At 46.7% G+C, this 133,353-nt stretch overlaps 3 protein-coding genes across 11 annotated transcripts in view; 2 read left to right on the forward strand and 1 right to left on the reverse strand.

Moving 5' to 3' along the window:
* IL15RA (interleukin 15 receptor subunit alpha) overlaps positions 1-32,952 on the forward strand; it is a 56,445-nt gene extending 23,493 nt beyond the window's left edge. The window contains exons 2-7 of one of the 3 annotated variants that reach the window (XM_057542464.1): positions 10,943-11,137; positions 13,244-13,336; positions 15,425-15,619; positions 16,192-16,224; positions 20,162-20,246; positions 23,014-23,852. In XM_057542464.1, the coding sequence (XP_057398447.1) occupies positions 10,943-11,137; positions 13,244-13,336; positions 15,425-15,619; positions 16,192-16,224; positions 20,162-20,246; positions 23,014-23,110 (698 nt within the window). In that variant the 3' untranslated portion in view covers positions 23,111-23,852. Of the gene's footprint in view, positions 1-10,942; positions 11,138-13,243; positions 13,337-15,424; positions 15,620-16,191; positions 16,225-20,161; positions 20,247-23,013; positions 23,853-32,714 lie in introns of those variants that run through there. The other 2 variants (XM_057542465.1, XM_057542466.1) reach the window with 2 other exon arrangements.
* A 6,018-nt stretch (positions 32,953-38,970) lies between these two features.
* On the reverse strand, positions 38,971-84,840 carry FBH1 (F-box DNA helicase 1). 2 transcript variants are annotated; one of them, XM_057542462.1, is made up of 21 exons: positions 84,707-84,840; positions 73,423-73,578; positions 70,745-71,328; positions 66,701-66,831; positions 66,459-66,594; positions 64,714-64,904; positions 63,808-63,900; positions 63,360-63,454; positions 61,399-61,567; positions 60,480-60,702; positions 59,454-59,541; positions 59,289-59,375; positions 58,461-58,597; positions 54,496-54,595; positions 54,285-54,406; positions 52,489-52,564; positions 51,699-51,896; positions 51,046-51,171; positions 49,633-49,739; positions 39,946-40,077; positions 38,971-39,462 (listed from the first exon to the last, which is right to left on the reverse strand). In XM_057542462.1, coding segments are annotated over exons 1-21 (3,123 nt in total). In that variant the 5' UTR covers positions 84,708-84,840; the 3' UTR covers positions 38,971-39,291. The 2 variants fall into 2 exon arrangements, with proteins under 2 accessions (XP_057398445.1, XP_057398446.1); XM_057542463.1 differs by having other exon boundaries at positions 84,722-84,739.
* Positions 84,841-85,154: 314 nt separating this feature from the next.
* ANKRD16 (ankyrin repeat domain 16) lies at positions 85,155-96,549 on the forward strand. Of its 6 annotated transcripts, none has more exons than XM_057544352.1 (7): positions 85,155-85,748; positions 87,634-87,854; positions 89,368-89,410; positions 92,409-92,517; positions 93,010-93,171; positions 94,620-94,698; positions 95,662-96,549. In XM_057544352.1, the coding sequence occupies exons 1-7, from the start codon at positions 85,429-85,431 to the stop codon at positions 95,886-95,888; spliced, it is 1,161 nt and encodes a 386-aa protein (XP_057400335.1). In that variant the 5' UTR covers positions 85,155-85,428; the 3' UTR covers positions 95,889-96,549. The 6 variants fall into 6 exon arrangements, with proteins under 6 accessions (XP_057400335.1, XP_057400336.1, XP_057400339.1 ...); XM_057544353.1 differs by having other exon boundaries at positions 95,280-95,803; XM_007167652.2 differs by having other exon boundaries at positions 85,156-85,748; positions 95,732-96,549.
* Positions 96,550-133,353: the final 36,804 nt, after the last annotated feature.

Here is a 133,353-nt window from a genome sequence, read left to right on the forward strand (position 1 = left end):
AATCCTTAACAAAATACTAGCAAACTGAATTCAGCAGCATGTTAAAAGGATTATAAACCATGACCAAGTGGGATTTATTCGTGGAATGCAAGGATGATTCAACACATGAAACTTGATAAATATAATATACCACACTAACAGAATGAAAGGAAAACACCACATAATCATCTCAATTGATGCAGCAAAAACATTTGACAAAATTCAATACCCTTTCATAATAAAAACACTCAAAATACTAGGAATAGAAGAAAACTACTTCAATATAATAAAAGCCATATATGAAACCCCACAGTGAACATCATACTCAATGGTGAAAGACTGAAAGCTTTTCCTCTAAGATCAGGAAAAAGGAAAGGATGCCTACTTTCACCATATCTATTCAACATAGTACTGGAAGTTCTAGCCAGAGCAGTTAGGCGAGGAAAAGAAATAAAAGGCATCTACACTGTAAAGGAAGAAATAAAATTATCTCAGTTTGCAAATGGTATGATCTTAAATGTAGAAAACTCTAAAGATTACACACACACACACACACACACACACACACAAATGTTTGAATAGATCAATTCAGCAAAGGAGTAGAATACAAAGTAAACACACAAAAATCAGTTGCATTTCTATATACTAACAATAACAATTTGAAAAGGAAATTACAAAAACAATTCCATTTTCAATAGCACCAAAAAGAATAAAAATACTTAGGAATAAGCTTAATCAGGGAAATGAGAGAATTATACAATGAAAACTACAAAATATGCTGAAAGAAATTAAAGAAGACATAAATAGATGTATGGAAGACTCATACATCCTGATTTCAAAACTTACTACAAAGCTACAGTAATCAAAACAGTGTGGTATTGGCATAAAGACATACAGGCCAATGGAATAGAATAGACAGCCCAGAAATAAACCATTGCATTTATGGCCAAGTGATTTTTGACAAGGGTGCCAAGACCATTCAACTGGAAAAGGACAGTCTTTTCACCAAATAGTGCTGGGAAAACTGGATATCTATATGCGAAAGAATGAAAGTAGGATCTTACCTAATATAACATACAAAAATTAACTCAAAATGGATCAGTAAGACCTAAAACAATTAAACTCTTAGAAGAAAACATAAGACAAAGGCTTCATGATATTAGATTTGGCAATGATTTCTTGGATGCGATACCAAAGGCAAAGGTAACCAAAGAAAAAATAGACAAATTGGACTTTATGAAAATATCAAAATTTTTTGCATTAAAGACCCTATCAAGAAAGTAAAAATCAACCCACAGAATGGGAGAAAATATTTGTAATTCATATATATGATAAGGGATTAATATCCAGAATATGTAGATTCCTAAAACTCAACAACAACGAAAGAACAAATAACCTGATTCAAAAATGGGTAAAGGACTTGAATATACATTTCTCCAAAGAAGATATAAAAATGGCCAATGGGCACATGAAAAGATTCTCAACATCACTAATCTTTAGGGAAATGCAAACCAAAACTTCAGTGAGATATACATCATACCCATTAGGATGACTGTTATTAAAAAAAAAAAAATGGGGCTTCCCTGGTGGTGCAGTGGTTGAGAATCTGCCTGCCAATGCAGGGCACATGGGTTCGAGCCCTCGTCTGGGAAGATCCCACATGCCACGGAGCAACTGGGCCCGTGAGCCACAATTACTGAGCCTGCGCGTCTGGAGCCTGTGCTCCGCAACAAGAGAGGCCGCGATGGTGAGAGGCCCGCGCACCGCGATGAAGAGTGGTCCCCACTTGCCGCAACTAGAGAAAGCCCTCGCACAGAAACGAAGACTCAACACAGTCATAAATAAATAAATAAATAAATAAATAAAAGAACGTGAATTTCTAAAAAAAAAAAAACTTGCCCGGTCCAAAATGGCATAAAAAAAAAAAAAATGTGTTGACAAGGATTTAGAAAATTGGAACCCTTGTGCACTGTTGGTGGGAATGTAAATTAGTACAGTCACTGTTGGAAAATGGTATGGCAGTTCCTAAAAATATTAAAAAATAGACTTACCATATGATCTAGCAATTCCACTTCTGGTGTATACCCAAATTAATTGAAAGTAGGGTCTTAAAGAGATATTTGTACACCCATGTTCATAGCAGCATTATTCACAATAACTAAATCGTGGAAGCAATCCAAGTGTCCATCAACAGATAAATGGATAATCAAAATGTGGTATACACATACAGAGCAATATTATTTAGCCTTAAAAAGGAAGGAGACTTTGCAATATGCTACAATATGGTTTATGCTAAGAACATTATGCTAAGTGAAATAAGCCAATCACAAAAAGACAAACATAGCTTTGAGCAAGTTGTCTTTGCAATCCCAAGGAAATGGCCTGGTTTTGTGTATGGTGTTTGGGGTGAGGTAGGGGTTCTCAGGCTCTCTCTCCCTTCCGAGGCTTCAGAATAATCCATGGCAGCGGTCATCAGTCCCCCAGAGACTTAGCACTTGACTCTGTGATATCATAGGCTCTTCCAGGCCCAGGACAACAATGCTGTCAGCTCCAAAGAGCAGAAATGGCATAAGGAAGGAAAGGGGCAGGTGAGGAAAAACCAGTTAAATACACTCCTGCCAACTAAATTCAGTCTTTGCCTAGCCTTCTCCCCTGGGGACCTCACATCTCTTGTATTCTCTAGTTACTGGTCTGTGGCTGGATGGAGACCATTCAGTCACCAGTGATACAACCTGAGGCGTCCAAAGATCCAAGGTCGATTCGGGCTCCCTCAGAAGGAAGGAACATTTTATCATAGAGCAAAGTCTAGTATTTTTACGACACTATCCATTCTGGTCCATCGTCAAATGTTTTCAGAGTTGAGTTTTATGGTCATTCCTCTCCACTCACCCCACCCCTCCACCTCTAAGTATTTCCCCAGCTCTGTTAACATACAGCAAAGCCCCCCAGATGCCGATTTAAGATTTTGGTAGCAAAAATTTGAGATTTAATTTAAGATTTTATAGTGTGGTACTGCCAAGGTAAACACACACACACACACACACACACACACACACACAATATTTTTGAGATGGAGGTGGGGGAATTAGATCCAATTAAAAAGTATTAGAACACGGTCCAGAGGTTAAGACTCTGTGCTTCCAATGCAGGGGGTGCAGGTTCAATCCCTGCTTGGGGAACTAAGATCCCACGTGCTGTGTGGTGCGGCCAAAATATTAAAATAAAATTTTTTTAATTAAAAAAAAGTATTAGAACAGAAATTCAGAAAAATCACATCAGGAAGAACCTGTAAAATAAATCCTCATTGACAGAATCAATACCATGACCTGGAAAAGTATGAACAAAAAGTGTTAATGTGTGCTGAAAAGTACTGTAACTTGCTGTGATGCCAAGAGACTCATGCACCTGTAAATACCAGAGAGCATGGTCCCTGGACCAGCAGCATCACCATCATCTGGAGCTTGTTAGAAAGTCAGACGCTCGGGGCTTCCCTGGTGGCGCAGTGGTTGAGAATCCACCTGCCAATGCAGGGGACATGGGTTCGAGCCCTGGCCCAGGAAGATCCTACATGCCACGGAGCAACTAAGCCCCTGCGCCACGACTACTGAGGCTGTGCTCTAGAGCCTGCGAGCCACAACTGCTGAGCCCACGTGCCACAACTACTGAAGCCTGCATGCCTAGAGCCCATGCTCTGCAACAAGAGAAGCCACCGCAATGAGAAGCCTGTGCACCTCAACGAGGAGTAGACCCCGCTCGCGGCAACTAGAGAAAGCCCACGCATAGCCATGAAGACTCAATGCAGCCAAAAATAAATAAAATAAATTTAAAAACATACAAAAGAAAAAAAAAAGGAAAGAAAGTCAGATGCTTGGCCCCTGCCCTGGACCTACTGACTCAGGAGCTCCGGGAAGAGGGCCCAGCACCCTGTGTTTTAACAGGCCCTCCAGGGGGTTCTGGTGATGAAGGCAGTAAGGAGCAGAGTTGATGTGGCAGAGCAAGGCCTCCAATGTGGCCGTGATGGAGACTAACGCTACAATCATGACCAAACGTAGGAAGAGCGGAAGCACCGCTACTGGCCCCGGGAAATGAGGAAGAAACTCTAAAAGGTGTGGAGAGAGGACAGGAAAAGAGGGGAGGTTGGCACCATGAAAACCACAATTAGGGAAATAATTAAAATTTTCCTGACCAAAAGGTAATCTTGGTCTGAGCTGTCAAGGGCTCACAGAGTTTCCTTCAAGAGGAAATCTCAAAGAAAGGGCCCCAAGTGGCACTCATCAGGTGGTTTTTCTTTGGATACTTATTTTTTAACTTATTTATTCTGATACAACCTCAAACTTACCATGAAGTTGAAAAGATAGTACAAAGACCTTTGGACTATCCTTTACCCAGATTCGCCAACTGTTTACATTTTTCCCCATTTGCTTTACCATTCCCCCTCTCTCTAAATAAATCTACATTTATTATACACGTGCACGTTCTTCTGAAGCATTTAAAACTAGGTTGGCGACACTATGCTTCTTTATGCTTATAAATTTCAGTATATGTTTCCTTAGAACACATTCTCTTACATACCTTCCTAAAAAACAGCACTCTCACATAATCATAGTACAACTATCAAAATTAGGAAATTTAATCTTGACATAATATTATTATCTAATACTCAGTCCATATTCAAATTTTGTCAATTGTCCCATTAATGTCCTTTTTAGCTGTTTTCTTCCTAATTCTGGATCTAATCCAGGACCATGTATCACATTTAGTTGTCACATTTCTTTAGCCTCTTTCAGTCTGGAACATTCCCTCTGCCTTTCCTTTTTTTTTTTGGCTGCGTTGGGTCTTTGTTTCTGCATGCGGGCTTTCTCTGGTTCCCGCGAGCGGGGGCTACTCTTCATTGCGGTGCACAGGCTTCTTATTGCAGTGGCTTCTCTTGTTGCAGAGCACGGGCTCTAGGCACGAGGGCCTCAGTAGTTGTGGCACTCGAGCTTAGTTGCTCCGCGGCACGTGGGATCTTCCCGTACCAGGGATCGAACCCATGTCCCCTGAACTGGCAGGAGGATTCTTAACCACCGTGCCACCAGGGAAGTCCCTCTTGATCTTTCTTGATCGTGAATACAGGCCAACTACTTTTCAGAATGTCCCTCAGTTTAGGGTCATCTGGTGTTTCCTTGTGGTTAGATTCCGGTTATGGATTTGGGGGAGGGAGACCACAGATGTGATGCTTGTGTCCTTGTCAGTGAATCGGATCCGGAGGGATATGACAGCTATTTGTCCCAGTGTTGGTGAGGTTACTTCTGATCACTTGGTTCAGGTGGTGTTTGTCAGCTTTCTGCAATATAGTTACCATTTTCCCCATTGTAACTAGTAACTAATTGTGGGAAGATTCTTCAGGACTCTATGTACCAGTCGGGATTGTGGTCCTAGGAATCTAAGAAGAGCAGAGCCACCTTGTGCAGCTGCGGGAGCCGGTTACCATCGAGGTGAGCTGTTCCTTCTGTGTCTGGAGCCGGAGCCTCCAGGCCACGGTCTGAGTGGGAAGATGGCCATAAAGTGGGGGAAGCAAGAGCCACCTGGGAGCCGTGAGGCCGAGCTGGATCCCATGTTGGTCTTTCGTCTTCCCTCCGAGACTCCAGCTTCCACGAGGAGCGTGTCCAGCAGGAGAAGCTGGTGCTCCTCATCATGGCAGTAGATACACACCTGGCCCAAAGGTGGGAGAAGCTGCAGCAGAGAGTCACGGGGCTGGAGGAGCCTGCAGATAAGCGACAGTGCGTGAGCGGCAGCGGCCCCCGTCTCCCAAGTGCAAAGGAACGTGGATGCTCCTTCCCTCCTTCCAGATTGAACATAAAATCTTTGTTGTGTCACAGGCTAACTGGACACCGTGCAGGGAGGGGAATTTAGGGCGTGTGTGTCCAGCTCAGCTAAACTGACGCAGGGCAAATCTGCCACACTATGTAAATACTATGTCCCTCATTTTTGCATCCATTGTCCCTTTTTCTTATTCCATCATCCTGTCTATATTTATTAGTTAGCATTATACTGAAGGCTTTCTCCTCTCCCTTATTTAGTTATTAGTCCTTTATTTATTTATATTAGCACAGACTTGAGTTTTGTTTTATTTTATTCCTTAATCTGTTAGTATATTTGTTTTGACATGTTGCCATCATTCTCTAAGCCTTTCCCTACTTTCTGGTACCAGATATTCCACGCTCACCTTGTGCTTTCTCTCTCCCGGCCCCGGGTCAGCCTTTTCTCCAAGGAGCTGAGGTTCCTTTTAGTGGAGTCCAAGATCTTGGTACTAAATATGTTTTCTGCTTATATGTCATTGCTTCCAGGCACTGTCAGAGGACACAGGTAGCGTGTGCGCACACACTCACATGTACACACAGAACCACGTGTACACAGACGTGTACACACAATGATTACATCCTGACACCTCCAACCCCAATTCTGTCCCAGCATCACACAATGATTACATCCTGACACCTCCAACCCCAATTCTGTCCCAGCACCACACGGTCCATTCCAGTCGTCCCCTCCCCATTTCCATAGTTGTAACTTCTTCCTCCAACAGTGAGGACCCTGGGTTGAGTTTGTCTTACTCACTGATGACTGGTTCCAGTAGAGAATCAAGAAGAAAAGGAGGGATGACAGTGACTTCAGACCTTTGCCCTCAGGTTTAACAGCAGAGATGGGCTTGGGAGGAAAATCTACGGATGCTACAAGAAGTCATTACTCATTCACTCAGGATCTGGCCCAGCGTGCTTTGCCTTGTAAAACAGAGGTCCTCAACTGTGTGCACAGCACATTTCCTCATCAGTGTGTAAAATTCACTGTTGCTCAAGTGAATATACCGGCAATGACAACGTTTGGCAGAAGGGGTGTCGAGCTGGTAGGGATACTACCTGCTATGAATCTAAGGTGAAGTCAAACCACCACAAAGAAGACTGCATATTTACTGAAGGCTGTAAGAACTTTGAATTATTATATACGCCATAAACTTAGGTACTTTTATACGCAATAAACTATCCCACCCACATAGCAGCCAGCCCTGAAGGATGACCAAGTGAATTACACATTAGCATGGATACCCTTATGCTGTGGCAGTGGCTCTTTATAACTTGCTGACACGGTCGCCATTGCCTCAATGTTTTAAATCCCCTTGAGTGGGAGGGCACAAATGTTTTATTTCAGAGAGTGCCACAGACACTCAAAGTTGAAAGCCACCGCCCTAAATGAAGGGGAGTATTTCAAGACTTAGAAGATGTAGAACAATTTGCTGACAAAAATCCCAAATCTGAAAACAACACAGAAAACAGTGAAGACTGAAAAAAGGTGGCAGAGGAAAGATCAATAGATTCAGAACATCATTTGAGGGACTTCCCTGGTGGTGCAGTGGATAAGACTCCACACTCCCAATGCAGGGGGCCTGGGTTCGATCCCTGGTCAGGGAACTAGATCCCACATGTATGCCGCAACTAAGAGTTTGCATGCTGCAACTAAGGAGCCCACGGGCTGCAACTAAGAAGCTGGTGAGCCACAACTAAAGGAGCCCTGGAGCTGCAACTAAGGAGCCCTCGTGACGCACCTAAGACCTGGTGCAACCAAATAAATAAATAAATATTTTTTTAAAAAGAACACCATTTGAAATTAGAATCAGTGGATTAAGCTGAACTTGAGGACTACACGGTGAATAAAAATGTTTGGGAAGGGATTCAGGCAAAAGAGGTACAACCCAAAGACCAGATGGGAGAGAGAGGAAGATGAAGGAAGTAAACCTAAACAGCCAGATTTCTTCTCTCCGCTATGAACTTTGTTCATACAAATTAGTAGGAAAAAGATTTTTTTAGAAAACTGGTACATTGAAATAATGATTATCTTATGATCTCATTGAAAAGAAAATGAAAATGTTTGAGTCCACTATAGAAGCCCCATAAGCGAAAAGAGAACGTTGTCACCATCAGGATGGAGTGATAAAGGATGGCAAGCTGTATGTTATAGTTTTAAAAATCTAATATTAGATGTCAATGGGGCTTTAAAAGAAGAGTCAGGGGTTGGATTAAGAACAAAAAGCAAACAATCCATTTTCCCTCTTGAGACTAGGGAGACCAAAGTAAAGCCTGGAGTGACTGACCCACCGAGCTCAGGTGGGCTCCGGTATGAGGATGCTGACACCTCAGTGACAGAGCCTGAAGCAGGAGGGGAGGGTCTGACAGCTGCCCCAGCAGTGGGCTGGCCTGTCTGCAGGCTGCCGGGCACTTGACCATGGATTATTCCAACCACACTCTGAATCTGGAGATGGCTCCTTCTTTTTTTTTGTTTAAGATTTTTTTTTTTTGATGTGGACCATTTTTAAAGTCTTTATTGAATTTGTTACAATATTGCTTCTGTTTTGTTTTGGTTTTTTGGCTGTGAGGCACGTGGGATCTTAGCTCCCCGACCAGGGATCGAACCTGCACCCCCTGCATTGGAAGGCGAAGTCTTAACCACTGGACCTCCAGGGAAGTCCCTGGAGATGGCTCCTTGTGATTTTGATATCTAAAGAGGCCCACCTGGCCAGCAGGATGTGGCATAAGGGGTCCAGGTGGTGGTGACGCTGAGAGTCAGGTGAATAAGTGTCCTGGTGATTCTGGCAGTCATTCTCTGACATCCAAACCTAGGCCAGCAGCTGGGGAGTGTGGAAATCCAGGGGGATGCCCTCTGGAGGAGAAGATGGACAAGACCTGGGCAGAGGGTCAGTCCCTAGTCCAGAAAGCTAGGGTTCTGGACAGAGGCGGCCCAGTCCACAGGGAGCAGGTGAGAAGGATGGTGAAAGCTACTATTTGGGGGGCCCGTGGCTAGTCAAAGCTGACCCCAGATCCTGCCCGACCAGAGGAAGGTTCGGATTTCTAGGAAGCAGGCACAGGTTCTATCGGGGTAAATCAAACAAGACTGGCTTATTTGAAGGCTGTAGAAGGAACTCAGCACCACCGGAACACGCGGGTGAAGACAGAGACATTTTCCAAGGCAGATGAAGATTCACGTTCTGGAATCCAGCATCCTCAGCACGTCATGCAAAACTGTGGAAGATGGTCACATTTTCCAGACTCTGTCCCCCCGGGCGTAGCACAGGCTCTAATCTGGATAGGACACAGTCTTATCCGGATAGGTGAGTGAGCCCACCTCATCCATTTGGGAGTTGGGCTGTTCCCAGTACTCTCAGGTGGCTAAATCAGCAGACTTTCAGACTAGCACTGTCTGATCCTAGCCTGTTCCCAAACTCAGATATGAGAACAAAGGACTTCACTAGGTGTCATGCTAACAGCACTAGACCAGCTATGGAGCTGATTGCAGATCTACTGAGCATCTGTCCACAGAGGGGTGCCTCGGAAATGAAATGAAGGTCCAGGATGGGGCAAACCCCAGGACACTGGTTTTAGCCATCAAGTTTCATACAAAGAAAATCTTAGGGTCTAAATCTTGCTCAAATCTTTCAACTTCCAACTAATTAGAAGAAGGGGGCAATTATTAAGAAAACTTTAATTGTTCGAGTTCTGGCTCTTACCTTCTTTTGGTAACATTCTTCTGATAAAACACATCTTAGGGCTTCCCTGGTGGCACAGTGGTTGGGAGTCTGCCTGCCAATGCAGGGGACACGGGTTCGGGCCCTGGTCTGGGAGGATCCCACGTGCCGCGGGGCAACTAGGCCTATGAGCCACAACTACTGAGCCTGCGCGTGTAGAGCCTGTGCTCCACAACAAGAGAAGCCACGACAATGAGAAGCCCGCGCACCGCGATGAAGAGTGGCCCCCGCTCGCCGCAACTAGAGAAAGCCCGTGCACAGAAACGAAGACTCAACACAGCCAAAAATAAATAAATAAAACAAAAAAATAAAACGTATCTTACTTTTCACTCCACGTGCACTTTGTCACATCCACAGTCTGCTGGGAGTGACTTGTGTCTTGTCTCCCAAAAGGCTGTCCAGAATCCTCCCAAATGGCCTCCCAAGTCTTCTCGGCTTCAATTTTACCCTAAGCTGCCCTAACTTGACCAGAGAAAGGAGAAAATTCCTAATTCTAGGATCTCCTACATTTTTCACATTCATTTAGCAGCAAAAGCACTGAATACCCACCCTTGGCATGGTTTAGCCCTCTCTTGCCCTGTGGTCAGCCAAGGTTTCTGACTTCCTGTGGCAGGGTATTTTAAAATCCCCTCCCCCACTTTTTTATTATGAAGTATTTCATATATTTAAAACAGTATATAATATATACACATGACTAATATTCTTCCAGTCCTCATCGGTGTAGCCTTTCATCTATGGCCAGTGGTTACCCCGCGGGGTCCTGGTTAATGCCAACAGCTATTCTGATTGTGGGGCTGAGGGAGGGCTTTCCTGAGGAAGCGATGTTGAACTAAGCTAAGAAGGGTGGCAGGCGATGGCCAGCCAAGATGGGCGGGGGAGGTGCACAGTGAGAGGCACGGGGGGACCAGAGGCCAGTGGGGCCAGAGGGAAGAGTAGCTGGAGAGGCAGACAGGGCCGGGTCCAGCAGAGCCTTGATTTTAGTTTTTATTCTAAGAGCAGTGGGCAACCGAGAAAGAGTGAAGTCATCAAACTTGAAGTCATCTGAAGATGATGCCGGCTGCCTTGTGGAAATGGATTAAAGGCTTGTAGGGATAGCAATCCAGAGGCTAAGAGATACTGAGGCTGGAGACTGATGGGAGTGGAGGGCAAGAGAGAGGGGTCTCTATTGATGACCCCTGGTATCTAGCTATGCTGAATGGCTGGTACTTGAGGCAAGATTCTGGACAGCTTCTAGACGGTGGGGGCCCTTCCTCAACATCTTCCACATGCTTGGAATCTGGAGTGTATCCCCAGGGGCCCCTACGATAATCCAGACCCCGACTATAAAGTTATTGACTACCACCCAAGTGTTCCCTCGGAGCAAGCTGAAATCTCTTCATCTCTCCCCTCTCATCTGCACTTCTGCAGGCATCACGTGCCCAGCTCCCACATCTGTGAAACATGCAGACATCCGAGTCAAGAGTTACAACCTCAACTCCAGGGAGCGGTATGTTTGTAACTCTGGCTTCAAGCGTAAAGCCGGGACCTCCAGCCTGACCGAGTGCATGTTTAACAAGACTGTGAACATCGCCCACTGGACCACTCCCAATCTCAAGTGCATCAGTAAGTGCACTGTCCCTCCGCCCCTTTTGCCAAGGCCACGCAGAGAGCAGAATGCAGTGTGGGCAGCAGAATGAGGTGGCCTTGACATCTGGGTTGAGGACTGAGACTAAATAAAGCAATGGGCTTCTAAACACACCTCCGGGAGGTGGAAATACATGGGCTTTGGGGTCACACAGTTCTGGGTTCAAGTCCTGGCTCTGCCACTTAACCATCCGTGAGACCTGGGGTGAGGGCCTTAAGGTTTTGGATCTCTTTGTTCCTCATCTAGAAAATGGACCTGATGTCAACATTGTGGCTTGTAGGAGGATTAAGAGAAATCTGGTAAATATTAACTATTATTACCTCAGTGCTTTAAGATCACAGAAGCAAGAATTTGTCTACAGACAAAGGTGTGTGCTCACAGCATGCTTGTTTCCCAGACATCATTCCCAATTCCTCCCTAGGAGACAGCCTGCAAGGAAATCACTCCCCGTTCTCCTCCCCGGAGAGCAGCGCGGAGACCCACAGAACAGAGACCCCCTTAGCCCAGTTACCACATCTGAGGTCCCGCCAGAGCTCAAGACTGAGTATGAGGAAAGATCTCCAGAATCCCTTTTTTTTTAACCATCCACAGCTGGATAACCACACCAGAAGTCAAACAATCTTGGAGTGGAAGCCAATAGTGCTATTTTCAGGAATACTAAGCCCCGTACCCTAGAAAAGGAAAGGTTAATCTGTGGTCTTCCAAGAGAATGATGATTCAACAAACATTTATTGCACACGTGGTGCACGTCCAGCCGTGATACTTTCTCACGTAATATTTGTGAAAATCTGCCACTCCTCTCTGGGGAAAGCAGACAAGCGGGGCTGTTCAACAGCAAACTCACGGCTGGGGGACTCCTTGAAAAGCCAGACTCCCTCTGGCTTTTTGAATCTGTATTGAATCTGTAGCGCTGAGATCGCCCTGCACCCCTTCCCCTCCCCCTGCGTGGCCGCCATGCAGGCATCAGAGGCCGGGCAAGGAGGGAGCCTTTGCTTGTTGCAGAGGAATAGCTGGGCTGGGAACATGGCGCCCACGGCATCCTGGGGCCATTGGAGGGATGAGCTGGGTGAGGACGGGTCTGAGCAGTAACTGCAGGGAGAACACAGATGTCTTCCTCGGTCTAGTCCGGGGGACCCACTGAAACCGTAGTCCAGGGGCAAAAATAAGGGCTTTCCACTGTAGGGAAAGTGACTGTTTCTCCAAAGTTCCAATTCCTCTGGGTGAATGAATCGAGGATGGCGAACTGAACAGGGCGGGTTGCAGGTGGAAGGGGAGAGGAAAGAAGGGGGCGAGGCCTGGAATCGTAGACTTTTTTTTTTTTTTTAATTTTTTTTTTTTTTAATTTATGTATTTATTTATTTATTTTTGGCTGCGTTGGGTCTTCGTTTCTGTGCGAGGGCTTTCTCTAGTTGCGGCAAGCGGGGGCCACTCTTCATCGCGGTGCGCGGGCCTCTCACTATCGCGGCCTCTCCTGTTGCGGAGCACAGGCTCCAGACGCGCAGGCTCAGCAGTCGTGGCTCACGGGCCCAGTCGCTCCGCGGCATGTGGGATCCTCCCAGACCAGGGCCCGAACCCGTGTCCCCTGCATTGGCAGGCGGACTCTCAACCACTGCGCCACCAGGGAAGCCCTGGAATCGTAGACTTTTAGAACCCAAAGACTGGAGGAACCTTTAGGTCTCATCCCCAAAGCCCCCACCTTTTACCACTAACAACAGCCTCCGTTATTTTCCCCAACCTTTTGTGCCAAAAACAATCCGCTGAGTAATCATTTATTTTCCCACGCAAAAGCCAGCGTTATAAAGCTGAGTTGCTATCGCTGCTATCATCCCAGCCAAAAATAAAACACATGTGATACTTAACTTGTGCAGTCTTTTTGAAAGGCTAGAAAAAAATAGTGTGCAGTCTGTTTGCAATGGGAACTGCAGACTGATGCTTGTTTATCTCTTGTGCTTCTGGCCTAGCCTAGGGAGCCAGATGTGTCCACTTTAAATTTATATATTTATTTTTGATTTACATCCAGTTCTGAAGCCACACCAGGTTCCGCCCTCAGGATCATAAACGCCATGTGGTTATCCTCTCTCTAGGAGACCCCACCCTGACTCACCAAACGCCACCCTCCACAGCAGCACCGACAGGGGTGACCCCAGAGCCAGACAGCCCCAACCCTTCTGGAAAAGGTAGGAATGTCACAGACTGTCTCCGGACTCTCATCCCCTGATGCCATCCGGTCCACAGAGAACCCTCAGATTCGTGGACCACTGCCAGGGTTCCACTGCAAACACCTCTTATTCACGTCAAGAATGAGGACTGACATTAGTTTCATTTTCCCTTTTAAACCAAAGTAGCCTGATAGCCAGGCTTCACAGGTGCATAATTAATAATGGTTTAAAATCCACTCTTAATAGGCCAGATCACACTTTGTGGTAGGAACGTAGCCTCAAGAATGGGGGAGGGTCAGAGGTTCTGACTGCCTTGCACGTCAGCCTTCCCAGGTTTCATGGGCGCTGGCAGAAAACCTGACCCTTCTGGGTCAGAGATGGAAGACTTTCCTACCCGGCACCACAGGCAGCAGGACCGTCAGCAGGTTTCATCAAGTCCCTCGTCCCCACATGCCTTAAGCAGGCCTAAACAGATGCCCGTACGGGCAGCCTACGTCACTGGAGGGGAAGCCTGAGCAGGAGCCTGAGTGTTTCACTGCTGGCATGAACATGTCTGCCCTGTGTTCCAGGGGGAGGCGCTGTCTCCACCTTCCAAGCCCATCTAAACATCATTGAAAAGTCAGTGCCAAGAAAGGGCCGTCAGTGCCCTGCTGGCAAGATGTGCAGAACCGGGAGAGACCCACGCAGAGCCGTCTCCCAATAACCTGTGATTGCTTTAGTACAGACGCTTGCACGAAGCTGCCAGGGTTCTGCATTTCCACCAAGTCTTAGGTAAACTCTACCCCAATTTCCTCAGCACTGTCCTGATGTTAAGAAAATCCGAGCTCTTGGAGGCTGAACATCCTGGGACAACATGCGCTGTATCCTCTAATACCCTCTCTTGACTCCTGGTTTTCTGTGGCCCATTACCCACTGTGAGGCTTTTCCTGATCCCTGTCTCCTCCTTTCCCTCCAGGCATAGCCATCCCACTGTGGTTGACGGTGCTGCTCAGGCCACCTCCCTGGAGAGCCGGTTCTTAACCGTGGATGCTCGTTGAAATCTCGTTGGAACTCTGGGTGGTCTGGGGAGCATCTGGGAATTAGGGTTCTAGAAGCTCTCCTGGGGACCCTTACTTAGGTGCCCAAGGCTGAGAACCACTGCTGAAGGGAGGATGGAGAGGTGGGAGCAAGGTTTCCTCCCAGTTACTTAGCCGATGACAAACGGAAGGAAGGGGCTGGAGTACCCAGAATCCCTTTGGTCCAAGTCACACCTGTTTCGGGTGGCCTCCTCCAGCCTGGCCTTCATGCCCCAAACACTTGGCAGACGCAGCTGCACAGTGAAACCTCAGACATGAGACTGATCTCCCAGGCGGGCGCCATGGCCACGGGTGCCCATGCTCTGCCCACGTGGCTGGGAGAGCGTGGGGATGCGGCCCGACTGTATGGCCCGACAGCCCGGGATGCGGGGCTCACAGCCACCCTTGCGCACCCTCTGCTCCAGGGCTGGGCTCCTAAGCACCGTATTGTCACAGTGGAAGACCCATTTTTCACAGAAAGAGAACAGTGGAGTTGTGCCACCACACTTTACACTTTGGGGCAGCCGTTGGCCAGTGAGGGATGGGGAGGTAAAGGACACGTGGCCCACCCTCCCCAAGATGGGGGCCAAGCCAGGACACGTGCTTCAGGTCCCCTCTCTAAAGGTCAGAGGGGCAAATCTCAGGTTCCCCTGATTTCAAATGTTTTGTGCAAACACGTAAAAAGTAAACTAAAATCAGCATCCCAATGTCTTTTGGCCAGTACAGTTCCACTTGTTTATCTGAGCTGGGTCTCCTGGTAAACACTTCTCTAGTGCCTGGTTCTACTCAGATCTTTGGGATGGTTAGTTTATGAGCCCCATGATAAATAACCATAAATCCTCTAGCGTCCTCAAAAGCCCCCTGGCCATTCCAGATGGATGAAGATGTTACCCACTCAAGGGGTTTTCCCCCAGAGCCCTGGAGGAGTTTGCTGGGGGCGGGCTGGCCGGGGCGGGCTCACGAGAGCCGGTGTTAGTACACTCTCTTCCAAAGCCGAGAAAAGACACTGTTCTCAATATTTTCGTTGTCCATGTCTTGCACTTCCCTGCAGAGCCAGCTTTTACTTCCAAGTTAGACACCACAGTGGCCACAAGGCTGGCTACCGGACCAGGCTCCAGGCTGATGCCATCCAAAGCTCCTTCTGCGGGGACCACAGGAGTAGTCAATAATGAGCCCTCCCAAGTCCCAGCTCAGACAATGGCCAACGCTCCGGAACACACCCCCTCGGCCTCGCAGGACCCGCCTGGTTAGTGCTGGCTTTGCGTGCTGGAGGAGAGGGCAGCTCCCACAGGCTGCTTCTGAGTCGCAGATCCTGAGCGAGCCGATTGCATCACACCATCCAATCCAAAGTCAGGATGACTGAGCAACCCTCTGCCTCCTGCTGTCTGCCACAGCCTTGGTTCTCTGTGCTCCACCCTGGCTCAGCTCAGCGGGGAGAGAAAACCTGTCTCCTACATGTGACAAGCCTCCCCGTATTAATCCACATGGCAGAGCCTTTGCCAAGAATCAGAATAAGATCTTCCTCCTCCCGATATGGGAGGGCAGAGGAAGCTTTCCTTGATCTGGAATCATAATGTGTGGGATGGGGGAGCGCTCGGTAATCGGCATCTTCTCTAAGGGTGTATCTGATTCTTAAGCATGGCCCAGCATCGGAATCAATGACCCTGGTTCTGTGCTGAAGTGAGGCTGGTTTTGCTAGTTGTGACTCTCTCAAGGCTTTAAGATGGGAGCCAAATTGTCCAGGATTTCTCTTGCTTAGTGAGAAATTAGTGCCTTTAGGACCATGGCAATAACTGAGCTGCAATCTCTTCTCTGCAGGTGCCTATCAGTACAATCCCAGAGCTGTGACTGGTAAGTATTTTCCTTTGTCCTGGTGGTGTTTATGCTCAGGAGATCTCAATGCCAGGGTTCTGGGCGGACCTGGCTTATGCCTGCTGTCCCGGCATGGTCACCAACAGCTGCCTCTTTCACTCTCAAAAGTGTCTCTGTTTAGGTAAGTTACATGATCCCCCTGTTTATGGAATTCTAGCTTGACTATTTATCTTCATGTTGGTAGTTTCTCACTGTCAGGCTACTGGCGTAGAAGCCAGAGTTGGTACATCACATTACACTGCCATATTCATTTAGTGCACCAGGAGTAAAGGGTTTATCTTTCAGACTGTATTATACCTCTCATCTTTCATAGCTGAAATACATTTGGCTGCAGTTTATATGCTCAGCCTTTAACAGGAGCTACCCCTATATTATGTCATTCATCTGTTCAAACAATATAAACTGAGTTCCTATCCTGTGCCAGATATGGTCCTAAGCTGCAACGAAATGCAGATTTCTCATTAAAAAGCAAATGGCACTTTACATGTCCTTCAGCTTATGGAAGGTTAACGGTTTAATTTGATCAATTAAGTATTTATTGATTACCCACTCTGAACCCAGCAGAGTGCTCAGTACTGGAAGAAACAGAAAAGAAACCACTGCCCAGGAATAAGGAATTGACATTCTCACTTCAAAACCACCTTCAGCAGATGCAGGCACACGGCACATCAAATACACTACCCCGTGACTGAACTAGTTTGCAGGGACCGCCGAGAAATGACGATTCCCTGGATGTTCACAGAGGACACATTTAAAATTGAAGTATAGTTGACTTACAATATTACGTTAGTTTCAGGTGTACAGCATAGTGATTCAGTAATTTTGCAGATTATACTCCATTTATGTTATTATAAGATAACGGTTATAATTCCCTGTGCTGTGCAGTATATCCTTATTGTTTATCTATTTTACGTGTAATGTTTTGTATCTGTTAATCCCTTACCCCTAATTTGCCCCTCCCCCTTCCCTCTCTCCTTTGGTAACCACAAGTTTGTTTTCTGTGAGGCTCTTCCTGTTTTACAAATACTTTCATTTGTATTATTTTTTTAGATTCCACATATGTGATATCATACAGTATTTTCTCTTTCTCTGTCTGACTTACTTCACTAAGCATAATATTCTCTAGGCCCATCCACACTGCTGCAAATGGTAGAATTTCATTTTTTTTTTTTTATGGCTGAGCAATAGTCCATTGTATATATATATACCACCTCATTATCCATTCATTTGTGGATGGACACTTGGGTTGCTTCCATGTCTTGGCTTGGAAAATAGTGCTGCTATGAACATTGGGCTGCACATATATTTTCAAATTAGTATTTTCATTTTTTCCAGACATATAGGCAGGAGTGGGATTGCTGGATCATATGGTAGTTCTGTTTTTAGTTTTTTGAGGAACCGCCAGACTGTTTTCCATAGTGGCTGCACCAATTTACGTTCCCACCAATAGTGTAGGAGGGGTTCCCTTTTCCCTGCACCCTCTCCAGCACTTGCTATTTGCAGACTTGTTGATGATGGCCATTCTGACCGGTGTGAAGTGATACCTCATTGTGGGTACAGAGGACCCTTTCATCACCCACACTGAACAGTGGCCACTGGCCACCTCGGCCGCCTTCCCCACTGTAGACCCAACATCACTGTAGGTTGAAGTCAAGGCGGGGGCTCCTCGCCCTTCTGGGCTCCTGTGCAATAATCCACCTTTTCTCCCCTCTTTCCTCTGTCTCGCCAAATCTCTTTTCCTTTTTCTCCAATCCACGTGCCCCCTAGGAAACACAAAAGGGTGGAGAACGTGGCAGTTGATATATTAATCCATTGCTTTGGTGATTCTGGTTTCTTTACTAAATTTGCCTGGAAATAACTGAGGAAGAGGCCAAGGGTCTGAGTTCAAGTGGCTGGATTCAAATTGCTGTGTTATATCATTGGCTCAGGGGCGCTCTTCTCACTTGAGTTTGAGTCTGCAGTTTTTATTCTCAATAAGAAGAAACAGGAAGCAGCATTGTGAAAGTGGAACTATAGTTAACATCAGCTTGCCTTTTCCAATAAATCTCTCCATGGACAGTAAATGCATGCCAACCTGATTAGTCAGCATGAAGGAATAGTTAAACGGAGAGAGTCACATCTCTGCTAAAAAAAAGTTTGTCTTTTAGTCACAATGATGATTCATGTTAAGTCTAAAAACTCAAAACAACTTCCACTAATTTCCCATGTTTTCCATTACTTTTTTTGGAATAACTTTTCTATGCTTATTTTTATTTACTTAGGTGCAACTAGTTATGTTTCTGTAAATTCAGTGTCTCTTCTGATTACAGGATCATTGCAAAAATATCAGGAAAAAAAACTTTTTAAAAAAGAAAATAAGGTCATCTACAATCCTAAAGTATTACCTAATACTTTGGTATATAGTCTTCAAGACTTTTCTGTGCGTATGGATACACACATGGCTTACTGGAAATTTTTTTCTATTTGTTTTTATGTCAACCAGCTTTTTATACTTAAAAGACATTGTAGACATCTTTCCATGTTAACAAATGTAGATTTCATAGTTTTAAAAAGCTGAATAATATTCCATTGTGTGGGTATGCCACATTTTATTTAACTAATTTTCTACTGATAAGAGATTTAGATTAACATTTTAAAAATTATTTTAAATACTTTAGTGAATACTGTATATATATTTCTTATTTCCTTAGAATAAATTTCTAGTAGTGGACTTAGACAGTCAAAGGAAACGGTCTTCTCCAAAGCTTCTGTTACATGTTGCTAACTGCCGTTGAGAAAAACTTCACCCGTTTCCTCTTCTACCCTGCAGAGAATCTGGGTATTTCCCCTCATCCTTATATTTGTTTTTCAGGAAAGTTCTATTTTTAAGGCCACGTCATGGGTGATTCATCCTTGTACACACGGCTGTGTGCTGTCCGTATAGGTGCAGGTCTGAAAAGCTCAACAGTTCAGGAGATGAATGTGCCTCCTGGTCCACAGTGAGACTCCTGGGTCCCCAGACGTTCGGGGTTGTCATCTTACACACAGGGCACATAGGCGAATTTTTTGCAGGGAGATTTCACAATAGCAAGGCAAACTGGCCAAATCTGCTTGGCGCTTATGACCGATACAAATGTTTTAAAGATAGTTCTGTTCAGCTTGCCCTCAGGCTCAGCCCTCTCGCTTCCATGTGAAGATCCCACCCTCCCTAACAATCTCAAGCCATCGTGCCTGGGGCCCTCCACCCTCAAGTCCCCCTCCCAATGCTGGTCCTTTCAACTCCGAAGAAACATGTGTTCCCCTTTTCCTAAACTGTTAACCTTATTCTCTTCTAATCTGTAACACCTGCCTCATGACACCCTTCTTAACACCACCGTAGACAGTTGCAAATAAAAAAACATAGTAAAGATGAAATTGGAAGAAGAATGGCACTGCCTGCTATTGTTTCTAAATCAGGATTCTGTGAAGGTGGAGAAAAGGGGGACACTGTGGTGGGGACAACCGAGGAGGATCCCTGCCCTATTTCCCCACTTTCGGGTTTAGCAGCAGCTTCCTCTCCTCCTGGGGTGCTGGTGCCCTCGCCCTGATGCTCACGCCCAGCTTCTGATCGCTGAGGCCCTTACTTTCTCCTCTGGCCTCACTCCCGTCCCTGCCCCATCACCCATGCCACGTTGATCGGGAAGGACGAGGATGCGGATAACGCGAATGGGGACGGTTTGAACTGGCAGTGTTGGTGGGAAAGGTGTGTCCTTTCTGCCCAGACATAGAATAGGCTGAACAGCTGGACCTCAGGGAACTGTTAGTAATGGTGAGCTGGCTAGGAAGGCATCTGGATCTCGCTGCAGGAATGTAAACTGTAAAGAATTTTCAGTCTCAGAAACAAATCTGATGCTGGGCCTCCGAGCTCAATGCCAACTCAGTTCTGCTCTCTTTCCAGCGGCCATCTCCACGTCGGTCGCCATGCTCTGTGGAGTGTGCGTGGTATGCCTTCTGGTACTTTACGTACGTTACATAAGGTCAAGGTGAGTAGACGGCAGACTCGCACCGCACAAGATGCTTCCTGGGCTTCCCTGGTGGCGCAGTGGCTAAGAATCTGCCTGCCAATGCAGGGGACACGGGTTCGAGCCCTGGTCTGGGAAGATCCCACATGCCGCGGAGCAACTAGGCCCGTGAGCCACAACTACTGAGCCTGCGCATCTGGAGCCTGTGCTCCGCAACAAGAGAGGCCGCGACAGTGAGAGGCCCGCGCACTGCGATGAAGAGTGGCCCCCGCTTGCCGCAACTAGAGAAAGCCCTCACACAGAAACGAAGACCCAACACAGCCAAAATAAATAAATAAATAAATAGCGTTCCCTTTAAAAAAAAAAAAAAAAGATGCTTCCTCCCCCAAGAAAAGGGCTGCATCCGGATGACCCCAGGCCTGCCCTGTCCAAGGAAGACCCCCTTTCCTGGCTGTAGACGCAGGCACTTCCATGCACCCCGTCTGTGTTCGCCAAAAGGAGTGTCGGGGCTGAGTGGTCACTGAGTCGGGCCTGTGCCCTTCACTTTCCAAAGCAGCCCGCAGGCCACTGGTCAGAACCGGGCAGCCAGAAGCCAAGAGATGACAGGGGGCCAATTCACCGAAAGCCGATTCAGAAGGAAAGAAGGTTCCAAATAACCAATCTGATGGATCTGCAATTCTGATGATATAGTCACGAATGTATTCTTCTTGAACGTACTCGTTAAATACAGATATGCTTCCCCATAAATAGGCTCATTCATGTTGGCCTTGGAATTTCTAACACTTGAAATTCTATATTTCAGCAGTAGTGGCAAGATTGTTTCTGCCACTTGCTGAAATTTCAGTTTTTATTATTTTTCTAATCTTTACGCATTTTTACTATTCCTTCGTAAAAGCCTCAAGTGGCATATTAGCCTTGATTTTGTACTTCCATCAGTTAGTAGCCAGTAGTTTAGAACTCCATAGTGATATGGCTGTTCCAGACATATCAGGTGTGTTGAAACTAAACTTTTAGTCACTAGTTATAAAATATTTTTTTCTAAATATTATATCAATCAAAGATTATATCACACTTCGAGCCTACCTTTGACAAAATGAACATTCCATGAAATGCTACTGTAAAGCCAAAATGAAAAACAGCCATCAAAAAATTCACACAAATCTTCAAAAGCTGTTAATACCATCCCAAGCAAAAGAAATGCCACAAACCTCAAAGTTTAGAAATCAACAAAATAAGGTTGATATTTTACCTAAAAATTCATCAAAAAATCCCCCCAAATGCTAAAATATTAGCAAAATAGAAAATGACTTTTAAAAGGATTTTAAGAATACCATTACAACTAAATACCACATAAAATGTTGTATTTGGAATTACATTCTTAGGAGATTATAATGAATATATATATTTTTTAATTTTCTTCCATTACTTTATTTATTTTAGTCTTTGGCCGCGCCCCACGGCATGTGGGATCTTAGCTCCCCGATCAGGGATCAAACCCATGCCTCCTGCATTGGAAGGCAGAGTCTTAACCACTGGACCGCTGGGGAAGTCCCAATAATGAATATATTCATTGACTATATTAGAAAAGAACATATACACAATCTTTTTTAAGAATACATTAAAATATATTTTTAAAAAGGATTTGTAAATTTGATATATATGGCCAATAAATATGCTCATAAAAGGAAAACATCAATATTCACTGACTATATTATGGAAAAGTCATAAATATATCTATAAGAAGAACTGGTAAACCTGATAAGTGTGACTACTTGGGCATTTGGTGAGTCGATTCTTGCCATAAACTGATAATTTGCAAATAGGTTATTAGGTAGATTTGTCATTCAACAAGTTGGCTTTTAGAAAATTGTTTTTGGTAACTTGGCCTAGAGTCCTAATTTACAGTTTAGCCCTCACTCCAAGGAGCTCAAAGTGCTTACTCTAAAACGTCCTAAAAGTTCCTTATCCTCAGGAGGTAGACTGTATAATCCACAGACCCACATACTCAGGGCCTAAAACACATGTCCAACGACAGGGAACTGTGGAATTAAGAAGCTCTGCATCCCTAACTCTTGGCTTCTCAAGGACTGATTAATATTTGGTTTTTTGGGGTTTTTTTAATTAACTAATCTATTTCTTTATATTTGGCCGCATTGGGTCTTTGTTGCGGTGCACGGGCTTCTCATTACGGTGGCTTCTCTTGTTGCGAAGCACGGGCTCTAGGTGTGCGGGTTTCAGTAGTTGCGGCGCACGGGCTTCAGTAGTTGTGATTCATGGGCTCTAGAGCGCAGGCTCAGTATTTGTAGCGCACAGCTTAGTTGCTCCGCGGCATGTGGGAGCTTCCTGGACCAGTGCTCAAACCCATGTCCCCTGCATTGGCAGGCAGATTCTTAACCACTGCGCCACCAGGGAAGTCCAATATTTGTTTATTTATTTAACACTTACTAAGTAAATGTCAGGAGTGGTTTTAAAAGCTTTGTAACCATTACACCATTTTTATTAAGATTGTCACACCTGGCTTAGCCGGGCTCCTGGTGACTCGCTCCTTCCATGGTGCCTGGCATTTGAACCACCACCTTTAGCAGAGGGAGGATTGGCAAAGTGCGGGAGGCCACTCCAACAGCATTGGTAAACCTTGGTGGACAAAGGGCTTAAAATACCAAAATAAGATTTAAATACCACCTGTGAGTGGAGGCAATCTAGATGTTCTCCATCAGAGTGCCCAAATGAACTATCTTTTGACCTAATCTCTCCTCTTTTCAAAACCTGTGAATTACCTGCTTTACAGGCAAGCTTACCAGATACCCAGTGTTGAAATGGAAAGCATGGAGGTCGTGCCAATGACCGGGGGAACAGACGCCAGAGGGGAGGGCACAGAAAACTAACCACATGACCTAGGAGGCTCCAGGGGACGCCGAGGACAGCAAAGGCCACAGTGAAGGCCCAGCTCTGCTCCAGCCAAAGAGGACCTAGAGAAGCCTCAGGGCGGTGGCCTCGGGGAAAAGCCCGCCAGGGTGAGAAAACATCCTGGTACCATTTTACCGACTGCCCAGCTCAGGCACCGCCGTATGAGTGGGTTCTCCGGTTTCAGGACGGACACTCGCTCCCTGCCCTGGGGCATAGGGCCCAGTCCCCAAAGTCCCAGTGGTCGACACTTTCCCAGGAGAGAGTGAAGGCCTCAGGTCTTCCTATCAGGGCTTTTATTTCATCATGACATTTATTCAGGACAGCTTATCCGCTCAACTCTCTCTCCCATTCCTCACCTGGACCTGCAGTTTACAAAGAAAAGAAATACGCTCGAGGCTCCAAGTGAATTACAAGGCTCCTCCTGGCTTGGGAGATGTTTACAAGGATGACACCAGCATTTCAGCTCCTAAAACCTCTCTCTCAGCTAGGTGCTCTGCACACACTGAAAGGGAGCAGAGAGATTGTGCCCAATGAATCCTCTTGATTTAAAGGTTCAGAAAGAAAACTGAACTTGGTGACATTTTCTATAGATGTGCACTTATATTTATATCCTTGTCTTTTATAGCTACATATTATAAGATTTGTATTTTGAAATTGTGCCTTGTATAAACAAAATAAAATGTCTATTTTCAATACAAAAAAAAAAATGCACTGAAAGAATCACGAGAAATGTACCACAAATAAAAAAAGGAGATCAGGAATGCAGAGTCCCAAATGGTTGAGCTCAGCTTTTCTTTCTCAAAGGAGAAAAAAAAGACTTGTCTGAATCCGAGTCAGATCACAGTTTTGGAGAATTTTTAATAGCATTTCCATGTCAGAAGCAACGGGTGGCAGGTTGTGCCCCAGGCATGCCTGGTACACACACTGTCTCTTTCCCTACAGTGTTCTTTTCTTTCGTGCTTTGATGCTTATAACTTTTGTTTATATAATCATGGGCCTGGTCCCACCTCCTCATTTTACAGATGGGAAAACTGAGGCCTAGAGAAGTGACTTGCCCAAGGCCATGTGGCTCAATTAATGCCAGAGTCTGAACAGAGTCGGGATGGGGGCAGGTGCAGGGGTAGGTCTATAAACCAGGTGTCAGCTGCCCCATCATACAGCACAAGCATCCGCGAGGTGGGGCATAGGCACAGCAACCAATTCACAAGCTGCCGTGGCTCTCAAAGTACCATTTCTTATAAACTTCTTCATGTTCCCTGGTAGCGCAGTGGTTTAGAATCTGCCTGCCAATGCAGGGGACATGGGTTCGAGCCCTCGTCCGGGAAGATCCCACACGCTGCAGTGCAACTAAGCCTGTATGCCACAACTATTGAGCCTGTGCTCTACAGCCCACGAGCCACAACTACTGAAGCCTGTGTGCCTAGAGCCCGTGCTCCGCAACAAGAGAAGCTACTGCAATGAGAAGCCTGCGCACCCCAACGAAGAGTAGCCCCCGCTCGCCACAACTAGAAAAAGCCCACGCGCAGCAACGAAGACCCAACGCAGCCAAAAATAAATAAATAAATTTATTTTTTTTTAAAGTGAAGGAAGGAAGGGGAGGAATTTTAAATGGCTGCTTTGGGGATTTCAGAGCCACACCATTTTCACTATCTGCAAATATCTGTTTCAACAAGTAGGAAAACTCATTGCTAACACATGAGCTGGGCCATTCTATTCACTATTGGCCTTAAGTACTTGATTATCCTCAACCTGCCTGATTACCTGAACTTTTTGCTTCTCTCTTCAGCTGCTTGCCCCTAAGTTTCTAGAGTTTACCATTAACTGGATCCAGTTTGTTCTTACAAGAATCTTTAAGTGTATGACCCTTGTTATTTTTAAAACTAATTTGACAGGAAAAAAAAAGGGCAGATGTTCAGTGGAGCCAGGAATCTGAAAGGTTTCTATGGGATGGAAGAGGGCTGAGTCACAGGGATAGTTCAAGGATTTATGGTTCAAAATCACCATCATCTTTGGAAGAGTGAGTGACATGATGACCTCTGGGGGGCAGCGGGGTGCTGTTTTGAAGATGCAGAATCACCCGGTTCAGGTCCACCACAGAAGTCTGCGATCTACCAGGCACCAACCAAGTTCAAGCTGGGTAAATTATTCGACAAAAATTAGATCTAGACATAGAAGCAGGGCTGGGTGGAGTTGAGGTCTAAAAGGACCAAGAGGGGTTGGGTGGGGACAGATCAATCAATCAATCAATCAGGACCTTTTTTTCTTTCGTCCTTTTTTTTTAAGTCTAAAGGGGTAAAATGAATTCTCTTACCAGGTGGTGTAGTCCTTCTAGGGAAATGTTTAAGTAACCTCTACGATGCCAGAACATACCATGGCCTCAGAATTTATCCATCAAGCAGTGATGAACATCTTGAAAAGAACTGTGCTTTCATCTTTGAATTCTCAGAGACTGATGCAGTGCCCTGTAGGTCATTAACATGCCAGATCAATATATTAAAAGATTCCTAATCACAGTAAGGCCAAATTTTCTGAGACAGGGTAGCAGGTTCTCAGCAAAGCTACAAAAGAAGTGATCTGGGGGGCACTCAGCCACTTGTCTTTCTGCACCCATCTCCCTATCCTTCTTTGACAGCTCCAAGCACTGCTTCAAGTTCTACATCTGGCCCCCATTTTTACACACAAATAGTGACTGATGCCCAGAGGGCTTGGCCTGGGAGGACACAAGGTGACCTGGAAGTGAGGAATAGACATGGAAACCATAACAACATATGCTGGAAGGGCAGATAAATGGTATGCGGGGGTCTCAGGTGCACCTCTTATGTGGCATCAGGACCCCCTTCCTACTCCCTCCCACCTGCCCCCACCTGTAGGCTGCCTACGAGAGTCCTCCAAAACTACCACTTCCCCTGTCCTACCCGGAAGCGCCAATCCAGCCAACCTGGGAGGGTCCTGCAGGCAGACCTGGTGTGAGGCTGCCTCCTCCAGTTACCTGTCACTGCATCGCAGGCCACCCCAACAGCAGCTCCGCACCACCACTGTTACTGTCTCTGGGGGCCGACTGGGCTCAGCCAGGCAGTTCTGCTCTGTGTCATCAACTCAGCTGCATTCAGTTAGTGGCTGGGCCGAGCTGGAAGGTCTAAGAAGGCCTCACTCACTGCCTGGGGCCCCAATGCTCCCCTGCGTAAACTCTCCACGTGGCTAGCCTGGGCTTCCTCACAGCATGGCGGCCTCGGGACAGCCAGACCGCTTACAGGCGGCTGAGAGAAGAAACCGCCAGGCCCCTCAAAGGTAGGAGCTGGCACATTTGATGGGCATATCTGTTGCATTTTATTGGTCAAAGCAAGTCGCCAGGCCACCCAGCCCCAAGGGGAGGGGGGATGACAAAAAAGGAGGAAAGGCATCAAGGGAAACCATCTTTGGAGATTATACCAGAGTACTTCCCAGGGGCACCAGAGAAGTGGCATTTATCTTTCGATCCTTGGCACTCCATAAATCCAGGAAATGTTGGACCAATGAGTGAAGAGAATGATCGGGGGTCAGTATCTGCCAGGCACTGAGAAGAGTCTATCTTTTTATTTTTACTTTTTAGTGGACACGGTACATAGGACCCAAAGGGATTTGCAAGTTCTGTAGCTGTTAGGTCTTTAGCCCAGATGATGTCGCCAGCTGGCTACAAACCTACATAATTCACATTTTTCCCTCCTCTCTCATTTCTTGTGCTCCACCACCATTTGTCATGAAGAAAACTGATTGCCCATCATCTTTTTTTATCTTAACTTGATTTTCCTTGATCAATAAATAAGACTTTGACTTTCATCTTTTTAAACCCTCCTCTAGACATTATTAGGAAGTAGGAGAACAGGGACCAAAAAGGCACATTTAAGGGTTTCTCGGTGTTTCTAATTGCCCAATCCACTTTCTTTCAATTCTGGCCTCAGAATTTTGAGAACGTAGCTGAGAATCTTGAGTTTGTTTTCCCGTAAGCCTGTGCTGCTTGAAGGCAAGAGCAGCCTGATTCAGATCAGAGCATCCCCAACACCTCACACTGCGGGAACCTATGAGGAATTCAACGTGTGACTATTTTCACAGAATTTATAAATATATGGCGCTACATTTATGAGGGAATTGTGGTTCACACTGTTCTCCCCTAAGGGCCTGTCTAAAAATCCACCCATTCTACTTTTGTGGTCTTGAGCTATCTGGGATGTAACACTCCCTCTTCTCCAACTTGGGGACCCGCCGTCGTGTGGGGCACCCTCCCTCCCACAATGCAGAAAGGCCAATATCCCCTCCACCGACTCCCACCAGGTGTGGGCCCCAGAGCCACATGAGGCCCATCAGATGCCCTCACCTGGTGAGAAGCGCTGACTATGGGATGAAGGAACACAACAGAACTGATGGAGCAGCACCCAGCAAGGCTTCAGGGGCATCCAGCGTTGTCAGGCTGCCTGTGTCCTAGCTCTCCAGACTGCTGTGGTTCCTACCTGTCTCCCAAGCCTCATCCTCCAACCTCCTGTGATTCTACGAGCCCCCAACACTCTTCCAATACGTCTTCTCTTTCCTTGTTACAGATTCAGTTTTCATTACTTGTCACTGAGAAGGTCCCACCAGTATGGAATTTGGTACTAGTAACGGGTATGGCAAATTACAGAGAAGTAGGGAAAGAAGGAATAGCTTCGAATGGTTATCTGCCTTAGAGAGGGCAGAAAACAGCGTAAGCTCGGCTAGCATGCCTGAGATGGGACTCCAGCAGCCCAGGGCAGGCAGTGAACTAGTTCCCCAGGAGTGGCCTGGAACGGCACGCCCGCTGAAGGCCCAGCTCCGGGAGGCTGCACCACAGCTGGCCTAAAATATTGTGGGTGGAGAAATCCAAGGCCATAGACGGGTGGCTACTATTCATGACATTGAATAATTTAGATAAGAGAACACAGTTCAAATCCCTAAAATCTCTATTCAAGTTTCAAGCCACAGTCTAAAACCTAGAGATTCTGTAACCACTGAATCGCATGCCTTAGAGATGTAAGGCCAAGAGGAAACCCAACTTAAGAGCTCAAGTCTTCACAGTGTTGAATCATGTTAGCTGAATTTACAGCCACGGCAGGTTTAAGAGACCTGAGGGCTGGAAGGCAGAGCACTGATTGGATGAGGACGAGGCCCCAGGACTGGAATTAAGAAATGGGGCGGGGGGTGGAGGGGAGATAAACTGGGAGACGGGGATTGACATATACACGCTACTATATATAAAATAGATAACTAACAAGGACCTACTGTATAGCACAGGGAACTCTACCCAATACTCTGTAATGGAAAAGAATCTAAAAATGAGTGGATATATGTATATGTGTAAAGATTTACTATGCTGTACACCTGAAACTAACACAACATTGTAAATCAACTATACACCGATAAAAAAAAAGATATAGGGGAAATTTGGAGGCTCACAAGCCTCCCAACTCCAGCCCCACGGACCCTCCCTCATCCTCAGCAGCAGCCCGTTTTACCCGGTAACGCTGCTCCTTGCTTGCTTCAAGGCAGCATCACTACTTCCTTGGTTGAGCAGTCACCTTGTCAGCGGAAGCCTGTGGCCCTGTTCTACCCCCGGTGAGCACGGGAAGAGAGCTTCACAGATTATGCCAGCCAGACCCTCAGGATCACGTAGCAGCCTGTTCGACTAAATCACAGCCCTCACAAGGGCCATCTAGGGCCTTGCTCCAGGCTGCCTCCTCCACCTTTCTGCCCACCGCTTCCCTGTGTCCCCACAGGCCAAGCACGACGTCCACGGTCAACCCATCTGCCAGTCCTTGGCAATTCTCTCTACATCCAATCTACCTTTCAAGCGCCAGCTTGATATTTACCTGCTCCAGGGAGACTTCATTAGCTACTCAAATGTGAGAAATCGTCCGCCTCTGAGCCCCTGTAACCTTTATTACGTGTCCTACAAATACGGAGTTTGCTTAATAGTGGCAGGAGCACAGGACTTGGACCACCTGAGTGCCAAGCTCTCACTCTACCCTTCGCTGGCCCTGTCACCTTGGGAGAGTCACTTAAGCTGTAAGGACCGACATTCCATCTTTAAAGTGGGGATAACAACACCTGCATTGTCCTTTTCACAAAGGTGAGGATCAATGTGGTGTTTGAAAGTGCTTTCTAAACTGCTTGTCTCTCTCTCTCTCTCTCTAGACACTAGAGATGTTAAGTGCAGACCTAGTTCTTACCCTGTAGGTGCTTACAGCCTGATCAAAAAAAGGGGAGACATAGCAAAACAAAGCGAAGCAAAAACTTCATACCACACCATATTAGCAGATATAAACGCCACATGGGGCGTGAACACAGTAATATTATAATGTTAAGCTCAGGAGGGGAAGAAATCACTAAAAGGCCTGGACACTTGAGGAATATTTTAGATGTAATGGGACTTGAGTTGAAGTATGGGTGTGATTTAAATAAATAGAAATAGGCAAGGAGGGTTCTAAATAGGGGGAATGATACAGGCAAAGACAGAGGGAAGCAAGTGACAAGTTCAGAAGAGAAGGAGGCAGTTGGAATGACAGACCACTTGTGGGGCTGACATGACAGACGAGGCGGAAGGCAGACTGTGGAGCTCCATGCTTCTCTTACAACCCCCGGGGTGGCCTGCAACAGGAGCTGGTTCTGGGAGGACTGCTTGATGACTATTATAAATAAACAGAAACAAAAGCAGCCTTAAAGAGCGATGGTCTTGCAGGGACTGAGTGCAATCAGTAGAATCTTAGGGTCTTGCAAGTCCCAGGTGCTACCCAAGGGCCCCCTTCTGATGGACGCCATCACCATGAACTTGGTTACCTGTCCAGGGCTGTTTCCTCACTTCTCTGGGCAGAGAGCCAAAAGCACTAATTACAAAACAAGCGTGTAATCTGCAGAACCCCCTTTGAGATGAATGTGATCCAGAGGGCGCCTGAGCTTCTCTAATTCCAAGTTGTCCAGGGCCGCCTGGGCTGCATGTGGCTGCAGTGTCTCTGGTCTGTTCCCAGAAGCCTTAGAGCCTTAGCTTGGGGGCTTCCCAGGGGGAGAGCTTAGAAAGAATTCTAGTTGCCACCCAAGTCCTAATTACAGCAGCTACACTTTAACTGGCAGTAAAATTTGGTTTGAAGAATGCCATGGCTGAGAACATCGGAAAGCCTTTGATGCTTTGTTTTTGACAAATGTGGGCTTTTTGGAGAGTTCTAGTTCCAACCGTTGACATGGTGGAGGTGGAAATACCACGGGTTTGGAGATCACACTTGTTTTAACCGGAGCGCTATTCTATGTGCTACTGACCAATCACTCTAGAGGCTGCTTCATCATCCGCTCCTCCAGGTTTGTTGGGAGAACTAAATAAAATAATGTGCAGTCCCGAGTATGTCTACCATGCTAATAAATGCTGAAGTTGTTTCCTGGACGAGATCGATGTGTACACTGGACAACCAGGCCCTGGCAGCTGCCTGCCCCTCTCTTTCCTTTTCAAACGAGTTCCCACTTTTGGGGTATTAATTCTCTTCCACACCATCAGGTATATCAAAGGAAGCAGACCTCATTCCAGACTCCAGGAAAGCAAATCCTAATTATTTTAAGCTACCCTCCTGCTAGCGGCTGGGTTAGGAATGGGCAAGTGACCCGGTTCTGACCACTGAGATGTGAGGGGAAGCTTCTGGGGAAGGGTTCCTTGCTCCCAAGAGACACAGAGGACAGGCTTTCTTCTCACTGCTGCATCTGGACACACTGCCTGACAAGATACAGGCAGCCTGCAGCGGGGAAGCCAGCCTCGCGGCAAAGCTGACACTAGAGATGGCAGGGAGGCCAGAAACGGCCCGCCCTCCTCTGCGAAACCGTCACATTTCCTGTTCAACGCCCTTTAGAGCTTCTGTCTGGGGGACTCATGGCCCCAAGTGTCCTGATACTGAATTTGGTAACACGAAGTGGGGACGGTGTAAGTTACCCTGAGATGTGAAATAGGCTGAGCAGAGGGGGGAGGACAGGACAGTGAGGTCCCTCCACCTCAGGCCAGGAAGCCAGTGGCCCTTCCTCATGCAGCTCCGAACCACTCATTAGAATGTTACCTTTTCTGCCACAGGCTCCAGATCAAGAAAACGTAATACTAGGAAAATGATTACATTAAAAAAATCCAGGACCATTGAATTGGACATTTAAAAAAGGAAAAAAACCATCCAGGGTGTTGAGTCCTGTTGGCTACTTCTTGAGGCCCTTGGTAGGTTCTTTAAAGGATGACCTTGGGTGAAGGCAGAGCAGATAATAGGCTTTGCAAAGAGGACCCATCTGTTTGCAGCCCAAGTTAGACTGATGGTCTGATTGCAGCAAGAAACCCCTGCAAGGTTTTAAGCAGGACGGTGACATTAATTTAGTCTTCACTTTAAGACTACGCGTCCTGGGAATTCCCTAGCGGTCCAGTGGTTAGGACTCCACACTCTCACTGCCGAGGGCCCGGGTTCCATCCCTGGTCGGGGAACTAAGATCCCACATGCTAGACAGCACGGCCAACAACACAACGACAAAAACAACAAAAAGACATGTCCTTCCACGTGGAGAAGGGAAGGGAGGGGCCAGAGGAGACGTGCAGAGCAGCTGAGGATGCTGGCATAGGCCAGGTGGGACGAGACAGAGACCTGGTCCAAGGGTCAGAGGATGGAGAGAAACGGGTGGAGCTGAGATAGTCCAGAGGAAACGTCAGAAGAACTTGCAGTGGTGCCATTTACTGAGGCGGGGAGGGCGACGGGGGGACCCAGTTAGGGTGGGGTCTACACCACATTCCTAAAAGCCCAGAGGCTCAGGGTGACTAGGAAGGGCTGATGGAAACGACGAGGCTTGAGGGAAAGCATTAACCACAGCAGTCTGATTGAAGAGGTGCCTGAGTCCTGTGTTAGCCCAGGTGGTCGGCGCAGGGGCAGGCCTGCCGCCACCGCAGGAGCAGGGTCGGGCCTGCGACACACGACCATCTCCCACACGGGACCTTGTACTTCTGTCCACCTTAGTGTTTAGTAAACTGTGTTTTAGTAAATCTAACCCCTTGTCTTCTCCATCAACTGAAAGCTCGGTGCTGATCTCAGTGGGGTGGGTGCTTCCACCTGTCGACACCTGCTCCAGACATTCCACACTCTCTCTGCAAGACCTTACCTGTGACTTCACTAAAAATAAAATAACCGGGTGGGAGCCACCTGAACTTCCGCCTAATCACTTACCTGTGCACTGACCTGGTTTCCTTTATACTTCAGGTCCCAACCCATCAACCACCTGTGTCTTCCCTAGCTCATCTTTGCTGTTATTTGCCACTCCAGATTTCCTAGTCCCCTCTCTGACACCTCACCTCTTCCAGCCTCGCTTCCTGAGACTCGTCCACGTGGACGGTGTCCGTTTCTCCACTTCCCACTCGTGTTCTCGAAGTTTATCACCCAGCACAGAGATGAAGTCAGGAGTTACATACGGTCCCCTAACAGAAAGCACCTCCCCTCCCCTCCCAAAAGGAAAGCATTTCAAAATCTTGTAGCTGATTGTTTGGGTGTGTATCTCTGGATCTGCAAGTAATAAGCTCCCAGTGACTTCTGTTTTTAGGTTTCAGGCATCATAACCGACTTCCTACTGTGCAAGAGGAAGATGGAGCCTCCCCTTCTCACCACCATTACACACCTCCCTGCCGACGGGCACGTGTGGACACTATTAATACTATGAAGGTTATGTGCAGCTGAGCGGTAAACCATGGTCACTTTCTCTCCCCTGTACAACACATCCCTTCAACTATTAAAGACTTAATAATCACCTTGTTTCCCCATCCCATTTGCTTCATTTTCTATGTGTTTCTCAAACTCCAGGGCACACAAGAGCCCTTTACTAAATATCCTGCCCAGGTGTCCCCGCCCTCCTGGGTCGAGCTCCATGTTTCCTGGGGAAGGTCCTCCTCATTCTTGATTGGCCCTTCGCTTTGCTGTAATTCAATCCTCCTGTAGCTTCCCGAGGAAGGCGGAATGGTGAATGACATTTTTACATGTGAATGACATTTTTACGTGCCTTTGTTCTATTCCTCCTTTGGCTGGGTTTGCGATTCTAGGTTGGAAATCACTTCCCCTGGGTTTTGAAGGTGCAGCTCCACAGGGCGGGGATTGCATAATCTGAAGACTTTTTTCATTCCTGGACGTTTGTACGTAGATGAATGACATTCTTCTTTCTGGTAGCCTATAGGATCTTTGTCTCTACTATTCCTGAAACTCCACCACGATGGACTTGCTGGAGGTTCATCTTCATACATTTAACCAGCATTTCAACCTGGAAACTCATATTCAGTTCTGGGTAATTTTTCATGATTAAAAATAAATTTTTCCAGCCTGCTTCCTCTTCCTGAAACTCCTGTGCCATCCCGATGCTCAACCTCTTAAAGTGGTTCTGACTACTGTTCTCCTTTTTTTTTTTTTTTTTAATTGGTAGAATTTTTTTTTAATTTATTTATTTTTGGCTGCATTGGGTCTTCATTGCTGCACACAGGCATTCTTAGTTGCGGCGAGCAGGGGGTACTCTTCATTACAATGCGTGGGCTTCAACAGTTCTGGCATGTGGGCTCAGTAGTTTTGGCTCGCAGGCTCTAGAGCAGAGGCTCAGTCATTGTGGTGCACAGGCTTAGCTGCTCCGTGGCATGTGGGATCTTCCCGGACCAGGGCTCGAACCAGTGTCCCCTGCATTGGCAGGCGGATTCTTAACCACTGCACCACCAGGGAAGTCCCTCCTTTTCTCAGTCTTTGTTTTTGCTCAACTTCCTGGATATTTTTTCAACTTAATTCTTTCAACAACTCTATTGGTTTTTTATTTTATACTTTTAATTTTGTCTCCAAATACACACACACACACACACACACACACACACACACTTGGTCCTGCTGCTTCATGGATGCACTATCTTCTCTTATTCTCTGAATATATTTAAGAAATTTAGATGTTTTCTTTTCCCTGCACAGACTGTTTCTTTCAAGTTGATTCTTTTCTGTTTGTTTTGATATCCAACCTTCATCTTGGAGGTTCTTTTCAAATAGCTGGCGATCCACATCTGGTTGGTTTGCTGCTCCTGTTTAATAAGAGTTGAGCACTAAAATCCTGTTTGAAACTCTGAGCACTTAGGTGGGGTCTGAAGATGGTGGGTGCTCTGGTTGGCCAGTCACCTAAGGAAACTCTACGTCATTGTCGGTGTTTCTGCTGAAGCTGGTTATACTCCCTAGAGAAGGCACTGTCAATTTCCCACCTAAAGCATGTGCACGTGTGTGCATATGTGTATCAAACTAGAATGTTGACTCTTAACCCCCCAAGGTGATGGTCTTAGGAGGTGGGACCTTTGTGAGGTCATAAGGGTGGAGCCCCCATGATGGGATTAGTGTCCTTATAAAAGGGACCCCAGAGAGCTCCCTCACCCCTTCCTCCACATGAGGACACAGTGAGAAGACCCCATCTATGAACCAGGAAGCAGGTCCTCAGCAGACAAAACACACACCAGCGCCTTGATCTCACACTCCCGGCCTCCAGACCTGTGAGGAGTCAGTGTCTGTGGTTTACAAGTCTTCCACTGCAGCAGCACAAGCTCACTAAGGCCGACTGCCTTGCGTTCACTATGGCCCCTGCCTTCAGCTGTGCCTGGTCTCTTACACGAGATGCTCCTTGATTTCATCCTCCCCAGAGATTAAACCTCTGGATTCTGCCAGGGCTGAGGATGAGACATTGCCCAGTTATACAGAACAGGAAGAACGTGAGGATTTAACTGGCTTTTAAACAAACTCTCTGCCACTGTTCCCAGCTCCACCTTTACCCCTACTTCCATTGGTTCCCAGTGCCATCGAGTCCCACCTCTTTTCAGAGTTCTTGGGCTCGGGGTTCAGTTTTCTTGGGTGAGCTGGCACTTATCTGCCTTCCAACCTCCAGAATCTTGTGGCTGTCACCTTCTCCATGTTGTCTCTGTCCTAACAGGTTTATGCCTTAAAAAAAGAATCCTATTTATCATCACTGGAGTACGGTTTCAGGAAGCAACCGAAGTACATACGTATGTTTGGTCCATCCAGTTATCCGAAGCACCCCACCCACATTTTAGCCCCCACGGTCTGGCTCATGGCCTCACTGAAACTGACCACACTAACATTGTCACCTCTGGCTCTGTACCTTCATTGCCCTCGGTCTGGACAGTGCTGGATGCTGAAGCCCTCTCCTGCTTAAACCCCTTCCTCTCCTGAATTCAGCGGCAGCTCTATCTTTTGGAACTAGCTTTCACTTCCTTCACAGAATCCTCTTCCTTTTTCCTCCCAAGCCTGGTTGTCCTCTGCTCTTTTCCTTCTGGACCCTATGCTGGGGTGAGCTCAGAGACCCCTACACTGATCTACCTCACCCACCACTTACACATGACAGCTTTAAACCCTCTGCTTCCAGCCCAAACCGGTCTGCTGATGTACACACCTGTTTCCCCAACAGCCTCCAGGACAAATTTACCTGGGTTTCTCATAAGCACCCAAACTCAACATGTCAAAACCAAACCCATCAGTTTTTATACAAACCTACCACATCCTATGTTTTCTGTCCCAATGATGGGTACCCTCACCCACCCTGAAAACAGGCCAGAAGACCGGGGGTCCCATCGGGATTCCTATCACTGACTCGCCACTCCCACTGAAGCACTAAGTCCTACTGATTCTACCTTTTAATTCTGAGAGCAGAAGTTCTCAGAATTCAGTGTGTATCAGAATCACTGTAGGGCTGGTTAAGTGCCAGCTGCTGGGCCTGTCTCATGGGTTCTGATCCAGTAGATGTGGGTGAAGAACAGAATGTGCATTTCTATCAAGTTCCCAAGGGATGCTGACGCTGCTCACCTGGGGCCACACTCTGAGGACCACTCACCTAGGTCCATCCCTTCCTCACCAGACCCATTTTGCCTGTCTTGGTCCAGCCCAGCAGTTGTCATTTCTTGCAGAGATCACAACTCTGAGCCTCTTAATTGATCTGACCTTCTTAAAACATCCTCCAATCTACAACTGGAATGTTCTTCCTGAAAACAAAATCTGATGTCTTAAAATCTCTCATTGACTCATAGTCTTTGAGGATACCACCCAAACTCCTTCGTGTCCAGGGCCCTTTGTTACCTGGCCCTCACTAGCCAGCTCCTACTATATACATTCTCCAGCCACACACATCTCATTTCCCCAAGCCTTTCCTACAGTGGCGTACCTCTAGTGAATGCAATTTCAGGTGCTGATGTTCTGTGACATTTAAAAATTTCTCTTTGCCAATATTTCAGGTTGGTCAAATACTATCACCTAGTTTTTAAAAAATCTGAAGTCTGAAATACATTTTGAGAATAATTATGTGAAAGGAAAAACTAATGCATAGTCTACAATGCACTATGATATTTTAACACTTCTATTCCAAGAATAATTTTTATTTTATTTCAAATACCTTCTAAACAAACGGATTATGACATAACAGAATTTGTTTTTATATGAGTAACTCTGCATCAGAACCTCTATATACATGATAAAGTCAAAGATAGAGACAAATCAGAAATCCTAACTTTGAAACAAAAAAACTAGAACTTGCTATCAGTAGACTGCACATTCTTATACAACTGAAAAAAGAACTCCTCTAAGTTATCAAATAAGAGGGATTATTTAAAAATTAATGAACCAAAGAAAAATATTTGCAACTAGTTTATAATTATTTTTTCTCCCAATTTACGTGGTGTAAAAACAAAAACAAAACAAACTTCTACAGAAAATTGTGCACAAAAATACATTAACAACTAAATGAAATCATGGAAGCCCCATATTTTAAAGACTATACCTTATAAAAGATCTAAAAGATTTTCATTTTCATGTAGTGTTTAGTTTACATTTTTGAATAATGCTTTTACTCTTTCCATCTAATCACTTATATTAAAGTGATAATGGATATTTAACACTTATAGATAAGGGTTTGGGATTAAGAGATGCAAACTACTATGTATAAAATAGATAAGCAACAGATATATTGTACAGCCCAGGGAAATATAACCATTTTTAAAAACTTTAAATGGAGTGTATCTATAAAAATATTAAATCACTATGTTGTACACCTGAAACTAATACTGTAAATCAACTACACTTCAATAAAAAATTTTTAATAAAAATAAATAGAATATAATTAACTTTATAAGTATATTTAACAAAATCCTAAGTTTATATAGGAATTTCTGTCTTAAACTGATTACTGATAAGAAACTAAAATAAATAACATTTCTATTTTTACTGTGTATTTAAAAATTGTTTTTCTATTTGAAACACACCAACCATTTGATTTTACTGATTTTTTTAGAAATTCTTAACACTTAAAAAATAAAGTACCAGCATCAATTCCTGGATCCTATAATTTTTTCAAATAAGTACCAAAATACTAGTGCTGACATTTTGCCCTGGTAGTGCCGTGACCACCAACACCTTCATGTTGTTCCTTCTTTCTAGAATATTCTTTTCTTCTTTAATAGCTAACGACTCACCCCATTATTAAAAACAGCTCCAGCACCGCCTGCTTTGGTGGTCCTCCGACCTCCCCTCTGAGAGAGACACCCCTCCCGCCCCAGAGCAGCAGTGCGGCCCCCTCTCCGGACGCCCTCTGCCCCACACCCGAGCGGCCCGCCTCCAAACACCCCACACCCATCACACTTCTTACTGTCACCTCTCCGAGTCAGGACCACGGCTGACTGCAGACGCCCGCGACCAGGGCCCTGCCCCACATCAGGTGCTCTGAGAAGGCCTAGAGAATTCATGACTTCTCCCCAATAAATAAGTTGCTTCCCCTCTGGTTGGTAAAAGCAGATTTCCAGAAAACGTGTTCACGGCCCCTCTTGCCACCCACCCCCACAAACCCCTCTTCTGAACGACTCTGAGCACTGTGACCTCCAAATCCAAACCGTTTCCTTTCATGTGCTGTTTTGCTCTGAGTTAACCAAAAGCACCAAATGAGGTGAGGCCAGGCCAGGAATGCCAGCGGAGCAGATGAAAGCACCCCGTCCCACCTCTGTCTTCAGGGCCCGTTCTGTGAATTCTCTGCCATATGCAGACGTTAACGTGTCCCTCACCCTTTCCAAGAACCCCAGCCCGATCCAACAGCACCCCTGCTTTACTCACCGGCCTGCTCGCTAAACTCCACTAGAGGCCTGCCGTGGGAGAGGTTAGGGGCGGCTGCAACAATGAGGCTAGGAGTCTGCTCTCCACTCCGCTGACTGGGCTCAGACACTAGCTGGTGAGCTCTCTGGGCAATGCCCTCACCTGCCATCTGCATCCCTGAAGTGCTGCATGGCAAAAATGTAAAAAACCAGATCCATGTATGGCTAAGCGACGTGGGTTTTTCCACTGGTCTCTATAAGAACAGCTTTATTACGACATCCACCCAGCATCCCCAGGCAGCGAACTAGGTACCAGCTGCCCATCTCCACCTGCTCCTGTCTCCCCGCAACGTGGCTGGCCTACTCCGCCTCCCTCTCAAGTATTTCTGGTCTTCCGTTCTACCTGTGGGAACACAAGGCGTCTAGCTAGTGTCACTTTGTACTTGTCTTGTTATATGTCATGCTGCCTCCCTGTTCAGGCTGTGAACCCCGTGATGACAAAGTTGCACCCTGTGTCTTATACATGTGTGATTCCCCACAGCATGAAAAAAATCTCATTTTTGATGCATTAGTTGTCACCCTGGACAATAAGCCTCCTACTCTGCTTGGTGTGCACTGTGAACAGTTACAGAGCTTTGAAAAGGGTAAGCGGAGAAAAGGAGAAAGTCCAGAAACAGCAGGGCTGAAGGCAGGGGCTGTCACACCGTGGAACACCAGTGCTACAATGCCTGTTTAATCGAAACCTTGTAATAAAAGTTTAAATACATAATTTTCCTTTTTCTTTTTTTTTTTTTTTTTTTTTAATCAAAAGACCATCCCCTGCATCCCCAGCCTGCTGGCGTGGAGGAGGGGCAGTGGGGTCTGGCTACCTCCAGGGGTGGAGACACGGCAAGTCCAGCTCCAGTCGGCTTCATCTTCCTCGGAAAATGCTCTGTGAGTGAGTCCGGTCTCGGGAAGGGAGCCCCCATGCCGCCGTCCGCGGGGGCAGGAGTCTACCCAGCATCCTGGCCGGTGGAGAGAGCTCTCTGCACCTTAGAAGACGAGGAAGAGCAGGGCCTCGTGCCGGGGCAGCACGATGTTCTCCACGGTGCGGTCCATGGCGCGCACCTGCTCAGGGGAGGCAGTCAGGAAGGCCAGCGGCCCGATGCGCTGCTCCGCGCATGAGTGGCACAGGTACCCACCCTTGTTTTCCTTCCTGTTGCTCTGCAGGGCGGGATGAGAAAAAGGGAGCGGGGGGAACAACTGAAGGGCAAGCGTTTCCCACCAAGAAGCGTGAACCAACCGCCACCAGTGCCGCCATCATGACTGATGCTTTCAGACCCGCCCGTGCGGCCCTGAGGCCGTACCTTCCCCAGCACAAGCACCCAGGGTGGACTCTGCTCTATCAAATCCCCCAGAACGTATCAAGGCGAGGGATGAAGAGCCAAGAAAAACCTAACTGGGCCCCCAGGTAAACAGTCCTCACCTGAGTGTCCACACAAGCCCACCTCCCAGACTGTGGTCACCCAGCCTGGCCCCACTGTGTCCAACGTCTGTGACACTGAGGCCCACCGGACACCTCCGGGCCTTCCTCGTGGTAGGATCGGACGAGCTTCCCCTTCACCTCCCTCACCCACAACCCAGATGGGCATACAGACGACTGAACTAAATCCTACGGAGAGCAGAGGTCACGGCCGAGACACGTACATAGGTGATGGGCAGCTTCTGCATGGTGAGCACGGTGTCCATGGGGATGGCGTTGCTGCACTGCCCCACGCAGCAGCGGACCACACCTGTCTTCAAAACATTACTCGTCAGCTCTGCTTGCAAGAAGTACTCCTGGGAAGGAAACAGTGAGGACAAGAGTCACAGCAATGCCTCTGCCACTTCCTACTTGGACACCCCAACAGTTGAGGGCTGTCAACACTCTGTAGACCTTGCACAAGTCCCAGAATGAGAAGAGCACTGACCCCTGCATCTTCCCTCTGTTTCTCTACCTTCTTCCTGCCTGTAACACCGTCTCCAAGAGAACACTCACGGCTGGATCCAGTCCAGCTGGATTCTTGCTAAGACGGCCAGTTTAAAAAAGAAAGGTTTAATGGACAAATGTGAAACTGTTGGCTATAATGATATTTCAGGACTATTTCTGGATTTTATCTTAGGCTGACCTGTCCCTGAATCATTAAGGATGACTTGTATATTCTCTTTACAGATGAGCTTAAAAGACCTGCCCACATCAATCCTGCCCATTACCATCTCACAAGCCTTTGGCTGTCCTAGGGGGCAAACACTCAACCTCTCTAAGCCCCAGTTTCTCCATCTGTAAAACGCACAGAAGCCAGCACCCACTACACCCGGCTGCTGTGAGGAAGACACACAACACCGAGAGCTAAGTGCTTAGCGGCTGCACACAGTGGGCACCCAGATCAAACGCCAGACGGGAAATGCCATGAGAACAGGGACCAGGGTCTGGTCTGCTGCTGCTCCACAGGAGGTTAATAAGGTTCTGGCATACCAGTAAGACTGCAAATACTTGCTGACAAAATAATTATGATTTCATGTTTTTCTGGATTACAACTAGCTATTTATCCAATTTTTGCAAAATCCGTGTCCAAGGTTCTGATTTATGTGGTTTTTCTCTCTTTCAGGATCTGGCTACCTGTTTTAGGAAAGAACAGAAAATATATGAACACTAGTGTTCCTGCCAATCTAACTGTGGGAAATCCTTTCTAAAATAAAATTAGAGATTTTCTTGGAGTCCTCTTTGCCCATCTGTCATCACGTTCCCTCCCTAGGGGAAAGCAACATCATGAATCTGGCATGCATCCTTTCCAATCCATTCTAAACTGGCTTTACACTTAACGTATATTTCTAAGAACATAAGGTGTCATCTTATAGGTATTTATTTACATAAGTATTATACTGTTAGTTTGCTTCTCATCTAGTACATTTCTTTTAAGTGCTATACAGGATTCAATCATCTCACTCTCCCACATTTTATTAAGACAGTCCCTTTGTGTGGAGACTGATGTTGTTACCAAATTATTTCCAACAACGCAGCAATGAACATCCTTGTACATGATTTCCCGCCCACACATGCAAGAGGTCCTCCAGGGCTTTCTACCTTTTCTGACCCCGATCCACGCCAAGAAACCCACTCAGCGTTACAATTCTACATACACACACATGTATGTATAAAAGACTGAAATCAGTTTCACAAAATAGTATGTAACCTCACATGCTGTGGACTGATTCCTCCTTTAGACTTTACTCCACTTCCCTTTTTTTTTTAAAAGATCATCATAACCCACTAACTAGGTTCCTAAATTGTTAATAAATTGCAATCTACAGTTGGAAAAACCCTACTGCAGAGCAGCGGTTTTCAAACATTTTGGTTTCCCGACTCCTTTACACTAATAAACATTAAAGGCTCCAAAGAAGTATTGCTTCCATGAGTTATAGCTACTAATGTCTACCTGATTAGAAATTTAAACTTTTTTTTTTTTGGTTGTGCCGGGTCTTAGTTGCAGCTCATGGGCTCCTTAGTTGAGGCATGTGAACTCTTAGTTGCGGCATGCATGTGGGATCTAGTTCCCTGACCAGGGATCGAACCCAGGCCCCCTGCATTGGGAGCCTGGAGTCTTAACCACTGCATCACCAGGGAAGTCCCAAACGTTTTTAAATGTTTATTAATTCATTTAAAACATAACATAATAAACCTATCATATGTTAACCTGTATATTTTTATGAAAAACAACTGTATTGAAAAGAACCTTAACAAGGGACTTCCCTAGCAGTCCAGTGGTTAACACTCTGCCTTCCAATGCAGGGGGCGTGGGTTCAATCCCTGGTTGGGGAACTAAGATCCCACACGCCATGCAGTGCAGCCAAAAAAGAAAAAAAAAAAAAAAAAAGGGTACCATGAAAACAAACCAGCTCAATAAAAGTAAATAAACAGACTGGACAGCTAATATGTCAATTAGGCATTGTGTTCTACTGCCTGTAACACTTAAATAATGGCTCAAATAATTGCAGGGTTTTTATTTAAAAAAAAAAAAATCTTAACGAGAAGAGTAGCATTGCTACACATTTTTGCAAATCTCTTTCATGTCCGGCTTAAAAGAAGGCAACTGGGCTCCCATCACTGCCTCTGGGTTCAATCTGTGGTGACGACATGCCATGTGGCCTCTGGAAAACTCCACTGTACACTTGTGAGAGCACTGAGGGAAAAGGGCAAGTAACTACCCAGTATTATGAGAAGAGCACGGAGTACACGTACAGTGTGTATTGTGAAAGGTTCCCAGAAGGTTCCCCTGACCACACTTTGAGAACCAGTGCCCACCCCCCACCATCCTGGCCAGAATCTGAAAGGACAGACTTCTTCATTCTCACCCATCGGACAATTTTAGGTTGCATTTCCCTGACCATCAAGGAGGTTGCATAAATATATATTTTTTAACAGATTCCCTGGCCGCTGGGGCTTCCTTTGCTCATTTACCCACTAGGTTGCCTGTGTCTCAGGAATGTGTGGTTCTTTATGACCGTGTGGCTCCTCTTTTCCACAATCACATAAGCTCCAGAAGGGCAGAGTTATGCTTGGCTCGTGCCCACGACCTCAGCACTGTGCCCAGAGTACAGCTGCGCTCAGTAAGCACATGCAGGACAGATGGGGGAAGCGTCCCCTCCACTCCGTGACGGGTCTTTTAACTTCATGCAAAGCAGCAGCCGGCACAGTGAAGGGCACAGGCCCCACAGACTCACCTCAGTTCACAGCCCAGTCTACCCCCTTTCGGGTAGTGCACCTTTGGGCAAGTGACTCTACTCTGTGCCTCAGCTTCCTTATCAGTAAAACTGGCAAAACAACAACTGCATCACAAAAGATGTTTTTTTTAAGGGTTAACTAGATGTTAGCTATTATTTTATCACACTGAAGCTTTACATCTCGATGCAAGCAGATTTACCTGTTTTATGATTTACTATTATATGTCCTGCTTATTAATCTCCTCCTAAATGCCAGGCCTCCCTCGGCCCCTGCCCCTGGAGGTCAGCATCTCAAAGACAAGTAGCCGTCTTTGAGGACCCCGACACTGCTCCCAATCGAGCGTAATGCAGCTATCTCATCAGCTCATCACAACCCTTCTCTAACCGCCTCCTCTGAGGTGCGGTGATCGCCATTTTGCCAGTATTACAGACTAGGAAACAGAGGTACAGAGCGATGAGTAACTTGCCAAGGTCTCAGAGCGCCCACGTGGAGGAGCCAGTCTGACCCGGATCTGTACAAGCGGCCCCGCAAAGCCTCACAACAGGAGGGGATGCTGCTGTCCCGCATCCCACAAACGCGCACCAAGGGCTGACTGTGCAGGCCCTGTTCTAAGGAGAGGCCCGTGAGCGCTGGGTTCAGAATCCAAGATGCTGAGGCTGAGAAGCGTCTCTGAGCAACCAGCATAACTCCACGTCATTTAATAATTCAATAATGTAATGATCCCCTCGCTTCCTTAAAACTTAAAGAAACAAAAGGTGTTTACCTAGATTTTCTAAGGGGGTCAGAGAAAAAGGAGTCTGCCTGCCCTACTCTTGGTTACAGGGGAGACCAGGATGGCTCGTCACCCTACAGGTGATAAGGTAGCAGGAAACAAGGGCTCCCTTTTGTTCTAAATCCTCACCAGGCACGACTTGCTTTTTCACCTTCTCCAGTGACTACCCTCCTCTCCCCCTCCAGAGCCTCCAAGATCCCCCATGAGCTGAGGGTAGACTTAGCCACTTCTGAAACAGGATGTCCCCAAATTGATTCATATTGCAGCTGTGATGAAGAAAAAGCAGAAGTCCTCACGCAAGGTCCTTCAGACTTAGAAACAGCTAGTCATGCAAATGGGCAATATTTCTGGGGCTTCCTCAGAGTCCCCCTGTGGGCCAACAGATGTTTCCCAGCCCAGCCTCAGTAAGGGAGAAGTATTTCTCTAGAGTCCATGTTCTTTTTTCCATAGAGAAAATTCATTTTCCCCATAAAATATATGCAGTGACCAACTGATAAGCTTCCAGTTAGTTTTAAAAAGCCTATTAGACTCTAATACATAACTTGTGGGACTCTAAGGTATAAAATCCATGTGACGAATTTGGCAATATCTAGAAAAATGACACATCCATTTACCCTTGACCCAGAAATTTAGACTATAGAATGTATCCCCAAGAAGCACTGGCAAAAACAAAAAATGACTTGTGCGTAAGATTATGCATTGTGGTATTAGTTTTAAAAGCAAAAGATTGGAAAGAACGCACCCTCAGTGAGGAGCTACATAAATCATGATAAATGGACACAGTGAATACTACTCAGCTGTAAAAAGGAGAAAGAGCTTTAGAAACTGATAAAGAGCCAGCATCAAAAAATCTAGAAACAATAAATGCTGGAGAAGGTGTGGAGAAAAGGGAACCCTCCTGCACTGTTGGTGGGAATGTAAATTGATACAGCCACTATGAAGAACAGTATGCAGCTTCTTTAAAAAACTAAAAACAGAACTACCATATGACCCAGCAATCCCAGTACTGGGTATATAACCCTGAGAAAACCATAACTGAAAAAGATAACATGTACCACAATGTTCATTGCAGCACTATTTACAATAGCCAGGACATGGCTGGCTATTGTAATAGCTGTGGCTGTTTCCATAAACAACCTAAATGTCCATCGACAGACGAATGGATAAAGAAGATGTGGCATGTATATACAATGGAATATTACTCAGCCATAAAAAGGAATGAAAATGAGTTATTTGTAGTGAGGTGGATGGACCTAGACTCTGTCATACAGAGTGAAGTAAGTCACAAAGAGAAAAACAAATACCATATGCTAACACATATATATGGAATCTAGAAAAATGGTACGGATTAACCTAGTGGTAGGGCAGGAATAAAGATGCAGACGTTGAGAACGGACTTGAGGACACAGGGGGGAAGGGGAGGCTGGGACGCAGTGAGAGAGTAGCATTGACATACAGACACTATCAAATGTAAAATGGATGGCTGGTGCGAAGCTGCTGCACAGCTCATGGAGATCAGCTCGGTGCTCTGTGATGACCTAGAGGGGGTGGGATAGGGAGGGTGGGAGGGAGACGCAAGAGGGAGGGGATATGGGGATACGTGTGTGCATATAGCTGATTCACTTTGTTATACAGCAGAAACTAACACAACATTGTGAAGCAATTATACTCCAATAAAGATGTATTAAAAAAAAAAAGAAACTGATAAAGAGTGATTTCCATGTCTATTTCTCAGTGACAAAATGAGGTACAGAATATTACAGAATGCTACTTTCTGTGAAAAAGGAGAACAGAAGAATACATATATACATATTTGCAAAAAGAAATACTGAAGGATAAATCAAAAACTAATTTTTAAAAACTAGCTATTGGGACTTCCCTGGTTGGCACAGTGGTTAAGAATCTGCCTACCAATGCAGGGGACACGGCTTTGATCCCTGGTCTGGGAAGATCCCACATGCCGCAGGGCAACTAAGCCCGTGTGCCACAACTACTGAGCCTGCGACCTAGGGCCCGCTTGCCGCAACTACTGAAGCCCACATGCTCTAGGGCCCACATGCCACAACTACTGAGTCCGCATGCTGCAACCACTGAAGCCTGCGCGCCTAGAGCCCTTGCTCCACAACAAGAGAAGCCACCGCGATGAGAAGCCTGCGCACCACAACGAATAGCAGCCCCTGCTCGCCGCAACTAGAGAAAGCCCGCGCGCAGCAATGAAGACCCAACGCAGCCAAAATAAATAAATAAATAAAAACTAGCTATCAACAATGGAGGGAGAGAAAGTCTGCAGGAGACAGGGAGGGAATGAGACTTCTTGGGGATACACCTGTTACAAAGTTTTCACTTTGAAAACGTAAGTTTTATACATTCAAAAAAGATAATCAAGCAGGAAAGCAATTCTTTTAGGAAGTGTAGACAAAGAAACATATCTGTCTGCAATTAAACTGGTGATCAAACCACACAGAGGGGAAAAGACTCATCTCAGGCACCTTCAGAACATGCTGTTCTGACTGCACATCCTCAGTGGAATGTGGGGAAACAGAGCTGGTAGGAAATCTTAAATTCCATACAGTATTCTGCCAACAGTAATACTGGTATTACTTTAAAACTTTTATACACAGCATAGTGTAAATAAGTAAGTGATAAATACTGTTCGGAACCAAGATTTTCAGTGTAAGAGAAAAGATTCAAGCGTTTAAAAGAAGTAAAAATCCTTAAAGGTTAAATCTGATTGGGCTGGAGAACCACAAGTGATGAGGTTTATAAATGTAATTGGCCACCGGCTCCGACAGTGCGGACACAGGGCAGCCTCACAAAACGGGAGCAGAAGGACAGCAGGTGAAGAAAAGGTTTTCACTGTCCGTGGTGCACACTCGGCAAAACACTCTGAGGAAAAGTGAGGAAGTGCTCGTGGTCACAGCTGGGGCGGCGGCTACTCCCGGGGGTGGGGGTGGGGTGGGTGTGCTGGCAGGCCACCAGGAAGGCAGCGGGGACAGCTGGCAGACCCACTCTCCTGACCTGGGTGGACGCCCACCTCACGCCTAGTTGCACCCGCCCGTTTGTTTTATACATTTGTGTCATGTTTAACAATAAGAAGTTTAAATTAAAAATTGCAATTGGAATTATCAGTATGATAATAATCAGAACTGTTGATTTTTCTTTTCAAAAATACGGATTTCCTAGCTCTGTCTACTAAAAAGGTGAACAGTCTGAGCATCACTAAGAGGGAGAGAATCTGAAATCACTGCCTCCTGATGGGATGCAACACAAAGCAAAGCCCCCTGCCCACCCCCCCATGGAGGATTCTGGCCAGAACAGTTAGACCCAAATCCAGTCATGCCCCTGCAGTGACTTCCAGTGATGGGGAGCCCAAGGCGGGGGACAGCAGAACAAACCCAGAATGGGAGATGTTCTGGGGGACAACCAACTCGGTTTCCACAAAAAGACAGGAGCATCAGAAAGGACGCAGGGGGTCCTGGGCTGCTCTAAATTAAGAAGCTTAAAAGACCTTATAACCAAACATGCGTTTGGGTCCTAATTTGAACAAATCACTGTAAAAAGACACTTCTGAGATAATCATAAAAGTATGACTGCAGAATGGGTAGTAGAGCCCATATGGAACCACCATAAATTTTATAAGATATAAAATGGGACCGTGGTTACGAGAGAAAGGTCCATGGTGTTTTAGAGACGTGGACTCCAAATATACAGAGGTGATTTGTACATGGGAATTCAATATACCATTTTCTCAACTTTAAAAGCCTCCAAATTTTCCTTATGTAGCCCATGTTGTGAAATGATATCACTGTTCTACAAGACCTCCATTAAAAGTCACGGATGTGACAACCTGCTTTTGTTACAGATCTAACCACTACCATAACACAGGTTCTACAAGAAAACCATACTACAGGTTCTAAAAAAAATTACTTATGATCAAAGTTTACGCAAAAACTCACACAGTAGATACAGATTATTTGTACATAAAAATTACTCTCCTACTTCACTCCCTAGGGTACTGGTTTTAGAGGTTAAAAAAAGCCGTGCTTATCTCTACACTAGGAGTCAGCAAACTGCAACCAGGGGCCAAATCCAGACCAGCGTCTGCTGCTGTCAATAAAGTTTTATTGGGACATGGCCCACCATTTGTTAACAGATGGCCCACAGCTCTCTTTGCTGTGGTGGCAGAGTTGAGAAGATGCAGCAGAAACTGCAGGCCTGCAAAGCCTCAGATATTTACCGTCTGGCCCTTGACAGAAAGAGATGGCAGCACTCTGCTCTAAGTCCTCTCTGGAAACCCCACTGGGTGACCCAGGTGCCACCAAGGGTGCAGCCAAAGAAAAAGGCTTAACAGTTCTAAGCACTGACACATTAGCTGTTACACACAGCGAGGGCCAGGCGAAGCAAAGCTGCTGGGGAAGCATGCAGCTGACTTCAAATTCCAGAAACATTCTATGGCCAAACAGGCCTGTCTTAGAGAGGCATGGAAGACAAATGCCAGAGAGGGTTCAGAGAAAAGTGCGATAAAAATGCAAGGGCATCAGTCTCAAGTAAGAAGCTTTTGCTGCCACGACAGGTCATACAGAGTATTCATCTGCAATTTCTCCCTTTTAAGCGCTGACACACTCTTCCTCAAGAATGTGAAGAGAAATGCTATTTGCTAACTTGTTTACCGTCTACCTCTCATCCTAGAACTCAGGCTCTGTGAGGGGAGGAATTTCTCCTGCCCACTATCACACCCTCAGGGCCTAGACACGCACTTGGAACACATCAGACGCTCAACAGATATTCAATTGTGAGCATCAGGGTTCTGTGTTACCACCACTTACCAACTCTGAGACTGTGGACATCACTTACTAAAAAGGACCACTGCCCTCCATCTCCCCCAGCCCAGGTCCCAAGCCGTCAGCAGCAAAGCTGAGATTCCACGGCTCCCGGTGTTCTCACCTCTGAGAGAACACGCAGTGCGGCACTTGGACTAAATCTTCCTACGGTACGAAACCTCACACGTTTTGGAGACGGCTAAGGAAAAAAGAGTATTTATAGGGACTTCCCTGGCAATCCGGTGGTTAAGACTTCCAATGCAGGGTTCAATCCCTGGTCAGGGAACTAAGATCCTACAAGCCATGCAGCACAGCCAAAAGGAAAAAAAAAAAAAAAAAAGAATATTTACAGTCCCTTTTACGTGTAAGTTTTACGTTTCAGGCTTAAGAATCTTTGGTTCAGTGAAAGACAGACGAAGTAGTAACCATTAGCTCAAATTTCTGTTCTAGTTTCAACCCAAGAGGGTTGAAAAAACTGAACAGCTTATCCTCCAGACCTTGAAAGGCAGAAAAGACGTGGAAATGAGGGGGTGGGGGAGGGGGCTGGTCTGTGAGGGGTAAAGAGGAAGGGCTGACACTTTCCTGCTTCTCACCAGGGACAAGGACAGGTACCTGAACACTCGCTCTCCCTGGCAGGACACATTCTGTCCAAGTCTGGAGTCTACCAGTTCAAAAGGGACCAGGGAGCGGGAGGAGGACGTGCAGACACAGAGATCACTCTTGCTGTTCTTCCCTAAGAGTGCTGAGCGCTAACTGAGCAGGGAGAACTTACCAAAGACATGGGCGCGGTTGGTATTTTAAAAAGAACTTTTAAAACTGACTCAGGAAATAATGTAGAAAAGAACCCAGGATTTTGTTTCTGTGGTTAGGAAGGACCCTCCCCCACTGGCAATCGGCCTCCAAGCACCCAAGAAAGAGAAGCCCCTCTCTTCTGATGCAGACCCCCAACCAAAAGCCTCGAAGGCCCCAGGTTGGCTGATCCCTTATTCAAACCCAGTAAAATCTGGACGTTGTTAAATTAACTCGTGCTGTCCTCTTACCCCAGCCAAAGTCAAGATGTTCTCCAGTGACCTGGTCATGATGAGACGCTTCCTGGCGCGAGTTACTGCTACATACAGCAAATTCCACTCATCCTCAGAAAACGACTCTGAAGAAAGCAAAGAAAAAAAAAATATCAACACAGAAGCCTGCTTACAGAAATTTATATTCTCATCTAAATGTTTACTACTCGGGCCTTCCCTGGTGGCGCAGTGGTTAAGAGTCCGCCTGCCAATGCAGGGGACACGGGTTCGATCTCTGGTCTGGGAAGATCCCACATGCCGTGGAGCAACTAAGCCCATGCACCACAACTACTGACCCTGAGCTCAAGAGTCCACAAGCCACAACTACTGAAGCCCGTGCACCACAACTACTGAGCCTGTGCTCTAGAGCCCACAAGCCACACTACTGAACCCATGTGCCACAACTACTGAAGTCCATGCATCCTAGAGCCTGCGCCACAACTACTGAGCCTACATGCCTCAACTACTGAAGCCTGCGTGCTCTAGGGCCCACATGCCGCAACTATTGAGCCCACGTGCTGCAACTACTGAAGCCCACATGCCCTAGAGCTTGTGCTGCAACTACTGAGCCCACGTGCTGCAACTACTGAAGCCTGTGCGTCTAGAGCCCATGCTCCGCAACAAGTGAAGCCACTGCAAGGAGAAGCCCATGCACCACAACAAAGAGCAGCCCCCGCTCACCGCAACTAGAGAAAGCCCTCGTACAGCAACGAAGACCCAACACAGCCAAAAAAAAAAGTTTACTACTCCCCATCGCCCCAAAAAACCCTCAGGATTTGCTGGCTTTATAAGCGAAATTTTCCTACAAACACCAACTCCGAAAACAAACAAAACCCTAACAGACTAGGGGCACAGAACACTCAAATTTTGACTCCATGACTAACAGAGAGCTTTTGTTTGTCTGTTTGCGGGAAAATGTCAAATGGTTTTATTCTAGGACTTAAAACCAAAACAACAGCACTGATACTTAGATGCTTAGAGCTTAACAGGTAGCCTTGAGTATAAACTGATACAAATGCAGACAAATGATAGAGTGCTTACACTAACCCCTTGTATGATTTTCGGGCCTCTTTAATAAAAAGGAGAATTAATTAAAGAAAAAACACCTTGGTGAGCAGGTAAACTGTATGTTTTAGAACTTCTGTCTGGTGCGGAAAAACCCACAGCTGAAGAGCTGGTGCAGGTTAAACAGGACGCAATAAACACAGCTGCCCTCCGAGCAGCCCTGAGGGAGGTGGACCCTGGAGGCTCAGTTTTTCTAAATACACAGTCTAAGAACAACAAATTTAGGAGCAGGAGGATTTTCTTGTTCTAGAAGGATCCTTCCAAGAAGCCACACCGTCCAAGAAAAAGCAAGGCAGCCCTGCAGTGAGGCGCCAGCGGTCTCCTTACCGACTCTGAAGTGGGGCAGCTGAGCAAGGTTGTGCCTAGCACAAGGCACTTTCACGAAATCATCCAGGACATGCACAGTGTCAAACTCCAGGCCTTTGGCCTTGTGCACAGTGCCCAAGATGTACTCTGGAACAGAAACACAGCGGACGGGCAGATGAGGGGGTGACGGGGAAAGAAAGGAAAGAGGAGAAAAGCTTACACTTCCCACCACACTCCCAAAACGCTAATTACGTTTTCTTGCCTGGGTGCGGCTCTGCAGAAAAAGGGGGAAAGAGGAAACCTCAGTCAGAAAAAAAAGAGAGACAAAAAGAAGACGAGGGGAAAGTAGAAACTTGTTGCAAGTGTTGCGAACACGGCCGAGTCCCAGTCCAGAGCTCACAGCGGCTGCCCACCGCCTGCTTCCTACGCACGAGGGGACAGAGGCCCAGAAGAGGCTGGGGTTTGCCCAGGGTCACCCAGTAGCAGAGATGGGACTCGGGAGCCCCTTCTACGGGCTGAAGTAGAACAGAAATAAAGGGGCCACAGAAGAACAGCAGCCTTGTTCCACTGACACAGCCGCCCCTGGTCACCCGTGATGTCCACGCTGGCAAGAGACAAGGGAGGCCGGCTGCCCCCGCCCCCAGGGGGAAGTGAAGAGCCCCCGTGTCCCTCACCTGCGAAGTCCAAGTCCTCTATGTGGCATCTCTCTATCCTTTCCACCAGCTCTGGAATCCGGATGTTGTACTTCTCCACGACCGCAATCTTGGCTTCCAGCTCCTTGTCCTCGGCCGCAGTCACATACCGCTTGAAGCCGCTGAAGCCCTCTTTGTGCACCCACCTTCTGATGAACCTGTCTTTAATGACGAGGTTTCCTAGAGGGAACATGCGTAGGGGTCAAGGTAACACAGGCTGCGCCAACATGCACTCCTAACTGACCACATGATAAACGAACGGTCTCAGAGCTGGAGACCCAGGTCCAGGCTCGACGGCATCACTAACCTGCCGCGAGCGCCTGGGCAAGTCAGCGCAGTGACCTGTGCCACAGCCCCTCCAGCTCCAAATTCAGGGTCAAGAGCCCTGCCTTTGACATCCTTGTCTGCTTCTCAGGGATTCGAAATTGCGCAGTAATGTAAAAACGAAAGCGCTACAGAAATGTTAGAAAAGGATCACATGGGGCCCATGCTGAAGTCTCGGTGTGTGAGGTCGCCCGGGCAGACAGAAAGATGGTGGGGAAGACGGCCTAGGGGCCAGTGTGAGAGAGAAACTTAGACTCCTGAGAAAAGGGTCTAGAAAGAGCCATCGGTGCCTCTGAAAACAGGAGGTCTCCGGCATCCCACTGTTGATGAGAAGAAGCCACACCGGCGCCTCCAGAGCAAACGAGAACTGACTCAGAATCTGCCCACCCGCCTCCACCCTGCCACTGTGGTGCCTGCGTCCACCCCACGCAGCAAGGAGGATACTCACGTCTCTTCCGTTCTTCCTCCGGCTGAAGAAGTGTCCAAATATCAATGATTCTGTCCAATCCAAATGATTTAATCCCCTGAAAAAGTTTTTCGGTGGGATTTTTTGGTGTTTTGTTGTTTTTAATTTTTTGTTTTATTTTTGTTACTGTTGTTAACAGGACAAAGTAAAGCAAACATAGAGGTGGGATTTTGAAATAAGACACTCTTTTTGGAAACAGATGTCAAATTGCACCCAAAGCATAAAGACAGCAAGTGGGAACCTTCATCACGCACAAAAGCAGAGGCTACAACGCAGCCTGCAAACTCGGGATGACCCAGTGCTAAGCTCTGGCTGCTCCCTCAGACTTCTCCTACGTTTAAAAAAAAAAGGCAAGAACTAGCTGCATGTTGCTTTCATGTCAAAGAAGGCAATTTAAATCATCTACCTTCCAGGAATATAAAACAGCTGCAGCGAAGAAGACAGATGAGACCTGAATACCGAGTGTGGAGCACAAACACTTGCCGCTGTTTCTTCTGAGGAAAGAACTAGACTGTCTACAGGTACTGGATTTGTTAAAAGGTCAGCTCCTGGAGGAGAAGGCATGACCCTCCTAGTTCAGCCCACCTCTACCAGGAGGTGTGTACTGAGCGCTGACTGGGGCCCAGGACAGAGACAAAGGCTCCACACTCCAAGGGTTTAGATCATTTGGGGAAGGGACACATAAAACATTAACATCAAACAGAGACCAAAATAAGACAGTACAGATTAAAACGTAACCAGAAGTGATCAAGTGGGATGACACATGTGGGAGTGAGAGAGGGGAGAGAACAAGTTCACATCCTGCCCGGCGTGGAAGATGCTCCAACAGTACCATTTCCTTACAATAACAAAGATGGCTAAACTATGCTACATCCACTGAGGAAGTATTGTAAAGTCACTCAAATAGCAACATGGGAGAAAATATGCTCGTGGGTGGAGTAAAAAACACATACTCTTTTATGTACACTCTAAATGCAATTGTGTAAAAATACACAACTATAAGGCCAAAGACATAAATAATTAGCAAACATGAGAATTTTTACATAAAACACTGAGATTAAGGGTGATTTTTTTCCTTTTAATTTCCAAAACTTCTGTAACTTGGTTACATAATCTTTATAAATTAAAAAAAGGAGCATCAGAAATCTTTTGATTTTGATTCACTTACTGTATGTACTGAGGGCCTACACATAGTAGGCCCTGAAAAATATTTTTGTCATAGATGAACGGGTGAATGTCTCTTAGACATAAAACTCTGCTTCCAAGAGTTAAAAACACCCTACACATGTCACTCAACCCTCCTAGCTTCCCTGTGAAACAGGCAGTGTCGCTGTCCCAGAGACAGAGGGGCTGAGTCGCCTGCCACAAGCCACACACAGTTAGTGAAGAAGCAGAGCTAGAACCAGTGTCCACTCTGTATCCGGAGCCCCGGGCACCTCCCAGCTGTGCCCTCACCTCGCCTGTCTTACACGACTGATCATCACACCCCAGGACACTCACAGGCAGCCGGCAGCCCCGCGTGCACACATGTGAGAAGGGCATTCATTTTTTTTTTTAAAGAACAGAGGAAAAGGTCCACAGTCCTTGCTGGGCCAGACTTTACAGGACTCGCTGGACCAGAATGGCCAGGGGGAAGGACTTCACAGCGCAGACTCGGGAACAGTCACAAACCCAAATGCCTGTGTGCAGAGTAAGCCTGGATATGTGGGCCGTTTTCATCGGCTCTGTGTGTCGGCAATGTTTCTGTGCGAGAGCAGAGAACAGAAACGCACTCCTACCCCTATCAGGTGGATCCGGGCAGGCACTTCTCCTTCCGTCACCCGGACGGCCTCATCAAACACGTTGGCGTTGGTCCGGGACAGCAGGGCCACCTGCCCCTTCGTGTCACCTCGAATGCCACCTTTTGGGAGAGAGCACAAACTCTAGGGCAAATCCAGATAAAGAGGGAAGCTAATCTGTGTAACAAATACGAGTAACTGAAAGCCTTACTCTGATGGTTGCCTCCAACCAAAGTCTTTTTTCTTACTCGCTTGCAGACATCCAAGATCGTAGCTCCCACATAGGCAATTTCCACACCAAACCTAAAACTCTGTGGGAGAACAACACAACGAAAGGAGTTAACACCCCCTGAAGAACGTGAGCGCGTTGCTACCACCGCCAAGGCCTGGCCTCGCCAAACCCCACTGAGCATCTCTGACTCGCCCGACCTGGAATGGGTACTTGGAAATTCCCTACTGTAAACCGACTTACACAGAACAGGAGCTTGGCAAGCAAAGAATCACTATTCTAAGTTTTCAGAATAGCATTTTCTATCTTGAAACCTGAGAGTTACCTGCTTTTCTTTACCTCTTGCCCCCAAATCCAAACCTTGACAACCTTCCACCATGTTTTCTACAGTCGTTTTCTTACCACTGCTCCCAGCGCAGCTCAGAGACCCCTACCTCATGCCTCCCCAACTTGGCCTCTTTCCCTCTGCCAGTTGAATCTTTCCCTCACGTGTTCATCAAGCCCTGTGCCTCGCCACAAAAAGGAAGAGCACTCCACGAAGAAAAGGTGACATGTGGACTTTCAGGACTCCTGCAGCCTGGACAGCCTTAGCCCCTTCATTCCCCGAGACCAGCAGCAAACTTTTCTTTTAAGCAAATCTACCATTCTTTCCAAACTGCCTCTAACAAAGAAGCGTATATTATACAGAAGATCAAGGGAGGAAGGGGGCCTCTCCCTGCCCCCCGAGGCTCCCTCAACATCGATTCAAACCCTACATAACCGGCCACGGGACTAATCACCATTTCCTGAGCGTCCCCTGCCCTCCCCCTGCCGTGCTGCATGGCAGTAACTTCTTAGCCTTCAAAACGAGGCCCGACACACTAATCCCTTGACCACTGTAGCTGGAAAGACACCATTCTTGCCCAAACTCGTGGTATTTATTGCCTTTTTCCATTCACTTATAACTTAAGGTAATGAAGTATTATGTACTTTGGTGAATATCAATAACACAGCCTAAGGAAAGCAAGGCTTTCAACAAACAATACTATGTTGCTATAGAACTATTCTAAGTGAGCCATAACTCAAATTATAAAGATCCACGAGTCCATACTGACACAAATAAATAAATGAATAAATAAATGGAAGAGAAGACACAAAATCTCCTTTGCAGAAGAATTCCAAATAATCTATGTAGACACTCCAACTCTTGTTCCCGAGTGAGCGCTGAGGGCAGTGACTTCCTTCCAAGGCACACAGTGTGGAGGGGTGGCAGGGGGAGTCACTTCATGGTGAAGGGACCTGCCAAGCACCACTTCAGCCAGGGGACCAAGACAACATCATCAGTTATAAATCGTGTTGATGGGGGACTTCCCTGGTGGTGCAGTGGGTAAGACTACGCACTCCCAATGCAGGGGGCCCAGGTTCGATCCCTGGTTGGGGAACTAGATCCCATATGCATGCCGCAACTGAGAGTTCACATGCCACAACTAAGGAGCCCACCTGCCGCAACTAAGACCCAGTGCAACCAAATAAATAAATGAATTTTTTAAATAAATAAATAAATAAATAAACCACGTTGACAGTATGGGCCCCCAATACCTTGTAATGAAAATGGCAATTTTTCTTCCAAGGCCTTCCTCCCAAAATATCAGTGAACCACCAGACAAACACCAATAGAGGGGTATCTGACAAAACACCTAACCAGTCCTCTTCAAGGTCCAAAAACAAGACAAGTGTGAGAAACCACAGAGCACAGCCAACAGGAGCCTAAGAAGATTTGACAACTGAATGCAGATGGGGTCACCTGAATAAGATCCTGGAACAGAAAAAGGACATTTGGTAAAAAACCAAGGAAATCTGAATGAACTATGGACTTCAGTTTATAATAATGTATCCACGGTAGTTCATTAACTGCAGCAAATGTACCACACGAATATAAGACGTGAATGATAAAGGAAACTGAATGTAGGATGTGTAAGAACTTTCTATACTATCTTCTCAACTCTTCTATAAATCTGAAACTAAAAAACGTCTATCAAAAAAAATTCCTCTGGGTTGACGCCACCCTAAGTCACTACAGCAAACAAGGGAAACTCCAGGAAATAAGGTCACTGAGTGGGCTACAGGGCCTCCTAGAAAAGAACAGAACACACTTCAGATGACGCTGGCATTTTCGCTGGCAGTCTCACATCCTCTTACTAGAAGTGAGTTTCTTAAATGCAGTGGTTTTCACACCTTTTAGTCTCAGGACTCCTCATACTTTAAAAAATTAGTGAGGACCCAAAGATGCTTTCATTTACGTGAGTTGTACTTACCTACAATTACCACATTAGCAACTTTAGTGCATTTCAATATAACAATAACCCCATTACATGATAACATACAGAACATATTTTTAAAACGGTATTTTCCAGGACTTCCCTGGTGGCGCAGTGGTTAAGAATCCACCTGTCAATGCAGGGGACACGGGTTCAAGCCCTGGTCTGGGAAGATCCCACATGCCTTGGAGCAACTAAGCCCATGCGCCACAACTACTGAGCCTGCACTCTAGAGCCTGCGAGCCACAACTACTGAGCCCACGGCGGCGCCCTAGAGCCCACACGCTGCAACTACTGAGCCCTCATGCTGCAACTACTGAAACCCGCATGCCGAGAGCCCGTGCTCTGCAACAAGAGAAGCCACCTCAATGAGAAGCCTGCACACCGCAACAAAGAGTAGCCCCCGCTCACCGCCAAATAGAGAAAGCCCGCGTGCAGCAACGAAGACCCGACGCAGCCAAAAAATTTAAAAAAAATTTTTTAATGGTATTTTCCAAAACAAAAGTTAGAGAGGAGAGTGGCACTGTTTTTACATTTTTGCAAATGTCTTTAGTGCCCAGCTTAAGAGAAGAGAGCCAAATCTCAGAGCTGTCTGCATCCAGCCTGGTGTGACAGCCTCACAAAGATGAGTGCTGAAAAGGGGAGGAACATGTAACAGCCTTTCCAGACAATCAAGGCCCCAGGAGTTGCCATGCTCATGCTGGAAACAAGTTTCCCAAAATCTGGATTTCACTTGAAAGCAAGAATTTTATCTTCGGAAATACATATGTCAGCTGTTTTCCTTGAAGTCACAGCTCATAGCATGCATTTTTGAGAAAATGCCAAATCCCCAAGTCTGAATAACCAGAGTTGGTCCGTCAGCTGCTCGTTCAAGCACAAACGAAAGAAGCAGCGGTGGAGCTCACAACACAATCACAAAAGTGCTCCTGGTCAGACAGCAGCACACTGCAGGGGCAGAAGGACTTCATCCTACTTCCCATTTCATCACACAGACCGTGAGAGAGACGGACTCAAGGTCTGCAGTAATGAAATTAATCATTTTTCCTGTGCCATCAAGGATGTTCTTAGTAGGGACTTCCCTGGTGGTCCCGTGGGTAAGACTCTGCGCCCCCAATGCAGGGGGGCCAGGTTCGATCCCTGGTCAGGGAAGTAGATCCCGTATGCATGCCACAACTAAGAGTCTGCGTGCTGCAACCAGAAGATCCCGTTTGCCGCAATGAAGATAATAAATAAAAATAAATATTAAAAAAAATAGTATTCTTAAAAAAAAAAGATGTTCTTAGTGAACTGCCTGCTTTCTTTTTTGACTCAGTGCCTTGCAGTGAAGAATAAGGCAACTGCTAGGACCGGCTGGTGGCAAAGCCGAGATTCTCAGCCACAGTCTCACCACTGACTTTGCATCATCAGTGCTAATGTCAACATAGTGCAAGAGGCAGGTAAGTATTATGAAAACAGTTTTGACTTTGCAGACCCCCTGAGAACCACAGAGAGCCACTGCTTAGAGGCACGGATTTGCTACACACAGTGAGCCTCATGAAAAACCTCACATGGGGCCCGGCAAGTAGTCAACACTGGAGAACCAGGGCGGGGAGCCACAAGGCTTGCGTGCATATACGCGTCTGGGGACTGAGAAGCAAAGACAGCGCTTACCTGTGTGAGATAGAAGACGTGCGTGTGAGGGACTGTGAACAGAGCGTTGACTGCACCTCGGAAGGTATAGATCTGTTGGTGTGGGTCCCCCACGAAGATTTTCCCACATGGCTGAGACAGAACTATGTTCATGATCGCTGCAACCAAGAAGATGGAAAGTAAGGGCTCTGAAGCGACACCAACCCACGGAGCAAAAAGAAACCAAACTTAAGACAGAAAAGGATGAAAATGCTTGCACACTGGACAACAGAGTTATCTTTCCCTCCAGCATAGGTGCACTCAATCCAAAGAAATGATTTTATAACAAACAAAAGAAACAGCTTCTAACCCTACGAATGCAGATTATTTTTACTCCTGAATAAATTATTGAGTATAAGAAACCACATAGGCAAATATAAAATGAGATAAGTTATCTTCTCTGATATTATAATTAAAGGCCTCAAAATGACCTACCAAGTCACACTATTTTCTATCAGCCACTGGAAAAATACACAACACAAATTGTTCACTCTAAATTGACTACCTTTTCCCCCTCCACATGAGTTTCAACCCAATCATCTGGTGACCTAGGCTCAGCCAATATTTTAAGAATAGCGCAAGCAAAACATTTAGAGAAAATTAAGTCTCCTTTGGGTGAGGGGTGGGGGTGGAGAGACTAGTGCTGAAATCCACAGTCAGACAGCAAACGGTTTCTGAATGACTAAGCGTCACACGCTCCTCCTCATGACAGACAAGAATCATCGACTTATGCACACACGTGCCCTCTTACACATTCACAACACTGTTGCTATGTGTTTGGGACTACTGGTGTCCTGAATGGTTTATCACCTGGGGTACAGTCCTGGGCCTCGTCCACAAAGATGGCGTCAAAAGAGGCCAGCAGAGGCTTGCTGAGCTGCCAGAGTTTCAAGTAGCCTACAAGAAGGGGCAGAAGAGTCAGAAATCGGAACGAGGTGGGTCCACGGCGGGGTTCAGGACTGGGCGTGTGCGTACCGTCGTGCGTCATATGGTAAGCCTCCTCCTTGCACTCGCCCAGCTTCCGCATGTTGTCCCAGAGTCGGCTCGCTTCGAGGACACCGTTCTAGAAAGCAAGTGACATGGTGATGTGAAGGTCATGACCCTGAAATCAGGAGTTCATGTCCATGTGCAGGGGTCAAAGCAAAGGCCCCAGCTCACGGTGAATGGCAGCCCCTCCCTGACCTCCCCCGGCTCCATGAGGGCCTCGTGTCAACGTCAGGAGCCCAGATGGGCAAAAGCCAGGGGCTGGACCACACCCAGTGGTAGAGCATCGCTCGGGGAGCACAGCATCTGATGAACCAAGAAAGGCTGGGTGATTCCTCTAGATTTATGACTTACAATTAATTCATAAAAAGTGTGGTCAGGGCTTCCCTGGTGGCGCAGTGGTTGAGAATCTGCCTGCCAATGCAGGGGACACAGGTTCGAGCCCTGGTCTGGGAAGATCCCACATGCCGCGGAGCAACTAGGCCCGTGAGCCACAACTACTGAGCCTGCGCATCTGGAGCCTGTGCTCCGCAACAAGAGAGGCCGCGATAGTGAGAGGCCCGCGCATCGCGATGAAGAGTGGCCCCCGCTTGCCGCAACTAGAGAAAGCCCTCGCACAGAAACGAGGACCCAACACAGCCAAAAATAAATAATAAATAAATAATAAATAAATTTTAAAAAAAAAAGTGTGGTCAATGACTGAAAAGACTTGATAAAAATTAGAAAAGAGAATCGCATCTTTAGACCCTGGACCAGCAGACCCCATGACGAGCTCTTATAAACCCTGGGTAGGAGCCCCATCTGTGAAATGGAGGACCAGCCTGAGGACTAAGCAAGATGAGTGCTCTTCACAGAAAACCCTGTACACTTCGCAGCCAGCACGACCGGCCTAGGGTCTCCCCTCCACCTCTACCTCCTGCCAGCAGCTCTAAAGACATCAAAGACCAGAACAAACCAGCACCGTGTCGAGCCCTTGTTCCTCCCGAGCCCTGACTCCAAAGGGACTGAGACACTCACCAGCTTCTCGCTCTGCTCGACCATGACTCTCTGTCCCTGGCTGTTCTTACACCAGATGGGCACGTGGTCGATTGTCAGCTCGTCATCAGCCGAGGCAAAGAAGTTTTCCAGAGTCTTACATACTAGCTTGGCCCTTATGAAGCCACCCCTCCCTTCAGCGAGGACAGAGTTGACCATGAAGGGGGTTAACTTGAAGAGATTCAACTTCTTCTTCAATTGGTACCTGCAACGCACGTCCCAAAGGCACAGGGTTGGCTTTTGTGGCAACTCGGGATTTAGTGTCTCCCCCAGGCCTGCCCCCTTCTCTCCGATGACACCACCAGGTCACTGGAAGTGGCACATACAGGTGACGAAAAAAAGCCAGAGGAGCTGAGTGAGGTCCTCGTAGGATTGGAAAGGGCTCCGTTACGCTTTCCAGAATTCACATCTAATAACCCAGGAGATGAAGCGGCTCACAGCAGATACCACTATTCCAAGGTGTGGACCAGACTCCAGGAGGCCCCAGGGCGGACCCTCGAAGCTCCCTGGAACTTTCTCGTCCAAAGGGACGCGGCTCAGAGGCCCTGGGTGCCTGGAACAAGTGCCCCTCAGCCCCGTCTTCTTCCCTCCAGCTTCTGAGGAAAGCCTGAATGGGTCAACCAGACTGGTGATGCCCTGAACTTTAGGCAAGTCACTCTGACCTTCTGTGCCTCAGTTTCAGAGACATGAGAATGCCTCCCTCAGTGAGACAGTGTTATGCTTCCCTTAGTAACAGTATATCTCTATGGGGTGGAAGTATAAATTACTCAATCTATGACCATATTCCCTGCCTGTAAGTGAAGATAAAGCACTAAGTTTTCTCCGAGTCACTGTGGTGTACTGACTGCAACGTGAGAGCAGTAACTGGACGTAATGGCAACAGTGGCACCACGATGCTCACTTGCGCCCAATGTGTCCGTAGGCCATGGAGTGGAAGGTCTTGCAGATGACATTGCTGGGGAAGACGAGCTCGGCCTGCTTGGCGATGCTCTTGTTGAAGGTCACGTACAGAAACCTGCTCTCGGACCACTTCTCAGCGTACTTGACCAGGGTGGAGGTCTTCCCAGTGCCTGGGGAAGCCAAGAGCAAGGGAGGTGACCCTCTGACCAGGAATAAAGGTTCCCACAGATGCCATAATCGGGTCCCACCCATGCCTATCTCCCCGCTTGCCTGGGACCAGATAGTGGCAAGTTCTCCCATACTGACGAAAACTAAAAACGGTGCCGTGAAGGGAGCAGCAGACTCAAGACAGAGCCACCTGGGTTGGGGTTGCAGCCCCTGCAGCTCTAGAGAGGGGCCAGTTCTGTCTGCTCCTCAGCCTGTGTGGGTAACACTGACCTCATAGGGTGTGCAGGATAATTACCCAGGTACCCAGCAGAAGAACTCATAAACGGTAGCTATGCTGGCCTAGGCACCATTCATGCTTCGAAAGCAAAAGCGTGAAAATGAGATTCAAGGATCCTTCCAACCCGTTCTGAACTATCCTATCTGCCCCTCCTCCCCGCCTATCATTCAGTTATTCAGTTAGTCAACTGTCACCCACTGAACAAGTATTTCCTGAGCACCTACTGCACATCCAGCCCTACGCTAGGCACTGGGAGCATGTCACAAACACAAAGCAAGGTTCCTGTATTACAATCTAGTTGGGAATAAAACACCAACAGAGTTGGAACAACTGGAACAAAAAAAAAAAAAAAAGAGAGAATAATGATAACACAGTAGAGTGAAAAAGAATATGGATCTGGAAACAAAAAAGAAAATCTCACTTATAAAAGAAGAAAAATAGCACCTCCTTTCCTACCTACCAGGGCTGTTTGAAGATCAACAGATCAATGACATAGTGTGGAGGTGTTAACAGAAGGTGTGTGTTGGCTATTCTTCCTATGTAATCAGGCACCAAACAGTTAATACAGATTAGTCACAGTGAGAGTTCAGAATCACGGAGGTCTCAAAGGGCTGAGGAAGCCTTCACCAAGAAGACACAGAAGTGACAGGGGTCAACATCAGACAGCAGAGAGATAGGGGGAGTAGGGGGTGGAGAGGGGAGGGGAAAAGTCACGTTTCTGGAGAGAAACAGATCCAGCTTTGAATTCTACCTCCACCACGTATTTGCTCATTTAATCTGGACCACATCATTTTAATTTCCCTGAGCTTTAAAACCTCATACATAAAATGAACCAGAAATTCCCTGGCCATCCACACTTCCACCACGGGGGGGGGGGGTGTGGGTTCAATCCCTGGGGAATTAGGATCCTGCATGCCATGCGGTGCAGCCCAAAAATAAATAAATAAACCAACCTCACAGAATGTTAGGATTAGCACAGGGCAGACATTTAATAAAGTGGCTGTTGTTTTTAGTAGGATATTTAGGCAGAAAAGAAGCGGGAAGGCATTCCAGGTAGAGAAAATAGTATGAGCAAAGGTTCAAAAAGCAACCAAGTACTTTAAGAGCCAGGAAGCACAATTACCTGACTGAGGAATGTATGTTAGAACCAAAAGGTAGGAGGCCCTTCTAGACTTCACCCTATAGAAATCAAGGAGCTCCTGACACTATCTGAATAGGGGATTCACATGACCTGCCACCCCATAAGCAATCAGTGTCTGAGCAGATATGATGATACATAATAGGCTGGATCAATCCCAGTGGCATCTACCCCACAAACAAACTCCTATGGACCATTTGTTCACCAGGAACTCCAGTGTGGATGCCCCCCCGGAGTGGTAAGAAAAAGCAATTATTCCTTGGCAACTGCTTTTTAGATGATTTAATTGCAGCAGTTCAATAACAGATTAAGGTAAAGATATTCTGGCAGGTGGTGGGTAAGGTGGTAAGAGGCATTCCAGGAATGGCAGCCCCCTTACCTGCAAATGCCATAATTTTTACCACCTGGAGAGGTTCCATCTTATGGCTTAGGATCAGCTGTTGTTCATGTGTCAGCTGGATGGTTGTTTTCTTGCTGTAATCATTACAGAAAAGAAATGAGGAAAAGAATAAGGAATTGAAAAGATCAGGTGATGGACTGTCAAAAATGAGACAGGAAACCAAATGGGATGAATAAAATTTAACCAGAAAAAAGGGGAGGGCCGCCCCCCCTTAGGGTGATTAAAATGTTCTAAAACTGGGTTATGATGGTGGTTGCACACTCGGTAAATCTACTAAAAATTACTGAATTATACAATTAAAATGGGTGAATTTTATGAAATATAAATTATAACTATATAAAGTGGTTAAAACAAAACACCTTTTCCTCTTTCAGTACGAGAGTCAGGAATCAAAGACAACAACACACACACACCCTTACAGACATACCCTGGCCAGACCGATGGTTCCTCTTTGACTTCTGTGGCCTGAGCACAGGAATTCTCCTGAAGATACAGGCAATAGAAAATGTTGTAGTGAATCCTAACAGGAAAAAAGCAGATTAGAGATTTTCAAATTCAGTCACAATCTGTATCTTATTTTTCCTCAGATGTTTTTTAGACTCCTAACCATTGTTAAAAATAAAATATAGGGCTTCCCTGGTGGCGCAGTGGTTGGGAGTCTGCCTGCCAATGCGGGGGACACGGGTTCGAGCCCTGGTCTGGGAAGATCCCACATGCCACGGAGCGACTGGGCCCGTGAGCCACAATTACTGAGCCTGCGCGTCTGGAGCCTGTGCTCCGCAACAAGAGAGGCCGCAATAGTGAGAGGCCTGCGCACCGCGATGAAGAATGGCCCCCACTTGCCGCAACTGGAGAAAGCCCTCGCACAGAAACGAAGACCCAACACAGCCATAAATAAATTAAAAAAAAAAAAAAAAAAAAATATATATATATACCACAATTTTATGAAAAAAAGGGAAGAAAAGGGTTTAAATATACCTAGAGCTGAGCTATATTTACCTGCACCACTGGTGGTAAATATTTGGAGAGCACGGTTCTGGGAGAGATGCCTGGCTGCGGTGGGCAGAGGCAAAGGAGACAGACCAGGACGTGCTCTTTGGGGAACAAAATGTAGCCACGTATGAACACAGAAGGCTCTGTCCACTCCAGGCTCAACAGCCCTGAAGGGAGACACTGTCTCGGGGATGGTGTACGACCCCACGGCACCTCACATTCACAGAGCCCGCTTGCCTGAATCGCTGCCCTCAAACCTCACGGAGAACCTGGCGGAGCAGTGGGTGGTGGGGCTCACCCAGCGGTAACGCGGGGAAGGGGCAGGGCGGGGACCAGTTACCGGTTGCTGATGTTGATCCCTTTCTCCCGCATGGCGTAGAGCAGCACGGCAATGCAGTACAGGGTCTCGGTGATGTCTGGCATGGTCACTGTGGAGCTGGGCCGCCGGAGGCAGAAGAGCAGCTGCTGGATGTCATTGACGCTGCTGGACAGGAGGACGATGGCCGCCACCAAAGCCCACACGTTGACACCCTGAGGAGGGAGGTGGACAGGACGGGAGACGAGACCCAAAACACAACTGGTAAGAATCACATGGGACAGCCGGTGAAGAAAGCCAGGTTTGGGGTTCGTGTACCTTCCTCAGACCGTCTAAACGGAGCACAAACTTCCCGAATGACATTTGGGAAACACCGAGAATGTCTCCTTTTACCCTGGATTCCTTCTTTCTCATCATTTTTGGATTTGAGTTCTTAAGTTTTCTTTGATTAAATAACATTTATAAAGTACTTAATGCAAGACCCTGCACAGACGTGATCCTCCTGCCTGCTCACCAGCCCACCCCAACCCCGCCAGGTCAGTGTGAGCTCTCAGGTCCAGACACTCAAGTCAAACAAGCTCACTATTAAATGGGTGCCCACCTGGGAGGCACAAAAATTGGGGGATCCAAAAAAGACAGCAGTCTTTAGGGGGAAATCAAGACTGACAATTCAATGGCATTAAGATGTTAATTTACTACTTACTTTATATTATTATTATTTAATACTTATTAAATATTAAGTTAACTAAATATTAAATTATTGAAAATTTATTATTATGGACACAGTATGCTCCATTTATTAATGTCTAAGAAAATGTTCACTAACATGGAAATATCAATAATAGACATACAGGGACTTCCCTGGTGGCTCAGTGGTTAAGACTCCACGCTCCCAATGCAGGGGGCCCGGGTTCGATCCCTGATCAAGGAACTAGATCCCACATGCATGCCGCAACTAAGAGTTCGTAAGCCACAACTAAGGAGCTGGCAAGCCACAACTAAGGAGCCCGCCTGCCACAACTAAGACCCAGCACAACCAAATAAAAAATAATAATAATAATGGACATATAAGTATATAACTATCATTCTTAACTTTACTGCAAGCCTCCCTGTTAAAAATGCATCCACAAAAAGCAAAGTTCCACACACCTTTCACTACAACCATACTGGGAAACAAATCTCACTCCATCGACAATCACTTCACTAAAGATGGACAGAGAAATGCACATGGCTGGATTTCCAACCCTCGACTGGCTGCAGAATGAGGCTGAGGTTGCATGTGGCTTCCAAAACAAAATTTAAGAAGAATCGCTATCCAGATGAGAAGCCACAAGACAAAGGAAACTGGGGACTATTTCCAGCTTCTCATTAACTCACTGTGTGTCAGTACAAAACCCTTCTTTTCTCTGGTTCTTTCAAATAACCCAAGGTGTCAACAATACAATGGGCTGCCTTGTAAAGAAATCCTTACTAATCAAAGTGTGTAGACGCTAGATGACCATCCTTTGTTGGGACTGCTCAACAGAATGGGAAATTGGATGAAATACTTTTTAAAATTCCTTCCAAATTAAAGAATCTGTAACAATGTAGCCTTTTATTTCTCTGTGGGACCAATGACAAGATTAAGGCTTCAAAGTAAAGGCTGAAGGAAGATTTTGAAAATAAATCTGAAATAACCTTCAACCAAACTTGATCACCAATACACTTTCTTCCAAAGAGAAAAGGTGTCGCCTCCCCAACCCTCCCCTCCCTGCAGCCTCTTCACGTACGGCAGGGGCAGCGTAGAGATCGGGGAGGTGTTGGCGCACGCAGGCCTCTGCCTCAGGGAGGAGGAGGTGATCCCTCAGACTCCACAACGCCCGTCCAGGGTCCACACTCGGGGAGCACTTACTGGTGGCTGTGTAGCTGTAAGACATTCACAGCAGCATCCATGGGATAGGCGATCCATTAAGTGCTGATTTCTGGGAAAGGACTTTGGAAACCGACTTCCTCCCAGGAAACAGGGACTCACCGGATGAGGTTCAGCACACACAGGTCTGACTCCTTCTCTATGCCATAGCTCGAGAGGATGCCGTCCACTTTGCTGACTGCTTGCTCTTCATTCATCAGGTATTGGTGATACAGCTTTTTCCAAGGAATGAACTAGACAGTTTAAAAAATCCAAAACAACATGCAGGCAATGGCTATTAGAGAACTGATCAGGCCACAAACATATAGATAATCGTTTGAAAAACAATCATAGTCTACAATTCAAAAGCTGGGCAAATAGGGTAGAAACATTACACAAATTTTAGTTGGAAACTAGGAGAAGGGGGGGGGGTCCTCGGTTTCGGTTCCAACATTAACTTCTTACAGAATCTGGGAAGAGCTAGTGCTTCAATTTCCCTATCTGAAATACTGTCCTGTCCCTTTTGGGACACTAATGGCTCAGAGCTTCAGCGAGGATTAAATAACATGAGAGTTGTGGCTATACTAAGATTAGACAAAATAGACTTTAAGTCAAAAGTTATTAGAAGAGGGACTTTCCTGGTGGTCCAGTGGTGAAGAATCCGCCTTCCAATGTAGGGGACACAGGTCCGATCCCTGGCCGGGGAACTAAGATCCCACATGCCACAGGGCAACTAAGCCCACGTGCCACAACTACTGAGCTCGCGCACTTCAACTAGAGCCTGCATGCTGCAAACTACAGAGCCCACGTGCCCTGGAGCCCACGCCACAACTAGAGAAGAGAAAACCTGCACACCACAACTAGAGAGAAGCCCGCGTGCCACAAAGAGCCCACGCGCCACATCGAGCGCTGCAATGAAGATCCCGCATGCCTCAATGAAGACCCGACGCAGCCGAATAAATAACTTAAAAAAAATTATTAGAAGAGACAAAGAATATTACTTGATGATAAAAGGGTCAATTCACCAAGAAAATATAACAATTATAAATATACATGTACCAAATATCAGAGCTCCTAAATCTAGGAAGGAAACACTGACAGAATTGAAGAGAAAAAGACAGCAACATAATAACAGGAGACTTCTATACTCCATTTTCAAGAATGGACAGAACAAACAACACTGGACCGAACAGACATATACTGAACACTCCATCCAGCAACAGTAGAATATACAATCTTCTCAAGTACACACAGAACATTCTCCAGGAAAGATCACGTACAAGAACACAAAACAAGTAAGTCTTAACATATGTTAAAAGACTGAAATTATAGAAAGTATGTTTTTCAATCACTATAGAATGAAACTAGAAATCAGTAGCAGAAAGAAAACTGGAAAACCCACAAATATGTGGAAATTAAACAACACACTTAAAACAACCAATGGGTCAAAAAGGAAATCACAAAGAAATTAGAAAATACCTTGAGACAAATGAAAACAAAAATACAGCATACCAAAAAGTATGGAATGAAGTGCAAGCAGGCCTAAAAGTTAAGTTGATAGTTATAAAAACTTACATTAAAGAAGAAGGAAGATCTGGATTTCCCTAGTGGTGCAGTGGTTAAGAATCCGCCTGCCAATGCAGGGGACACGGGTTCGAGCCCTGGTCCAGGAAGATCCCACATGCCGCAGAGCAACTAAGCCCATGTGTCACAACTACTTATCCTGTGCTCTAGAGCCTGCGAGCCACAACTATTGAGCCCACGTGCCTAGAGTCCATGCTCTGCAACAAAAGAAGCCACCACAATGAGAAGCCTGCACACCACAATGAAGAGTAGTCCCCACTCACCACAACTAGAGAAAGCCCACGTGCAGCAATGAAGACCCAACACAGCCAAAAATAAAATAATTTTTTAAAAATATTTTTAGGGCTTCCCTGGTGGCGCAGTGGTTGAGAATCTGCCTGCCAATGCAGGGGACACGGGTTCGAGCCCTGGTCTGGGAAGATCCCACATGCCGCGGAGCAACTAGGCCCGTGAGCCACAACTACTGAGCCTGCACGTCTGGAGCCTGTGCTCCGCAACAAGAGAGGCCACAATAGTGAGAGGCCCGCGCACCGCGATGAAGAGTGGCCCCCACTTGCCGCAACTAGAGAAAGCCCTTGCACAGAAATGAAGACCCAACACAGCCAAAAATAAATAAATAAATAATAAAAATAAAGGAATTCAAAAAAAAAAAAAATATTTTTAAAAATGAAGACAGATCACAAATCAATAACCTAACTTTACACCTAAAGGAACTATAAAAAGAACAAACTAAACCCAAAGCTAGCAGGAGGGAGAAAATAATAAAGACTAAAGAGCAGAGATAAATGAAATAGAGAATAGAAAAATAGGGAAAAAAACCCAATAAAACCGTTTTGTTTTGTTTTTTTAACAAGATCAACAAAATCGACAACCCTTAGATATATTTTGGAAAAAGAGAAGATTCAAATAACTGAAATCAGAAATGAGAGGGGAACATTACAACTGATGTCACAGAAATAAGAAGCCTTATAAGAATACTATGACCAACTGCAGGTCAACCAACTGGATACACTAGAAGAAATGGATAAATTCCTAGGAACACACAACCTACAAAGACTGAATGATGAAGAAACAGAAAATCGGAACAGACCAATAATAAGTAAAGAGATTGAATCAGTAGTCAAAAGCCTCCAAAAAAAAAAAAAAAAAGCCTCCCAAAAAGTTAAGAGTCCAGGACCAGACTGCTTCATTGAAAAATTCTACTGAACATTTAAAGAAGAACTAACATCAATCCCCCTCAAACTCTTCGAAAAAACTGAAGAGGAGGGAGCACTTCCAGACTTATTCTGAGGCCAGCATAACCTTATACCAAAGCCAGACAAAGACACTACAAGAAATAAAAAGAAAATGAGAGCTGTGACAAGGTCACTGAAAATAACCACATCATTGCTGGTGATGATAAAAACTGCATTATTCTAACATTTCAAGGGATAAGGATAAGCTGGGATATCTTCCCAAAATCTTCTCGAGCAGAATGGAGGGAAACCTCATCTATCCCCAGTTCATGTCAGAGAGATCTCAATTAAATGGGTAGAAATACTGACCCAAAACAGAGTTCACAACTAAAAACAGAAAGATATTTCTTAGAAAGTAGGAGACAAGACCCCAGGCAAAGAATGGAGCAAGAGCGATGTGAAATTTCCTCCAAAATCTTTTGGGCTTGGAAGAGAAATGTACTAAGTTTTGATATATCCACCTCTCCCTCCATCTCCAAGGTTTTAAACTTCAATGCATTTGAAGAATAAGTTAAACTCTCTACCTCTGGTTTATTCCTAATGTCCGGTCTAAGGGACGTACAATCTAAGCAGAACATTCTACCAGCCCTCAGCCTTACTGGAGACCTGAACCTGGGAAGTATAATGACACAACAAAGGGAAGGGCAGGGTGCAGGATAACAGTATCAGGAAATCCTTTCTGAGATCACAGGCTGCCCCTGTGTCATCTTCAAAAGGTACTCTTGTGACTAAACGCAACACTCATTTACTAATCACCTACTATATGTAGAACATTGTGAGACACAGTGCCGAATGCAAAAACAAACAGGACAACCAGCCCTCTAGCAATGCGCTAATAATTTAAAGGGAGGAAGAAGGCTCTCTAAGACGATAACAGAACATGATAAGCTTGAACAGAGGTATAAATCACTATAGTAGCACAAGGAAGAGAGTGAGAGAGTGATTTCAATGGGATGGAATGAGAAAGCGTTAGTCTAAGAGGGCAGCCTTGAAGAGGAAAGACATCAACAGAGCTATGAGGGGCCCTTTCGGTTGGCTGGGGGAAGTGGGGTGCAGATTAGACTAACATAAGGAAAGTACTGTGCAGTCCACAGTTGGGAAGCAGAACATCATTGGTTGTGGACAGAATACAGGGATGGACTGGAATGAAGTCAGCAATGAGCCTGGAATAATGAGGCGGGACACACACAGAAGGTCCCAGGTACCTCCGGGAGATTGGGATTTGATTCTGGAGGCAAATGGACACCAACATTTCTGAAGAAACGTCACTGTCAGGAGTATGCATTAAGTGAAGCGAATCCATGAACTTTTAGAGAAAACATGAGAGAGCAAAAAGCACTTTCCGTACCAGTGGATCACTGATTATCTCCCTCCAAAAGTGGCACACCAAGCTCAGATTCCAGTAGAGGTCTTCCATGGGGAGGAAAGCAAAGATGTGCCTCAGGACCTCGCTGGGCAGGCTGCAGATGTGGCTCTGGGGTTCCTGGCAGGGCGAGGTCCCAAGAAGCCCATAGTAAGAGTCAGGAACAGGATCAGGACCAATGTCCTCCACCTCCTGGCTGGATTCTCCAGGCTGCGCAGAGAACCACGACGCACCGTCCTCTGCTTCTTGTCTGCCTTCCCTGGGCCGTGTGCACGACAGGGACAGATGATGCCGTGGGGTCTTCCTAGAAACCCCATCCCACTGACTGGTCCCTGTGGCTTGATTCCTCTCGTCCTCGAAGGACCGAGACCGCTTCCCTGACGAGCGTGGCCATGCTGCTCCGTCACCTCCCTGAGGCAGGGCGCAGTGGCCTTCTGCAGCAAAAATCATCTCGTCCTCCGAGTCCTTAGAGCTGTCCTGGCCCACAGAACTGCTTTTGGCCATGTCATTGGTGCACCGCTGCTGGCCAGCGAGGAAGAATTCAGGGTTGTATCCCGGGCATCCTCGACCTGGACAGAGAACCCAAACAAGGTGAACGAGAAATGAATAATGACTGATGACCATTTGCTGACCCAAATAAGACAAACTGATTTTCAATTATCTATTTTAATAGAGGAAAGAGACAAGGATGTATTTTATTGGTCAACTGATTATATAAATAGCTTAATCCAAAAAATATTTATATCGGGCTCTATCATACAGTCAGATACACATTTGGAAAGAGACAGAGACCAGTCTCTGGATGGTGTGAGGACCACACTACACCTTGCAATATATACAAACTGAATACCTGAACGGACAGGAGTACACGAATGCTCACATTCACACATCTGCTCATAAAATTCACCTCTCCTGGCTTGTTCTTACCATTAAAAAAAATAATCTAAATTTGCGTAAGTAGAAAGGAAAATGCTTTAGATTATCAGGATACAGTAAAACCCACTCTTCTCATTTGACAGTTAAAACCCTTTCAATTGATTTTTATTTCCTCCTGTGAAACTGACACATTATTTAAAATATAAAAATCAGAATTTTCTTCCTATTATTAGAGTGGTATCTAATCTAGTCTACACATTCATTCAATAGGTATTTACTAAGCACCTATGATTTGGAAACAAATATAAACTGTATGTAAATCATATAATAAAACAGTATATATAGTCCCTGACCTCACAGACTTTTCAGGCACTCAGAGGAATCCAACTGGTGATTTCACACATCACCACGGCATTTTTAAATTCCTATAAATTATTGTAAAACGCCAATGAAGTATTTAAACACCTTATCAATATACAACAAAATATATGGTACCTTCCTGAAATGGCTGTAGCCAGAATTCTCACTTTAAAAATTAAGAGAGTGGATCAACTATACTTCAATAAAATTTTTTTTAAAAAGTAAATAAAACAAATTAAAAGTTTTAAAAATTGAAAGTAAAAAAAGAGTGGAACAAAACTACGTTTAGCTTTTAACAGGATATAAAACTTACTACTTTTTTCTATGTTAGAAAAAAATTATAACTGCTTCTGGGGCAATGTGATAGAAACCCAAGTTTTGGAGTCAATAGGCCAGGGTTAAATTCTGATGTTTTCTAATTGTGGAGTTAATTACACCAATATTTATGAAGAGCTACCACCTGCTCAGTGCTAGGACTCCACACTGAAACACACATGCTGACAAGTCTTTATCAGTAAAGAACTCACAACACAGAGGAGAAGCTGACTTATACACACAAAACAGACAAAATATCAAACACTATATAACCACCGAGTTTAAAACTGCCTCATACAATTGGTTACAGTGGTTCCAAAAAGTGGTAAACAGAGACTACAATCACATCACAAGAATTGCAGATGACTAGTGAGATCTGAGTTGGATTCTGAAATGAGATATATCGCAGGGAAATAAGGCAATCTGGATTATACAAACAGGTATTAATGAAAGTGGGAATTCACTTAGCACTAAATGGGTCATAAGGAAAACAAGCTGCCAGAAGTAGAGCCTGCATGTAATAATGTCAGGGGATTGAGCCTGAGTCCCTAATAGTAACAGGGAACATACCACACTGGAGGTTCTTGAGAGTGGCAGTGACATTACAGAAAATGGTACTCAGGAACATTATTTGATATTCGACCTGATATGGAAAAAATAAAGTCTGAAGGCAAGGAGAGGGTTATCGCAGCAGCCCAGGTACGAGGTGACAGAGGGCACAATCTACCGTAAAAGCACTGAGTGAGGGGACATTTGGGAGAAAAAGAGTGATACGGTGGACCTAGTGACGGATTGGACAAAGAGGACTGCTGAAGAGTCAGGAAATCACGACGGTTCCAGAATGGAATCGTGGTGATGCTGTGACGTGTTCCCTACCACGTTATAGTTAAGCCAGCTAGTGGAATTCACTCAGCCGTGCTTTTCTGGGGCTTTTACCAACCACTATGATAGGATGGAATTTTCACAGAAAACTCACAAATAGTGAAAAAGTGTCAAACTATTGCAACAGAACCACAAGATCACAGTAGCAGTATTTACAAATACCGGGAGATATTCAAAGGCCACACACACTACAGATTCTGAAACGCAAGGTATTTTGGGGGAAGACATACCTCTAGTCCCTCTTTTGGTTCTGGGTCTAGGATAGAGACCGTGGTTCGGGTCTCTGTTTGTCCATCTTTGACCGAAGGGCTGGGTCAAGGCCAAGTGACTCCGAGCCAGATGTTGGCAGTCGACGGCTGTAAGATGCTTCCGCTTAAACCGTCTCACTGTTTTGTATCAACAGGCAGAAGAAATGGGACACTTGTTAGTTATCACCAATTCTACAAGCTAGCCAGCAAGTTAACCTTTTCAGGAATACAGTGGCTGTGGGCCACCCCAGCCAGCCCTTTCCCTCTTCCCCATATTCCCATCAACTTTCAGTCATTTTATAGTTTCTTTGCATCTCTTCCTTAGGATTTGAGAATCCTAAAATAAGATCCTAAAATAACCTTCTTTTCCACCTATCATACTTTGTAGAAGCCCTGATCATGAAATGCTCATTCAAAAAGAAGTTGCCACTAATGGATAAATGGAGATCTGGTAACTTTTCCTTGACTTTAGCCAGGCCATTTATACTACCATAATAACCATAAATATTTTAAGAGTTGGCTATAGCTTTTCAAAAAAAAACTCATGCATCGTCCCCTGTATACACCAGCTTCCCCAAGTCTGAGAAGCAGAAGGCACTAAGCGGACAGTCACAGTAGATTTCCCACCCCCACTGTACGCCTCTCCCCACGCACCCCACCCCACCCCGTGCACCCCTCTCGGCCCCGAGAGCATCTCAGCATCGGGCACTGATGTAAGAGGACAGGAGCAAGGCCCCCAAGTGGAAGAGAATCGAGCCCACTTTTCAGCATCTTCAGAGGAGGAAATTACATATTCTCCCTCAGCAAAACACTACAGCAGTGACTGTGCCTAGAATTCTGTCTCGAGAGTATTGAAATACTTTTGTTTATATTAGTCATTTTTCTGCCAGGTATTTTTTCATTCCTATTTCTGCATTTTATCGCATGTAAGATCTAACTACCTCCTTATGGCATTAAATAGAACAGTTACACTACTGTACAACAGAATAGTTACACTTAAAAAAAAAAAGAGAGGACAAGAACAGATACAAGAGAATTAAAGTGACCCTTTAGGGACTCCCCTGGTGGCGCAGTGGTTAAGAATCACCTGCCAATGCAGGGGAGATGGTTTTGATCCCTGGTCCGGGAAGATCCCACATGCCGCGGAACACCTAAGCCCACGCGCCACAACTACTGACCCTGCACTCCAGAGCCCGCGAGCCACAACTACTGAAGCCCACATGCCTAGAGCCTGTGCTCCGCAGCAACAGAAGCCACCGAAATGAGAAGCCCGTGCACCACAACGAAGAGTAGCCCCTGCTCGCCACAACTAGAGAAAGCCTGTGCACAGCAACGAAGATCCAACGCAGCCAAAAATAAATAACATAAATAAAAATAAATTTTTAAAAAATAAAAATAAAAACGTGACCCTTTACAGGAGATGGTCAACAGAGAAATCAGTTCCTGCCAGTACTGTATTTTCACAGCTGCTAAAAATACTCCAGTAAACTGTAGTATCAAATGCCAGAATCTCACTCAACATTTCCCGTAAGCCTGAAAACGTCTGAAACCAAGACACCACTGAGTATATCTGACACAGTTTATAATCTTAATAACTCCCCTCAGCCCTTAGCTTCTTCAGAAATGATCCTTCCAAATTTCAGTTTATTCTTTCAAGGTTTAATGTAAGTTTAAAAAAACTTCATGGATATTTCGAGACTTTTTAAAAATTACTTCTACACACAGAAATAGTTCTACAGGCCCCTCTGAAAGAACGCTAGAGACCTTTTCACTACATGAATTCAGAGTTAAGATGCAGTGGTATAACTGTTAAGTCATGAAGAAATACTTAAAAATATGCTCAGCCGGGCTTCCCTCGTGGCGCAGTGGTTGAGAATCCGCCTGCCGATGCAGGGGACACGGGTTCGAGCCCTGATCCAGGAAGATCCCACATGCCGTGGAGCAGCTAAGCCCGTGTGCCACAACTACTGAGGCTGTGCTCTGGAGCCCATGAGCCACAACTACTGAAGCCTACGTGCCTGGAGCCCGTGCTCCACAACAAGAGAAGCCACTGCAATGAGAAGCCCGTGCACTGCAACAAAGAGTGGCCCCCGCTTGCCGCAACTAAAAGCCCACATGCAGCAACGAAGACCCAACGCAGCCAAAAATAAATAAATAAATAAATTTTTTAAAAAAATGCTCAGCCAGATAAAAGCAGTGTCACATAGTGAGGGGACAGTGGACTTAAAAGGAAAAAAACAGGGTGTGAGCCCTAAGCTGGCCACATAGTGGCCAGAGGACCCCTGGTCACTTAGCCTCTCTAAGACTCAGGGGTGTTACAATGATTAAATGAGAAAACACACTCCAAAAGACTTGTTAAACTATAAAACCCTACACAAATATACACATCTGCTTATTCTGTTAAACAAAGCTTAGATGTGACTGATTCGCATAAAACATTGAAATAACTTTCAAATTATAAAGATGTCACCTGATGGCAAGACATGAAGTATATCAGCAGTCCAATTACAGCCTATTCTGTATTACTGAAAATACCTTTTAAAAAGCCAAGGGACTTCCCTGGTGGCGCAGTGGTTGGGAATCCGCCTGCCGGTGCAGGGGACACGGGTTCGAGCCCTGGTCCAGGAAGATCCCACATGCCGCGGAGCAACTAAGCCCGTGCGCCACAACTACTGAGCCCGCGTGCCTAGAGCCTGTGCTCCGCAGTGGGAGAGGCCACCGCAATGAGAAGCCCGTGCAACGCAACGAAGAGTAGCCCCCGCTCGCCGCAAATAGGGAAAGCCGGCGCACGGTGGCAAAGACCCAATGCAGCCAGAAATAAAAAATAAAAAAAGCCAAGTCATATATCTTAAGTGCTTATTATGAACAGAAAGCATCCCCTCCACTATAATGGTTTTACAATTATTTTGTTGTTGAACATATTCCTCATACTTACAGAGGCAGAAAAAATGAATGTGCAGTTTTTCTATGTTAAAACAATAAATTTGGGCTTCCCTGGTGGCACAGTGGTTGAGAATCCGCCTGCCAATGCAGGGGACACGGGTTCGAGCCCTGGTCCAGGAGGATCCCACATGCCGCGGAGCAACTAAGCCCGTGCGCCACAACTACTGAGCCTGCGCTCTAGAGCCCGCGAGCCACAACTACCGAAGCCTGTGTGCCACAACTACTGAAGCCCGCGCGCCTAGAGCCTGTGCTCTGCAACAAGAGAAGCCACCACAATGAGAAGCCTGTGCCCCGCAACAAAGAGTAGCCCCCGCTCACTGCAACTAGAGAAAGCCCGCGTGCAGCAGCGAAGACCCAACGCAGCCAAAAATTAAATAAATGAATAAATAAATAAATTTATTAAAAAAAACAATAAATTTGAAATTTTTCCATATTAAAAAAAAAGCTTGAAGTCTGATTACTCTTTCTAAAAATAAGACACGAAAGTTTACCTCTTCTGCTCAAAATCCTTCATATTACAAAGCCAACAACCTAATTGCTATTTTTTTCTGAATGGGGACCTCTGGGCTGACTGGCAGAAGAGATAAGAAAGCTACAATGGGCCTTGCAGAACAGAGTTGGCCCTTGAGATCCATGAGTTCCGCACCTGCGAGTTCCACCAACCGCAGATGAAAAACACCAACACGACCTGTGGTTGGCTGAATCCGCAGATGTGGGATCCGCAGGTCCCTGTCCACAGGGTGGACTCTAAGGGGCCTGAGCCCTCTTGGATTTCGATGCTACAGGGGGTCCTGGAACGAATTCCCTGTAGAAACCCTGGAATGACTATACTGACGAATCCTGGTCCCTAATTCAGGTGCTCCAGACACACTTGGGTCAACTACAGGAGCAGTTGAAGAATTCCAGCCAATAAACCCACTAACCCTGTAGATCCCAGATATGAGACTGATCTCTGCTTTCTCTTCAAACATTCCCAACTGTTTCAAAGCTGGCAAATACAGTGTCCAGAATTAAAACTGGAGACAGTCTAGAAAAATTATCAACAGAGAATATCTTATTTAAAGAAGGTTCCATAGATAAAATCACAAAGGAATAAGATTAACAATATCAAACCCTCAAATTCATATGACCCAGGACCTTGGTGTTGGCACAGACCTGCAGGAAGTGTTCTGCTTCCAGAGTCCTGGTACATCCCAGAGCGGTCCTGCACGAAGCCATCACAGAGCAAAGGCTAGCAGCTGGGTGCAGAGGTGCCCACACTGGGCCATCTGGCCTCTGGGTACCAGCACAGCCGCCTACACTGTCCACCTGGAATGGTCCCTGCAGCCCTGACTGCTCATATGGGAGGCAGAGCTAACACTTTTACGTTCTTACTTTTCTGACTTCAGTGAGAGGTCAGAAACCGAGACTATTCTTTCTGCCTCTCAGGTCTCTGAAAGATGAAGCACTGTGACTCACTGCACGGGGAGCTGGGGCCCCCGCACCTGTCTCCAGAGTTAACAAGGCACTTAAGTCAAAGGCCGTGTGATGCGCTTGGATCGGAGCTGGGAGACTTCCTCCCTAACAGCCTTGGTTCCCTTCTCATCACAACGAGGACCCTGACAAGCTGCCATGCGGAGTTCACACCACGGTCATGTGGTTTGAACCAGACAAGACACATGAAAGTACCTAGCGACACCCATGCAGAGGCTGACAAAGCCCAGCAGCTCAGAATTACACGTGGACCACACCGTGCTGAGTCTCCTAAAAGATGCCTACATTTTAACAGCACCAACGTTCTTGTGAAGTTATTTAAAATTACTACGATAAAGTTCTAACTGCCTTCTGTTCTTGTTAATATACTTCTAAACCAGCAGTTCAAATATAACTTTATCCCAATAAAGATGCCCAAATGCTACTTCTTGCTTCCCTGAGTCCCCAAGCCTCGTGCTGCTCCTCCGTCCTCTGAACAGCAGGTGCCCTCTGCATTGCTCTCCAAGAGCACGTATTATTAGAAGCTGCTCGCGTTTCTTCAAGAAGCAAACCTACAGTGGTCGGTGAGGAACGTGCACCGTTAAAGGGATGGAGGGAGATGACAACCAAACTACGTGAGGCCCCAGAGGCCCAGCGGAATCGTCTCCAGGCCACAGTGGGTATCTGTACCCTTGGAGACTCTACCACAGTGACTAATAGAAATGTGTCACATCCCTCAGATGTGACGATAGAAAAACACTGGGAAAGTATGAAAACCATTTGTCAAACAGAATTTTGCTCATTCCCACACTGCTTTTTCTGTGATGGTCATCTCACAGAGAGACGCCTCACCGGACCGCAGGAGCAGTTCCCAGCCTTGCATCTCAGTCTGAAGTGGCAATCACCTGGATTGTGGCCCTCTGCCAATCACCGATCTCTTCACCTTGATGATGATCTGTCCCGCCCACCCCCGCCCCGAGTCAGGCACACTGCTGGAGATTAGACTCTCCTCAGCCCCCGTGGAACGATCATCACTAAACCTGTATGAGACCACCAGCCCTGAAAAGGCAGGGAACATGTCTCATCAGCTTCTTCCTCAAAGCACTTAGCACGACACTGTGCAAATAACAGTTACTCCAACGCTTATTGAATGAGAAGTACGTGCTATGACTCAATTCTGTTGTAATTCGCCTAGCTTCATTTTGTCATCTTCTTGATTGCAAGACAATTTAAAAAACAAGTCACACAAAGCGGAATGGAGTGCTCCTGGTTTCGTGGTGAAGACTGTCGGTCCCCTTCCTCCTTGGCACATGGCTGGTCCACACTTCCCCATCGCGCTGGTAGCTAGAGGCCCCACAGAATGTGCATAGAGGGATGTGCGCCTCTTCCAGGCCTGGCCCATAAAAGCCTCTCCTGCTCCTTCCTCCGTCCTCTGCTCCCATCCAGAGAAGGGAAAGGTGACCCCAGGGAATCTTAGAGGCCACACATTCGAAAAGGAAGACCCTCCAGCAGCCTGGGTCCTTGGATAACTGCTTTAAAGAGCACCACTCCTCCCACACAATGCGCGCGCGCGCGCGCGCACACACACACACACACACACACACACACACACACACACACACACACACACACACACACACACACACACACACACACACACACACACACACACACTGCAACCACCCGAGGCTGTTATGGGATTGAGAAATGAGTTTGGATTGTGAGGTCATTACACGTTTGGATCTGTTTGTTACTGCGGTCACACCTACCCTAACCATTCTAGGATCATTTGAAATTGACACCAAGTCACTTCCCTTCTTCCCCTACCTTTGTTAATCATAATTTATACCAAAAGGCCTGCAGGACTTCCCTGGTGGCACAGTGGTTAAGAATCCGCCTGCCAGTGCAGGGGACACGGGTCTGGTCCCTGGTCTGGGAAGATCCCAAATGCCACAGAGCAACTAAGCCTGTGCGCCACAGCTACTGAGCCTGCGCTCTAGAGCCTGCAAGCCACAACTACTGAGCCCACGTGCCACAGCTACTGAAGCCTGCGCGCCTAGAGCGCGTGCTCCACAACAAAAGAAGCCACCACAAGGAGAAGCCCACACATCACAATGAAGAGTAGCCCCCGCTCGCCACAACTAGAGAAAAGCCTGTGCGCAGCAACGAAGACCCAACACAGCCAAAAATAAATTAAATTAATTAATTAAAACAAACAAAAAAAAAGGCCTCCAAAATTTACAGGTTACAGACCTAAATGGACAAGCTGAAGATAATAAGTGCCTACAATTCCTGGAAGGAAAGATTAAAAAACCACTTAAAAAAAAAAATCAAGATAACTCACCAGCACAGGTGCCTGACTGGAGATACAGCTCATAACAAGAACCCAGCTGGGTGGTTTTGCTAATCTAGAGAAACCCAACCTCATCCTGTTAGCTCCCCACAAGCCTCCCGCCCTTCTCGGAGGGGCTCCGTGCAGATCAAGCGGACACCCTCCTGTTTCTGGCGAGACAGCAGAGGTGCCCACAGCTGGCCCATCGTTACCAGGAGCAGGTACTTCACAGGCCAAACTGCGCCCTCAGAGAACTAAGAGCCCAATCTGAGCAACATAAACGGTGTTGGTCCCCAACTCCAGTGCGACAGAAAGTATTCATTCAACCCAGGCAGCACTCTGTAGTAATAAAACCACCCTGTATGTCTCTGAGAGACCTGCAACAACTATCTGTACAACTATATTTAATATAAGTTATTTACATACAAATTATTACTATTACTATAGTATGGTTTTTAAAATTTTATTTATTAATTAATTAATTTATTTATTTGGCTGCATTGGGTCTTCGTTGCTGCATGCGGGCTTTCTCTAGTTGTGGCAAGCGGGGGCTACTCTTCATTGCGGTGCGCGGGCTTCTCATTGCGGTGGCTTCTCTTGTTGCGGAGCATGGGCTCTAGGCGTGCAGGCTTCAGCAGTTGTGGCTCGTGGGCTCTAGAGCGCAGGCTCAGTAGTTGTGGCTCATGGGCTTAGTTGCTCTGCGGCATATGGGATTTTCCCAGAGCAGGGCTCGAACCTGTGTCCCCTGCATTGGCAGGCGGACTCCTCACCACTGCACCACCAGGTAAGTCCCTATAGTATGTTTTATTAACGTCTTCTTAATCGTTGTTTAAGCATGTATTAACATGTCTTCTGCCCCTAGACTGAAAGCTTTATAGTCTGTTGGGACGTGCAAGGCACTCAGCCCCAGCACCCGACACTCACTGTTCCATAAATATTAATGAACAGAATGCATTAAAAGAACAAATGCACAACTACGGCACTTCCCTCTGAAGAAGATGAGGTTGTCTTCTTTGGCTTTGAAATCCTACACTATGTTATAGGTCCAACGTGCTTCACAGCTTTTGGAAGTTCTTTCACGTACTCTCATCTGATCCTTGCACAATCCTGCAATTGTGCCAGGATGACACTGGGGCTAGGGTGATGGAACTTAGGTCTTCTGACTCCTCAAGCCCAGAGTTCTTTCTACGGAAGGTAATATTCTCTCTTCCACATCCAGAAATATTCAAAGCAGCTTCTAAAAACCTCAGCTTTAATTTCTCTGTCCCTTTTTAGAATCACTGTGGAACACCATAACCAAAGATAGCAAGTATTTAGAAAATAGCAAGCATAAGGAAAATATCACAAAATACTGTACACTCAAAATGGAAAAACTTCCAAATATTTTGTCCCCATTAGCTCTACAAGAAGCAAACGCAGAAAGGAAACACAACACGCAAGTCCTCACTCTCAGTGCAGAGCTGGGTCCCTGCCAGCACTACATCCCGCTTCCCTACAAACCCAAAGGTTCAGGCTCGCAGGCCCAACCTCACTTAGGTGCCCTCACACCCACAAACACCTGCTCCTCCCTTGGAACAGCACTCACTTATTATAGCAAACAAGGATGGCGAGAGCTTTTCTACGTGTTTCTCGCAAGGAAAAGAAAGAATAGGGAAAGAATGGAAATACAAGAAAACAACCATTACTTACACACTAGAATTTATAGATTTGAAAGGCTTTTTTCTACTGTCAATTCATCCCACAACCACTTTTAAGTATCTATGATTTCCCAGATTCATTATAAACACCATGAGGGCTTCCTCTCTTGGCATCTCTGGGGTCAAATCCTATTTGAGACACTGAGGATTCAAAAACAAATGATGTCGCCTGTCTATAAGGCAGCTCTCAAAACACATACATATTACTATACGTAAGGCACTATAAGTGCTACACAAATGCACTTACGAAATGAAGAGAAGTGACCAGTTAGGAAGGATGAAAAAGGCTTTATGAAGAGTTCAGCCTTGCAAGATGAGTAGGATCGGGGAAGGCAAAAGAAACAGTGTGTGCAGAAACACAGAGAACTAGCACAGCGGTGGTGTGCCGGGTTTCATTAGAACAAGAGGCTCATGGATTGTGGAAAAGGATGGAAAAGAATTTGGAAACACAGAGGATAAATGTCCTTAAATATAACGCCAAGGTGTTTGGACTTTATCGTGTAGGCAATTCAGAGAATCATCTCGCTTTTCTAAGCAGGGTCAATGACCAACCATATTTACACATTAGAATGGTAACTCTGGAGGCAGGCAGAGGATGAGTAAACATGCAGACTGTCGAGAAAACAAGGCAGAAAGTCACTTTACCAACCGAGGCAAGAGGTGGTCAAGGCCTAAGGGCAGCAGCAGCAAAAACAGGGAGAAAGGGAAAGTGAAGCCTAACAAGTTTTTTTCGACTGGTGAGACTGGAAGAGAAAAAACAACACAGGTAACTGACATTTCTAGCCAGAGCTCAAGGATCACATCATTACCCACGTTAAAGAATAAAGGAGAAATCGTGTTTTCGTTTTAATCACTTCTTCCGGGAATGAAGGGAAAATGAAAGCTTTCAAGTTTTGAAAATGGCTGTTTGTTCTGTTCTAAAATTATCTGTAGCATGCCAGGTTAAGCTCCAGGAGGTACTCTGAGATATGAGACTTGTCCTCAACATGTCTGTGAGTGACAACTGGAGACATAAGATTCGAGACGCTCTGGTGAGATGCTCTAAGAGCAGATGATTCCACTGACAGATGAGCAAAGACAGAATTCATGTTCAATCTTCAAATAAAATCACCCTAGGAAGGACAGAGGGGAATGACAAGCAGAGAAAGATGATGACAACAAATCTGAAATTAGAGTTCTAAGTCCAATACCAAGTTTGGTGTTCACACACTCACAGGTCACAAAACATGTCAAATGATCACGACACCGGAACCATGAAACACAACAAAAGATAAAGACAGCCAAGCAGCAAATCACAATGCCAATGAAGGCCACATGCAAAATGAGTCACTACAGGGCACACCACAAATTCCAAACACCTGCACAGAAAGGAATGAGCAGACCAACTGGGAAACCATAAGACCCCAGTATAGCTCCATCCATTAGCTTACTGTCAAGATCTGTCCCCTCTACACCAAACTTTTGCTCCAGAGAACCACAGGGGCTGTAGGCAGGTTAACATACATTGTCATCTAGTTATCTAAAGGGGGACGCAGACCAAAATAAGTTCCTAAAGAAGACAGGAGGGGCAGAATTGCACGTGGGATACCAGTTAAATAACCAATCATCTGAATTTCAAATATTGTCCTATAGTGCAAACATGTTTTGTTTTTCAAAGCAAGGAAGCTGGAGGCGTAAGGCAAGAGAAGTTGGAATCACTGGCAATGAGGTTGTGGAGGGGGATTAACAACAAAAAGTGTGAAACTACCAGATACCTCCACTCCCACTTGCACCAACACCAACAGCTGCGCTAAGACCAATGCTTGGTATGTCCTAAAACTTGATGCACTTCAAAGCACTTTTACACCTTCCTTTTTTTTGGAAGTGGCAAGATACAAGGGGACAATAACTTTGGCAAAGCTGATATTGGACCTGGTTCTATCTCTGATGACTATCCATATTACACTCAGTTAACCAAATTCAATCAGCTCACGAGTAAAATGAGCTTGTTTTCGTACTAGAGGTCTTTTTTCATTTTATCTCCCTTAATCTATTTGAGCAGAGTGCCAAGCACTAGCAGACCCTCACCGGGGGCTACCATCCTTCTTCCTTCCAGAGGTCTTTATTAGCTGTACTCCCGTGGGAAAATCGCTAACTTCTTTAGGCCTCAATTTCCCCACCTGTCATGATGCCTTCCTTACAGCGTTGTCTGCGGATGAGATAATTAATGTAAAGTGCTTTGTAAACCAGAGTACAAGATGTAAAGCATAATTGTCTCCAGGCCTGGCAAATAGCAGCTGCTCCCATTTTATCTCTAAAGGAACTGAAAACACCAGGAGGGTTAAATGACGAGCATCCAGGAGGATCGGGTAAAGAACTCAACACCTACACTCAAGTCTCCCATCACCCCACACAGCTTGCTCAGACCTCAAGTACCCTCCACCCGCTCAAGGCCCTCCCACATCACCTTAATTTTCTTAATATTCAGGTTAGGGGGAGGGCGACTGCAAACGAAAGAGGCAAAAGGATACCATAAAATGACTCGCCCAAGGTCAAAACAGCAGAGCAGAAGGAAAGGAAACGCTGGCTGCCCCCAGCGGAGGCCACGTCTCCGCGACTCTCACACCGCCGAGCAGCGCCGCGCCCCCGCGTCCCGGGGCGCCTCGGCCTCCCGCGCGCGCACCCCGCCGCGCCCCTCACTGCTCCCACCCCTGCCGGTCCGCGCCCCTCTGCGCCCGCGCCCGGCCCGGGCCCCCAGTCCCCCGCGGACCCCCTGAGGCGGGACCGCTGAGGAACCCAAAGGTTCAGCGTCCACACGGCTGGGCCCGCCCACGCCCCCTGCCACGCCGTCGGCCTCACGCACTATGGCACTCCGCACCAGGGGTCCCGCCGCCGCCGCCGCCGCCGCCGCCGCCGCCGCCGCCGCCGGGCCAGAGCCGCCCAGCCACCCAGTCCCAGCATCCCCCGGGCAGCGCGAGCCCGAGAAAGCCGCGGACTTCCTCCACCAGCTCCGCCCCCGCCGCTGCCCAGGGAAGAGCCCGCCGCCGGCGCTGACGGAATGCGCCCCTGGCCAATTGGAACGCGCGTGAGGAGGGGGCGCGCTTACGGACTTCTCTGGCGACCAATCGAAACGCGTATCTGGAGAAGGGGCGACTACCGCTAGCGGGCCCCGCCCCGTCCTGCTTCCGCTAGGGCGGAAGAGGCGAGCAGAAACTTTCCCAGAGTTCCTCCGAGCTCGGGGACCCACTGAGGGGCCGCGGCAGTCGGGGGGGGCGGGGCCGAGGCCGTGGGCGGGGCAGGCTGCGGAAGGCGGGGACGCGCGGACCCCACCCCGTCTCGGCGGGTCCGCGCTGCGTGTGACCGGCACCTGCAGCTGCGGTCCCGCGGTTCACGTAATGTTTCGCCCCAAAGTGAAACCAGTGCGGACGGCAGCCTCCGAGCGTGCGTTCGCGGCGGCCCGCGGGGCGCGTGCTCAGCCGGAGACCTGAGCGCCCGCCCGGGGCGGAGCCGGCAGGGCGAGGCCGGGGGCGTCCGGGGGAAGGGCCCCTGGGGGGCGGGGGCGGGCCGGGAGCGGAGCCAGGGGCCATGGCAGCACCCGCGGACCCAAGGCGGCTGTGCCGGCTGGTGCAGGAAGGCCGGCTGTGTGCCCTGCGGGAGGAGCTGCGGGCTGCGGGGCGCGCCGGCTGCGCGGGGCCGGCCAGGGACACCCTCTTGCATTGCGCCGCGCGCCACGGCCGCCGGGAAATCCTGGCCTATCTAGTCGAGGCCTGGGACCTGGACATCGAGGCCGCCAACCGAGACTACAAGCGGCCTCTGCACGAGGCTGCCTCCATGGGCCACCGGGACTGCGTGCGGTACCTGCTGGGCCGAGGGGCCGCGGTCGACTGCCTGAAGAAGGCCGACTGGTAGGTGGCGGAACTTGTAGAGAGACCCTCACCATTCCCCGCAGAATCGTAGATTCCCGCTCCTTCGTAGGCCTCCACGACGTAGACCCTCAGCCTTCCCCTATTGAGCAGAACATTGTTGCTACCCTTGTTGGGTTAACTGCTCCGATCTTCTGTTCCAGACTGCCTCCCATGATAGAGCAGAGAACAGTAAAGTACATGATCAGGTAGAATATAAGCAAACTACAAATTGTCTATATGTCCTACGTATAGCATGAGCACCAGGGCGGGATGTTCTTCTAGGAACATCTAGCTAAATGATTACTTCACCAGTAACATTGTTTTAACTTTCTACTTCGAAATTCGTAGTTATAGGTTCTCAGAAATTTGCGAAGACATGGGAGAAGTCCCATGCACCTTTCCCCCATCTTCCCCCAAAGTTAACATCTTACAGCCACAGTAAGGTAACAAGAAGAAGGAACCGCATTTGCTACAATCAGTATACTTACTCGGATTTCACCAGTTATACGTACACGTGTGTGTGGGGGGGTGCTCTGTGTGATTTTATCACATGTGTAGCCTTGCATGACCACCTCCACAGTCAACGATGCTCACCTGTCACCATCACACAAAGTAATTGCATTGTGTTAGATCCACATTGTTTTCGGTACTATGTCTGTCCACCTCCTTAGAGGTTATGAACATCTGAAGATTCATAACATAACGAAGTTCCTGAATGGATCCACAAGGGATTCCTGATCTGATATAAATAAGGAACACATCAGACAGCCAGATAGCTAAACAGAGTGCATCTTGCCCACTGGCATGGGGAGGGGGGGCGTAGACCTGGTGACTTTTTGAGGTTTGCACTTTGGCTGTGACTAAGCACAAAACTGATTTTCTTATGCTTATCCAGTTCTATGGGTAAGGAAACAGTCTTCCCAAACAACCGTTAAAAGGGCACGTTTCATTTGATTGTGTCCTTAGGAAGTGCAGTTACAGTGAGACATTTTTGCCTGTTCTCACCTTGCTGGCTTTCTCAAGTCCCTTCCCTGGATCCGTTCCCTCTGTGAAGCACTTCTTGACGATTCCAGCCTTCATTTATCTGGGTGTCTCCCTCCTGATTTCTCATTCACTATCATTACTACATTACCAAAAATAAAAAAATCAAAATAGTGTTGGTAATTAAGTAATATCAAAGCAGTCTCAGAGGACAGATCCTGGCTGAGACCCATGTAGTTATGTTGAGCTCCAGCTAGGCCAGCCTCTGGGACAGGAGGTAAACAAGACCTGCCCCTGCTTCCAAGAGTCATAGCAGATGAGAAGGCAGAAGCACAAAATCACTGATGTGGGAGAAGAGGAGTTGATAGTGATGTAGTTCACTGTCCCATAGTTGTGGACACACATCAGTTCAGAACCTTATTGTAATCACGCCGTTTCATTTGCTCCACCAATGTAGGCTCCTTACGGCAAGGCACTATGTCAAATGCTCTTTTTAACTCCTTTTCAGACAGTTTAATAATCGGTTACTGATTGAGGTGAATGGGGTAAGTCCAGCAGAGTACCTCTTATGCAAATATTCAGCACAAACTGTCTGTGATTTTGACTAGTTCTGTTCCAATTCAGTGCCATACTAAAAACTAGTTCAGAAACAACTTTGCCTCCTTAGTATTCCCCACCTGTAGGGGCACCCACGTCACAGTCATTTTCCCCTTGTTAATCCTCCCAGGGCCCTCACGACAGGCAGGGAAGTTGCCAGCCAAAGCTGTTTTCCTGCTTCCCAGACTCCCGAGTCCTCAAGGTCTTCCGTCTCTGCCAATGGTGTGCATTTTTCTGAAGCCCTGGTCGAGTGCTTCTAATGCTTCAGCTGCCCTTCCGTCTGACAGCTTGTCCCGATTGACCTTAGGACTCCTCTGATGATGGCTTGCACAAGGAGGAATCTTGAGGTGGTCCAGGACCTCGTGGAGCACGGCGCCAATCCACTCCTGAAGAACAAAGACGGCTGGAACAGTTTCCACATTGCCAGCCGAGAAGGCGACCCTCTGATCCTCCAGTACCTGCTCGCTGTTTGCCCAGCTGCCTGGAAGACAGAGAGCAAGATCGGGAGAACCCCGCTGCACACAGCAGGTATGGCCCGGAGCTGTGCAGGATGCCCGCCACCAGGGAGCGAGGGGTTGGGGAAATGGCAAGGAATACGAGCAGCTTTGGGGTATTTTGGCAAACACTTAGTTTCTAAAACCAATGTCACCCGGCCCTTAACATGCTCTTCTTTCTTGTTTTAGGTGATTTTTCGCATACATTTGTCTTCTCCTCCCCAGTTAGTTAGATGGTAGGCTGGTTCTGTTCCTTACTGAGTCTTTGACCTTGGGCAAGGAACTTAGTCTCTTGAGCAGGTTTCCTCAACCACAAAATAATGATAATGATGATGCCCGTATCACAAGGTCGTAGGGATTAAGGCACATGCAAGGCCCTCCGTGCAGTGCTCCACACGCAGTGAGCACAGGACAGCTACAGCTGCTATTTTCACAACCATTTTGACATTATTAAAAGCAGAAGGAAAGGGGACTATCCTTATACATTCAGCAGTACCTACTATGGTGCTGTCCATTTAAATAAATATAGGTGCTTATAATTAAATACCAGGGCTCAGTGGGTGTGATTTATCTAGTGACAATGTTGAATATAAATCTGGACTACCATTTTCATTGTTTGGAGTAATTATCCTTAACTCTGAACTGTCTATTTGTAGATTATCTTAGTTAAAAGCAAAAGCGCAGTGGTATAAGACAAAAGGGGCATTAAGTAGACCAAGAGTCCAGATCAAGACATTTAGAACATAATCTTTAGCCCTCTGGGTAGCACATTGAATTAGAATACAGGGCTTTTAGGTTTCTCGGAAATCAATACCTGTGACATGATGTCATTGAGGAGATAGGCACACAGTTATTCTGGCCACAGTTAGGGACCAAAGAATCCTTCATAAAACTTTGCACATGAGTGGAAAAACTTCTTTGCTCGTGAATTGTTTGACGAACTACCCTGCTGTTGTGGAGAAACAGTCAGTGCCCAGTCATTCACACAAAATAGTGGAGAATAGATAGTCAAAATCTTTTTTTTTTTTGGCCACGCTGTGTGGCTTGTGGGATCTCAGTTCCCCGACCAGGGATTGAACCCGGGTCAGAGCAGAGAAAGCTCGCAATCCTAACCACTAGGCCACCAGGGAACTCCCTCGAAATCTTTATTATAGAGGATAGTTATTTCTAGCAGGAGAATTAAATTCCTGGTTATTTTGTCATGGATTACTCTTAAAATGTTTTACATTTCTTGGGCAAAAACTGACTGGCCCTAGGGATTTGTAGCACGAAAGTGAGGAGGCAGGTTTAAGATTGAAAGTTTGCCATCAAAGTCTCATAAAGACAAGATAATCAAGTGTGAGCCTTGTACCTGTTAAGTGAAAACATCGCCCTTTACCACTCATCCAGCTAAATTTGTCTTTTTCTGGGGCGGTGGCAGTGTATCTAACTTAATACTCTTTCCTGGAAGTTACAGCTAGAGGGATGGGGCACAGAGAGGTGCCAGGAGGGAAGAAGCATTTTATTTTTGTGCTAAAAAGCTCTCATTCTCAACTCTCTCCACCCAGCAATGCATGGCTGTTCAGAGGCAGTAGAGATGCTTCTTCAGAGGTAAGAACAAAACAGCAGATTGAGGAAAATATTTGCTAATTGACAGTTAATATCAGTGCTGCATAATATCAGAGCTCAGACAAAATGTTCATAAAGAATCTAAAGTACCAAAACAGACATGAACAAAAGACTTAAGCAGATAAAGAAGGTGAAACAAAAATAGCTAACAAACCTGGGGAAACATTAGCCTTTTATCTGTTCATTCAACAGACATTCATATACTCACTCAGCACTCACTGTACCAGGTGCAGGGGCTACCACAGCAACAAGATAATATGGTTTCCCCCCCAACCCATGGAACTCACAGACAGGCAGGGAAGACAGACGCTGCCCACGTCGTGTGAGTCTGATGAGCGTTACAGGGAATTGTGAGGTCCCCACAGGAACATGGCACGTGGCCTAGGGGTGAAGGATCTCGGCCCCAGTGACACTGACGCTATGACCTGGAGGAGGCTGAAAATGGGGGGCAGGGTGGAGGGGGCATTCCAGGCAGGGGTGACAGTACCGTGAATGCTCAGGGCCAGGGACAAACACAGTGCACGGCAGAGACCAAAAGAAGGTAGACACGTGCTGTGTCCCAAGAGTGACGGGGAGACTGCAGAGGAAGGGCGATTCAGGTCCGGTGGGACGCTGGGCGCCACCTGAGGATTCCAGATCTTGTGCTAAGCGTATAAGATACCACTGAATAATAAGAGATTTGCATTTTTCAAAGATCCCCCGGTTGCAAAACAGAATGGATTGGAGGGGGAGCAAGCGTGGGTGCTGTGAACGCAGTCTGGCGGCTGTTGCAGTTGAACAGGAGGGATGGTGGTGGCTGGACCACGATGCTGACCATAGGGTGAAGAGAAAGGTCTGGAGACACTTGAGAGGTAGAATCACCAGATCTCGGTGAATAAAGGGACAAAGGGAATGAGGGAGAAGGACAAGTCCAGGATGACGGCCAGGTGTCTTGCTTAAGCAGCTGGTGCTGTGCTGGTGCCACCTGCCGAGGTAGATGACACCTGGGGAGGAGGGGCAGGCTTGGGGAGAAGCTGGCAGTGTCACTTTCGGGCATGTTGAGTCACATGTACCTGTGAGACACCCAGGCAGAGACATCCAGCGGGCAGTTAGACACAGATTTTAGCCCAGAGGAGAGGTGTGGGCTGAGATACAGGAGTGGGCCTCGTCAACATAGAAGTGACGATTGAATCCATAGGATGGAAGTGGTTACCTAGGAGACGATGAGTGAAGAAGAGGAGGCCTAATGCAGTGCCCCGAAAGCATCACTGTGTAGGGCTTGCCTCCTACGCGTTGGGACTGTATACCTGCGGTCATAAATACTCCTTCCTTCATTCAACAGATGTTTTCTAAGCACCTGCTGTGTGTGTTAGGCACTGGGTGATAAGCAGTTAACACTGTTCTTTCCCTAACAGCCTGCAGGCTAGTGTGGAAGCCGAGTATAGACACACAATCGCAGAAATGTCATAAAATTTCAAATGGTGATGATACTACAAAGGGAAGGTCCACAGTGCTATGCGGGAGCAGGGGTCGTCCTGTAGATCTGGGGGAGAAGATGGGCCTCTGAGGTCCTCCTGAAGCTGAGATTTGAAGGATGCCTTGGAGTTGGCCAGGTGAAGAATGGCACTAGGATGTTCCAAGCAGAGGGGACCAGCAAGTGCAAAGGCAGCAAAGAGCCTGGCACCCGGGGGAGCAGAAGGAGGTGGGACAGGCAGGACCCTTGAAGGTAGGAACAGAAGAAGATGGGACAGGTGGGAGGTAGGGCCGAGAGGAAGGGGAGACAGGTGTGACCATGAGGAAGGTAGGAACGGAAGAAGGGAGGACTGGGGAGAAGGGAAGACGGGTAGGAATGGAAGGAGGTAGGACCATGAAGCAATAGGAACGGAAGAAGAAGGACGGATAGGCTGTGGGACTGAGAAGAAAGTGGGACCGGACAGAAGGGGGGTCGCCTTAAGCACAGGGAGGAGGGCCCAGAGGATCCCGGAGAAGTGAGTGGATATCACATAATCCTGACCATGGAAGGTCATGTTGAGGTTTTAGGCTTTGTCCTTTGTGGTTGGGAAGTAGTTAAAGGTTTTAACCAGGAGAGGCTGTACCCAAATTACATGGTGAAAAGATTACTCTGTTAGTGGTGAGAACAGAATGGCTGGGCCGGAACCAAAGAGAGAAAAACAGGTAGGAGGCTGTTTCCTGTTGACTTGGTCTTTGTTTTTTCTTTTTCCCAGCTGCACTGGGTCTTGGTTGCTGCACATGGGCTTTTCTCTAGTTGCAGCAAGCGGGGGCTATTCTTAGTTGTGGTGCGTGGGTTTTGGTTTTTTTTTTTTAACATCTTTATTGGAGTATAATTGCTTTACAATGGTGTGTTAGTTTCTGCTTTATAACAATCGGCTATACATATACATATATCCCCATATCTCTTCCCTCTTGCGTCTCCCTCCCTCCGTGCGTGGGCTTCTCATTGCGGTGGCTTCTCTTGTGGAGCATGGGCTCTAGGCGCACGGTCTTCAGTAGTTGTGGCACACGGGCTTAGTTGCTCCGCGGCATGTGGGATCTTCCCAGACCAGGGCTCAAACCCGTGTCCCCTGCCTTGGCAGGCGGATTCTTAACCACTGCGCCACCAGGGAAGTCCCTGTTGACTTGGTCTTAAGGGGTGAAGACAAAGATGGAGACAAAGATACAGTTTTGTTTAATATTTTGGATGTAGAATTGAGAGGTTTTGGTAATAGATCGGCTATGAGGGATGAAGGGTGACTTCAAGGCTCTGCATGAGAAGCGGGAGAGATCACAGTCCCTAAAATGTGATGAGAAGCTTAGAGGAGGAGCAGGTTTGCTGGCGAAACCAACCTGCTCTCGAAGAGCTCGGTACAGATACTGAGGTGGGGAAGCAGGGCAAGCACTCCAGGTTCTCACGGATCATCTATGAGGCAGGTGGTCAAGAGTCAGCACTGTTGGGTTTGAAGCGGTGACTGTTCCCAGCTGTTACTTTGTGTTTGGGCTCTAGGTGCCAGTATGAACCGGACTGCAGAGACAAGTGTGGCCTCACACCCTTCATGGACGCCATTCAGTGTGGACACATCGACGTAGCCAGGCTGCTCCTCGAAAAACACAAGGTATGGAAATGGTTTGGTTTTATCCCTTTAGTTCTTCCTACAAGTTTTAGATCATGGGATAAACAGGAAGCATTGTTGTTCAGATCATGGGTTCACATCTCAGCTCTGCCACATCCCCTCCTCTGAGGTCCCCTTTACCTCTTTAAGCATCAGTGTTTCCATTTGTAAAACAGGGTTACTATAAGGATTAAATAACATAATGTACATAAAGCAGTTAGCAAAATAAGTATTCAATAAACAGTAGCTGTTTCATAATAATAACAGCAACAGACTCTCCCCAGTAATTCTATTTGTTTGGCACTTTAGCCTACAGTGTTGAATCTTAACCATTTTTTTGGTTAGAGCATCCTTTGAGAATCTGACAAAAGCTACATATGTATCATCTGCCCAGGAAAATGTATGTAGACCACAGAGCTTTGCCAAAATGTCAGAAGTCCATGGACCCAGGTATCTCTGCTCCTTACTTTTGTTCATGTCTCTCCCAACCTCTAGGCTTGCGTTTCTGCTGAGGACTCCCTGGGGGCCCAGGCCATCCACCAGGCAGCAGTCACTGGGCAGGATGAGGCCATCCAATTCCTGGTCTCTGAGCTTGGCATCAACGTAGATGTGCGAGCAGCCTCCACCCACCTCACAGCACTTCACTACGCAGCTAAGGTTTGTTTCTTTCCAGAACAGTGTTCCTGCTTCCTGAGGCTTGCCTAACCCTGTTGATGAGTAACCTTGTAGTCGTGGTTCTTTTGCTCGATCTCTATGGAAAAAAGAAATTGCCCATGACATACTCTTAAAATGGTCATGATTCTAAAGCCCTGTGTCCCTTTAAATAGAAACCTGCCTTGGGCTTCCCTGGTGGCGCAGTGGTTGAGAATCTGCCTGCTAATGCAGGGGACACGGGTTCGAGCCCTGGTCTGGGAAGGTCCCACATGCCGCGGAGTAACTAGGCCCGTGAGCCACAATTACTGAGCCTGTGCGTCTGGAGCCTGTGCTCTGCAACAAGAGAGGCCGCGATAGTGAGAGGCCCGCGCACCGCGATGAAGAGTGGCCCCCACTTGCCTCAACTAGAGGAAGCCCTCGCACAGAAATGAAGACCCAACACAGCCATAAATAAATAAAAATTAAAAAAAAAAAAAAAAAGTAGTGTATTGTTTAAAAAAAAAAAAAGGAAACCTGCCTTTATTTGTTTCTGGGTAAAAACTGAGAAGAGCCCTTTACTCCATGTAATGCCTGGGCTTTATGTTCCCTCCTGCCCTTTTTTGTTTTCAGGAATAATGTTATTTGAAGCTGTAAAAATCCATTGTATGAAATTCCTAGTTCCTTATCCTTTTACTGGATTTCAGAAGATTTCTTTAAGTAAGAAAAGGGAATTGCATTTACTGGGCTCTCTGATGTATGAAATATTGAAGACACACAAAAGTTTTCGCTAGAAAAATAGCCACTATCTTTAATATTATCGGCCGCCTGCCTTTACTTGTTTTTCTAGCAACAGGATTAAACATTTTTCTGGTGAACTGCACTCTCCTGCCTGTGTTTCCCCTTTGAGAACATGGGTAAACAGTTGAGGGTGGGCTAAGGGCATGGTCTGTGGCCACGGGGATAAAAGCGAGTGGGAAGATTGAACCTGCAGCCTTGGTTTCAGTCTCAGCAGGTACTGACAGGCTAACTGGCTGGACAAAGGTATATCGATTGCTTCACAAAGGACAATGCCAGTTATGATAAGAATCCCATCCAGGGGAGGTTACACTCTTTTCCAGCTTATTTCTCCCCTAAAGATTTAGCAAAGAGTGTGTTTGCTTGGGAGATTTAGAATTGTGTTTTCTGAGTAAATCACAAGATTTATACTCCTTACACTGAGGGAAACCCAACCATAGTGGTCAGTGATTTGGCTACAAAATTGATTATCTGTATTCTAATAACTAAACGTCACCTACATCTTTAATGATTTATGCTGAATTTCGAGAGTAATGTGACGAGCCTTCCTTTAGATACGAAAATTCAGTTTCAGCAGTCGAGTATTTTAGAAAAAGCACCTAATGTGCATTAGAGTTTGTGTCTAAGGCTTGCTTTTGTCATCATTACAGTGGTAACAAGTTTATTTCAACACTCAGGAAGGACACGTAAGCACAATCCAGACACTCTTATCCTTGGGTGCCGACATCAATGCCAAGGACGAAAGAAATCGATCAGGTACGACCTCATTTTACACGTGCTTTGAAAATTATTAGTAAACTGAATGTAAACAATGTAAACAATGGACTTTTATGTTAAAATCATTACACTTTTAAAATTATTCCTCTAGTAGCTCAGCAACTTTTCCTTAAAAAAGCACCTCCTCCATTTGCAAAGCTATAGAACTGCTGTTACCATGGTAACGATGGTGACTACTACTCCTTACTGCTGCTGGTATTACTGTTGTTGTTTTTATTATTTTAAACCACACAACGTATGTGACATCAAAGCACTTTCTGTCTTAATCCATGATCACACCAGCTCCCCAGGTGTTACATAGATTCTTCATAGGTCTTCTCTCTACGGAATGTATTTTAAAACCTTAATCACTGTATTTTTTTAGATTCGGGGCTCAGAAAGATATTTTCAGAGCTAATTCCTTAGACTTGGACTTTAGAATAAACCTTCTCATTAGCACTCTGTACACCAGTGACCATCTTGCAAGGGTTAAGCAGGACCTTGTGATGCTTCACAACTCACTCCAGGGCTGCAGAGGAAGGTCACTAAGTCCCAGGACACAAACTTTCTCCTAACGACAGGGGAGCAGGACCCAGGATCATGGCTCACAGCACATCAGAAACCCTCAGCGCCAATTTCTAACCAGAATGGGAAGATGTGTCAGCATTTTTTGTTTCTGTTACGTCATTCTTACTCATGGTGATATTTTTACTTACACTGAGAATTCACAAAACTTTGAAAATGTCTTCTGTACTATTTAAAGTCTCCTATTTCTCATTAACTTACTTTGTTGTTTTAGACAAGTCTCTCAAATTCTCTCCAACTGGTTTTGTTGCTTTTAAAACCATTTGTGACCAAGTCAGGTTAAAAGGAAAAATGTTTTGATCCAGAATAGGCGAAGTCATAGGGAAGAATACGGAACTATGAAATCTGTGCAATTGCAAGAGTCAGTGTTTTTATCAGGGGCATCCTGCTCTCCAGTCAGTACTGCTGTAGGTGATGCACTGAGCTGGGTGCCTCTGTCCCCACCCAGCCCTGCACCTGGCCTGCGCGGGGCAGCACGCGGCCTGCGTCAAGTTCCTCCTGTGCTCTGGGCTCGGGGACTCTCCGGACATGACGGGCGCCCTGGCTCAGCAGCTCACACGGAGTCCGGACGTCCTTCAGTGCTTCAACCACAGCGCAACAGCTGAGGGCGTTTCCAGAGGAAAACAGTGAACCCACAGTAATTCACGTCCTGCTGCTTGAATCCGTTCGCAGATGCAGTGAAATGGGCCAGTAGCCAGTGTTTTCTGCCCTCCCCCTCCTGCACTCCCTGCTTTGGTGGCGGATTCCCCAGGGATGAGGCGGCTGTCTTCCTGGCTGTATGACTGCACATCGCACGGTCGGAATCTTTCCATAATCTCTGATCCACTTTTTCTGCCCTTCCAGTGGAGTCAGATGATGTTGATGAAGTCGGTGTCTGGAATCCTTAGAGGAGCATGAAAATACAGTGTACATACTGTTATGTATGTGTGTGAAATGTTTTATAATAAAGAGTGTGTGGTGAGGCCATGATAATAATATTTAGAATATAGCAAGTTCCTATTGCCTTGAGCAGTAAAACATAATTGGCCTGTATACTTTCTTCTTTCATAGGCTTTTCATTGGCATTGCAGTGGTTTAACTTTTGGCTTCAAAGCCTGCAAGGAAATGCTGGGATCTGTTTACATAGACATTTACAAGGAATGGAAACGTTTCTATAGTCTAAGCACTGCTACTTGAGCTATAATGTTTTAATCTTGAGGTTATTATTTTTTTAATGACAAGTTCTGTATTGGCTCCCTTTGGATAATAAAGACATCTCAAAACGCATTGAAGATATTTACAAAGCTTTTCCACGACCTCATTTGAAAAATGGGGTTTGTCCCACAGGTCACATTTCCTGTCCCACCTGCCACCTGCCCATGGAAGCTTGTGGCTGTGGAGAAGTGAAACACTCGACATTGTAACTTTGAAAAATTTTGTAGCAACTTAAACAGATTAAAGAAAGGATGAGTCCTCAGGCATTTGGATTCTTTTCCTGTTTCTTTTCCTTTTCTTTTTTTCTTTATATGCAAATAATAATTATTAGTCCAAGTCAATCTGTTAAAAAAGCGTTTGCATCGATCACAAGCAAGACCCAGTCCCCTCGTTCAGTGTCATCTGGTAAGAACTCATCACACGCCCTCACCCCTGTTCTCAGCATCGTGCCAGGCTGGGCAAATAGCAGGAATGTCCAGTTCTCCGTTATTCTCAGGTGGTGCTGGCTGATTTTTATCCCTAACAACCAGATAAATGTTCTGGTAGAAACACGGCTGGAACCTCTGAATCACACACTGTCTCCATCTGCACCTCCTCCAGCTGCAGTTACCGTTTCCTGTTGCTCCAGAGATGTCTTCGTGTCCCTGCCTTTGCGTCTGAGGATGGCCTGTTATGTGCATCCCTACTTGCAGGTGGGACAGAAAGACCGGTCTGGGGCTGCCCTTCTCCTCTCAGCACACATGTGAAGCAGCTTTTTCTTTGCAGTGACTGCACACAGGTGTGTTCCCACCCAAGCTGTGCCTCTGCCTTACACACTCGCCGTGATGATGGTCCGTCGGGTTATGCTTGGTTCTCCAGTACACGGCTCTCCATTGAAAACGCCCCTGTAGCGTGGACAGGGCTGCTGGATGCTGCTGCCAAAGCTACTCGAGAGCCAGAGAGGGCAGTGATGATAGTAACATTCACTGTGGCAAAGACAGTGGTGATGATATAATTACAACCTATTACCGCAGTAGTAATATATTGAGAATGCTAATGACAATGGTGGTGATCATTAGTATTATTCCCTCACTTCCTAATTATAGGTACTTTTCTCACTTCCTTTGGGTCTTTACTTAAAAGTGGGGCCCTTCCTTGGCCACCAGATCTAGAATTTCGTTCCCTCCTTCAACATTTTATATCTTCTTCCCTTAGTTCATGTTTTCTCCATAGCATTTACCACTGTGGAATATACCATCTGTCTTGAGTTATTTATTTTCTCTGTTGTCTGTCTCCCCCACGAGAATGTAAGCTCCTTGGCCAGGGTTTTTGTGTGTCTTGCTCACTCACTATATCTACAGGGCCCAGAACAATGCCTGGCACATGGTAAGGGTGTAGATCATGAGATAGCCAACGAGTGAACGATAACTTCTGTTTCTTGAGCACTTACTGTGTCCTGGATGCTGTGCTGAGTGCCTTTCCTGGCCAGTCTCGTTCCATCCCTGGCTCTTACGAGGGGCAGCCCCTCCTGATTATCCTCCATCTCAAGCATCCTTTCTCATCCCGACCTCCTTAGAGAAGAGCCTGTGCTTGGTTCCCGGTTCATGGGCACTGCCGGCCCCTGCCGCCCGGCTTCCTGACTGCTGCTCCTAGGTCACCGGGATCCAGTTGCCAAATCAAGTGACGTGCCTTTAGCCCTCATGTTACTGATCCTTTCAGTTCAATTATCAATCACTCCCGCCTTCCGGAAGCTCGTTTCTTGTCACCTCTGACAACACGCTTCTGGGTTTTCCTTTCTGAGCTTCCTTTTCCGTCTCTGTCACGAGCGTCTCTGTCAGGGCCTATCCCATACACGCTTCTGTCCCCACTCAGCACTGTCCCTGTGCCGAGTGTGCCTCCACCCGTCTCATCCGCTGTCATCTCACTGCCCCCTGACCGCTGAGCCCCTCCAGCCCTGACCCTCTGCTTCCAGCTGTACGTTTTTGCATGGATGTCCCAAGGCTGCCCCACACTCAACTCGCTCAAAACCTAACTTCCCCCTAAAATTAAAAAAAAAAAAAAAAAATTGTAAACTATACCCTAATATAAAATAAAAAATTGTAAAAACAACCCTAGTCTCCCCCAAACTGTGTACATTCATTCTGCGCCTGTTGCCTGAGCTGTGACACCGCCCTTCATCCCGCCTCCCCGGGTCCCTTCCTTCTGCAGGAGGCCCGGCCAGTCTGGTCGGCTCCATCCTTACAGTGACTCCCTGGTTCAGGCCTCAGCTTCACATCCAGATCGCTGCTGCCACAGCCCCCCAAGTTCTTCTCCCGCACCGCCTCAGATGCATTCCCCATGCAGCCGTCGGGGCTCTGACGTGACCAAGGGCGCTGACTGCCGATGCTGGCCGCCACCTTCACCACGGTTCCCAGCGCCTCGTCCACGACCCAAGGCCAGAGACCGTGGCCAGTCCTTCCGAGAGCACAGCTGATCTACGTGAGAGGTCAGAGCAGAGGCCGGAAGGGATACAAAGAATTGCTGTCATTTGAAAATAGCTGGTACCCAACACACATTACCAGAAAAAGTTATACAAGAAAGTATTTACAAGACAACAGTAGAAAAGGGATTGCAATATGGAAAAGAAATCACAAAACTCACGCCCAGCAAATGAGTGCTCTGCTCAGGGGGAGCAGCACTTTATCCAGCCTGCCGTTCCTAGATCCGCCAGCAGGTGGCGGCACAGAGCAATGTCCCTTTTATTCGCCCAGGCTTTTTTTTTTTTTTTTTTAGAGCCCGTTGTAAAATATAAAAAAGTAAAGGAGAAAACAAAACCGATCATTCCGCTGCCCTGAAATGACCACTCTTACTTCTTCCTAGTCTTTGTAAATGTACATAGTTGAGATGATGCTGTATGTGCGGTTTACCCCAACTTTACATCTCAAGCACATCCTAATACTCTTCAGAATTCTGTGACCTTTTACTTTAATGGCTGTCTAATGCCCCATCGTATGACTGTCCACACTTATTCTTTTATGTTGTCATTTTGGGGTTCTTTTGTCTCGTTAAGATGAGATGTAGATGGGATAACCAGTGAAGCTTTGTCAAATTCAACTGAAAGCAGGGTTAGGGAGCAGGTCCTGTGGGAGGCGGGGGAGGGGGACCGGAAGCCCGTGGAGGCCAAGCTCCAGGTGCACAGGACAGTGGAGGGAGGGTAAGGAGACAGCTTCAGGTGGACCCACACCAACACCTCAACTGACATCGGTATTTAGAGGGAGTGGGGTTGGTGGAACACGTGTGTAACATTTTCTACCATCGCGAATAACAATGTGAACTTACATTTGATGGTCTGTAGACTTGTTAAAATTGCTTTCATAAGCCGGCAAGGGTGTAGAGGGTTCAAGACCCAATTTGAAAGAGGAATGTGATGTTTATTGAGAAAAACGAGGTAGAAGTGGGGCCTGGCCTCTGACCTGAGCCGTGACAGTAGGATTTGCTTGGCCTGCATGAAGAAGGCCTATGGGAAAGCATTTGTAACATCCCCCAGAAAGGTGATTGACTTTGTAACATGGACAGGCCAGGGCCTTCCTGAGAAGAGCACTGGGGAATATTTACGCTCATCAGCCACCCAGGCGCTGCCACGGGGCCTTTTCTGGCCCGAGAACGTCAACCTCAACGTGGACGCAGGCATTTCAGCCAGCCTCGTGGTGTGAGCTAAACCTCTTTTTCCTTCTTCCCCGTCTCTGGAAGACTCAGAGCATACTAAAGGGTGGGTGGCATTCCGGGGACACATGAAACAAGATGAAAAACACCGCAGAGTGGTGATTACCTCTTGTTCAGGGTTCACTGCTCCAGGCGTTCCTCGCCCGGTTACCAGGTCGGCCTGAGGACCAGCGGTGCTGCTGGCAGGATCAGGGCGCCTCTCCAGGCTCTGCAGTTAGCAGAATCCAACTCACATCCAGAAGTGTGGCTGGAAGGGAGCCCAGGAAACGTGGTTTATAATCTTCCTAGTCCTGCAGCGTAGGAAATCCCATAAAGAGGAGGTGGCGTTTGAGTCCACACACCCACCATACTCGGTGTTGCTGGAATACCTTAGCACATCTACCACCTGGGATCAGCACAGCCCCAGGGGCTAGTCACTAATGCCTGTAAAATAATCCCCCCAAAGGAGAATCATTTAAGAGTTCTTTGGACTTCAAAAGTAGCCAAAGAATTCAAGTGACAGCTTATGGCAGAAAATCTTTTTCAGTTATTGAAATTAGGGCATAACTAAGAACATCCAGAATACCACACACACGGTTGAGGTGGTCTTGGTATAACTGGTAGGGGTGGGACAGCAGTGTCTGCAAAATGAAAGTAATTAGCATGTACATGCTCTGTTAGGGGAGACTAAGGGGAAACAGGTGTTCAGCCTAGAAAAACATTCCAGTGGATTTCCTATGAAGTCAATGTGTCCTGAGTTTAACTTTGAAACAAATTAAAAAATTGAAATAAATAAATAAATAAAATAAAATCTACCACCTGGGAAAGTGCCTGATTCCCACACACCATCACCAGAGCTGTGCTACCACATTCTTTTTTTTTTTTAATGTATTTATTTTATTTATTTATTTTTGGCTGCATTGGGTCTTCGTTGCTCCACGCGGGCTTTCTCTAGTTGCGGCGAGCCAGAGCTACTCTTCATTGCGTTGCGCGGGCTTCTCATTGCGGTGGCTTCTCTTGTTGCGGAGCACGGGCTCTAGGTGCGCGGGCTTCAGTAGTTGTGGCTCGTGGTCTCAGTAGTTGTGGCTCGCGGGCTCTAGAGCACAGGCTCAGTAGTTGTGGCGCACAGGCTTAGTTGCTCTGCGGCATGTGGGATCTTCCCGTACCAGGGCTCGAACCCGTGTCCCCTGCATTGGCAGGCGAATTCTTTTTTTTTTTTTTTTAATTTATTAATTTATTAATTTTTGGCTGTGTTGGGTCTTCGCTTCTGTGCAAGGGCTTTCTCCAGTTGTGGCGAGCGGGGACCACTCTTCATCGCGGTGCGCGGGCCTCTCACTATCACGGCCTCTCTTGTTGCGGAGCACAGGCTCCAGACGTGCAGGCTCAGTAGGTGTGGCTCACAGGCCCAGTTGCTCCGCGGCATGTGGGATCTTCCCAGGCCAGGGCTCGAACCTGTGTCCCCTGCATTGGCAGGCAGATTCTCAACCACTGCGCCACCAGGGAAGCCAGGCAGGTGGATTCTTAACCACTGCGCCACCAGGGAAGTCCCCACATTCTTAATTTCTACTAACTTGATATACCATCTCACTGTTGTAATCCTGCATTTCTTTAATTATGGATCAGATTGAAGATCTTTAGATTGATTTACTGGCCATTTACATTTTTTCAGTTTTTATCAGCATTAGTTACCTATGACCTAGTCAAAAACAAACTACCCCAAAATTCAGCAGCTTAGAAAACAACTGTTGATTTCTCCAGAGGCCTCAGGTCCTCCGGTGGTTTGCTGATCCTACCTGAGCCGGGCGGGTGGCGTCCTGTCGCTTGAGCCAGCCGTGCAGGATGGAGTCGGCTCTGCTTTGTGTGGGTCTCTTCCTCAGTCAGGCTGGCCCAGGCTTGCTCTCCTGACAGTGGCAGGGATTGGACAGAGGAAAAAGAGACTCCAGCGCCTTTCTGTCTCTGCCTTGTGTGTGCAGACACTCCCGTCCCGTCAGCCAAAGCAAGTCCTCCTGCCAAGCAGAGCATGCGCCAGAGGGCACCACCCAGAGCCTGGATACTGGGAGGCCATTGATTGAGACCACTGGTGAAATCAACGTCTTGCATTATATTTGACTGCTGTGTTGTTTGTCTTGATTTGTAAGAGCCTTTTTTATATTGAGTGAATTAGCTCTACACAAAATTCACGTGGTAACTAAAATTTTTGGTGTGCATTTATAAGTGAAGAAAAAACAGACTACAGCACTGCAGAGATAATTTCTTATATATCTCCTTTTTTTTTAAAATTTTATCTATTTATTTATTTATTTATGGCTGTGTTGGGTCTTCGTTTCTGTGCGAGGGCTTTCTCCAGTTGCGGCAAGTGGGGGCCACTCTTCATCGCGGTGCGCGGGCCTCTCACTGTCGTGGCCTCTCTTGTTGCAGAGCACAGGCTCCAGACGCGCAGGCTCAGCAATTGTGGCTCACGGGCCTAGTCACTCCGCGGCATGTGGGATCTTCCCAGACCAGGGCTCGAACCCGTGTCCCCTGCATTGGCAGGCAGATTCTCAACCACTGCGCCACCAGGGAAGCCCCTATATCTCCTTTTTTAGAAAACCTCTTTTGAACAGATATGGTCGTACATAGAGGCTAACTAAAATGGTTGGAGTGGAAAGACACCGCCTGGATGCAGTGGGGTATGTCTGTTTGGATTAGTCTCTGATAACTTCAGAGCACCTCTCAGATTCTAGAGCATTCACCTGTGCCAGCCTACAGCATGCATGGACTTTATTTTTCCCCGTTTTGCTGAAAATCCACAATCAACTAAGATTCAGATGAACATAAAAGACATAGGAACAAAGTCCAGCTTGCAGGTTACCCTGTCCCTTGGTCCACAGCTCTGGTCTCACTCTCTCCCCATTCTCCCAGCTGACGTGGGCTTAGCTAGCTCAATTTAATCATTTAACATTAGATTGAAACAAAAATCGCTTAGTAAGAAAGGTCTGCAAGTAAAGAAAAACACGTACTCCAAAAGCAAAGAAGAATGGACCATCTGCTCCATGAGTGTGGATCCCATATTTTCTCAAAAATACCTTCCTGACCTTATACGCATGCACGTGGGGAGGGAAGATCAATAAAACATTTACACACATAACTTTTCCTTCTCAGAGCTTCCATCGACTCTATTCACACCTCCTTTGTTGCCTACATTAGTTACAATATAAATTCTCCCATAGCAAATACCCAAAATAACAGAGGCATAAACACAAGTGTATTTCTCTCCCAGGTAAGAGCCTGGGCAAAGCCAACCTAGGGTGGGTTAGGACAGTTGGGGACAGACAGACCCCCGGTGTCAGTGGTCCAGGCCCTAAGACTGCTCACCAGCCTGTAAAGGGAGTTGCACCCCCGTTTTAGGAAGGCAGGTGTAGGGCCTTCCCTGGTTGCGCAGTGGTTAAGAATCCACCCGTCAATGCAAGGGACATGGGTTCAAGCCCTGATCCGGGAAGATCCCACATGCCGCGGAGCAACTAAGCCTGTGCGCCACAACTACTGAGCCTGCACGCTAGAGCCCACGAGCCACAACTACTAAAGCCTGTGCGCCTAGAGCCCGTGCTCCGCAACAAGAGAAGCCACCGCAGTGAGAAGCACGCACACCGCAACGAAGAGTGGCCCCTGCTCACCGCAACTAGAGAAAGCCCGCGCGCAGCAACGAAGACCCAACGCAGGCAAAAATAAATAAATAAAAATAAATAAATGTTTTTAAAAACCTTTAAAATTTTTTTAATTTTTTTTTTTTAATTAAAAACAAAGGAAGGCAGGGGTATCATTTCCATTCCCGTCCCGCTGGCCACAGCTTAGCCGTGATAGCGGGCAGAGAATCAAAGCTGGGGGCCAGATGGCGTCTCTGCCTCCTGCCATTTTCAGAGCTGCCTTGATGAGGGCTGTTTGTGTGCAGTCACCTGTCCCCCCACCCTGCATGCACACACACACTCACTCCCTAACCCCAGTTTTTAAAGTCCCGAGGAGCAGAGCACAGCCCACTCATTCACAGATGCGTGACGTTGTACAGACACAAGAGGCCACCTGTGCAAACGGTATGGGGGGAGAGGCAGGCTCTGTCCCGCATGGAGCGGGCACGGGTCCTTGTGCCAGTTACTTCCCCTCTCTGCGCTCGGTCTCCTGGTGGAAGGTGTGGCAGTGGCACTGCCTTCCGTGTTCACCGTGAGGATTCAGTGGGGTCGTGCTTGAGGTGACCGGCACATGTAAGCACATGCATGTCAGCTGCGGGCATCTTCCCAGGTAACAGCAGCAGGATAAAGAGTCAGGGCTGACGCCCTATGGAGGCATCATTTGTATTTCGTGTCCCGAATTTTCTTTCTCCTTCCTTCCTTGGGGACATCTCCCCACTTGGCCCTCAGGTGCCTCCATTTTTTTTTTAATCATTCTTTTATCTTTAATTAATTAATTTACTTATTTATTGATTTGGTTGCACCAGGTCTTAGTTGCGGCAAGCAGGCTCCTCAGTTGCGGCTCACCAGCTCCTTAGTTGCAGCTCACGGGCTCCTTAGTTGTGGCTTGGCAGCTCGTTAGTTGTGGCTTGCGGGCTGCTTAGTTGCGGCATGCTAACTCTTAGTTGCAGCATGCGTGTGGGATCTAGTTCCCTGACCAGGGAGCGTACCCGGGCCCCCTGCATTGGGAGCGTGGAGTCTTAACCACTGTACCACCAGGGAAGTCCCCCTCCATTTTCTTTACTGAAAAGAAAATTTCATCTCAAAATCTTTATCTATGCTAAGATGTTAATAGATGAATGAAAAACTCAAATTTTACCAGTCCCTGAGTAATCTGCATTTTACCAGGGATCAAATTATTAAACTGAACGAATGAAGCTCTCAAGCTGAAATGCATGCACCATTCAAAATGTAAAGAGGGATTTAAAAAATGTGTTCCATCTGGGCCTTTCCTCCTATCTTCCTACTTGAGACGTTTTCCATCCCTTTCATGACTACGTCTTGTTAACATTGTCTCCTTTCAGCATCCCAGGTGGGTCCACTTTTCTCCAGGTCCCCTGCTACCCACCCAAGTTACAACCAGGATCCTCTTGTTCCAGTTACTATGGCTGCGCGACATCTTAGTCCAGAGTCTAACGGTGCGAAGCAACGTTTCCTGCGCTCATGGATGCTGTGGGTCAGGGATTCAGACCAGGCACGGAGGGTGGCTCGTCGGGTGTCCATGTGGCTGGTTGGCGGCCACAGGTCTTCGCAGGGGCTTCCCCCGGAGGCCTCTCCCTATGGGCTGGTGTGAGCTTCTTCACAGAGTGAGACTGGGGTCCCAGGGGTGAGCATGCAGCGAGGGGAGGGCAGGGTGGGCAGAATCCACACTGCCTTTCCCTACCTGCCTGGGAAAGTCACTCAGCATCACCTCCCCACCTGCCATCCGTCAAGGCCAGCTGGGAAAATCTCACCCAGGAACCAAGGGCGACAGCCTCCACTTCTTGGGGGGAGTGGACAAGTTCCAGAACAGGTGGGACAGCAAGTGAGCCCCTTTCCACGCTGCCTCCCCCATGTCTCTCTCGCCTGAATTCCTATAATGACCTCTGACTGGTCTTGCTTCTTCCACTTTGGTGCTTCCCTTTGTGTAATTCTCACAAGCAGCCCGAAAAGCTTATAATAGGTTATATCATGCTCCCACTACCCGCCGCCAACTCACCATCTTCATTTGGGGTGGAGCTCGGTCCCACGCCACCCACCGCGTAGAAACCTCTCTCTGGGTCCCACTTCCATGTTGACGGCCTGCCTTCAGTTCCCCAAACTGACCAGATTTTCTTACCCCTCAGTGTCTTCTGGAAATTTCTCTTGACTTGTCGTGTGGGTTCCTCCTGTTCATCCTGGCCCCTGAGCGCCACCCCCCAGAGAAGCCGTGCCGGACCCCAGCCTCAGAGCAGCCCTTCTGCAGCACTTTGTCCCATCCCTTCACGCAGCTGTTCATAACTGCCCGGATAATGCCGTGCTTTCCTATGAAACGAAAACCCACAAGATCAGCATCCACATCTGCTTTGCGGTTGGCATAGTGTGGAATGAATGAATTCCACAGTGAGGAGCTGTGGGGAAAGGACCAGCCTCTACCCTCACGAGTCTGATGTCTGAGAGAGGAGCAAGGCTTGTTCCGTGACTACGTGACAGGCACAGTGTGCTGGGGGCCAGGAGAGGAGACAGCTTCGCAGAAGACGTGTTATCTGGGCTGGACCTCGAAGGATGGAAGTGATTTTGATTTGTGGGCTTTCTGAGCAGAGTCCACAGCAACGATATGATGTCGTGAGGTTGGGGCTGCCAGAGAAGATGCAGTTACATCTGAATTTCAGGTAAACCACGGGTACTGTTTAGTATAAATATGTCCCAGATATTTCTCAGGATATAATTACACTAACAAAGTATTCGTGGTCTATCTGAAATTTAGGTTTAAGTGGGTGTCCCGGGTTTTCACTTGCCAGGTCTGCTGACCCTAAGTGAGACTCCAGTTCACAGAGCATCCTTGCCTCTGCTGGGCAGTTTCTGCTGAGCAGTGGCCCCTTTGTTTCCCGTCTCACAAACCAGGGACAGAGACAGCGTGAAAAGTCATGTGACTCCCCTGTGGGCATCTCAGCCCCTCGAGATGCCATGTTCAGGTGCCTCCGAGCTCACCCGTGCCGAGTCAGAGCAGGTGTGTAGGATGAACGCCAGGAACCAGGCTTGGGCAGCAGAGAACTCTCCCCGCCTTTCACTGTCTGGGAGACTGCACCAAGGTTCTCATCTGTACAAAGGCCACAACACCCACTTGGCAGAATCGCCAGAGTACAAGGCCTGGCACATTGAAGGGGCCGAGTGAAGAGTTGGCACTGTGGCATTGTTATTTTGTTTGTAACCAGTTGTTAAAAGCATCTGCATGGCTTACTGTGTGGTGTCGGTTTCCCCGATAGCAACAGGGAACAGTATTGTCAAAATTTTTCAGATCTTAGAGTTTTAAGTCTAAGAACCCATCCAGGGACTTCCCTGGCGGTCCAGTGGTTAAGATTTCGCCTTCCAGTGCAGGGGGTGTGGGTTCGATCCCTGGTCGGGGAGCTAAGATCCCACATGCCTCACAGCCAAAAAACCAAAACATAAAAAAACAGAAGCAATATTGTAACAAATTCAATAAAGACATTAAAAACGGTCCAGGGCTTCCCTGGTGGCGCAGTGGTTGAGAATCCGCCTGCCAATGCAGGGGACACGGGTTTGAACCCTGGTCTGGGAAGATCCCACATGCCGCGGAGCGACTGGGCCCGTGAGCCACAACTACTGAGCCTGCGCGTCTGGAGCCTGTGCTCCGCAACAAGAGAGGCCGCGACAGTGAGAGGCCCGCGCACCGCGATGAAGAGTGGCCCCCGCTTGCCGCAACTAGAGGAAGCCCTCGCACAGAAACGAAGACCCAACACAGCCAAAAATAAATAAATAAATTAATTAAGAATGCAAATGACCCAAGGATCAAGTGTTTCAATTAAAAAAAAAAAAAACAGCTGTGAGTTCCCTATAAAAAAACAAAACAAAAAAACGGTCCACATCATAAAAAAAAGAAAGAACCCATCCAGTCCAGTGGAGGCTCAACAAAGTTCAATAACTTGTCTGCCCTACAGCCGAGTGTCTGAAAACCCAGCTGGCGCCCTGCCCTCTTAGTCACGGGTGTGACGCTCCCCGAACGTCCAGTCACCCAGGCATTTCTTCATGAAGGCATCAGGCTGCATCACTACCTCTTTCCAATAGTTGGGAGATTTTCTCTCTTTTAAATATCAGTGAGAGGGAACTTCCCTGGTGGCGCAGTGGTTAAGAATCTTCCTGCCAACGCAGGGGACACGGGTTCAATCCCTAGTCCGGGAAGATCCCACATGCCATGGAGCAACAAAGCCTGTGTACCACAACTACTGAAGACCGCGTGCCTAGAGCCCGTGCTCCACAAAAAGAAAAGCCACCGCAATGAGAAGCCCGCCCACCGCAACGAAGAGTAGCCCCGGCTCACCGCAACTAGAGAAAGCCCGTGCGCAGCAACGAAGACCCAACGCAGCCAAAAAAAATACATAAATATCAGTGAGAATTGTGCCGAGGCAGGAATTTCAGTTTCCCACTCCATTTGCCTGAACATAATCCAGAAATTGTCTGACCTTTTCTCACTGGCCTCAGCACCGAGCTTGACTTCTCGGTGGGGTGCATTTCCTGCCCCCCCCCCCACACACGTCTTACTCATTTTTTTCAGCACGTAGGACACCCCCCCATGATAATAACCAAACACTTTTACTATTCAGGTGTCCGAAATAGTAAGTGGATCGAAAGTGGGTTGCTAATGACAGCAGACAAACAGCCCGACCAAGTTTCCCCTGCTTTGCCTTTTGGTTTTCATCTCAGTTTCATTTTGCCAAGTCAAAGGAGCTCACAGGAGAAGCCGGGCTGCCAGGCCCGACAGCAGGGCCTGAGATCGTGTATCTGGGGCTCTTCTATAGTCAGTATCTGCATTGCTTGGGTTAATTGATCTTCACCATATTTTTCCAAATGTCAGGGAAGAATGGGACCAGGGAGAGAGGAGCAACTGATTGTGACATGAGTTTCTCAGACTTCCCAGCTTTGTGACCCATTGCAACAGCTCGGCTGGTTTACCGTGGGGACCTTGCCCACCTGCCAGTGTCCAGAAATGGAACAGGGGTCCCCAGACCTCAGGGATAAACAATAATCTTCCCTTTTCTCTTAATCCAAAGGTGGGGTGGTGCACTCTGTAGGCAAGTAGCGTCCTTCAAAACGATTAACCCACGAGGAAGTGGGGGGAAGGGGCAGGGACAGGGAAGAACCAAAAAAAAAAAAACCCACAAAACATCTTGAACCAGTTCTGCTTTACAAGTGGTTTTCAAGCGATTAACAAGATTCTATTCTCTAGATATTTTCACCGGGCAAATCACAAGACAGATCACCCCCCTGGCAGATTGGCGAGTAAATACATCCAAGGCTATGTTATAAACGAAATACCCAGTTCTACAGGAAGGCTCGAAAAATACCTCTGAGTAGCATAAGAGGAAGTTATGATGAGGTTGTGATTTAGAGTGGAAAGATTTGAGAGGGGGCTCCCTGAGAAAGAAGCCATCATTACCTTCTGTTCGCTCTGTCTCCCAGGAGGGAAGAAGAGGTTTCCTGAAGGAAGTAGCACCTTTGGGTCGACCCACGTGGGAGATGAGGTGTCAGGGGCCACTGACCCAACTCCCAGGCTCAGAATTGCCAGATTCCTGGACCAACCAAAGACTCACAGTTGACTCTTCTTTAAAAAAAAAAAAAAGAGAGAGAGAGAGAGAGAGAGATCTCACGTGATGACTGTCGATAAGACCAATTCCTCTAGTTTATCCCCTCTGAGGTGGTCACCATCCTTCCTGACGGCCAAGTCCAGCTAGACAGCACACACAGCTTCCCCTCAGATAAACAGGAAAGAGAGAGGAGAGGGAGAAAGCAGGTTATGGAAGGAAATTATTATTTACGCAGATGAAAATAGCTGGGTGATTCCACATTTTCATTGCAGGAGGAAGGAGTTGCCATTTGATAGAATAGCTGCTCTTCCTATCAGAGAGCCTGGTGACTTGTGAAAAGCTAAATACAGTGCTGGTTTAGAATTGGGTCTGTGCCAGGCTCAGTGTGAGCACGAGTTTTAAGAATTAGATTTTTTTCAAATGCCATTACCAAAGACAGAAAAGGTGTAGATAAAATGGGTGATTTATTCAACAAGGACCTGCTGTATAGCACAGGGAACTCTAAATATTCTGTAATTACCTATATGGGAAAAGAATCTGAAAAAGAATGGATAGATGTATATGTATAACTGAATCACTTAGCTGTACACCTGAAACTAACACAACATTGTAAATCAAGTATACTCCAATATAAAATAAAAACTAAATTTTAAAAAAAGACTAAAAAAATAAAATGGGTGATTTAAAATTTTTTATTGCTAACTATACAAAATTAATACATGATCAAGTGCAGGAAAACATAAAAGGGCAGAAAAGCCTTAAGATTTTAAATGTTTATTAAAATAAAAGTGTAAGCATGCAAATAACACAAACAATATAGAACTATGAACACAGAAAGTGAAAGTTCCCTGTTATCCTTTCCAGAACCAACTGGAGGTAACAGCTTAGTGGGCAGTTTTCCAGATTTTTATCTATATGTATGTAATCAAATACATACATTTGCAGGGGAGGGTACTACAAAAACCATGATCATAATTTAATACTTTCTTTGGGGGGTTCACTTTCTTTTTTTCTCATAACTATATCTTGGACATCCTTCCATACTAGTACTTTATAGGCACACCTTATACTTCTCAACTGCTACATAGGGTTCTATTGAGTGGGTATAATTGCAGGTGCACATTGTAACCCAAATTTTATCTAATAGCATTATAGTCAAACCAAAAGGCAATTTTAGGGGATTCAATGTAATCATACTCTCATTACACAAATACAGTGTTTCTACTTTTTCATATTTTCTTCCTGCCCTTGTCCATCTGCACGCACGTTCTCATCACTCGTTCGTTTAACCGCGAGCCTCTCACGGAATCCCTGCTCCCGAGGGCTGCTAGGTGCTGCCAGGTCCTAGGGACTGGGCATGGCTGGTTTTGTGAGGGAATTGACAAAACAAGCAAATTATGAAGCCAAAGTGTCATTTTTAAGACCCTCCAGTTGCTCTGTAATTTAAAGTTAAATGTAAACAGGCCTTTTGTACAAATGTTACATACCTTCCTGAAAAAGCAAAAGACTCTCATTTCTGTCAGATGCTTTTATCAAAGGCAGAATTCCCTTTCCCTGTCCTGGGTCTGTTTAGTCACAGTGCGTGGGAATCCCGGGGATGGGGTGGGAGGGCAGTGCTAGGGTTTGGTGTCTGTTTGTTCGTGACAGCATTTAGCAAGCTGGTAACTTTACCTCACTGTTCTCTCAGTTCCTCTGGGGCCTGACAGGAAGTGGACTGTTTTTTCCGCAGATCCTCCGGGCCACTGCTACCCTACAAGAAGTGTCAAGTGTAGAATCTGCAGACACATCACCTATTCAAACATAAAGATAGACTCGGGGACTTGGATTATTATGAGAACAGAGATGCTAAACTCCTAGTAGGTAATAAGTATTTTATTCTTTTGTGAGAAAATATGTCATATTAAGAAATTAAATTGTTGGGGCTTCCCTGGTGGCGCAGTGGTTGAGAATCTGCCTGCCAATGCAGGGCACACGGGTTCGAGCCCTGGTCTGGGAAGATCCCACATGCCGTGGAGCAACTAAGCCCGTGAGCCACAACTACTGAGCCTGCGCGTCTGGAGCCTGTGCTCCGCAACGGGAGAGGCCGCGACAGTGAGAAGGCCCGCGCACCGCGATGAAGAGTGGCCCCCGCTCGCCGCAACTAGAGAAAGCCCTCGCGCAGAAACGAAGACCCAACACAGTCAAAAATAAATAAATAAATTAATAAATTTATAAAAAAAAAAAAAAAGAAATTAAATTGTTTATTTAGCAAACTCAACAATGGATATTTAATACTATTAGTATTTATTAAAATGCTTATGAGGCATTGAAAAATATTGTATATCAGACTTGCTAAAAATTGAAATTCAAGTAATTAAGTTTATTATGCGTAAAGAGGAATTGTGGAAAGGGGCACAGTGCCTTCTGGAAACTTTCTTTTAAAAACAGCTTTATATAATTCACACACCATACAACTTACCCACTTAAAGTGTGGTTTTTAGTGTATTCGCAGGTACTTACAGCTCTCACCGATTTTAGAACACCCTCATTGCTCAAAAAGAAACCCCATGCCTTTTAGCCATCATGCCCCTCCTCCCCACTACCACCGCCAGCCCCTGCAACTGCTAATTTACATTCTACCTCTATGGATTTGCCATTTCTGGACATTTCATATCAACGGAATCATACGTCAAGTGGTCTTTTGTGACTGCTTCTTTTTTTTTTAAGTGCTAAGTTAATTAATTAATTAATTTATTATTTATTTTTGGCTGTGTTGGGTCTTCGTTTCTGCACGAGGGCTTTCTCTAGTTGCGGCGAGCGGGGGCCACTCTTCATCGCGGTGCACGGGCCTCTCACTATCGCGGCCTCTCTTGTTGCGGAGCACAGGCTCCAGACGCACAGGCTCAGTAGTTGTGGCTCACGGGCCCAGTTGCTCCGCGGCATGTGGGATCTTCCCGGACCAGGGCTCGAACCCGTGTCCCCTGCATTGGCAGGCAGATTCTCAACCACTGCCCCACCAGGGAAGCCCTGTGACTGCTTCTTTCATTGGCTCAATGTTCCCAAGGTTCATCCAGGTTGGAGCATGTATCAGCATTTCATTCCTTTTTATGACCAAATAATATTCCATTGTGTAGATAGACCACACTTTGTTTATCCGTTCATCAGCTGATGGACATTTGGGTTGTTTTCACCTTTTGGCCGTTAACGATTAATGCTGCTATGAACATTCTTTCATAAGTTTGTGTGGACATTTGTCTTTGTTTCTCTTGGATGTATACCTAAGAGTGCTGGGTCCTATGACAGCTCTGTGTGTAAGTAGGTCCAGTGTATAAGTTCACTTGTTTGAGGAGCTGTCAGACTGTGTGACAAAGTGTCTGCTACATTTCGAATTCCCCCCAGCAGTGTGTGAGGGTTCCGATTTCACCACATCCCCAGTAGCACCTGTTATTGTCCGTCTTTTCAACTCTGGCCATCCTGTCGGATGTGAAGTGGTTTTGATTTGCATTTCCCTGATGACTAATGACATTGAACATTTTCATGTGCTTGTTGGCCGTGTGTACATCTTAGCTGGAGAAATATCTGTTCAAGTCCTTTGCCCATTTTTTAATTGGCTTGTCTTTTTTTTCAGTTGAAGCGTAATTGAGGTGTACAACATAGTGATTCGATGTTTTTATACATAACAAAATGATCACCAGTTGGCCTGTCTTTTTATAATGAAATGTAAATAAACCTTCTGGAAACTTTTATTTCTTCCTCTCTTTCTCCTTTTTCCCACTAAAAGAGCACTGGACAATATGATTACTTAAATGCAGTCCCTGAGCACAGGATGTCAAGGTCTAGTGGAGGGGATAACACAAGAGGGGTGGGGGTCTGGGGGCTTCCTAGGAGGCAGAGCACTTGGAGTTGAGAAGAGCATCCCAGCTTGCCTGTGGCGTTAGGTGAGTCTTACTCTTGATTCTGTTTCCAGCATATATTTAAATTAAGAGGATGGTGAAGAAAGTGCCTCAGTGCACCTGTGCTCACTCAGAGTCACCTGTTTGTGAATTTAAAGAGCAAATACTGCTATTGAGCCTTTTGCGAAATAAAGCTGTTAAATAGCAGCTTCTGGTATACGTAGAAGAGGCTGTCACATAATTTGGGGAATATAGAAAGACCTCCTCCCCATATAAAATATATGTCCAAATACCTCCCATCTCTCTGCAAATATACTGCTGCTACCACAAAAATCTCATTTTTACTCTGTTGAGACATTATGTCATCAGGGAGGGATAATTTCTCCAATAACTGGTTTACTAGTAGAGGTCAGTTTATTAACATTAAATTTAGAGCTTGAATCCTATCCTGCCACTAACCAGCTGTTTACCTTGGCCAAATCCCAATCTCTCTGAGTCTGTTTCCTTATCAGTACAGTGGACTTAGCAATACAGTACCTGCTTTCTGTGCTAATGACGAGGGTTAAATGAACTGGCTAATGATAAGTACTAGCTAGTTCCTGTCCAAAGCAGAACTGCAAAGCAGTGGTCTGAATTTATGTCAGAGACCTTGAAAGAACAGTACAATGGAACAGACGGGTGGAAGGGGATTCTGAAGAAGAGAAGGAGGGGTCTGATGGGTGTCAGAAAGGGGGCCTTAAATGGGGAGGAAGTGCCCAAAATAAGGGGAAATGGAGGGGGCATGCCAATGCCTTACCTTTTCCCAAGCCAACTGCAGAGTGAAACCTTCAGGGAACATGCGTGCATTAACTCCAGAGCCACACCCGCCAACAGGTTCTGTCTGATTCCATCGTCTGATTCCAGGAAGCGGTCCCTAGCCTCCCAAGTCCCCACCCTCCACAGCGCACAGCCCAGACCTGAGTGGACTCCATTGCCCGGGGCCCCTCAGACATGAAATGAGGTGCTCTGTGCAATGGAAAGAAACCTTCCTGCCTCTCAGGGTGGCAATTCACCCACAGAGGAAAATGTACTTTGTAGCTGCTTCATCCACACAAGGGCCGCTTTATCCTGCCCAGGATGCTGTGCAGCCGCAGCAATGGGGCAGGGGACGCACAGTCCTTGGAGAACAGCCCTTCCTCCCGTCTCTGAACAAGCAAGCTCTAAACAAGCTCCAGCAAGCACAGCCAGGCTCGGGGCTGACCCTGCAGTGAAGGCCCATCTCCCTGGTGAGAAGCACCAGCCCCCTTGTAAATCAGAAGAAAACGGAACCGTGGGTCCCTGCACACAGCTGCGCTTGCCTCCGTTACTCAAAGCATCTCCCCAGAGGAAATCTGTGCCCAGAACGGCTCTCCTGACCTCACCATGCACTTAGTCACCCCTCCTTCTCTGGCCTGACTTCTCATATGCTTTGTATAACTTACGTACAACTTCATGGGCACTTTCGTTTTTCATTGAGTGAAATTCACATCACATAATATTAAGCATTTTAAACTGAGTGATTCAATGGCATTTAGTACAATCACAGTATTGTGTAACCACCACCTCTGTCTAGTTCCAAAACATGTTCATCACCCCAGAATAAGCCCCAGTAAGCAGGGGCTTACTCTTCGATCCACCCCCCTCCCCGCCCCCTGCAACCACTAGTCTGTTCCTTGTTTCTGTGGATTTGCTTGTGCTGGATATTTCATAAAAATGGAATCATACAACACCCTTGTGACCCTGACCTTTCGTGTAGCACTGTTTTCACTTAGCACAAAGTTTCATTGCATGTATCAGTGCTTCATTCCTTTTTATGGATGAAGCTTCCGTGGCGTGTATAGACCACAACTTGTTTTACGTTCATCCACTGATGGACGTCTGGGTTTCCTTTTGGCTCTTGTGAATTGTACTGCTGTGAACACTGGTGTGCAAATATATGTTTGAGTGCCTGCTTACAGTTATTTTGGGTGTATACCTAGGAGCAGAGTTGCTGGGTCAGAGGGTAATTCTGTTTAACTTTTTGAGGAACCGCCAAGCTGTTTTCCACAGTGGCTGCACCATCTTACATTCCTACCAGCAGTGTATGAGGGCTCCGGTTTCTCCACACACCCTTTGTCTTACTTTTCAACGCAGCCGCCACCCTAATGGGTGTGGCCTGATATCTCATGATTTTGATTTGCATCGCCCTCAGGACTAGTGATGCTGAGCATCTTTTCATGCGCTTGTTGGCCACGGGCGTATCTCCTTTGGAGGAATGTCTCTTCGAGTTCTTTGCTCATTTTTTTTTTTTTAACTGAGTCTTCTGTCTTTTTGTTTTTCAGTGGAAAGCATTGTTTACACATCCTGGAGGCATTCGTGTGCCTTTATCGTTGCTCTTAACACATTCCGATTTCTTACGGGTTTGCCTCCTCTGCCAGGTGGAGAGCACCTGAAGAGCAGGGCCTGTGCCTTCAGAAAAAAGTCCTCTAGTCCCTGGGCCTGGAACAGCGCTAATTACTGTGTGCTAACAGGTGGTGGAATGAATAAATACCAGTTGTGAGGTGGTCCTATGATAAAACGTGCTTCATCCTTAGCGTTCATTCTATTCTCTTCTTCAGAGTCTTGGCACTTTGGGCTGTGCTGCTTAGTGCAGGATGGAAGGGCAACTCGACACAGAGAGTAGTGGTTAAAAGCCATGGTGGGCCTGGTTTTGCCTAATCAGCATCCTTTCCCTCTCTTCCGGCAACAGAAGCCCTTCTTCCTGTGGGGAGCTGATTCCATGCAGTTCAGGTGGGGCTGCTGCCTACCCAAGGGCAGTCTCAGGCCAGGCCTGGGTAATTGGAGGACCTCACCCCCGCCCCCCAGTTGCCTAATGGGTTTAGTGATGGGCATGTGACCAAAGCTATGTCCCCACAGTCCTCTCCAGGCCACCACAGCAGAAGCTCCTTACTGGGGTGACTGGTGTGGACATGATCTGGGTGGCCATGAAGTCTGCCACTCGGGAGAGCCTGTCCTATGTCTGAACAGAAGGATGGACCCCCAGGACATTATTTTAGCCTCTGGATTAGCCACGCTTAAAGCCTACACTTACACTTCTAAATTAGGGGACCCAAATATCCTCTTCTTTGTCGAAGATAGTTTGACTTGGATTTCTATAATTTGCCACAGAAAGCCAAAAGAGCCCAGATTTGGGTGTCTGAGAGACCTTTGTTCAAATCCCAGCTCTGCCATTTACTGGGGGTGTGACCTTGGGCAAAACCTCTAACCTCTCAAGGCTCCGGTTTCTTCATTTGTAAAATGAGGATGACAGTGAAACCCCGTTGTGAGGCTGTGGAGGGTGCAGAGCCTGTGTAGGGAACCTGAATGTGGGCGCCCAGCTTCTCCTGCTGTCTGCCTGACACTTGCCCTTCTGTGTAACTCACATCCCATTTCCCCCTACTTGTTCAGTGTCTGTCCTTCATACCAGACTCGACTCCAGGAGGGCAGGGCCTGTAATGTTTACCACTGTCGTGTCCTCATTACAGTACCAGGCACCTCCAGTCACTCAGTATTGGTTGGACGATTGACTTTTCCACTAATCGACTGAGTTTCTTCAGCAAATCGCTTACTCCCACTGAAGTCAAAGTCTCTAGTGGCCCCATCTACCCATGGCGGGGGGCATGCATCTCACTAAATACCTGGTAGAATCCTAGAGGATCTAAAATCCAGTTGGTCTGTGTGATGGTTAACATTATGTGTCCACCTGACAGGGCTGAGGGTGCCCAGGTCGCTGGTAACATCATTTCCAGGTGTGGCTGGAAGGGTGTTTCTGGAAAAGATGAGCGTTTGAATCAGTGAACTGAGGAAAGAAGATCACCCTCCCCAACACAGATGCCTGAACAGAACTAAGAGTTGGAGGAGGGGATCTGCTCTCTCTGCTGGACGCAGGGCTGGACACTGGTCTTCTCCTGCCCTTGGACTGGGACTTACACATTGGTGCCCTGGTCCTCAGGCCTCGGGACTCCACCTGGAACTTACACCGTCAGCCCTCTCCTTCGCAGGCTGAGTGAAGAAGATCACCCTCATCAATGCGGGGGGCATAATTCAATCCAGAGGAGGGTTAAATTTGCCCTCTGCTCCAGCTGACCTGGGACATCCATCTCCACCCGGCCTCACACATCATTGCTCCTGGCTCTCAGACCTTCAAACTCGGACTAAACTACACCCCCGGCTCTCCTGGGCCTCCAGCTTGCAGACAGCAGATTAGGGGACTTCTCAGCCTCCATAAGGCATGAGCTAGTTCCTATAATAAGTCTCCTCTTGTGTATATCTCTATATATATCCTGTTGCTTCTGTTCTCTGGAGAGCCCTGACTAACACATTCTGTTTCCTCCCCGCATCTTGTTCCATGGGAACTTGCAAGCTACCTGTCCTGGAATACACGTGTTTCTCCCAAATCCCTTCTGAAAAAAAATGATTCATCTCCTATTAGGTTTGTATAATTCCTAAGTTATCTCCCTTTCCTGGGAAACTCTTGTGGTCACCCGCACTCACTCCCCAAAGTGGTCCCTGCTTTCACAGAGAATCCTTTGCCCTTCTTGGGCCGTGTGTCCATCCATGCTTCACCCACAGGCCAAGCACAGGGGCCAGTGCTCGGGGCAGGTGTGAGGGAGGCCTCAGGTGTGGAGACCTCAGATCAGAGCCCAGCCCACCCTGCAGGCCACAAGACCCCTGATTTTCTCACTTATTTGGTCCTCACCAGGGCCTGCCCCCAGAATACAGTCAGGTCCCCCCAGCTTCCAGACTGCTTGGAAAATGCACTCCCAGCAGAAGCCTGAAATTCTTTCCTTCAAAGTTAGTCCCTTTGGTAGAAGGCACTGATCCCTATCAGGATGTAAATGCTCAGGAGAGGTTTCACCTGGGCCACTCACTTGCTAAATGAAAGAAGGATGAGATGGACAGCAGGGCAGTGGATAGGGGCAGGGCCTGTTTGGACCCTTTTCCTTTCAGCTGATGTCGTCAGCACAAAAACCAGAGACAAGGCACACAAGAAGTCCGCCCTGGCTCCACAGGCCCCAGGTGTACTGTCCCAGCCCCAGGACCTCAGGGTCCCTGTCTCTGAGGCCCTGCTTCCTGACCTCTGCACTTTCCTGGTGAGGTGCGGCCCCTGTGCACCTGCATTCACATTGCTTCCCAGCTGAGGACCGAATGGACCCACAGCACCTCAGCGTCTTGATTCCAAAGCGGCTGGAGGGGGATGTGCCTGGTTTAGGTCAGGGGCCCATCCTGGTCCAATCAGTTCTCGGAGGGAACAGAGGCAGTGGGGGGAGGGGGCCATGCAGGATCCTGAGGGTCTCTCTATCTGCAGAGCGCATGCAGTTCTGACCTGGCCTTTGTGGCTTGCGGGGGTGGGGGAGGGGTGTGAAAGAGAACTGGTCATCTCTATTTTGTTAGGTTTGGGGTTTTTATTTAATTTGCTTTGATTCTCTTTTTTTTTTTTTTTTGATTCTCTTAATGTTACATTTTCCTTACTAACCTCAAGGGCTGTTGTACTTATAGGTTAGCACTGTTCTGAATGACTGGAATGAGTTGAAAAGTACATCTAAGTGGGGATTAGCGACACCCTTGCTAAGCAGTCCATGCCATTCCTCTTTGTTTAAACTACAAGGAACTAGTGTCGGTTCATCCACCACGTTTGGTATGCCCAGTCGAGGGCCTGTGAGGAGTCCAGTTCAGAAAGCATGATGCCCACCTCAGGAGACTTAAACCCTGTGAAGAAACAAACGTTAACAGGAGCATGCAGCAAGGGGGTATCCCGGACCTCCAAGGTCACGGCCCAGCATGCTGCCCCCGGCTTCCCCTGGGCCAGACAGGGAGGGCTCCCCGGCAGACTAAGTGATGGGGAGAGGGTGCCCATGGTGTCCGGGGGTCATGGTTTGTCCACTCAGTAGCACTCTCCTGCCTCTTATGTTGCCTGGCTGTGGCCCCCCTCTGAACAGTTAAACTGGGCACAGCCGGCGTTGCTTCTTTCTGAGTCTGGAGCTGCCTGCCCCAGTCAAGGCCAATCAGCGCCTTTTCCCAGCATCTGCCCTGGGGACAATGTATGGTCAGGCCACTCCAGATGGCTGTCCTCTTGCTCTCTGTGCATCCCCTGCTGGACTAGCCCCTGCTTCACCTACACCCCACTCACCTGACTGACCTTCCTACATACTTGCCAGGTCCCAGGTGGTGATTGTTCTTGTCAAAGGGGTGGTGAGGGGCGTGCCCTCTGCTAGTACCCCTGGTAACCAAGGAGCCAACCAGACGTAATCCCCCCTATAACTGGCAATTCACACCACCCCTACCAGCGAAGCCCGCTGCCATGTCCTGCCCACTGTGCTGGGGTGTCGCTCTAGGACCCTGCTTCTGACACGTAAGCTCCCCCGTCCGTTAAACCATTGATATCTCGTTCGCTGACTCTGGGCTCTTTCTTCGGTCTTAAAGCTGGGCAAGTGCAGGGCTTGCAGGCCTGTGGGGTGCAGCCAAACAGGAAGAGACAGGAGAAGTCTGGCTTCTCTCTGGTGTGAGCGGCCAGTGTGAGGCCAGCGTGGAGCAGGTCTCTGGTCGAACCCCTGATCCAGCCCCTGGTACATGGGTCCCGGGCTGCTGCGCTGCTGCTCTACTAATGGTTTGGTTACAGGAGCCAGTAGCTTTCCTGCCCAGGCTGGGATGGAGATGAGGTTCGGCGGGTGGGTGGCCCATTAGGGAGTGTCTTGGTGTCAACACCTGTGGATGGAGGACAGGATTGGGTGGAGGGAGGAGCCTCACTGCTACACAGGCAACGGGACAGCCTGGACCAGCCCCCGGGGGCTCTGGACAGTGAGTCTTCCTTCCAAATCTAGGGCGAGACCATGTGCCCCTCAAGGACGTGTCCCTGGACGTGGACCTGGCTTTCTGCAAGGTGTCTCTCCTGTGCTGATGCAGCCCCTTGAGGAGCTGACAGCCCGGGGGCTGCCACGGCACTCCTGGCATTTGGGGTGGAGAGTTATTCATGAAGGGGGATCTAGGTGATGCCACGTAACGTCCACATGGCTCCCCTTTTCCTAAGCTATTTTGAATCGTGTTTGTCACCAAAGAGTCCTGACCTTTTGAAGGGAAGATTGTTCCTTCTGGTTGGAAACAGTCATGAAGTTTCATGCCAGCACTCGTGGAAAAGCATTAGGTGGCCACGAGGAAAGAAGCACTTTGAAAGGAAAGGAGAAAAAGAACCAAGTTGTGGAAAAGGGCAGATACTGGCTCCGTGGCCTGAGCTGATGTAGCCACAGCCGGAGCCCGCACGAGGGCATTCTCGATGCGTTTGACATAAAAGGAGGCTGGAAAGGCCTGTGTTATAAGTGGTACCCGTAACCTCTTGATCTAAGGGGCCAGAAACTGTTACAAATAGGTTTTTTTTTCCCCTTAATGTCTTCCCCTTCCCATCTCCCCGCGTCTCCACACTATTGATTCGAGAAGCAGTCCCTGACGCTGTCGGCAGCCTCCCTCCCTGTCCTGCTCAGGTGGGTCTCCTGGGCAGAGTCCCTGCACCTGTCCTCCAGGCCCCCATCCCCTGCATCTTCTCCGTGGCCCCGATGTCTCCTTGCTCATCACTGCAAGTGTCATCCTCCCACTCAGCTCTCCTTGGCAGACTTCTCGATTTTGTCACCTCGGTGAAATAAGCTACCATGCACATATAAACATGGGTTTATGCTTGTATATGTACAGAATGTTTCTGGAAGGACACATAAGAAACAGTGGGGAGTGGAGGTCTGGGGTGGAAGGAGCACATGCTACTTTCCACTGTATACTCAAGTTTTATTTGACTATTTTTAAACTATGTGTGTTATCTTGAAATCAAAAATTAATAAAAATATATACCACTGGCTTTTTAAGGGTGAATTGCAGTGTTGGTGTTCTGACACCGTAGAAACATTAGGCTCTAAGTTTGTGAGAACTTGCCCAAGAATTTCTCCTGCCCACCAGCTGAGCTGCAGGTCAAGGCCAGTTTCACGTATGACAAGAAGGGTGGGAATATAAATGTTTCAGACATTACATGAAATTTCTAAAAATCTTATATTTGTATTTGTATGGAAATATGTATGGAAATATGTTAATATAAATGTTTCAGATATTACAGGAAACTTCTAAAAATCTTATATGTTCTGGTATAATGTTATAAGTAATAATCCTAGTTATTACTTTAAAATGTATATCTCAGAAATAACTAATTTTCTTGTCAACTGCATTATTATGAACTTTCATCAAATCTTTAACCATGGTCATTTTTAAGTCTTCTGTCATTTACAGACAGTTCTGGGTGTACTCTGATGATTTTGCAAATATGTTCCTATAAAAGGGTTTCATCTTCAAGAAATTCATGGAAAAGACTCTGACAAGTACAGGTTTCTGGTAACTGACTGTACTGCTGAACTGAATGAATAAGCATTTTCAGAACTCTAATGAAAAACTGATGAACTCATAAAAGTGCTAACAAAAGATCAAGATGAAAAAAAAATTAATTACATGGGACTGAGTGAACTGATGAGGATGAGTATAATTTTTGTGACTTTCTGTCTGAATTAAAAAAATAAAAAAATCCCACAAGGACTCAGAGGCAAAGAATATACAAATCAATTTTCACTGCAAAGTAAAGGAGCTGTTACAGTGGAGGATTACTGAACTGAATGTCAATATTATGACATAGTATGAGTGTGTTTCATGTTTGGTAATTGCAATCATTGTTGCTTTTGTTGTGGTCATCCATGTACAATGCTTGGTGTCAGTCTATTTATCTCTTGTAAAAATAAAATACAGTGTGTGTGTGTGGAAAAAAAAAAAAAAAAAAAAGAAGCTACAGAAAAATTCAATTTAAACCCAAAGTAAGTAGAAGAAAGAAAACAATAAAGATAAGAATGCAAATCAATGAAACAGGACAAAAAGAAAATCAACAGAGTAAAATTGGTTATCTTAAAAGAATAACAATCCTCTAGTTAGATTCTTCGAGGAAAGAGTCTTCATTCACTATTGGGAATGAAAGAGGAGATATCACTAAAATATTCCACAGACATAATTTTTTTAAGTTATTGTTTAGTGACCCCTCTAGAATTTACAATATACAAAATATACAAATTACAAAATATCATAACAAAATTTACTTCAGATTTATGTTAACTCCAGTAAGATCTAGAAACATTATTTCCATATAGCTCCCTGTCCTTCCTCCTTTTTAAGATATATTTAAACATATTGCATAGATATGTGAGTGTAATATATACTTTATTAATATATTAACATATATGTTACACACATTGCATATATGTGCCATATATGTTACAAACCCAAGAATAGTTATCATTATTACTTTATATAATTTTATATGTTTAGAGATGCTAGGAGAATAAAGAAGATCACAAATATATATGTATAATAAATGAAGAAAGAAAAATAAATAAGCATTTATACTTAAAAAAAAAAAAAAAAAAAAGAAGGGTGGGATGGTCTTTGTGCAACACAGGATCCCCAGGTGCCTCCCACAGGACAAGTGCCTGTGACCCCAATATGCAAATAAAGCTGTTTGATGAGCACGCTAATCTTCAGAGCTGTTTTCCGGGAGGCACTCGGATGAGCAGCAGGAAGGGTGACCGCGCAGCGAGGCACGCTCTCCATCCACAGCCCAGGCCCTTTTACTGTGCACCTTGAAGTGAGCAAAGCCCCCAGAGAGAGACAGAGCCCCTAGAAACCCACCACCTGATAGTGCTAGGAAGACAGAGACAGAGACATAGAGAGATAGACAGAGAGATAGACAGAGACAGAGAGACACAGAGAGAGAGAGACAGAGACAGACAGAGACAGGAGGGGGGATGGGGACCTACTGCACGTTCCAGGCAGTGGAAACAAACACTTCATTACATCACACCAACAACACACACAGGAAGAGCTGACCTCATGTCAGTGGTTTGGAAAGTGTCAAAGGTGCCATGGGAAGAAAGGCCCAAGAAAGGGGGAGAAATAAGGCAAAAAAAGAGAGGGAGAGAGAGAGAGAGAAACAGGGAAGAGGGAGAAGAAGGGAAAGCGTGGGCAAGAGATGCAGAGCTGACCAGAGGGTGTGTTTTCACAACCTGGGGTGACCAGGGGCTGCTGACCAGCTTCTGAACCCCCAGCCCTCACTCCTGCTTAAAAGAAAGTGTTGCTTAAAACAGTGAAAGAAATGCTGTTGAGAGATGCACTAGGCATCAAGGATACATTAAGCCCATGCATATTTTTTTAAACTTGCATTTTGGGTGTTTTCCTTCTGTGCTGACCAGTAGGGTAATCAGGGAAGCACAGCCAGTGGGGCAGGGCCTGCTGGCTCAGGCCCCCTGGAAAGCAGAGAGGAAGCACACGGACAGCTCTGAGTGTGAATCGAAACTCGTAGGTAAGAGGGCTGAAAGGTGAAGAGATTCCCTGGGTCCAAAGTAAAACCTTCACAGCATAAAGCAAGGCTTTCATAAAACACACAATGATAGTGGATGGGGAGGGGCCAGGGGGAAATAAATTAGGAGTTTGGGATTAGCAGATACGCACCACTATATATAAAATAGATAAACAAGGACCTACTGTTATAGCACAGGGAACTATATTCAATGTCTTGTAATAACTTATAATGGAAAAGAATCTAAAAAAGAAGATAAATATATGTGTGCGTGTATAACTGAATCACTTTGCTGTACACCTGAAGCTAACACATTGTAAGTTAACTATACTTCAAAAAAAAAAAAAGTGTTAACACATATACACAATGCTGATGGGATTCTACCAGCAGGGAAATGTAACTTAATTAACTGACAGATGGTGGTTAGAGGTACAAGCTACTGAGATTTTCTTAGGTATGGGTTTCCTCATCCATAAAATGGGGTGATTGAGTGGGGCCTCCAAAATCCTTTTCCGTCTATTCTAGAATCCTGCGGCTCTACACTGTTTGAAGAGAAGTGTGGGGAGACCTGAAAGCCTTATGACGGAACAAAAACAAGATAAACATGATGATAAGCTCACCTGAATATGAATGAAACGGCAAGAATAAAATGTCTACAGCTCAGGTCCACAGATTGATATGTCAGCACAGACCCCACTGACCCTGTTTGGAAGTTGTTTTTATTGCCACGGAAGAGGAAAGGTCCAGATGTTTTTAGAAGTTCACCCGAGTAGCCAGTAAACCACTGCGGCCATAAACACCAGAGGAACCAGTGAGCCTGCTGCAGGCCCACCACAGCCGGGATGCAGGGCCGCTGGTCACCTGGAACCAGAGGTGCTGGGGGGGAGGGGGGAGGGGCCCAGGCCATGTCTCCCACCCCCCATGTCATTGCCAGGGAGATAGTCACTCTCCCTGCATCGCAGTTTTCTCACCTGACAAGCGCCATTTGGATTCCTTTTATTTTCTCAAGTGAAAATGCTATATTTTATTTTCTTAAAATGAGAATCTATCCCAAAGCATTTTAAAACTCTCTGTTTATTATGATTATTATGATTATTATTTTTTTTAATTAATTAATTAATTAATTTATTTATTTATTTATTTATGGCTGTGTTGGGTCTTCGTTTCTGTGCAAGGGCTTTCTCTAGTTGTGGCAAGCAGGGGCCACTCTTCATCGCGGTGCGCGGGCTTCTCACTATCGCGGCCTCTCTTGTTGGGAGCACAGGCTCCAGACGCGCAGGCTCAGTAGTTGTGGCTCACGGGCCTAGTCGCTCCGCGGCATGTGGGATCTTCCCAGACCAGGGCTTGAACCCATGTCCCCTGCATTGGCAGGCGGACTCTCCACCACTGCGCCACCAGGGAAGCCCTATGATTATTATTTTGTTCCTACACTTTAGTTTTTAGAGCGGTTTCAGGTTCACAGCAAAACTGAGTGGAAGGTGCAGAGATTTCCCATGTACCTCCTGCTTCCCCCACTATGAGCACTGGGCCCGGCGAATCCCATTTGTTCAGCTGTGGCGTGTTTTTTCTCTGTGTGTCTAGTGTGTCAGAATCAGGACCTTGCTGACTCAACTGCCTGCCTTTGCTGGGGCAGGGGGAGAAGGAGAGATCCAGGAACCCACTGCTCCTTGTCCGTACCTCCAGCCAGTTCTGTTTTCACCCCTGTGCACAGCCTGGCCTTTGAGGTTCCCCCTAACTTCTGGTTTTCTGGGGTCTTCTAGCTTGAATGCGTTTGCTTCTTAATGCCTTACCTCTGTGCAGGCTCTGAAGTTTTGGCTTCCTCTGGTCTGTAAAGTCAGTTAGATTTCACCATCTGCTTTTGATCTTTCAAAAATTCCATCAGCTTCTCTCAACGGCTGATCTCCTTTTGTATTCTCTTTGAACTCACAGGTTTATATCCTTTTTTATTCCCTTATTGCCATTTTAGCAGACTTTGAGGAAGGAGTCAGATTAAAGGCATGTGTTCAGTCTGTGAAACATCATCTCATGTTCCTTCTTTTATTTTATTACTGTGCCCCACCCCCCGCCTCCGCTCCCCTGTAACAGAGAAGAACAAACCTGACTCCATATTGGATCTGTTCCTTTAGCTCTAACTTTTGGGCTCTGTTGCCTGTGCTTAGTCATGCTGGCTCTGCACCTTTTGTAAAAGAATGTTCCCTGTAGCCTGAAATTTATGGGGTAACCCATTCTCAAGGCTTTGACCTTTAAAGGTATAACACTTTTCCTTTCATGTAGAGATAAAAAGTTGCAGAACAGAGAATAACAGTTGTCTTGGTGGAAGTTTATAGGAACATTGTGACCAGAGCTACATGGACAGCTGCAAGAACAAAGGATTCTGGCACCAAGAAGTTTGCAGCAATCAGCCACCTCCCCTCCCCTTTTAGCATTAAAGAAGCCCGAATGAATTCTAACTCGGGTAAGATGGTTCTTTGGGACACTAGTCTACCATCTTCTCTGTCAGCTGGCTTTCCAAATAAGTCGCTATTCCTTGCCCCAAAACCTCGTCTCTCAATTTATGGGCTTGTTGTGTGGCGAGCAGTACGAGCTTGGACTCGATGACATCCCATACGTGCACCTGCTCTCTAATGAGTGCCATTGCAATTCAACTTAACATAAGTATTTAAACATAAGTATATTTTGAACAATGTATAAGATGCATGTGATTTACAGTTTTACAATAATGGCATTGTACTGGGAATCCCATTCTGTTTTCAGCTTCCCTCACTTGGCTACATTGTAGATTAATCCTTCTGATTGCTGCAGGAAGGTTACCTCCAACTCTTTGCTGCTACATATTGGTATCTGATGAACGTTTTAACACCTCTTCTTACACACCAGAAAACTGATTTTTGATACGTATGCAGGAGTAGGGAGATGGGATATAGGGTTTATGCATGTTAAATTTATTAAATACTGCCGATTTCTCTCCTAAATGGCTATGGCAGTGAGAACGCCTTAGAGCCCTTACATCTTCATTGTGGCTCTCCCGAAAGAGGGTATAAAAGGCAGCACTTCAACTTACATGACCCTGGAACTCTCTCCAGGAAAAGCATCTTGAGTGCACTGGGAGATGCTGATGTAGATTACAAGGCACTGGAGGAGCAGCACACTGTTTGGGGAGGTGGGAAGAGATTAGTAGCTGTAAGCCTAGCTCGTTTTTTTTTTTTGGCTGCGTTGGGTCTTCATTGCTGCGCGCGGGCTTTCTCTAGTTGCGGCGAGCGGGGGCTACTCTTCGTTGTGGTGCGCGGGCTTCTCATCTCAGTGTCTTCTTGTTGTGGAGCACGGGCTCTAGGTGCGCGGGATTCAGTAGTTGCAGCACGCAGACTCAGTAGTTGTGGCTTGTGGGCTCTAGAGTGCAGGCTCAGTTGTGGCACACGGGCTTAGTTGCTCAGCGGCATGTGGGATCTTCCTGGACCAGGGCTCAAACCCATGTCCCCTGCATTGGCAGGCAGATTCTTAACCACTGGGCCACCAGGGAAGCCCCAAGCCTAGCTCATTTTTAATCTAACAGAGTCATTCTATATGGCCATCACTGCATAGTGGATCCTTATTTGCCAGCTAACCCAATAATTAATTTTTCTGTTATCTGAGAAAAGACAAGATGTTCTTCCTGACACTTTGTTATTTATTTTTCTGGTAGGAGTCAAGACTGACCTTGGAATTTTTTCCCAGCGCCATGGGCATCTGAGAGTCAGTGGTCAAACTGTGACTATTCCAGTAAAACACAGGCGTCTGTTCACAAATTGCTGGCAAGAAGACCAAGTCCAGCGTTCCCATCTGACAGGCAGACAGCCCCACAGTGGTATAAAGAAGAGAATTTATTTTAAAACGTTAACATTAAAAATAGTAATTCGATATCAAAGGTTAAATGGCTGAAAACGAAAGCAATGCTAATCCAAAGTAGGACTATACTATTATAACCATTAAATTAGTCTGGAATTAAAATATAACCTCTGTGTAGATAGGACCTAATCTAAGCTCAGTAAGGCCTAGCACAGCACCTGCCACAGAGGAGACACAGTAAGCAATTATTGAAGAAATAAATGAAAACAATTAGATATTTTTATTTCAAAGGCCTTCTAGTGGAAGATTGGGGGTTAAACATTAAAGGTATATAGATATCATAAATATATCTCTGAGAAAAATTTCCCCTAAACCACATACAAATATAGTACAGAGAGCCAGGCTAGAACACCGCACTAGGGTTAGGGAAATGTAATGGACACCTCCTAGAATATCTGTCCATCCCTCTTTTCTGGGAATGGAACACCCCTCCCACGGGGGTGGACTCCTGGCAGCCATATTTCTGCCACGTGACCCTATGCCCTGGCTATAGTTAATTGGGTCGAATCGGACACAGACTCGAGCTGGGCCAATCCAATTCTCTCTTCTGGAAATTTGATGCTGAATTATGAAAAACCAGATAGTCTGGTTTAGAGATTCTCACCCACATTGATTTTTGTCCCCCACCCCCACCCCGGGGGACACCGACAATATCTGGAGACATTTTGATTGTCACAGCTGGGATGGGGGTTGGGGGAAGCTGGCATCCAGTGGGTAGAGGCCAGGGATGCTGCTAAACACACTGCAACGCACAGGATCGTCCCCACCACAAATTACCTGCCTAAGTGTCGGCAGTGTGTGGCCGAGAAACCTTGCTCCAGGTGAGCCCCTGAACAGGCATCGGGTAACTCAGGTGAGTGGGGCTGCCCACCGCTGTCTCCCTTCTTCATCCAAGGGAAGCGAAGTGGACCCACAGGGAGAGGACAGAGGAGAAGCCGGACAGAGGGCAGCTGAGCTCAGAGACAGCCTTCCAGTTCCTGATTCCTGTTCCTTCCAGACCCCTGACTACATTTTTGCCCCTTTATCCTTCTAATATATTCTCCTTTTATTCTTAAGGTAGCTTGACATGGTTTTTGTTATTTGAAACCAAAGTAACTTAAGTTAATACAAGAAACATTCAAGTGAATGTGTTTTTTTTTAAATAAATTTATTTATTTATTTTTGGCTGCGTTGGGTCTTCGTTGCTGTACTTGGGCTTTTCTCTAGTTGTGGCGAGCAGGGGCTACTCTTCGTTGCGGTGGGCGGGCTTCTCATCACGGTGGTTTCTCTTGTTGTGGAGCACGGGCTCTAGGCGCACGGGCTTCAGTAGTTGTGGCACATGGGCTTCAGTAGTTGTGGCTCGCGGGCTCTAGAGCGCAGGCTCAGTAGTTGTGGTGCACAGGCTTAGTTGCTCCGCGGCATGTGGGAACTTCCTGGACCAGGGCTTCAACCCGTGTCCCCTGCATTGGCAGGCGGACTCTTAAACCACTGCACCACCAGGAAAGTGAATGGTTTTAAAGTGACCTAAGCAACATTAAGGCTTGGGCAGCTTAGAGATCTGTCTAGTCTTTCAGGATGGAACAAATATGTGAAATGAAATAGTTAATTGTCATTACTTCTTCATCCCACGAGGTCTCTACACTTAGGTGCTAGAGTGAGCTGAATCTTCCTGAAGGGCAAAGAAGTCTAGAACATGCCTGCCCTGTGCCTGTGATTCTTCTGGGAATCAGGACACCTGGCTTACCTGTCCTGCCACCACACCTGAGCCCCACCCAGTTCCACCAACTCCCAGTCCATATACAAAGCATCTCTGCAGAGCTTCTAATAATTACACTTGCTAAGGATTTCTATTTTGCATATTATTTTGTATTTCCATGTACATCATCAGTCTTGGTACTGATTTTAGTTCTGTATATACAGGAATTCAATAAAAGTTGTGATGGAGGCTAAGACACTGAAATGGTCTTTGATACTCAGTTTCTTCCTGGAAGTTACATTTTTCTTTACATTTAGGAATATTGTGAGTTCATTCCGTTATCCATACATACAGTTTCTTAAACATTTAGGAGTCGTTGATCCCTTTGGGAATCTGATGGTGGATCCTCTCTCTGGAAAAATTCACATAAGCACTATATTTTGCATACAAATCTGAGGGCTCACAGACCATTGAGAGGCCATCATAATTATCCCCCAGATTCTGAGCCTTGCATTACATATTTATTTACTGCCTACTATGATTTAGGTGGTAAGGAACAAAAGGATGAAAAGGGAGTGTTCCACCCTTCAGAGGAATACAACTTAGTAAGACTACAGAGCAGTAAACACTCAGGTGACAAGTGTCAAGAGAGGGTTGGTAGAACTGTGTAGCCCAGAATAAAGGCGTTTAACCCCGACTGGGCATTAAGAAAGGATTCCTGGAACAGGTGACATCTGCACTGAGAATTCTAACAAGCAGGAGAAAGCAAGGTCAAGTAGAAGGAGAAGGAAAGAACATTTCAGATAGAGGGAAAAGTATGTTCAGAAGGGAAAGAGGGGAATTCCCTGGCGGTCCAGCGGTTAAGACTCCACGCTTCCACTGCAGGGGACGCGGGTTCAATCCCTGGTTGGGGAACTAAGATCCCGCATGCTGCATGGCACGGTGCGGCCAAACAAACAACAGAAGGGAAAGAGCCTGGTGAGTTCACGGAACGCAAAAGCATTTAGCTCTCTGATCAGCTGTCTGTTGGCGCCTGGCTCCATGCCTGCTTTTCTCTATGTTGCAGGAGGCTGAGTCAGCAGCGTACACCAACCAGATCCCTCTGCCAACTCGCTTCTGGCGCTTCTGGGGAGGTGCTGCCGAGGGGAAGCGCTGGTAGGAGACTGGAGGCAGGAGGGAGGGAGGAGCCATGTTCCCTGCCCTTGTAGCATCTGGGGGAGGGGGCAGCAGTAGCATCAGTGAGTGGGGGGCACTCCTGGGCTCCTGGGGCAGTGGTGGCAAAGTGGCCCTGCAGTGGCAGTACCGGCATAGGGCCAGCCTGAGCAGCCCAGCAATCATGAGCATTGGGTAACATACTTCCCTTCTGCTCCAGCCTAGTACCCAGGCACTTCCTCACTTCTGGGTCACCTTTTTTGCCCCTTCAGCCCTTACAAGTTTTGAAACCAATTCCATATATTTTACTGCCTCTGTTTAAAATACCTAGAGCGGCTCTGATTTTGTGACTGGAAACTAACGAATACAGCAATGGATCAGAAAATACGGTGGAGGAGGGCTGGGGTGAGGATTTGGTTGACTAGGTAATTGAGGGCCAGATCATTCAGGCTCCTCTTAGGAAATGACCAGGTGTTTGAACTTTATGCTAAGAGCAATGGAGACCCATGAAAGACTTTAAAGTCATGGTTAACTCAGTCACTTTCTATGAAGATCACTTGGGCTATAATATAGAGACCAGTAAACGGAAGGAAGCTTTTGCAATGATCTAGGAGAGAATTTGATGGTGGCCGGTACTAGGGTAGTGGCTGTGAGGATGAAGAGACGGGACTGGAAGGCTTTTTATGAGGTGGAATGGCCAGAACATAATGGGGCACTGTGGCCAATTAAAGGTGGCTACAAATTCATTGACGCTGTTTCCACTGATAGCTGGGTTCTATAGCTCCTCCTTTTGAACTTGGGTGTGCTCTGTAGCTGCTTTGACAAAAGCATATGGCACAAGGGACACTGTGGCAGGTTCTGGGCCTTAAGAGGCCTGCAGCTTCCATTTTTGAGTTCTTGCTTCTTGGAATTTCTACTATTGGAACACAACTGCCATACTTTTGAGAAGTATAAGCCAAATGGAAAAGTCACACATATATAGCTGCTCTGGTTGACAGCCCCAGCTAAGCTCCCAGCCGACAGTGGCAACAACTGTCAGCCATGTGTGTACCATCTTGGATGTCCAGACCACTAGAGCCTTCAGATGACCCCAGCCCCAGCCCCAGGCCCAAGCAATTCCCATGCGTCTGAGCCCATTCAACCCACAGAACCATAAGAGGTAATAGTACACTGTTGTTTTAAGCCACTACGTTTGTTGGTTTGTTTGTTTCAAAGCCACTAAGTTTTAGGGTGGTTTGTTACACAGCAAAAGAAAACAGGAATATATGTGGAAGGAGAGAAAGAAGACAGAATCAGGACGATATCTAGAATTCTGGTTTGGGCCCAGGGTGGAGCCAGTCACTGCTGAGATGGAGACCACGGGCAGATGAAGAGTTTGGGGGTCGGGATGGGGGAGTAAATGATCTATCATAAACTAGAAAATATATATTTTTGGAAATTCATTAAATTTTTTTCTAGAGCCTATCATGTTTTATCTTCAGCATTAGCCATCCTGATTTTAAACAGATTTATGTTTTGCCAATTCCTACCTTTAAGACCCTCTAAAATATGAACTTTAGTATCTTCTGCTATAAGAAAAGCTGTGCTTTTCAAAGGTACCAAGAGGAGCTGGTACCTATTTCATCACATTTAGTCCTTGTAGATCTAGGGATCAACTTCCAGGTCTCTTATTCATTCATCAGATATTTACTCATCACTTGCCAGGGACTCAGCAGGACTCAGGGAGTTTACATTCTGATCCACAGGCAGACAAAAAACAAGCAAATGATCACCAATTTATTTTAAAAAAAGGAATGAAAGAAGTAAGCAGGGGGCTTCCCTGGTGGTGCAGTGGTTGAGAGTCTGCCTGCCAATGCAGGGGACACGGGTTCGAGCCCTGGTCTGGGAAGATCCCACATGCCGCGGAGCAACTAGGCCCGTGAGCCACAACTACTGAGCCTGCGCGTCTAGAGCCTGTGCTCTGCAACAACAGAGGCCACGATAGTGAGAGGCCCGCGCATCGCGATGAAGAGTGGCCCCCGCTTGCCACAACTAGAGAAAGCCCTCGCACAGAAACGAAGACCCACACAGCCAAAAATAAATAAATTAATTAATTAAAAAAAAATCATTAAGAAGTAAGCAGGGGGCTGATGGAGAATAAAAGTTGAGGGGAACCCACTTTAGATAAAGTGGTCAGGGAAGATTTTTAAGCTGAAACTTAAGGAAGTGGAGAGAACTAGCTGTGAGAAGAGGTGCAGGAGGGGAAGTGAGGGTTGGTAGCCACAGGACTGCCAAGAGTGCAAGGCCCTTGGTTGGTTAAAAGCTCCACCAGATTCTAGGAACTGAAAGACTAGTGTGTTTGGAGTGTAGTGAGCCAGAAGTATGGCAAGATGGAGCGGGAGAGGGAGAAGAGGCAGATTAAACAATACCTTTTAGGCCCTATTCAAGAATTTGCATTTTACTCTAAGTGCAAAGCACAGGCAGAAGCATGAACATGCTCTGATTCAAGTTTTAAGAAGATAATGGTCAGAAGCCCCAGGAGGGGGAATACTGGTTGAGAAACTGTTGTGGTTTCGGACAGAGAAAGACAGCCTGGACTAAGGTTCACTCTAATTTTCTTTTCCTTGGACTCTATCTTTTCCTTTGTGAAGTGTAGGCAGAGGAACATCAGCAAACAATTATTCCCCAGTGCCAAGTATAAATAAGACTCTCTCTGGACTCCTCTTGCTTTGTGTAAAGATTTGAAACATTTTCAAAGTTGATGGTGTTTTCTACTCCTCTCCACCAACCTACTTCCCCCAACCTAAGGTTTCACACTCTACTAGGAACTGCCATCTGTGGCCCTTGATACACTGAACCAATTAGTGGCTTTTAAGCCACTGCACCATAAACAGTATTTGTTGTCTGCCAAGTTCCTTGGCAACTGGAATAGGTGGGGTGGAATCTGGATGGACTCAATCTGTTGAAGATTAGTTTTTTTTTTTTTTTTTTT

Source organism: Balaenoptera acutorostrata, chromosome 3 (assembly GCF_949987535.1).
Source record: "Balaenoptera acutorostrata chromosome 3, mBalAcu1.1, whole genome shotgun sequence".
Taxonomy (NCBI): Eukaryota; Metazoa; Chordata; class Mammalia; order Artiodactyla; family Balaenopteridae; genus Balaenoptera; species Balaenoptera acutorostrata.

Excerpts from the sequence above, each read along its gene's own strand:
- ANKRD16 (XM_057544352.1), top strand. The coding sequence starts at position 85,429 with ATGGCAGCACCCGCGGACCCAAGGCGGCTGTGCCGGCTGGTGCAGGAA. Across the intron at positions 89,411-92,408 it reads GTAGAGATGCTTCTTCAGAG|GTGCCAGTATGAACCGGACT; the intron begins GTAAGAACAAAA and ends TTTGGGCTCTAG. Across the intron at positions 92,518-93,009 it reads TGCTCCTCGAAAAACACAAG|GCTTGCGTTTCTGCTGAGGA; the intron begins GTATGGAAATGG and ends CCCAACCTCTAG.
- FBH1 (XM_057542462.1), bottom strand. Across the intron at positions 59,542-60,479 it reads TCGAGCAGAGCGAGAAGCTG|AACGGTGTCCTCGAAGCGAG; the intron begins GTGAGTGTCTCA and ends CTTGCTTTCTAG. Across the intron at positions 39,463-39,945 it reads AGAAGCTGCCCATCACCTAT|AGCAACAGGAAGGAAAACAA; the intron begins GTACGTGTCTCG and ends CCCGCCCTGCAG.